Source organism: Cryptomeria japonica, chromosome 10 (genome assembly GCF_030272615.1).
Source record: "Cryptomeria japonica chromosome 10, Sugi_1.0, whole genome shotgun sequence".
NCBI classification, from domain to species: domain Eukaryota; kingdom Viridiplantae; phylum Streptophyta; class Pinopsida; order Cupressales; family Cupressaceae; genus Cryptomeria; species Cryptomeria japonica.
This window is the reverse complement of record NC_081414.1, coordinates 118,086,403-118,230,581: the sequence shown is the minus strand read 5'-3', so window position 1 is coordinate 118,230,581 and position 144,179 is coordinate 118,086,403. Positions and strand designations below refer to the sequence as shown.

Genomic DNA, 144,179 nt, shown 5'->3' with positions numbered 1-144,179 from the left:
CCCTAGGGGAATGGTCAAGCAGAAGCATCCAACAAAACAATACTGAAAATCCTCAAGAAAACAGTAAATGATGCAGGCAAAGATTGGCATATACAACTCAATCTAGTACTTTGGGCATACAGAACTAGCATCCGTACACCTACAGGGGCCACACCTTTCTCATTGGTCTATGGATCCAAAGCTATTTTACCGCTGGAGGTAGAAATTCCGTCTCTCAGAGTCTCTCTAAAAGGCTTAATTCCAGACGAAGAGTATCGAGTCAACTGACTGCAAGAACTGGAACTATTAGATGAAAGACGTCAGATGCTTACACTCATCTCAAAGCATATCAACAACGCATGTGTAGAAGCTACAATCACAAGGTCATCCCTCGCAACTTCAAAATTGGTGACCTAGTTCTCAAAGAAAATCCACGAAATTAGCAAGATCAAGAAAAGAAAGGGAAATTTGAACCTAACTGGTTGGGTCCCTATGTCATCATATTAGTCTATGCATTAGGTGCTTATCAGCTTACAACTTTAGAAGGAGATGTGCTCGAAGAACTAACTAACAACATTCATCTAAAGAAATACTACACTTGAGTAGTCTAATGCAAGAAAAAAATCAAAATAAAAAAAATCGAAAAATCAAGTAAAAGCAAATAAAAAGGTACAATAAAAGCAACTGGTGAAAACCTAGTAACAGGCGCCATTGTGAGAGAACAACTCCTTTATCTATATCCACATCCTTATCTCCGCAGTACAACACCATCGGCCATCGCCCGACACTTAGCAAATATCCATTCAGGACATACTTAGCGTAGTCACTATCCTAATTTATCCATATATCCTTTTACCACATCTCACCATGGCTTGGTAATCACTATACATGTCCACATCAAGAGGTACACTCAGCTAGGGGCAATAAATTGTCAAAAATTGCAACACATTCAAGACATCAAGACTATTTGCAAAACTCAGAAACACCACATCCAGCAACCAAAAACTTACTCCATCGCAGAGCAAAACATTGGATTGCTAAAACAAGAATCACAAAAACACTACGATGGATGATTTTCTGAAGTACTAAATGTTGCATTATTGCATAAAGTCTTGACTGTTTTTGCATTTGAACCTTTTAAATTATTAGATTCTCTGCATTTTCTCAACAAATGCTTCAAAGCTAGAGATCATGGGAAAACTCCAATATTTTCTTAGTCTTATGTCTGAGAGGCGATCACTTGTATTGTGTAAATACTTGTCTTGAGACGTGATACAATGAATAACACTGAAGACGTGATTCCACTTTACGCATACAAATGGTTTAATCTTGTCTGCTTATACGCAATCTGCACTCTGGTCGTCCTGGTTCAATTATACCTTGACGCTTGTGCTATCTTGCAAAATCAAACATCATGTAAATTTTTCTCAGGTCATTATGGTTCAATTATACCATTATGCTTGTATAAATTTTCAACATATCCCAAACAAATCAATGCTCAATGATGATACCTATATCGAAAGCAAATAACATATGGTTATACCGGGATGACAAATGCAGAATGAGGATGCTCCAAAAACAAATAGTTGCATATCATTTTACAAATAGTTGCATATCATTTTAATCTTTCATTTAGTTGCACCTCATTATCATTATCATACATCTCATTTTCAAGATACATCTCACAGCATATCAAATCATACATCTCATTTTCAAAATACATCTCACAGCATATCAAATCATACATCTCATTTTCAAAATACATCTCACAGCATATCAAATCATACATCATACATTTACATTATGCATCATATCATCTATCTAAGCATAGCATCATCATTAAGAAAAGAAAGAACATATAGAACATGCATCCATAACACATCATGTGATCAAAGAAAATGGTGTCATCTATATATATATATATATATATATATATATAAATGATCAAAATGTACAAATATCTATCATGTTTGTTCCCCGTACAACAAAACAATGATCCAAAATATAATAGAGACATCATCTCTCAAGTATGACTATCTCCTGAGGGGGATGGTCTCGTCGCTGATGTCCCAGCTCCTGGATCTCCAGGAGGATCCTGTCTCGAGGGCCCCGTCATGCCTCTGCTCTCTAACTGTGACCTGGTCTCTCAAGATCGACTCAATCTCGCCTGCATGAAGCTCTGCACTCTGCGCTCCTTGGGCACTGCATCCTCAAAATGGCATCGATAGTACTCCGCCTCCCTCACTCTCAAGGACAACTCTCTCATGATGTCCCTCATCGGACCACTATTGCCGCTCTCTGCATACTCCCTGCCAGCTCCTTCGCTCGATTGCACCGCTCTATCTCTGTATCACGCTCTAGGGTCAGTTGGGTAATCTGGCGCTGCTGCATCAATAGCTGTGTCTGCAGTTGTTGTACTGTCAACTACAGAGTCCTAATTTGGGCATCCTCCACATGCGTCAGGATCCTGACCCGTAGGGGCACCTATGAAGGGGTACCTCCTATCCCTCTGCCTGTCCTCGGTGCTGGTGGAGGTAACTCATCAGTCCTCCTCCTTTGCATTGGTCGTCTCCACTCATCGATCCCTCCCACTGCTTCTATCACCTCTCCCACTCTCCCCTCCTCCCCTGCTCCGATCGCCAACCCTCCTCTCCCTCTATCCATCACAACTCGTCAAACTGCTCTCTCCACCCGCCCCCCATCTCTACCTTTGTCTCCTCTCCTCCCTCGATATCCTCTCCCCCATCGTCCTCCTCCACCTCCATCATCTCCATCATCACCCTCTCCCCCTACCTCATCCTCGTCATCATCAAAGACAGGCAGCATCTCCTCAGGACGAGCTGCAAACAAACCAGCAAACTCATGTGTCATCCCTGCATCTAGTATCTCAGGAGCATAGTCCCATATCTGACCCGCAAAGATGGAGAAATCCTCTACAACCGCTCCACTATCAATAATAGGGCCCCAATCCGATATATCCTGTCTCCGGTGCGCATACAAATAGGTCCCCTGTGGTATCCCCTGCTGTCTACCATAATGTCGCAAAACCCTGCCAACTTGGAATCTCTCAATCACAAAGGGCATCGGCCCTATCAAAATCTGACTTATGAAAATATAAGGCATCTCTAGCCCATCCTCGACCCAGACCTCGCAATCTATATACGGTCGCCAGACGACCATATCGATATCATCCAGCACCCTCCTCCAGTGCTCAAGTTTGCCCAGCTTACGCTGGACAACTAGCCCCCTGTAACCATATGCATATGCCTGCTCAGCAGGCCTATCTCTATCCACCAATGGCCTCACTACTGGAATGTGCTCCCAGCACCATACCTGTAAGAGTGTCATGCCAACTGACAAACTCCTGTAACCCAGATACACAACCTCATGTAAATCCCTGTATAAATGAGCTAACATGGTCGATCCCCACGCAAACCTACGACCCTGTGTCACCATCTCCTCAAGCACCAATCCACAACCCACAGAAAATTCCTTCAACCTACGGTTGGGACAAAGGAATCCACCTATGAAACCTGCTAGTACGAACGGAAGAGGCACATAGTCCAGATCCAAGAACTCCTGCCAAGGGATCTCATACCCACACACTGTCTCATCATGAAATATGCGCCGCAGTGCCTCAGTCCCACCCTCCTCGGTCTACTCATACGACAATAATGCACCTGTTATGGGAATCTGCAATATCTTGTAACAGTCCTCTGGAGTAACCGTCATCTCACCAGTAGCAAAGTGAAAGGTGTTCGTATCACTATGCCATCTCTCGGCGAGCGCTGTAAGTAAACCCCGGTTCATAGTGAACTGAGACATATCCAATAAAGATGACAAGCCACATCTCTCAATGACATTTAGCTCAACCTGTGTCAACCGTGGTATCAATGCCCATGGTCTGGGGAACTGCTCGTGCGACTGAACCACTCCCAATCACTCCTATCAAAAAGCAAAACAAGTCCAATATCGGTTTCAACATCAAAACAAAGATATCAAAGTCAAAATCACATCAAAACCTTGAAACATTTTGCAAATCTAATCAAGTTCCACATCATATCATTCCATATCAACTTGTAACACAACTCAAGTTTTCAAAAACCATATCAAAACTTGTAAAACAACTCAAGTCTCCACATCACATAAACTTGTAAAACAATTCAAGTTTCCCACCCATATCAGCTTGTAAAACAACTCAAGTTTCCAACCCATATCAACTTGTAACACAACTCAAGTTCCATGTTCATATCAGCTTGTAACACAAATCAGGCTCCACACATATTTAACTTGAAACAGTGCAACTCAAATCATGGTTCAATAAAAAACACATTAATATCTACATCAATAACTTGAACAATCGCAAATTAAACCAAGTTATATCAATACTCATATTGGACAAATTATCAAAAACACGACAACAGACACAACAAATGACAAAAATCCACCTCCCCGCGCAAAACTAACCTTATCCTATGTAATTTTCTACATTAAAAAATCACCAAATCTTGCAAAACCCAATCCATGCGCTAATTAAATTTGGTTATGCGCTAGACTAACTCTACGCACTACCCTGTTTTCTCCACGCACTATCTTATCTACCCTATGCGCTAGACTAACTCTACGCACTACCCTTTTTTCTCCATGTGCCAACCAATTTACCCTAAGCGCTAAACCCGACCCATGCACTAATCTATCTCATACTAGCGCTACCTATTTAACCCTATGCGCTAGGTCTAACCTACGCGCTACATTCCCCTACCCATGTGACCTCCTGTGGACCCTATGCGCTAGGTTTACCCGATGCGCTACCCTTTTAACCCGAAGCGCTACCCTATGTCCATCATGCGCTAACCTAAGGCCATGCGCTAACCTAAAAATTTCATGCGTTACCCTAAATATTTTCGGACGCTACCCTAAATTGCAACCTTATGCACTACCGAATTTTTCGTATGCGCTAACCTAAGACTCCTATGCGGTAAAATGTAAAAACCACATTTCAAAAATTAAAAAACTGACAAAAAATGATCAAATTAAAAATCAAAAAGGGGTCAAAAGGGTTGACTTACCAGTGGTCCATATGCGGCAGGCCTCCGATACCTCTGAACGCGCTCAAATCGATGCGTATAATAGGGAATAGGCATTTTGTCTTCTCTCCAAAAGTCTCTTTCTCCAAAGTCAACAAGCACAAATGAGACAAAACAATGAACTTTTTCCCTTTTATAGGGTAAAATGAAATTAGGGTTAGGAAAATGAGCATGTAATTTGCTTGCGGAATCCCTCATACCCTCGCACGCATCAATTATCGGGAGATAAATCAATTTAAACATTTCACCTAGCCAAAATTTTGCACCGCAAACGCAATTATCAAATCAAATCAAATTTTCCAAAATTTTGATTCATCTCCCGAGGGGGCATTATCACCATCGTTTATCAAATTTGGGGCATCACACATCAAATCTGAGGCACGACATGAAAATCCATAAAAACGACATTGATCATAAAATTGCAATGACACATCATTTTCTTTGAAATAACATGTGCACACACGTCACTTCAAAGAGGGGCAAAAGGTAGACGTATAAAAATGACCATATTCCTAAATGAATATTTTATGTTCATTTCTCTATTTAATTAAATCCATTTTAATTAAATTACCCGTATTCCTCTATTTAATTAAGTAAATTACTCAATTAAATTCACTATACCTCTTTTACCATTTAATAGAATAAATTCATTTTATTCAATTAAAACCCCTATCCGCTTTTTAATTAAATTCAAATTTAATTAAAATGGTTATCCTAAATTAAATAAAACTAATTTATTTAATTGCAACCAAATTGAATTAAATTCAATTAAAACCCATTATCCCTTCATCCACTTGCATCCTAAACCCTCTTCCTAATTTCTTCTAGAATCCATCTAATCCTAATTAATTAACCCAAACCCATCCATTATCCCTTTTCCCTAAATTTGAGGAGGTCACTTCTCAAATTTGGAGTAAAGTCTTCTAAAGGCATTAAAGTCTTTATCCATTCAACAAGCTAACTTGTTGAATACCCCCAAATTTGGAAGGACTCTTACAAATTTGTCCCCAAAGTCTTCATAACCATTAATGGTTAACTCAACCCTTTAGCATGGTTAATGAATTTTCATAAACTCAACCTCCATGTAACCCAAGGGTCTCATCAAACATTTATTGCTTTGACCATAGTTATCCTTAATCCTTTGCACAAGAATTTATCCTTTGGATAAAAGCTTTATCCAATGGGTAATCTTAAGTTAACCTTAACCCTTAACCCCTAGGGTAACCATGAGGTCTTCTCAAGCATTTAATGCTTCTTACATCTTCTCTCAACCAACCTTATGTTGACAATTATCACCATTTCATTGGTGCCAATTGTAAACATGAATTGACAACTTTCAAACTTAGCCCTTGATTAACTCTTTCAATCCTGACCATCCATTGCCCTATTTTTGCTATAAATAGAGCTCTCATTCCTCCATTTTGATCATCCAAGTCTTTAGCATCACACTTATACTGAAATCCATTCAAGCTTTCATATATCATTTATGCTTATCATTTAGGCTCTCTTTTAATTAGGAATTAATCTAAATATGCAAATTTAGAGTATGTTCCTTATCATTTAGCTTAATCATAGACTAATATAGCATGCTAGGATAGTCTTGTTTGCTAATCTTGTCATCTTATAACTATTTTATTGCATTTATAGGATCATGCATAGCTTAGGATGCATTTCATCTTAAAATCAACAAAAGCATCCCTCGTTATTGCATTTGTCATCCCTAAACCATTTTTCTCAGTGATCTGAGAGCAAAAACATTGGTTTGAGGGACCTTGTGAGATAGAGAACCATGGAACCAACCTTGGAAATTGAGCCATACTTCATGACTCCATAGCTTGCACCAAGAAGTCCTGTGGGTGTGTGAGCAAGGCTCCCTAGAGCTCCGTTTTTCATATTTTGAGTTCTATCGACCCGCTTTTCCCGCATACAGGTTCAATGTATCCTTCGATCTGGAAACGTTTTAACCTGCCTTGGAACTTGCATACATTTCTCGAAACTTGTGCTAGGGTATTGCGGTTCGATCTGAGTTGTAGATCTTCCTACCAATTTTCCTTTGCCATAGATTTTTTAACAAACTTCATTCACGACATACCAATCATTTAATCATAGCCAGCTCATCAGCTTCCTTTATTAAATAATGCTTGTATTCATTAAATGCATTCTATTATTACTCAGTTGCAACTTGGTAAATACTAAACTTCACTCGGTAGACATTCTGCCTTTATTAACTGATAGTGATAACCTTAGGGTTTACCGACTAGGTTCCTTAGGGTTTACCGACTAGGTTCTTTGCTTGGTAACATAGTATAGTATTATCCTTATAATCAATAACATATGTAGGATATCAAAACAATCTAAACATCATGATCTCATCATTGTCTAACTCGGTAATAGTTGCCCATTTAATAACATATTCCTCCCCTTATTCATCATATTCTTTTTGTGTCTTTTACCGACATCTTTATACTCATCAAATCATACTTCTCAAGATATGACAACATCATACTGAATTAGAAAATCAATTTCTTAACATCAATGACAAAATAATAATATTAAGACAGTAAAACATCTTTGAACAGTTTTATCCATAATCATCAACAACCTTCTCAATATCCTTATTGAAATGCCAACAATCTCTCCTTGTCTATTATAATGCCAAATGCCAACAATCTCCCCCTTTAGCATTGATGGCAAAACCAATTGATTTGACCTAATTGATTCGGATTGCTATGAGATTCTGAAATGCTGAAATGCTCTCCCCCTGTCATCAGAATTCTCCCCCATACATTAGTCTTCTCCTCTTCTTCAGTCTTCTCCTCCTTTGACAACAATGCCAAAAAGTAAAGAACTAAAACATAATTTCTTCTTGTATGAAGTGATTTCCTGCTGTTGTGTGTCAATTTAGTCTCGGTCAGAGCATTTATGACTTCAATTCTTGTTCCCTATATTATTTCCTGCACACCTTTAGAAAACATCCTAAAGTGTGTAAATCAGCATCAACTCCTAAAAGATATTCTGTAGAGTCATCGAATTGATGCTTTCATCGAACTCGGTCAGTGAGTAGAAGATAGGGGTAGGACCCCTAACTTAGGGGTAGGACCCCTAACTTACTTCTGAGATACTCAAAAGTGTCCCTTGGCAGTGGCTTGGTGAAGATATCTCCTATTTGTTCCTTTGTGCCAACATACTCCAACACCACTTTCTTTTCTTGAGCTTCTTCTCTAAGATAATGATATTTGATAGAGATGTGCTTTGTCTTAGAGTGCATAACAAGATTTTTTGAAATGTTAATGGCACTAGTATTGTCATAGAATATAGTTAATGGCTCAGTAACTTTCTCATTTATACCTTCCAACAGTTGTTTGATCCATGCTATTTTGGTACAATTCAATGCTGCAACAACATATTCAGCTTCTGTTGTTGACTGTGAAACACATCCTTGTTTCTTGCTAAGCCAACTCACTAGTCTTTCTCCTAAAAAGAAAGCTCCCCCACTTGTGCTTTTCTTGTCATCAATGTTGTCTGCCCAATCAACATCAGCATAAACTTTTAAATCAAAGTCATTTCTTTTCTGATATACCAAGCCATAATCCTCGGTGCCTTTCAAGTATCTGAAAAATTCTCTTGATTGTTGTCATGTGTGTTTCCTTAGGATCTACAGAGAATCTTGCAACTATACCTACTGCATGTGCTATGTCTGGCCTGTTGTGAACAACATATTGCAACTTTCCAATCATGGATCGGTAAAGTGTCTCATCAATAGATGCAAATTCATCATTCTTTGATAGTTTACAATTAGTAGTCATAGGAGTACTTACTGGTTTTGAATCCTCCATTCCACATTTCTTCAAGATTTCCTTTATGTACTTGGATTGAGAAATGAAAATCTCATCTTTCAATTGCAGTATCTGTAAACCTATAAAATACTTTATCTCACTGAATAGTGACATCTCAAATTCTTTGCTCGTTTCATTTCCAAAGTTCTTGCATAGAGAGTCATTCCCACAAAAGATAATATCATCAACAAATATGGTTGAGATCAATATTCCATTTTCATCATTCTTCATGTAAATATTGTTGTTTTCACTTGTTCTTATAAAACCAATCTTGATTAAATAAGAGTGCAATCATTCATACCATGCTCTAGGTGCTTGTTTCAGACCATATAAAGCTTTGTTCAATTTACATACCTGATCTTTATTATTGTCTTCAGCAAATCCTTCAGGTTGTTCAATAAAAACTTCTTCTTCTAATATACCATTCAGAAATGCAGATTTGACATCTATTTGATATACCTTGAAATTCTTGTAAGCAACATATGCCAACAATGTTCTTACTCCTTCAAGTCTTGCCACAGCTGCAAAAGTCTCACCATAATCAATTCCTTCTTTTTGACCATAACCTTTGCAAACTAGTCTTGCTTTGTTTCGAAAGACCTCACCTTTTTCATTCAGCTTGTTTCTGAAAATCCACTTTGTACCAATTACATTTTTGTCCTTCGGTCTTGGGACCAGTGTCCATGTGTCATTCTTCTTGATTTGATCAATCTCTTCTGTCATAGCATTTATCCAATCTTCACTGTTAAATGCCTCTTTCACTATTCTTGGTTCAAATTCAGATATCAGACATGTGTTATGTCTCAGTTTGTTCCTTGTCATCATTAGATCATCCTTATCTCCTATAATCTGATTTGGTGCATGATGTCTTCTGACATATTTGGCTAATACAGGCTCGGTGGGCTCTGTATGATCTTCTTCATCACTCAGTAATTGGATATTTTCTTCATTTCCTTCTGCAGTTTTCTCGGTAGGACTTATCAGTTGAACATAGACAAATTCATCATAATCTTCTGGTTCTTTAGAATCATTTCTTTCTGCAAATTCATCAATTTTCACATTTGCACTTTCTACTATTTTGTTAGATGATTTTATTAGACATTTAAATGCTTTACTTCTAGAAGAATAACCAAGAAATGTTCCTTCTTCACTTTTCTGATCAAACTTGCCATTTCTATCATCCTTGTGTACATAGCATCTACTTCCAAAGATTTTAAAATAACTCACATTAGGTTTCTTGTCATACCAGATTTCATATGGTGTCTTCAAAGTACCTTTCTTCAGTTGTACTCGATTCAGTGTGTAAACTGTTGTGCGTATTGCTTCTCTCCAAAATGTTTGTGGTACTTTCTTTTCAATCATCAGGGTTCTGGCACAATCCACAATAGATCTGTTTCTTCTCTCAGCAATTCCATTTTGTTGTGGAGTTCTCGGTGCAGAGACTTGTCTTTTAGTACCATGATCATTGCAGAATAAGTTGAACTCATCAAATGTGAACTCTCCTCCTCTATCTGATCTAAGACATTTCATTTGTCTTCCTGTTTCATTTTCAACTCTTGCCTTGTACCATTTAAACATTTGAAAAGCTTCTGATTTTTCTTTTAAAAATATTACTGACATCATCCTTGAGTAATCATCCACAAATAATATGAAATATTTATCACCATAATAACTTTGAACTTTCATAGGACCACAAAGATCAATGTGCACAAGATCTAAAATTCCCTTAGAAGTGTAAGATTTACTTGTAAAGCTTGATCTTGTCATTTTACCCATTTGGCATCCTCGACACATAGCATTCTCAGGTTTTTCAAGACTCTGTAGACCTCTTACTCGGTGCTTCTTGTTTATTTTGATCAGATTATCAAAATTTACATGACAAAACCTTTTATGCCATAACCAGGTATCATCTATCTTTGCATACAGACATTTATTCCGAGTTGAGTCAAGGTGAAATGTGTTACCTTTTGTTTGTGTCCCGGTAGCAGCTAACTTTCCATGCTTGTCATGAACTTTGACAATTCCTTTCTGAAATTCTATTCGGTATCCTGTATTGTTTAGTTGTGCTACACTCAACAAATTGTATTTCAAACCTTCAACCCAATAAACATCATTGCATCTTGCATTGTCAAGAAGTGTTATGGATCCTTTACCTTTTACTGGACATGGTGCATCATTACCAAATCTTACATAGCCTCCATCATAGTCTTCTAACATAACAAACTTGTGTTTATCACCTGTCATGTGATGTGAGCATCCACTATCTATGATCCAAGAATCATTAGTATTTATGTGAGATATTAGGGCTTTTTCTTCATACCTTTCTTCATCTGATCCATCTTTGATAGTCACATAAACTACTTCCTCTGTATCAGTTTCATCTGATTTATCATCATTGGATTCCTCATCAGCTATTAAGCATGACTTTCTATCTCTTCTTCTGAAGTCTCGGTGTCCTCTGTAATGATTATCTTTCTGTCTATCATCTCGGTAATCTCTCTTTTTAGTAGAATCTTTGTCAGGACAGTTAGAAGCCATATGTCCTATCTTATCACAATTGAAACATTTCAAAGGTAGTTTTCCTTTATACTTACCTTTGCCTCTCAATAACCTTATGGCTAAAAGTGCTTCAAACTCTTCTTGCTTTCTGATTTCCTCATACAGTTTGTGTACTTCCTCCATGTTCTTGCGAAATCTTTCACTTGCTCCACTGTGATCCCCTTTAGTGTACTTACTCATTCTATCATTGTAATCATCAGTTTCACCAATATGAAAAGAACTAAATGTAGATTCAACTTTATTTACCGATGACCCATTGTTATCAAAGTTACTTAACTCAAATGCATGTAGCTTACCAATAGTAGCATCTAAAGAAACTAGCATATTGGGTACAGACCTCAATTCATTGATTGCAGAGACTCGGATTGTATAAGCTGGTAGAACGGTTCTTAACAACTTACTTGTTATATCCTTTTCTTCAATAGTTCCACCTGCTCCTTTGATTTGATTGACAATCTCCTTTAGTCGTGTACTGTACTGGGTTATGTTCTCACCTTCATTCATCCTCATAGATTCAAGTTGTCCTCTTAGACTATCCACTTTTGCTCTTTGAACATGTTCATCTCCACCATACACAGATACGAGCTTATCCCACATTGCCTTTGCATCATTGTAGCCTTCTAGATCATTAAACTCTGAATCGGTCAATGCAGATGTTATTTCAATCATTGCTTGAATATGTTCTTGCTTTGCCTTTATCTCTTCCATTGTCAATGGATAGGTGCTCGGTGTGATGAAATCATTCTCTAGATAATATACAACATATTCTCCAACTCCTGATAGGTGCAGCTTCATCCTTTTCTGCCATGTAGAGAAACTTGACTTGTTCAGCTTCGGTGCATCCCTCTTATACATCTTTGGATCTTTTCCTCAAGTACCTTTAAACTTTTTCTCCCAGAGTCCAAAGCTCTGATACCAATTGATAGTTCTGATACTTAAAGATAAGTACAGATTCCAAGCTAATAAGATGAGAGGGGGGGGTGAATCATACAAACTTAATCTTCTTTAAAAACATCAGATTCAACCTCGGTAACATATACTTCAGTAATATAACCAAAACTGCTAAACATGTAAACTCAAAAGCATATAAACATCATAACAATCATAACACCAGATTTAACGTGGAAACCCAAATAGGGAAAAACCACTGTAGGATTTCAGACCCACTAAGAAATATACTCTTCTAGAGTATGCTCGGTTAAAAGCAAATCCTATTAAATATTACAAACACATTGCTAGATGTGACCCGGTTAAGGGATTTCCCTCAGATCTGTTAGGATCTTCACCTTGTTAGAAGTGACCTTGTTAAAGGATTTCAAACACTCAATTAGAATGTCACCTTGCCAGAGGATTTTACAAATAAAACTGTTAAGTCCACTCGGTTAAGAGATTTTTTGTCACTTCACAAAATAACAGTAATAAAAATCTATTTGCAACTTCACATCTAAAATGCTAAAGCAGATTCTTATTTGCTCAATACAATATAGACATAGAACTAATCTTGTCCATCTACTAGGCTCTATACTCTGTTATTCAAAATAGATCTTCAAGCTTTTGTGCTTAGTAATCACTATGTAGCATCCCTATGCATACACTTGCCCGCATACATTGTTTATCAACAGTTCCTTATTTATAAACAATTCGCCAACCGCTTAATCTCCTTGATCACATTTCCCATGATCAATCATAGCCATCAGATCTTCAAACTTTGACCAGGTTCAATGTATCCTTCGGTCTGAAAATGTTTTACCCCGCCTTGGAACTTGCATACATTTCTTGGAACTTGTGTTAGGGTATTGCGGTTCAATTTGAGCTGTAGATCTTCCTGCCGTTTTTCCTTTGCCATAGATTCTTTAACAAACTTCATTCACAACATATCAATCATTTAATCATAGTCAGCTCATCAGCTTCCTTCATTAAATAATGCTTTTATTCATTCAATGCATTCTGTTATTACTCGATTGCAACTCGGTAAATACTAAACTTCACTCGGTAGACATTTTGCCTTCATTAACCGATAGCGATAACCTTAGGGTTTACCGACCGACTAGGTTCTTTGCTCGGTAACATAGTATAGTATTATCCTTATAATCAATAACATGTGTAGGATATCAAAACAATCTAAACATCATGATCTCATCATTGTCTAACTCGGTAATAGTTGCCCATTGAATAACTTATTCCTCCCCTTATTCATCATATTCTTTATGTGTCTTTTACTGACATCTTTATACTCATCAAATCATACTTCTTAAGATATGACAACATCATACTGAATTAGAAAATCAATTTCTTGACATCAATGACAAAATAATAATATTAAGACAGTAAAACATCCTTGTTCAGTTTTATCCATAATCATCAACAACCTTCTCAATATCCTTATTGAAATGCCAACAATCTCTCCTTGTCTGTTATAATGCCAAATGCCAACAATATTAAGTGAACAAATAGTTTAAAAACTAGGAAGATCTAAGCATCTAAACACAAGAAAATGACTTGAAGTCCTATTTATAGTTTAAGCCTAAATTTAGAGAGTTATCTTCTAGCCAAGGAGACATTAGACAAGAAAGAAATTTCATAAATCACATGTGGGGAGAATGGGGAATTTAAGTAAAAATAAAGCTCTTTAATCCTGGGGGATAAGACAAATAGAGAATACAAGGCATGCATACAGAAAAAAAGAAAAGAAAAGAACTCTTAGAGTTGTGAGATCTACACAACTAGTCTAAGGAACTTGAAAGAGGCATAAAAAAAGTTTCTTAGAGTATTGAAGGGATTGGCATAGCAAGAAGGAGGAGGTGAGCAAGCCCAGGGCTCTACTAGTCATCTCTTGCATCCATGAGTGTGATCCAACTCTTTCTTGTCTTAGACTCACCTATGTTCATGCAAATCAAAATTCATATTTTGAACTTATTGCAACATGCATGCCATATAAATGAATATATACAATCATGTATTCTAGTGTATATATTGTATTGGAAAAATAAAAAAAATTATTCAATCTATAAAGTAGGAATTGAAAAATTAGATTTGTAGGTATATAAGCAAAAATTCCTGTTCATAATGTTGACTAATGTTTCTTAAATGCCAATTGGGTTGGTAATGATTTTTAAATAATTCCATACCTTTAACATATCCTATTGGTGTGTTCATTTTTTAGTTTAATTTATTTCTTAGCAACATTATTATATAGTAAATTCAATCGTTACAAAATAATCATCCAACAAATCATTCTGATGTTTTTTTTATATGATTGAAAACATATAATAGGTCACCCTTACATGTTATTTTTTTTAATATTGTTGTTATTCCAAGGATTGAAAGCATCCATGGGTTGAGAAAGTGAAAATCAATTTTCATTAATTCTTGAGTTGTAGGAATCCCTATCAAAAGTAGGACCATTATGTTATTCATAATATATGCCTTCCATGCTTAGAGGTACTTATATTTTGTTGTTAGAATATTGGCCTAGGAAATTCTCTAGCTTAGGGCTCACATGATCTATGAATTTTTTTATTGCATGTCATATTGTGTAGCTCCTAGTCTTGAAAATCTTCCATCCATCATGTTTGATGATTACAGGTGTGTTGCTTGTAGTTCACATAGCTTCAAATCATTTCAATCTACTATAGTAGAAGATTAACCAAAGATAAAGAAATATGTTGGAAATACTAGCTTCATATTATTTTATTTTATTTTATATATGATAATTGGAAACATGAGAGTAGATAGGTGCTAGATATATGGAGACTAGAGAATAGTAGATAAATTAGCCTAAACATATGTGGGGTATAGTATGTCATATAAATACTTTAGCCAAATCTTAACCATATGTGTTTGATTGGATTATTGTATTCTCTACCATATCATGTTGTTATATGGACATATCCATTTAGTTATATTTTCATGTATCAGTGTTAGCATATGTGTGTCTCGTGTCTAGGACACATGTTGTGCACATGATTGAATTACTTTGTGCTCTTCAATTTCAAATGGTTATATTTTGCTTGTGAAGGCTCAATATTCTCCGATAAGGAGAAGACCAATGAAGCATTAAAAAGCTTTTCTATTGGGTAAAAAAACACTTCTATAGTGCTCTCTCTCCATCTCTACTACAACTTAGATTGTACACTTCATTCCTTCCTATATTTTAGGATTTTAGAATTATATTCTTTAGATTAAAATGTAATTGACTATTTTGCAATGTAATATATGTTGTAAATTTACTTATAATTAATGATAATGCACATAATGTGTTTTACGCCTTCCATGGTAAATGCAATTTTTAATTGTAAATTTCTTATTGATATTTTGTTATTAAGAACCACTTATTTCATTTTTCAGTTAAGATGTGTAATCTATTAATGAAATTCAAGGAATTTTTCTATCCCACTTAATATTTTATTGTATTTATTAATTTATTATATAAAGTAGGTCCTTACACACAAATTGACTCATAATGGCTAAGCAAAGGGAGTTGATGAGAGCCTGATTTTAAATTTAAATTGGAAAGATCTAGGCACATTTCTACACCAATGGATTTGACCTAGAATTAAAAAATAATAAATTAAGAACAAAAAAGTTAGTCCCTACAAAATTTTAATGGAATTATAGATAACCAAGTCAAATTGGACCCAAATGAGGGGGAAAAGCATAGGGCATATAATTTTCACAATTACATTTGCCTATCAAAATTACTTGCATATGAACTCCTATTAAGATGCATGTGAAAGTGACTCGTGAATGGGTTGTGTCGGGTGAATCCAAGTAGTGATAATCAGACAATGGAAGGGTGGTCTAAACTAGACGAGGGGTGGATAAAAATAAACTTTGATGGAGCTTTGCGGGGCAATCTGAGGTCGTCAGGAATTGGGTTTGTAGCTCAGGATTGGTTGGGGAATATTTTGGCATTTGGTGCAAAACGTATTGCTAACGAGACAAATAATATAGCAAATTGAATGACAACATATATGGCAATTCAATTTGCAAAGTTCCTGGGCTTCTCCAAAATACATGTTGAAGGCGACTCTTTGATTATTGTTAATGTGATTATTGTAGGGGCATTTCAAGCATGACATTTGAGCAAGATAGTCTCGGCAATTAGGGATGAGCATCAACAATACAATGCTTCTAGGTGGGTCATGTTTGGAGGTCAGCAAATGACGTGGCTGACACTGTGTTGAAATGGGCAATGGGGTTTACTGAAGTTGGTGATTACCTTTTGAATATTTTCGTATAGTAGTTCTCGAGGATTTTTGAGTTGGCACTCGCTTTCATAATGAAAATACTAATGAAGCGATAAGGGAGTTATTGTGTGATGAGAAAACACATGTGTGAGGGATAATAAATTGGCGGTTGTTGGGTATTATATCATTGTTTATTCTCATTTTACGTGGTAACAATCTGAGGTGGTAGGCGGGTATGGAGGCAAATTTCCCTCTGTACACTGACAGACCACATGCTTCTTTTTTTGGTCTCATTACATCGTTGAGATTGAAGAGGCTATTCAAGGTGAAGGATGATGAATTCATCCATATCATGGAATCGTTGTTTGGTGAGGTCTTCCTGGATGCAAGACATAGATACTGTTTGAACATGGATGTGGTGACTATGGTCATGGCATGGGGGCTTGAATTAGGTGACTCCACAAAGAATGTTGCATGGGTAGTGCGAACAATTCTAGACGATGAATGGTTAGTGGGGTTGAACTCGATTTTGGAATGGGTCATTCCAGGAGCAGGGTTTGATGTGAGTGAGTGTTTTTGAGACCAAAGGTTGGCAGACCTCCATGAACTTATTCCTTTTATGCGATGGCCGACCAAGTTTAAATAGAGATGACCGACGGGCGGAGGTGGTGATTGTGTGGGACTCTTTGAAAATCCTTTTGCGATAGAGAATGGTTGTGGGTGGAGTGGTGGTTCTGGTGGTAAATGTGGGTGATGGGAATGTGAATGGAAGATGGGATCGACATCGTAGAAAGCGTGCTCGGGGCCAATAATCGTATGCTCCTTGGAGGGTGGTTGTTGTTGGCTCTCTTTCTCGGTTCCCTGTGAATGAAAAATTGGTGCTTTGTTGTTTTTTGTATAATTTTTGATAAATAGTTTCCATGGGGTCATGAATGGCATTTCAATGTATATTGGAAGGGGTTTCTTTTTGTATTCTCTGGTAATATTGCAATTGGTAGGGTCTGTAAATCATTTTTGATGTCTAGGGTTAATAGTATTTTCAATGGTGTCCCATTGTCAGAGTGTCTGTACTGTTGTATATGGTGTTTGTGGGTGGATGTCCCAATTTTGGTTTGTAATTCGGAGGTCGTAGGTGATATGGTAGATAATGGTACTGCATTCTACCATGTCTGGAAGTGGGCTCTAGGTTATTTTTGGCAGAAATGGTGGTTAGGGTTATTTTTTATAGTTTGGTCTCTATTATTTTCTCTCTTACAAAGCTCGATATGGTACTCAGCTTTTTAATACTTTACCGATAAAAAAAAAAGAAAAGATGCATGTGAAAGTAAATCAATAAATCAACATGAAAACAAGTATTTAGACACTCATACAAAGGATACAATTAAGGATATCAATTCAATGTATTTTCCTTACAATGAGTACTCCATCTTGAAATGTAGATTTTTTTTTTTAACGACTAATACATGTCAAGTATTTAAGATAGGCAATAACTATAGGAGCTAAGATTGCGCTTTAATACTGTGTAGAAGTTGATGATCAACCATAGGAGCAAAGAATCATCTGCAAGCAAAATACCTATCACATAAAAGAGATAAAGCAAAGATTGTGTGCTCTATAACAACTAGATAATTATCTATTATTACACAAAAGAATTAAATATTCAATATTGAAGGTACAGTGTTGGAGGTACAATTACAATGAATGAATGCCTTTCTTTATAGAAAGCAAGAGATTCTCTAATCCTAAAATTAGAAGAACTAAATCAAAGCAAGGTAGGAGCTAAATTAAGCTCAAATACAAGCTATTAAAGCTAACTAGAAGTGCCTCTAAGTGAACTAAAAAAGCATTAACACCTAGATAAAATAAAACACCTAAGTTTAACTTAAGTGAAAAAGCAATTAAAGGACATAATTAAAAAATATTAAATTATTATCCTAAAATTACTCCAACACTAACTAAAGTTATTTAGAATTTTGATGATTAACTTGAGTAAAACTAAATTGGATAAGGGATTTCATGTAAAGTTAAAATATGATTCTTGTTCGAGTAGAAGAAACAATACAATTCAATCTAGAATGGAAAGAAACATAAGCACTGCCTAGCTATACTCATCATTTGATCCTTACTTAGATTTTATTATCATGTAAGATGTTATCATCAAGGTGATCCACAATATTCCCCCAATGAGAGGTAGAAGCCATATTATATAAGAAACATGTAAGCATAAAAAATATAAGATATCATATCGATAAGAGTTAATAAAGTGTAATGTTGATCATAATGTGTAAGCATAATCATAAACTTGTGTATACATAAGACCATAAGATTAATTTTATAAAACACACATGAATGTGTAATCATCACAAGATAAGAAATGTAAGCATACAACCAAGCATTAAAATCATGAGATGCATATATCTATAAGAAAGTGAATCATATCAAAGTCAATCAAGACAAGTAATACATGGGAGATGGAGCAATCTGAGGAAACACAAAATGGAAGAAACATGTAATAATATATGAGACATGACAAAAATGAAATAAGAATAAAAGAGACGTGAGAATAACATACTCATAATAATCATATTATAACAAGGAGGCATTGAGTAAAAGGAGAGATGGGGTAAATGAATAAGTAACTAAGAAGGATCACTTAATCAAAAGGTTAAATAAGGAACACAAAGCAAGAAAACTATGTTTTTGGTCAATATAAGGAGACTAATTGTGAATTACTTTATGTTTTGCATCAGTCAAACCATAGGAAATAATAGAAAATAAATACATACTTGATGTGAAAAATAAGTAAAACTGAACCACACAACACATGATCAAAGTCACTTTTGTCAACCTGCACCACTTAAAGTCACTTTTGTCAACTTGCACCACTAAAAGAGTGTTTGTGATGCAAGTTAGAATCCAAACAACTAAAACCTACAAAATAATTTATATCTACAAAGGCGACATGAATTTCAAATGACACAAAAAATAAAGAACTCACACATACCAAGTTATTACCACACACATTGATGTGACAAGAACAACAAAAAAAATACAATAGAAGAACTCTTTTTTTCATACTTAAGACAACACACGCATATACAGGTGTGATTTTACTGATACACACATACATCATCATGACAAAAACTTCATACATTAATTATAATAACACAACTTAATTTAACATGATCACACTTGAGATAAAATAAGCTAAACAAGGAAAAGATAATTTATTCCTACGATAGGTGATCAAAATGTCTATATGCACCTCCTTATTGTTTGCTCTCTGCTTTAACGCCAACTTGACTCCCTCTGTTTCTAGACGATGCTAAAGAGAATTTGATCAATTTGTCTTAACAAAACTAGGTCAAACGACCCTCAAGTCTTCTTTAGTGTTCCTTGTGTTTGTTGTTCTTTCAAGTCCAAGTCATTTTACCAAACCAAGTGGTTCTCTTCCCATTCGATCCTCCTCTCAATTGGGCATCTATTTCCTCTTTGCATTGTTTGACTTGACAAACGTCCAACTCGTCCAATCCCTCATGAACCCTATCTTCCTGCACAAACTTTGTCTTCCCTTCTTCTCAAATTGATCATGCCTTCCAATCATCCCACACTGTTCTAATAACTGCCCCAAAAACTGATTCCAAACCAAATTTTGCCTAAATAAAATTGAAATAACAAAACAAGAAAATTAGAATCAATTCGATGCTCCTGCATTAGGCTTCCATGGAGATGAAATAAATCATGTGATCCTGCACACGAGGTATCATGAATGTAATAACACAATAAATTTTAGTCAAGAGAGTCTCTCTCTTTGACCCCTTAGGTATGCATAAGTGATTACCTTCATGCCACATGGAATTAATCTAGGATCCTCGATTTCTATTGAGAGGACTACTGCAAACTTCATATGCCTCTTTGAAATTAAAAGCATCCACAAGTAGAGTCGTCAAGCACTCAAATCCAACACCAATAGCCTAAATGCCATGAAATAACAAACTTCTCTGACTCAATGCAACTGCAACAATACTTGATAGCCTAATCAAACAATTCATAAATTTTTTCATGCTTGCAATAGAAAAATTATATCTGATAGCAATCTGAGTGATATCTCTATAATATCTACACATTTTCTATTCTCCTACAACACAAGCATTAAGACTCACATTTATCAACTCTTTCTTGGGGAATTCTTCAACCTCTAACACTTGAATTTTAACTCCTTTAGTTGCTTCAAACTCTTCAATTGTTACATTATTTGTCCCACTTCCTATCAGTACAAGGCACTCTTCCTCAACGACTACAAATTGAAGTAACAAATCATATTTTGCATTTTCCTTTATTGTCTCAACACTCTATCCATGAAGACTACGACCAATCTTTAATGTTGACTCAACATGTCCTTCTTGATTTTTTGTTGTAATTTGTTTATCCTCTTCTCCTATTGGTTGTCTAACATGTAAATCAACAGATTCACATCCTTGCAACATTTATAAAAATGAAAAAAAACATCTCTATGGTTGTTGTTGCAACTTCTTCTTTCTCCCTACCATCTGCAAACCCTTTCCCACTTACTAACATCACCTTACTATTGCTACTATGGTTGTCCTCTTTTGGCTCTTGTAAAGGCAACCAAGTATGTTTGGTTCCATCTTTCTCAAAAGTATAAGTATTATGTATAACATCATGTGCGACATGTCAAACTACCAAGGTCTACCGAGCAACATGTGACACACATCCATGAGCATGATATCACACACAACACTATCCTTATAGCTTCCTATTGAAATTCAACAAAAGATTGTTCACCTACCAATAACAAATGCCCTTTTTGTAACCAAGAAACTTTGTAAGGTGTATAATTTTTAATTCTTTTAAGACCTAATGTATGTGAGAGTTGAGAAATACAACACCATGGGAGCCCAAATGATCTCTGCAAGTTGAATAACCTGTTACAGGGAGAAGCAAGGAAGCAAATAACAGATAAAAAAAATACACATAAAATATGCTCAAAAAGATGAGAGCTCAATATTCACAAAAATGTGTAATGTGATAATCCTTACAATACAATGAAAAGAACTCAATCTTTAATAGGTCAAGAAAACCCTAAAAAGGAAAACCTAGGTTTGCATAATAATTAATAAAAGAATTAATTATTATGCACCTAAAGTTAGCTTAAGTGTAAAAGAGATAAAGGGAACTTAAATAATTAAAAAAATATTGTTTAATTAATCAAGTAAATACCCGAATACTCTAACAATGTATCCACCATTTCAACAAGCCCTAGATTCTTAGTACTACCATTGTTAATAATCAATTTGCAACACTTACCTTTAGCCTTGCATTTTATCCTGAATAATGCTCTTACTTTTACTAGTTCTAGACTTTCCTTTGGTGGCTTCAACAACACTCTTTTGAGCAACAAATACTCTCTCATCTTAGGCTTTTCTGTATGATGAGGAGGTGATCTCACACTTTCTTTATTTGCTTGCGCAATATGATTGCCTCTTTTAGGTCTAGTACATCGTTCCTGTAGAAACACAAGACACTCCCAACTTTTATGACCAACATACTAGATTCATTTAAAAGAAACCTCTTCCTTTTCCATGATAACCACCTCTTCTGAATGATCTACCTCCTCTATTTCAATAGCCTCCTCTTTGTTGATTGGTTGGTCCAATAGAGCTACTGGTCCCCTCATCTTGATGTTATTGTTCTATATTAGCAAATTGTCATCTTCCTTTGTAGCCTCTTCCTCTACCTTTTTCTTGTCATCTTTGCTTTCTCATAAGCTTCTCTTTTTCCCTAACGAAAAATTGAGAGGCTTCTTCAAGTGATCTAGGAGACACTAAAATCAATTCATCTTGCAAATTGTATTTTAAAGCATTAAGGTATCTTACTACCTTTTCCATATCTTCTTCACTATGACTTGAATGAATCACCAAATTGTAGAATTCCTCTATGTATTCTTTCATTGGCATATCCTTTTGCTTAAGATTTTTCAATCTTTTAAACAAAATAGTTTGATAATCTACTAGAAGAAACTCACCCTTTAATTTGGCAACCATTCTATCCCAAGAAGTTTTTTTCTCCTTATTCTTCTTTTGTCTTTCAAACCGAACATAATCTCTCCACATAGCAGCATGGCCTTTCAACTGTGTACAAGAAAACTTTAATCTTCTTTTTTTGCAACACCTTCATACTCAAAATATTTGTCAAGATCATTGATTCAATCAGTGAGTGCCTCTCCATTGAGGCTTTCAAAATAGGTGGGAACCTCTATCCTCGGCTTGGCTCCAAAATCCATGACTACCTTTATTAATCTCTTCAACTCCTTTCATTTTTTCTAAAGCATTATCAACCTCTTGAGGCTCCTCTTCTTCCTCAATTTCACTAACATCATTAACAACTACTCCTCTCCCTTATTCTTTCTCCATAGCATCTAATCTTTCCATAATGTTCTACAACATCTCAAGTAGCCCTTCATTATGGCCTCTTCAACTACCCCCTCTCGCACCTCCTCTATGCATTCTCCTTGGTGGCATTTTAACCAATCCCACATATTTTTCAGTATTTTATAGCTCTAATACCAAACTGATGCAACTTGGAATCCAAATAACCAAAACATTGTAAAACTATTTTTGTCTACAAAGGTGACAAGAATTTTGAATGAGACAAAAAACAAATTGCTTGCACTTAGTAATTTATTACCACACACATTGATGCGACACGATCAATGAAAACTAAAACAAAATAATTCTCTTTTTTTAGACTCAGACAACACACACATATACAAATATGATTTTTATGCTACACACATATATCGTTGTGACAAAAACTTCATACATTAATTAGAATAACATGACTTAATTTCTTGTGATCACACCTAAGGTAAAATCTACTAAATAGGAAAACATTTATTCATACGATAGGTGACCAAAATGTCTACATGCCTCCTTGTTGTTTTCTCTTTGCTTTCACTCCAACTTGACTCCCTCTATTTCCACATGATGTCAAAGAGTGGTCAAAGATAATATGAACAATCTATCCTACAAAAAACCAAGTCAAGCGACCCTCGAGTCTTCTTCAACATTCCTTGTGTTTTATGTTCTTTCTTCCAGTTCATTCTTCCAAACTAAGTGACTCTCTTCCCATTTGATCCTCCTCTCAGTTTGGCAATTATTTCCTCTTTGTGTTGTCTAACTTGATAGACCTCCAACGCTTCCAACCCCTCATGAACTCCATCTCTTTTTCTTCTCAAATCATTCTTGCCTTCACTAATCATCCCACACTGTTCCAATAATTGCCCCCAAAACTAATTCGAGATCAAATTTTCTCTAAATAAAATGAAATTGAATTAGCAAAACAAGAAATAAGAACTAGTTTGATGCTACAACATCATCTTGCATCATCCACATTTTAATTGAGAACGTGAAACTAAGATATATAGATTATTATAAAGATATATTGGTATAGCAATAAGGATAATATGATCACATCTCAATCAACAATGTGTGAAGAAGCTTCCTCTAATTTACCCCCTTTCAAGTTAGGAATGGTTATCTCATCAACATGTCATAAGAAACTCTCATCATTGTGTAATGTAGAACTCTTAATAAATATGCTTAAAAGAGGCAAATTATTTTTATTTTTATTTTTATTGGTTATTCATGTTTTCTTTGAAAGATGGCTCCATATGAAGACTTTCTTTATTCTTTTGATTCTTAAATTGGAAACTATATAATAAAAGGACCCTTTCAAGATGTATCAACCTTTGATTTATCAATCACGACTTCTTTTTTATTTTCTTGTGTGACACATGAGTGGTGAGTTGCTCATATTAGTCTCTTGAAGTCATATAGATTTCCAATCCATTCTGCATAAAATGTATATGTTGAAAAAATAGAGGTTCCTTTGGTATTGTATTTTCATTAAGTGCTTAGAGATAGGGTGTATAAGAGAATTACGACTTCATCAGTGTAGGCTTATTTGGTCTTAAGATACATTTATCCTCTTCTTTATTTTCATGCCACTATTTTTCCTCATAGTACTTATCTAAATCTGCAGCGTCGTAACTCATGTTTGTACCCCTATGTTAACATCTACTATCCTCATCTCCTATTTAGGTCAGTTTTGTGCCCAATCTCTAGTTTTGATGTCATGTACACCCACTAACTAATTTATTGGAGGGGTGTCCTTCTCCATGGGGCTTAATGATGGTCCCTAATTGAGAAGGACCAGGGCGTGGGTGCCTTGGTCCTAGGACCAGAGCACCCTCGCCCTAGTCCCTCTTAGTTGAGCCCTATTTTGAAATGGGGCAAGAGGATCGTTGGAGGTTGGCCTAATTGGTAAATGACCTAGATACCCAGGAATATAAAGACATTTGATCAACCTAATTTCATCCTTCCATTCTATCAACAAGTAATCAAGTATCCTTGCATTCGTGAAGCATTCATCATCAAGCATTTTCAAAGATCTTCAAGGTTGCACATTCTTCATTCAACAATTGTGGAGAAAAATTACATCATTTATATGAAAGCATGTGTGTGTGATTAGGGTTTTGTCATATTCATACTATTTCATACAACATATATGATTACATTCAAGAAGCAAAGCATCATTATTAATAATTGCAGATCTGAGGTACATCTTCCTAGCATTTATTTTAGTATTTGCATTATTTCATTCAAGGTTAATTCCTAGACCGAGGTTTGACTTAGGCAATCCCCTATTCCCAACCATTTTACCTTCTATACCATGTGTAGAAATAGTTACAGAGTTGTAACTTTCAAGATCGACATAATTCACAAAGACAAATAGATTCCCCTTTGGACAGTGAAAAGTGTGGAGGACCAAAGCAATCGACATTCTGGTCTTGACAATTCAGGTCAACCTTTTGGGAACAGGTCCGAACATTCACATATTGCTTAGATCCGGGTTCGTGGTTTTGTTTGACGACTACAACTCACTGTTTATGCATAATCTCTTCAATATCAACACATTTACCCTAATTTCAACATTTTCACAATCTAACTTAGAAAGAGGGTATTCTATTCCAACCAGTGAATCGAATCAAAATTCTTAGCCCTATGTTTATTGTATTGAGGCTAGATCTATTGGATTCACCCCTCTTTAATGTAATTGGTCCCTAAGCAAAATTGATTGTTTTACTACATCATTGGGTGAAACCCTAATTTTCACCACATTATATTTTAGTTAAGTCGACATCTTACACCCTTACTTCTGATTTATGTTTTGAAATCTAATTGTATATATGCATTTAAAAAATTCAAATTTTTATTTACAAGTTTAATTTCCAATTGAATTTCATAAATTTAGAGGTTAAAATCACATAAACACTAATTTATAATTCTAAAATTGAACTTGTGGGTTCTCTAATTTGGATTATTTATTTCAGATATGATTTGTGAACACTTTTTATTTTTAATTTTGCATTCATAGATCTTATTTTAATCAAATTACATAAATTTAGAGGTTCAATTCACAAAAACCCAAATTTATTTTGGTTAATTTGATTTGTGGGTTGCACAAATTTTCAAATTTATTTTCAGATCCAATCTTAAACATTCATAATGGCAATTAATAGATTTGATTTATTTGATAGATCACATGATTACATTTCTTTTTACTTATATTTATCATAATCATGTGTTAAATAATGGTTTCTTTCACTTCACATTGCTTCTTTTCATTTATTACACTTTGACATATTGCATCTTTAGAATTTCCAAGTTGCTTCATATTAATCAATTAAATCTCAAAGCTTTTATCCATAGTGCATGTTGGTTTATGGTGATTTTTTTAGGAAAATTCATTACATATGTAGATCCTAATCCTAGAGATGTTAATTGAAAACCTCATACCTATACCTCTCCTAGGGTATCTAATGTGAATGAAGAAACAATTGATAATCCTATCAATGATCTCTCTAATGGAGAGTAAGCATTTAAGAGAAACATGGCCCCATATTCTTCTTATACACATACCCTAGCCCAAGAGGGGCAAGATCAAAATATTGGTGTTTCAATCTCTCTAGATCCCCCTTATTCTCCTAGATCCTATCTTAATCATCAAAACAGTTGTAGAGAAGATGATGGTATGTGTTTCATTCATTATCTATCTCCCTACATAACATTAAGCAAAGATGAGGCCTTTGATGATAAGGATCTTCCTTCCCAACCTTTCAAAGAGGACATGCATGATGATAGACAAGAAAATCCCCCTACACAAAATAATTCTTCTTCATCTACTTTTCCCTTTGCTCCTTCTAGATACACTTACACTACAAACTTAGAATAAATTTATTATAATATTCCTCATCCTTCTCAGTTAAGAAATTCTTTTAGGATTGGCTATAACATTATATCAAAACAAGGTTTTAGAGGACAAGGACTTGGAAATTTTGAACAAGTAATTAGAGTCCCTATAAACCCTCCTACATAAACTAGTATCGAAGGGCTAGGAAATTATCATGATTCACCTATGGATGATCTCCTTAGAATTCAAAAAATTAAGGATTATATTGCAAGACATGAGAATTATTTACCATTTAAGGGTGCTTCTTCCTTGAACACTTCTTTTTGTTAATATCATCAAACTCATGACCATCATGCTAATGATTGTCCAAATTTTCAAAAAAGTATGCAAGAACTAGTTGATAATGGCATATTCAAAATCATAGATGACAATCCATCTTCTTCTAACAACCCTTGTTCTACATTTCAAGCGACAAGACCTAATCCTATCGATGACCAAGAGAAATAGGCTACTAGGATCTTTTGGAGATTTAAGTATGATAATAATGATGTTTTTCCTTTCATAGGATTTACTAATATGCATAAGGAAGGTAATGAACATTTTCTTTTTCATCGTTGTTGCTCTCCTTCTCTTGGAAATTTTAAAGCATTTAAAACATTTGTTCAAGACCAATATGATAGGATTCACATAGTTCTTACAACTGATATTGCACTCTTTCTTGGTGAAGAGGTAGTGCCTTAGCACTCCATTCACCCTTCATGTTGCTCCTCACCCCATGGCATTAGTATTTAACTTCATTGGGAGCTCTTTATCAAAAGAGGTGGTTCTTTTTCAATTACAAACATCTTGGGGCAGCAACATAATTCATTTGTGTCCTTATGCTCGAGGGACAACAATCTTATCCTATTTATTCTCTCTTTCTATAATTTCACTATTCCCTTCAAGGGTTGCATTTTTCATACTTTAATGTCCTTTCTTGCATGTCCATGGGGGAGTAGGTGATCTTTTATCTAAATCTTTCTCTCTCTTCTTATCTTTGAAGATTACCTCTTCTTTAGAGTTATATTTTTTTATATATTTATGTCTTTTCTTGCATTGAATATCCCTTCATGTGAACCGAGCGAAAAAAAAAAATCCCTTCATGTGAGTATATTGTGTATTTTCTTATGTCCAATCTCTCCTTGGAGGTTATGTAATTCTTCTCATTGTCCCAACACTTGGGGGGCATTGATATCTCTCCTATCCTTTCTAAGGATCTACTTTTATTTTGTTGAGTGGTGTTTTCTTATGATTTGATGTCATTCCTTGTGTGAAGTTGTTGTTTGCTAAAGGATTCTCTCTTATGCAAGAGGTATGTTTCCTTGAATCCAACCTCTTTTTACTTGGAAATATATATCTATTATAAACATACCCCTCACATTGGGTCAAAAGTGTGTCATACTTCATAAAGAATCCCTTTCACCTAGCAATAGGAGGAAGGTAGGCATTTATGTTCTCATTCCCTTCTTTTGGTAGAAGATGCTATGTTTATTAAAATACTCCTCTTGGAGGTAGATGTTTTTTCAAAAAATATTTCTCCTCCAGGGATTCCCTTTATACTTGCTACAAGATATCTTTTTTTCAACTATCTTATCCTTGCTTACAAGAGTATTCCCTCTTTAGCTTGGATTTATGAACATTGTTGCCTAAAGGATATCTCCTTGGTGTTAAAGGTGGGTATCCTTGTTTCTAGCTTCCTTAAGACATCAACATAGGACTATTTTGACATCTTATGGGGGGCGGACATATTGACCTCTTTGTACTATATTGTACTATATTTTTGCAATGTCTTAAACAGGGTGTTCATTCTCGAAACCAAAGAAAACAAACTCTTACATAAGATGTTTCATGCCCGAAACTAGACACAACATTTATATATGTATTAAATGGGGTGCACATTCTTGAAACCAAAGCAAACAAACTCTTACACAAGATGTCCTTGAAACCAAGCATATATTTGTCTTACATGAGGTTACACATTCTCAAAACCAGAGCAAACAAACTCTTATATGAGATGTTCCTGATACCAAACACGTTTGCATTTTTATTTCATGTCTTACATCAATTATTCCATGATCAAAACTATAAAAAATAAACTCTTATATGGGATGCTTAACACTTGAAACTAGACATCACTTGCACACACGCATGAGGGTGAGTGGAACTAGCAAAATATAGTTAGACTATTCCTACTCTCCTCTCCAACATGGATCACCTAGAAAAACACATCTAGAAGGTGTGTCCATGTATTCATTCTTCTTCTCATGGATTACCTAGAAAAACACATCTAGAGTGTGTATCCATGCTTTCTCTCTTTCTTCTCGTGAGCTCATAGATTTGCTATTTCTAGTTCATGGTTGATGTGTGCTCTTGCTCTTTCATGTGATCACTAGTGTTCTTGAGATGTAATTTTCAAGAATGATGTTAGTGGTTGAGACATTTTGATATCAAGGTCTCTTTGGCTAGTTGACTTGAGGTCTTGTTTTGGTTTTTATCTTTTGTGTTGTGTGTCTTTTTCCTATTTGTCTTTGTTTGTCTTTTTTATTTTTTATTTTTTTTGTTTTTGTTGTCTTGTTTTGTGTGCCCTTGCATGCATTTGAGTGAGTTAAAATCCTAAGATTTGGGGCTTGGTTCCTCAAAATTAGTGATGTCTTATACTCCTTGTGATTATGCTCCTAATTTCTCCTTTCTCTCATCTCTTTCATCTAATTTACCATGAGTATTTGCATAGGCTCATACTCTAGTTAAAGTGGGGGCTAAATGTAGCATCGTAAATTGTCACCGGGCCAATTTACACCTCATGTTTGTGCCCCTACTTTAACGTCTCATATCCTCATGTCCTATTTAGGTCCGTTTTGTGCCCAATCTTTAGTTTGAATGCCACGTACACCCACTAATTGATTTCCTATAGCGGTTTCCTTCTCCATGGGGATTAATGGTTGTCCCTAACTAAGAAGGACCAGGGAGCCCACGCTCCGGTCCTAGGATCAAAGCACCCTCACCCTGGTTCCTCTTAGATGAGCCCTATTTTGAAATGGGGCAATGGCCTTATCTCTCTTGTGGGAATTCAACTTTGTGGCTCTGCATGACCGTTGGAGGTCAACATAATCAATAAACAACATAGACACCCATATATAAAGACATTTGAACAACCTAATTTCATCCATCCATCCTATCAACAAGTAATTAAGTATCGTTGCATTTGTGAAGCGTTCATCATCAAGCATTTTCAGAGATCTTAAAGGCCACATGTTCTTTATTAAACCATTGTGGAACAAAATCACATCATTCATGTGCAAACACGTGTGTGTGATTAGGGTTTTTTCATTTTCATACCATTTCATACAACATATGTGATCACATTCAAGAAGCAAAGCATCATTGTCAACAATTGCAAATTTGAGGTATATCTTTCTAGCATTTATTTCAATATTCACATTATTTAGTTCAAGGTTAATTCCTAAATCAGTGTTTGACTTAGGAAAATCCCTATTCGCAACCATTTTCCCTTTTCTATTGTGTGTAGGAATAGGTACAAAGATGTAAATTTTAGGATCGACATAATTCATAGAGATGAATAGGTTCTCCTTTGGATGGTGGAAAGTGCGAAGGACCAAAGCAACCAATACTCTGGTCTCGACAATTCGGGTCAACTTTTTGGGAATAGGTCCGAACATTCACATATTGCTCAGATTTAGGTTCGTGGTTTTGTTTGACGGCTGTAGCTCACTGTTTATACATAATCTTTTCAATATTAACACATTTACCCTAATTCCAATATTTTTCACAATTCAACTTAAAAAGAGGGTATTTTATTCCAATCAGTGAATCTAACTAGAAATCTCAGTCCTATCTTTATTGGATTGAGACTAGATCTATTGGATTCACCCCTATTTAATGTAATTGGTCCCTAAGCAAAATTGGTGATTTTACTACATCATTGGGTGAAACCCCAATTCTCACCACATTACAAAATCACATGTATATTCTTTCATATACTAGCTCCTTACACGTTTCAATAAAAGCATTCATATTAAATTGACTCGATTCACATAAAGGTTGATATGGATCTCTATCAATTTTAATTACTTTATCCTCGAGAGAATATTTCATATACGAGGTAGCATAGAAGTACTACTTTCCATTAGTTTAAAAGTCAAGACCTCCCAAGTGAAATAAGTAATATATTTGATGTAAAAATAATATGATATAATGTGGAAATCTCCTTACGACTTGTTTATAATGTTAAAAAAATACAAGCCAACTTATTACTAAGTGATTAGTCATCTTCAAACAAACTCTTAAATGTGTATAAATACTCCAATGGAGATGATATTTATACAAGAATTCTTAAATGCTTTTGTTAAACTAATTAGAAAGATTAATAATAATATCATGATATGAATAATTGCATATCAATTTTTTCATGTACAATAAGATATAATATTTATTATGAGGTATCTCCTTGTCATAAAATGGAATCATTGATGTAGCATGAGAAGAATAAATATCTCTACCATGATCCACAACCATGAAATAATCAAAGCATGAAAATGAATGAGAAATTAAATGATTATCCACTATAAAATATCTATCCATTTGGTTATGCGTTATATCACCATGCATATACTCGTGTACCTAGTGAGATTCTATATTGTTAAATTGACCATGTGATTAAAAAGGATTTTTATTGAAATTTATAAATTTTGATAGGATCCACAAAAGGATAACCCCATCATTAATACTTTTGATATGAATCAAGTTATTATCAATCAAATCATTCACTTTATTTTTCTATGTCACACATGTAATATTTCCCGCATTTGTATAATGTTACTTTCATTTTGATTTGATATCGATATTGTATATGGTATTATTGGATTGTGCGTATGATTATTCTTTTGTATTGGGATCCATGTGGTGCATCTTGATTATAATTATATTCTTTTGATCATGTGGTTATTATTGTTGATGATTATAGATGGTTATATATGGGTTCAACAATGGTTATACTTATGATGTTTATGATGAGATGATTGTGTGATTACATATTGATTATGCTTGTGGTGTTGTGTTTATATGATGATACATTGATTATTTTTATGGTGATTTGATGATGTATTATGTATTGTCCATGTTATTATGTTGACCTTGATTGGGGAATATTTATATATGTGCTTTAGCTATGATGAACATGCACAAGTACCTGTAATGTTTGTTAAGTGATGGAAGTATCGAGTATTGACTCCACCTATTTACATTGAGTCTTTTATCTGCATTTTTCTCTCCAAAAACCCCACTACATTGTGAATTTGAATTGCTTGTTGGGAGAGATTGAGTTAGAATTTTTTTTGTGGCTAGAATCTCATGGGATTATCTTGGGAAGACTGTTTTGTTGTCCAAAGGAATCGATCAACCATTGTGTGTGTGAAATTTTATTCAAGTTTTGAGTTTTGCTCAAGTTGAAGTAGGAATATATTGATTTCTCCTTATTTTCTCATTCTTTTTGTTGCAAATTAGTTTATTTTTATTAGAATTATGTATAAAACAATTCCTTAGTTTGAACCAAGTCATTTATGAATCAACAACTTTGTTTAATTTTTTTAAATGTGCCTAGGTAATGTTATGCTGCCAAAATTATGATTGACTACATGAATTGTGATTTTGATCATGTAAATGTGATGTTGGGCACATTAGATTCAACATGGTATTTTTACAATAATAATTTTTGCACTTTGAATATTGAATTTTTTTGAAGTTCCTTTCATGGTGGAAAGCAATGGACGTGGTTATTTGGCATTTTTGTGAATTGAGGCAGAAGAGGAATTAGGTGATTTTGAGATGATTTTATGATGCGTAATAATGAATATTATGTATGGAATTTTGTTTGTTGGTCAAATTGGATCTATTCTTTCGTGGAAATGGCCAATTGGACAATATGTGAATAATGATATTTTGAAATGTTGTATTTGTTCCTCGTTTGTTAATAATGGGATGAGCCTGGGGTTAGGTCCTAGAGTGGGTCTAGAGAGTGGCTCCCAACGCGTACCTAGTCTATAAGTGGCACATTGGAAATCATGTAAGGGAGTCTTTTAAACAAGTGATAACTTATTTAAAACTTGGGGTAAAACACTAATAAGATGATTGGTTCCTCAAGTATGCCTTGAATGCTAGTATGAGACCAAGGATGTCTTGGGAAGGCATGCCCACACATGGAGTGTTTGGACTTTTTCGAAGAGACATAGTTGGTTGTATAGCACTAGGAATTGCATGATTGTCTATCTCATCCATATGAGATAATGCTCAATGTTGTGTAGTGTGTCCTCTTGAACACACACGATGAAACTCCATGTACTTAATGCTTTAGCATCTAATTACTTGTGTAGAATTGAGTAGACACCCGATATGGCTTATGGATATTGTGCTTTTTTCATGGATGTTGTATTTATGATCATTTTTTATGTGTCTACATTGTCCACGGTGTATGTGTAAGGTCATCTATCCCCTTACATATTCTTGTTTGATTGTTTGGTCCATATGACATCTCCACGAGCATGATTGGGTGGACCTATGGGTTCCGTGTGGTCGGGTGACATTTCAAACCACCATTGGGGACCAAAGGACTTGGATCGAGATTGACGTGAAGAGTTCTTATATCATCTTCATCACTTGTACATTCTTATTCTTTCATTTCCTTCAAAGATGTAAACACTTGTATATTGAAATGAGCATTGTAATATGGATCATTTTCATCTTGAACACTCTATACAGAGATTGATGTAATTGAAATATATTGAAATGGAATAGAGTAGCATTGATGTGTGTCCAATTTGGTATCGAACACAATCTATGGTATTGTATCTTTATCATTTCATGATGTACCTTGGTAATGTTCATATGAACACTTCAATTGGTGCTTAAAATGAACATAGATGTGTCATGTGGTTTATTGCAAATATGATTGAATTTGAGTGAATCAAGGTAATATTTGATTCTATTAGAGTAAATTCAAGTTTGTTTCGACCAATCTGGAAAGCTTTGTAAAGTGTCCCAGTGTGGTATTTGTTGGAAGTTGTTGTCAACGATAATTATGTATTTTGATTTATGTCAACCCCCAGCTTGTGTGTTGATTTGTTGACTAAGTGTTGTGAAGGATATTGGAGATTGTTATGGTCTTGTCCATTTATGTCAACCCTTTGTTGATGAAAGTATATGTTATTGATGTGTTGTGTTGTGTCTATTTTATTGATGGAAGTATATGTTGCTAATGTGTTGTGATGTGTCTATTGGATATTGTTGCAGTTAATGTAGAGTACAATTGGTTAATGACTAAAGATGTTCTTTGTTGTGGATATCCACCTTCTTGATGTTGACATCTATACAGGTAGTATCTTGTGATGATATCATATTAAGATGAGGATTAAAAGAATTGAGTTGAGGATTAGAAGTATAAAGATGAAGATTAGAAGCATGATGATAAAGTGATGATTTTTGGATGGTCTTGAGCATAATACAAGTTGTTTCAGTATCTCCTTTGTTGATCCCGAGTGAAAAAATGTTTTTAGAAGGTGTTCTAGTCTCTAGAAGTTGATGAAAAGTGAAAGTTGCATAAAATTGTGTTGGATACAATCTAGAAGAGTGCTCTACATTCCTTCATATTTGCAAATGTGGTTTTGTGGTTTATGATATAATGTCTACGCTATGTGGATGTTGCACTCTTATCTTTTTAGGTCCTTGGTGTTGTAGCTAATGTTTCTAGTTATGATAGTATGCTGGTAGTTTTTAACGACTGGTTAGAACTAGTCTGGAGAATGATTTGAATTGCTTCACATTTATGTTTCTATTGTTGCATCTTGGAGGACATGTTCATAGTGCTTATGTAGGGTCTTATTTTAGATTTTTTGTGATGGAGTATTCTGGAAGTGTCTGTTATTGTCTTATCTCATGACCATGTAATCTGACATTCCAATAACAAAGAATTTTGTATATGCCTAGTTTTTTTTGCTTGTTTTAACTTAACCATGTGGAAGAAGCGTCTGGGGATTTTTTTGAGGGTTCATGGTACACCTCTATGTGGTCCACATTATGTTGGATGATATATTTGATGTTGCAAAATTTGTCTAATGTTGGTTTTCAGGGCAATTTGCAGTTATCTAGCCAACATGCCTTTTTCTCTTGATTGTGATGTATCTTTGGGGGTATCTGCAAACATTAGAGTTTGTGTTGAGTTGTGTTTGGGTCGTACTATGTCATTTAGGGATCTACATTGAGTTAATTCATTTGGAGGAAGTGTTTTTGGGCCAACTGGTTATGTGCTACATATTCACCTACATATTACCTTGTTGTTGACCTTGGAGGATGTGTGGTAGCTAGTGTGATGTTTGGGAATGCATTTGATGTGTGATAAGATGTTTTAGGTCCTTTCTATCTTTTGGATATGACTTATTTCACTGCAAACATGTTTTGTGGTTGACCTAGTGGGATCACTCCTTGTCTCATATTTTGGCTGACCCAGTTGAGATTTTGAGATGATGTGGATGGTATATATAGAAGATCCAATTATTTGCAACATGTGTGGATTAGTGTGGAATGTAGAAGATGCTAATGTAAAGTAGTAGGTGTGTGTGGTGAAAGTATTAGGGCTAATTGCCTAATGGATTTTTGAGAGAGTGAGTCAAGAGTAGATACATTCAAGGGAGCTTATTGGATGCAAAGATGCTAAAGGCTTGTTCATTGTAACTAATTTTTAATGTATCTTGCTTGGAAATAGTGTGTCTCCTTAGAAAACCCTTTGAATCTTGTCCCGAGGTAGTGAACCTTAGCCTGCAAGTCTTTTGGGAGCATTGAGCTTCCTTGGGCAGTGAGCCCTAAAACAAATTGTAATATTGCTCATATAGTGTGAGATAACTCTCATCGTGATTTTTCCCTTCTTGAGTTTTTTTACATAAATTTGGTGTTCTCCTATGCATGTTTGTTCATTTTCTATCTCTCATTTCTACTAATCAAATTAATATTTAAAGTTGAATTTGAATTATGCTATAAAGTGTTAAGATTTGTTCAAAGACTAATTTAGCCCCCCTCTCAGTCTTAGGGTGTGTTCAACAATTGGTATCAAATCCAAGTTCATCTAAATTAAGCTTAACAACTTGAGAATAGTTTGGGAAGGCACAATATAGATCTTACAAGCTTCCCAAGTTTGATTGTTCAAACTACACTTTTTGGAAAATCAGAATGGAAGCACATATAACCTCTTTGAGATTTGTAGCATGGAATTATGTCAAAGATGGTTATACTTTCCTCCCTAGTCCTCCAATAGATGCAATTGATATCAAAATGTATGAGAACAATGTAAAAGTAAGGAATGCAATCTTGAATGAAATAGCTAATTCAAAACTAGTGAACGTGGTACACTACTACATTGCTAGCATCTATGAAGGTGATGATAAAGTAAGACAGATCAAGATGCAAAACATCAAGTGCAAATTTTAGAATTTAAGGTTGTCAAAATATGAAGAAATTGTTGGTTATATGTTATGGGTAAAAAGAAGTGGTAAATGCAATAAGAGGCATTGGTGGCAAGATATTTTTTTCTTCTTGTTCGTAATCATCATCTTGATTTTAGAATATTTTCTTTATTTTTAGCATCACAGTAATAATCTTATATGTATTTGTAGTTTCTTCATTCTTAAGTGGTGTTCTTCATGTTCATCTTTAATTTCTTATTCTTTTTATGGTATTGTTTTGAACGATTCTTCGTCCTTTGTGTGCCCTATCTTTTAAAGGGAAGTTTTTCCCATGAGGTTTTATCCTTTACAATACTTATGAGAGATTTTTTTCATCTGTACATGGTTACATCATCAATCCTAGTTGTTGGTGTGTATGTTGAATATTGGCCTCCATTTATTTTAGGAAGCATGTCATTGATTGGAAGCAACCCATCATCATTCCAATTAGTGGAGAACTTGTTTCTCCTTGTAAGGAACCTTCATGTGAGCGATTATATTTGTGTTTATGCATTATTGAGTTAGTTTTAGAGTGGATTGGAGGTGTTTGTTACCCTTATCCTACTCCTCATTCTAGAAATCAATGGTTGAGTCATCTAGTTAAGGGTGTGTTAGTTCCTGATCATTCCACCATCCATGTAGGTTTTGTAGTGTTTATTTGTGTTTGGAACAGTGTCTTGGCAGATGAATATGAATCCCTCATCCCTCCATTATGTTCTTTACAAGAGATAAAATAATTGTGGGTGAACACTCAGTCATCATTTTGCCCTTTTATAGGTTCATCATGGCATATTTATCCCAAAACTGCTAAGTATTTTACTAGTACTACCTTGCTTGTAGACATGGTGAGGTCATTCACATTGTCAGTGTTCTTATGCAATTATGTTTCATATAAAACTTATTTGTTCTTTATTTTGTAGCGTGACATTGTGTTGTAGTGTAGTCGATTGTACACCTCTACAATTTCACACTAACTTTGAACCCACTTTGATGGTTATGCTTGCTTCATGTCTGATTGTGGTCAATTTTGGGACCATTTATGAAATCTAAATGCAATTCCATGCTCAAAAGCCTTTTTATAGTCTAGAATGTTGGGACTAGGGTGCCTACCACCTCTGTACTCCTAGACCAGGATGCCTCGCAGTCCTATCCAAGCATTTTGGCCCCAAATTTGAAATTATATGATTGACTTTGCAAGTAGCAATAATTTTCTCCCCTGTGTTGCCCTTAATTGAAAATTAAACCCCAAAAGGTATGAGTTGCATATAAATACAAATCCCTCTCTCCTTTAGACATCTATGTTCTATTTATCAACATTAAACATTCTAATCAAGCATTCAATCTAGTATCTTCAAGGTAATCGAGCAAAATTTTGTAATCAAAGATTCTAGCATGTTCAAGTTGAACAATCATGATCAATTTTTATATGTTTATCCATGATGAAGGAATAAATTAACATCAAACAAGCAATATCAAGATTTGTGTAAGATTTCAAGACATGGGTTTTAAATAAAAGGTATCATTTATCATTTCAAGAATTTCAATTAAGGTTTACAACCTCTACCCTACCAACGGTAGGTTCTCTTTCCATCAAAGATTGTTGTAGTGGAGGTGGAAACACCAACACAAGGTTTGACTTAGGTAGGCCATTATACAATACAATATTTTCCCTCTTTTCATGTGTGTAAGTGTAGATCCAAGCACACATAAGGCTAAAAGAAGATGGTGCAGATTAAGACAGATGGTCCCATATTTTAAATAGGAAAAAACTACTAGACTAAATTGAACTACTCCAATGTCTAATACTTTTCATTTGATTTTTTGGGAGACAAATCTATAGAACCTTTTGATCGAGAATCTAGAACCTTCTATCGACGAAGACACACTTTATGAGTTTCATAAACCATTATTTTGAATTTGAGATTCCTACGAGAAGAAGTTATAGACACATGGCTCCTTGTGATTTAATTAGTAAAGGTGTTGACCTTGAGTTGCTTGATAACTTATTCCCATAAAGAAGCTTAGGAGAGCTATCTTTCCTCAATCCAACACACATCTTGCCTAACATATGTAAAAAATATTCCCCCCATGCTTATCATAATTAGGTTGACCCTTAAATACAAGTATCTAATAAATAATTGATAAGGTTTGATAAGGAATTGGAAGGCCTTCAATAATTTTTTAGTAGAGAACACTTCACTGAAGATGAAATCCCCTTGATAAAAAATCTAAGGAGTATGATAGAAGGTGATTTGCATGGTGTAGATGTTTTACGTATGATAGCTCACATAGTGGATAAAAACACTATGAATGTAGGTAGTTGCACATAATTTTTTGGATATACCACTCCTTAAAACCAAGTCGAGATACCAATGCCTATGCCTACAAGAATACCCAATATTCTTACAAATACACCCTCTATAATGTCTATGGTTACACTTGTCATCCATGTTAGTAATGGGACTAATCCTATCAGTCAATATACTTATGTTCCATCTTCAACCAATATTCCATTTGTTTCTCAAAACATCCATCAACCATCTCCTCCATCCACTTACTATAATGTTCCACATACCTATCATAATATCCTTTTGAATCCTCCATCACCATCCAAATTTTCACAAGCCAATTTACCTACCTATGTAGGTGTCATCTTTATAACAATAGTTGGCCAACCTAACCCAATCCCAATCCACTCTCTCATTATATTGCACAAGTAGCCCACTTTCCATTGCCATCTTTAAGAATCTCATCCTAAAACACATTAAGATACCTTGTTTTGAGAAATACAATGGAAAAGGTGATCCTAATACTCACATGTCAACATTTATTGCTTTATGTAGTGATTTTTTCTTTAAACAAGCTATTAGAAAAACTTTTCTTTGGATCCTTGAAAGAAATTTCTTGGAATAGTTTTTCTCTTTGCCTAATAATTCAATTGTTAATTTTCAACAATTTTGAGTAAATTTTCAAGCACATTTTCAAATTAATATCGTGTCACAAGTTGCGTTAACTAATTTGGTTCATTGCAAACAAGGTGTTAAAGAGAAAACTTGATTGATTTCATTGGTAGATATCAACCTTTGTATTCCAAAATTCCTTATACTCTTTATGATGATATACAAACAATTTTCATTAGTAATTTACAACCACATATTAGAGATAAGATTTTGTTTATGAAATACTCATCTTTCACACACTTGTGCACAACACTTCATGAATATTAACTCTAAGCTAGTTAAAATGAAGGTTCTTCATCTATGATTCTAGTTGATAAGTTCAAAGAGGCTCATCAAACGTACCAAGGCTTTATGAAATAAAACAAAAACTTCATTAAGATAAACACCCATTCTTCCTTGAAATTCAATTTACAACTTCATACCTTCTATTGCAACACACTTTTCTTCTAAACAAAATAATTGCAATTTCACATTGCTTTTCAAGTCCTTACCTACTAGTATGATTCAATTGTTAAATAATTTTTTTATTAAGCTTCCCCCATCCATCGCATAGATATCTTAAAGCCTTTGCCTCCTTCATTTAACTCAAAGGCCTTTTGTTAATATAACCATACATCTAGACATAGTACAAAGAGATGTATGCACCTTAAAAATGAAATTCAAGACCTCATTGACTCTAATATAATTGTGGTTGATGGTATGAATGATAAAAAGAATAAATCCATAGCACCACCTAATCAAAACTTGCAAATATTTACCAATCCTTTGCCTTCCCATTCTATAAATGTTAGTGAGCCTAATATTGGTAGTTGAGTAGCCCTTGATAACCAATCCAACAAAACTAATAATTTTGTTAATGTGACAGAATTAGAGAATTCTAAGCCTAAATGTGAACTTGATATCACTTTTACCTCAAGTGATATCCTAAAGAATGCACTTGATGTACCACTATATATTACTGCTAAAAAATGATGACAAACCCACACGTGGGGTGCTTATTGATAGGGAGATTCTCACAAAAAGAGTTATACCTTGCTCAATAGGTAGGTAAAAGATGTTTTAGTGGGCTTCCATCACCCTAACCTTGGCCATTAACAAGTTACACAATTCAACTCCTTTGGAGTTCTCCCTATCAATTTGTTTTCCACAGTTGCTTCCAAGCATGGCTGGGATTCACTAGAGTAAATCCAACCATTATATTATCCAAACCTCCAACACACACTTGCAGGGGTCTCAGGGGGTGTATAGTAAGTGTTTCAACTCCATTCAAGTGGTTCTTCAATTGGTTTCTCTCCATTTTCCCATCGCTTCCTCTTCTTCCCATTTTTTAGGCCTAGTAGCCTTAAAGCCCCTATTAGCTCTACCTTATCAATTTTCGTGCACTTACTCAAAAAACCTCCAAATGAATCCCCAAAATATTTGGTGATCTGAGTACCCTTTTGGACAAAATTTTGGATTTAGTAGGGTAGGTTGTCTGGTCTATCCATACCGGTACAGATCCCAAAATTGGTACTTTTGAGGGTTTTAGAGTTTACAGTCTTCTCCAATAGAGTTAGTTGGTTTCTACACCCTATCAAACCTCAATATCTTCACTATGACTCTGCTATGCATCATCCTTCCATGAAAAACACTTGGAACATTCACATTTGTTCATCCCTGCAAGTAAAGACAAAATTGACAGTCATATTCCTAGTCGGGCTATGGCAGAGCTCTCCTAGGATATGATAGAAAATGGCTTCCAAACAACCTCCATGACATTCCAAAGAATATATACACTATACAAGGGTTCCATGACTTGAATCCAAGGGTCCATTGAACAAACACAATGGGATATCAAGTTGGAACCATGTCTGGGGTATTAAACCCTTGCTTAGATCGAGAGCAGTGCAGTAAAAGACAAATTATAAACACACACCAAACTTGCACTAAGAAAAGATACAAACACTTCCCGAGAAACAAAATATCATCCATTAAACTACCATGAAGGAACAGTAACAAGATCAATCCATTTGGTATGGAGTGCTGCTACCAAAAATGACAAAATATAAGGCAAAAAACTGGAAATTATCTTCAAAATTTTATTCAAACACTTTCCTGGATCTTCTAACCCATGTAAAATCATTGAAAAATCATTTTATATGCCTCCTTGGTCATAACCAACTCCTCGTCAGTTTCCTAACCACCGATTTGCTCAATTTTTCAAAGTTGCTCAAAAAGTTGCAAAAAGTTGTCGAGCAACAATGACAACTTTTGCTCCATTTTGCATTTTTGCAACTTAGGCATTTTTATTCATTATAAACCTCCTAGAATGGATCCCTAACATCAAACAAACATGACCAAATTCCTAATAAGGCCTTACAATGATTTTTACCCTATTTTGCAAAATAATGCCATTTTAGGCTTACAAGGGCACATTGGCCAAAACTGAGAAAACAAACAAACCTTGATGACAAATACACTTCAAATAACTCTAAACCACACTTGTGGACCTAACCACAATCCATTATTCATTCATTGATCCCAAAAATGACCAATCACTCCAAAATTTGGAAATGCATCAACAAAACTAGTTAAAAACTAGGTGCTCCTGCACCATACTCCCCCAGTGAGAAAGAAGTCAAGTGACTCCTTTAGGAAACAAAGAGAGGGGAATTCCAAGCTTAGGAAAGTTTTCTTCAGGTACCCAAGTGGCTTCAAAATCTGGAAGATGTTGCCATTGACCAAATGTTCTATATAGGCGGTGTGCCTAGTCTTCTTGAGAATCCTTCTGTCCAACACCTTCTTGGCTTGAAATTTGGGTGCTAGTGGTAAAGGAAAGTCTGAAAGTGATTGAGAGATCCTGAGACTCTACTGCATTCCTCTAGAAGTGTGCCTTTATACTACACCAAGTCTGCAACATTAAAAATAGGAGATAAAGCCATGTCTTCGGGTAGATCAAGTTTGTAGGCATTTTGCCCATACTTAGCCAAGACCTTACAGGGTCCAATCCTCCTCATCTAAAGTTTTCTAGGGACACCTTTATGAAGCCTTTATTTGTTCAAATGAACCATGACTAAGTCACCAACAACAAATTGAACATCCCTTCTCTTTTCATCTACTTTATATTTGATCCTTTGAGAGGTGTCTAGTAAGGCTTTCCTAACCTACTCATGAATCTCTTGCATGGACTGAGCCATGTCGATAGCATGTCCACTCTTATGTTCCATATTCCCAATATCTCTAAGCTCCAACACACCTCTGGGATGAAGGCCATAAACTACCTCAAAAGGACTCTTATCGGTTGATCTATTCGCACTGTCATTGTAGGCAAATTCAGCTTGATGGATGATTTGATCCCAAGCTTCTCTATACTCCTTAGTCAAACACCTAAGAAGGTTCCCAAGTGTTCTATTCACCACCTCTGTTTGTTCATCCGTTTGGGAATGGTAGGCTAAGTTGAAAGATAAGTTAGTGCCCAATCTCTGCCACAAAGTCTTCCAAAAATGACCAATGAATTTGACATCTCTATCTGATACTATACTGAGAGGTAAGCCATGAATCCTAATGAATTCCTTGAAAAACAAGTGAGCAATATGACTAGCATCATTAGTCACCTTACATGGAATAAAATGGGCCATTTTGCTAAATCTATGTACCACAACATAGATGCTATCAACTCCTGATTTGGTCTTGGGCAAACCAACAACAAAATCCATACTTACACACTCCCATGGCGGGTTTGGGATAGGTAAAGGATGATAGAGTTCGACATTAGAAGAAGTACCTTTGGCTCATTGATAGACCACACATTGCTCCACATATTTTCTGATATCCCTTTGCATCCTTGGCCAATAGTGGAATCTTTGGACAAGTTCCAAAGTCTTGTTCAACCCAAAATGTCCACTTAAACAACCATTGTGCTTCTCTTGCATCAAATTTTCTCTCATGGACCCTCTAGGTACACAAAGTTGTTCTCCTTTAAACAAAAGACCATATTGTAAGGTAAAATTTGCATATTCACCATGAAAATGATTTCGAAACTCTTGACAAACCTTGTAGATGGCAGCAAAGTCTTCATCATCTTGGTATAACCCCTTGAAACTATCCACTCCAATGCTCTTGAGCTGCACTTCTTGAACTGTTAGCAACCTTCCACTTAATGCATCAACACCTTTATTGCATTGACCTTTCTTATGTTTAATGGTGAAAGTATAGGACTGCAAATACTCTACCCATTTGATATGCCTATGATTCAACTTTTCTTTCGAGTTGAGAAAACTCAGAGCTTGGTTATCAATATAAACCACAAATTCTTTAGGTAGCAAATAATGCCTCAATTTCCTAAGTGATTGAACAAGTGTATATAACTCCAAATCGTAGGAAGAATACCTTTTATTGGCATCATTGAGCTTTTCACTGAAAAATGCAACTGATCTATTGTCTTGACTTAGAATTGCTCCAACTATTATGTTGCTTGCATCACGTTCTATGGTGAAGAGCTTGTCAAAGCTTGGAAGAACTATTACCGGTTGAGTAGCCACCTTTGTCTTTAAGAGATCAAATCCTATTTGTGCTTCTTTTGTCCATTGAAACTTAGTCATCACACCTCCATTGATTGTGTCAAGCATAGGTGTACATATCTCATTGAACCCTCTGATGAACTTCCTATAAAATTGTGCCAAGCCATGAAAACTCCTTACTTCACTTGCTGTCTTAGGTGTAGGCCAACTGATTATGGCTTCCACCTTGGAGGTATCCATCTTCAAATCACCACTTGATATTACAAACCCAAGATATACCAACTCTTGTTTCATGAACTCACATTTCTCCAAATTGATAATTAGTTGCTCATCACATAATTTATTCAATACAATCTCTAAACCTCGCATTTTTCATGAACTCGCATTTTTCTTCATTCTAAACCTCCTAGGATGGATCCCTAACATCAAACAAACATGACCAAATTCCTAATAAGGCCTTACAATGATTTTTACCCTATTTTGCAAAATAATGCCATTTTAGGCTTAAAAGTGCACATTGGCCAACACTAAGAAAACAAACAAACCTTGATGACAAATACACTTCAAATAACTCTAAACCACACTTGTGGACCTAACCACAATCCATTATTCATTCATTTATCCCAAACATGATCAATCACTCCAAATTTTGGAAATGCACCAACAAAACTAGTTAAAAACTAGGTGCTCCTGCACCACTTATTGATCCAATATGTATTGTAAATGTGGCTACACAAGAATCTATTTACACATTTGGATAATATCCAGACACTTTGTACAATAAATTTAAAGTCTTGAATAAGGTGCACAATGGTTTCACTTGTCCCATCGTTGGTTTCATCATTATTCCCATTGAAGTTGGATCTAAATGCTTGGGTGTTTCTTTTACCATTATCCCTATGCAAGACCAATTTCGTGTGAATTTGGGTCATCCTTGGAGCACATCAATGATAGTAGTCCCTTCCATAGTCCATAAGTGTTTGAAGTTCCCATTTGAAGAACAAGTCAAAGCCATAAATCATAGTGATTTTTTACCTTTGTCTAATCGTGAAAACTTCATCCTTTATTACTTGTGGCCTCGACAAAATCAATCAACCTAACCTCATGAAGATGTCTTATTCCTATCCTACCCAAATTTTAAATCCACAAGGATATCTAAGTTATCTATCAATAATCCTCAAGGACTCGCTTTGACTCCTACCCCACATAAAGCGAGTGAAGCACATCGTGGACTGAGAATCCTCTCTACTCCTAAATTTCCTAGTATGTATATTGCATTTCCACCTCCACCATCCTATAAAGAACAAAGAGGAAAACACACAACGCCATCTATAACTCCCCCTATTTCTCAAAATTTGGAGGTTCAATATGTTCCTAGAGAAAAGGAATCAATGTTGAGTGATACACAACCTCCTAGAAAATCTTCAAATTGTAATTGATGAAATCGTAGTGTAAGAGAATACCAATGAAGACATCATGGTAGGGCTTGTGAACTTACTACAAGAAGTGGGTCTTCCCCTAAGCAATATAATGTTGATTTGGTCATGCCTTCTCAACCTTTCTTACCATCACCTGCTTATAGAGATGAACCTTACCTCACCCAATGTTGTTGAAAGTTGAAGTCAATTACAAAGGATTCTCCTCCTCATATCAAATCACCACCCCTCATTATTTGAGCTAACTCTGTAGTTTTGGATGCTTCAACTCTTCCATGACATCTACTAACACCACACTTGAATTCTATTTGTATTCACCATCTTTTCAAACTCTTAATAGCAAATTTCAATCCTAAGAAATAATCCTTTGTTTTGATACCACTTTTGATGTAGTTCAACAATCAAGGGCCCAACATATGGTGGTTGATTTTGGTCGCTTATAGAACCTATATATATATATATATATATATATATGTATGTATGTATACATGTATGTGTATACATACATACATACATATATATATATATATATATATATATACATATATATACATATATATATATGTGTATATATGTATATATATGTATATATATGTATACATGTATATACATGTATGTATATATGTATGTATACATGTATACATGTATACATGTATACATGTATACATACATATATACATACATGTATATACATGTATACATATACATATACATATACATATACATATATACATATACATATACATATATACATACACACACACACACACACACACACACACACACACACACACACACACACACACACACACACACACACACACACACACACACATATATGTGTGTGTATGTTATGTAGAAGACAATTGAGAATTTATTCAAAACTAGGAAATATTTATTAGAAGATATCACTATTACATGATCATATGACTTAGGCAAACATCAACAAACTATCACCAAACTAAACATAAGAAACAACTTTCTCATGTTAATATTGACTCTCTTTAGACATATATCTACAACGACCAAGGAAATACAAAAATAAAATGTTTCTAACTAGAACCACCACTCCTATCACTCAGCACATAAAATCTTAAAAGTTTGTACTTGATTCCAATTTGATTTTCCTCTTGTGTTCTCTAGCAGACTTAATCATGATATTTTTCTAGAGAAGCCAATTCTTGAAATAGCGGTCGGTTGTACCATCCTACACTAGCCACCTATATCAATGAAGGGAAAATGCTAACAAATCAATTTTTTGCAAAAGCCAAACTTAGAGCCTCCTAAAAATAGATAAGTTTTGCTAGAAAACAAATGACTACTGCTCCACTACTACAATCACAAGCAATAAAAAATAGAATTGCCCCTTGCATCATAAAGCTTAGGTAGTGGTTGGGTGTGCAACAAAATAAGGATGATCTTGATTTGCTTTTGAATGTTACCAAAAAGGAAAGAAAAAGAAAAGCTTAAGAGAGTGCACACATGCTTTCTTCACCCTATACTTTTCACACAAATAGCCTGTTAACCTCAATTCAACTATTTCTTGTATTATGATAAATGAATATATAGTATAAAAACTTCTATATGAGTGTACAATGCAACTTACTAACTTAAAAGAATGTTTTTGAAACAACCATAAAAAGATCAAAACCATTTGATGATCAAAATAATTTAATGGTAAACATCAACATGCAAATGGTTTAAAAATTATATAAATTCTTATTATTTTACTGGACAAGTATTGTTGCAATAGGAAAGAGCAAGAGTTTTCAATGAGTTATGTGTCCATCTTGTCTACAATTATTCAATTTCTTTTGTCTTATAAGAGATAGTAACATATCTAAATATTTTAGAAGGTGCAATAAATGGAAATTTTTTCTACCTTACATGATTGCTCAACATCCCATCTATTACACTAATGCTATATCAATGAAACAAACATTATTATTAGGGTTGAAATCTTAGGACACAAATATATTACAAAGATTTGAACTTTATTAACAACAAAAGCAATGGAAAAATACTTTGATTTTATTAGTCTTTGCAAGAAAATAGAATTTTATAAAAAATAGATAGAAGACCTAAATTTCATTCAATATAGTCCGCCATAATACTATTTTTGAGAATACAAATATCAAAAGACATTGTCAACTCTTTAGAGAAAAAAAAATAGAATTGTGTGATTGGCTTATTGACTTTAATTCTATATTATGTCTATTGTTACTAGTTCTTTTAATTTTAGAGGGCAAATATCTCACTTAACAATTGGTATTGGGAGTTCAATTCAAGGTGCATAAATATCTACCTCTTTTAGATTTAGGATCTTGTTGATTTTGACTCAAAAGTGTACATTTATAATTACTTTTCTTGAACTTGATAATTCATTGGTAATTGAGATCTACACAAATATACAGAAATAAAGACGCACAAACAATTACCTCTAATAAACTTAAAACCAATAATTGCCTTTTTTTAAATATATACAAATAAAAATAATTACCTCATTTAAACTTAATAAACTGCTAATAACAAATGAAATAAAATGAAATATTTTAATGATGTCCACAAGACTAAATGGTATATAGGACCAAAGATAGCATCCTTAATTTAACTTCAAATTCTTTTCGATGTTGGATCTCCTACTATTAATTTTGACTAGGAGGCTGGCAATTTGGTTAATTTCGTCTTCCTCAAATAACGGGTGCATGTTTTCGACCTTCAATCCATTTTTGTATTGATTGTGAATATCCTCATAAGCTGTGCATTCCATGATGAAGTGTCATTTTGTTTCCACTGTGTCCTTATTATAGAATATGCAAGCTCTTTCTTCCCATGTTTCCTTAGATATCTTCCACCTATTGGTCGCAATCCTAAGGTGATGTGATCCAGTTCTCAACTGTGCAACTAGCATCTTCACTTTCCCTTTAATAGCCCATAAATATGTTTTTTCACCATGGTCCTTTGCTAAGCTAAACTTTTTGATGTAGTAAGCTTTTTTCTACCCCATTTGTTTTGTCCACATGACATTTAAATTTTTTTCAATAACATAACTTTTTATTTCACCATTGGTGCTAGGACACTCATGCAAATTGATGTCCCACTTGTTCATCCAATTGTTGTTTTGCTTCATCCAAGTTTTCTTCCTCTCATCTAGTGTCTCTTCCACAACCATTTTAGGCCAACGATGTTTATCCATGTTATCAACCTTCTTAAAATAACATATCAATTGGATTAATGTTGATGCTTCCAATGGAAAAGTACCCACTTCAGTTAGCAAAATTTCATATGGAATTGTGGTTTTAACTTTGAAATTGCTTGTTATTAGATGTTTCTGGATCATTTCTAATTGTTTCCAATTGCAATTTGACATGCTGCTACCCCACACTTCACACCCATAAAGGACAATCGATGTGACCAAAAAACCAAAAAGGGTTTTCCTAGTTTTCCAATCCCAAAGTTCCGCTTTTTTGCACCTATTTTGAAGTAAGCATGAGGCTTTCCAACCTCCCTATATCCTTTTTGTTCTACAAGTCTCCCAACCGAGCTTATAGTGAAAGTCAATCCCGAGATATTTGTATTCTTTCACTATTTTCAATAGAATGCCTTCAAAAAGAAAGGTGATTTGCTTATCTTTTCTTTATAATGAGAAAATCATGATTTTGGTCTCAGTGATGTTCACTTGCATCCCAACCTCTAGACAAAAGTCTTCTAAGGCTTTGAGATGTTTCCTTAACCCATGAGCTGATTTTAAAATTAGGATAAGATCATCAACATATAAAAGTAGTTTCACCACATAACCAGCTAACCAAACACCATCTCCCTCTGCCTTGCTTAACCATGCTTCTAACTTATCAATATATAGACCAAAGTGTGGGAGATAGAGGGCACCTTGCTTAATTGCAATATCACTACCAAAACATTCTGACATAACTTCACTTGTTCTGATTGTAGCTCTAACCCTCTCATACAGTCTATGTACAATAGCTCTATACACAGCAGGGATGCCTAGCTCTTCCATTATGTGTCATAGCTTGTCGTTAAGAACCATGTCAAAAGCCTTCTTAAAGTCCACAAAACAACAATAGGCTTCCTCACCTTGAGTAAATTCCAATTTTTTTCAATCAAGTGTTTAAAAGTGATGCAGTGATCAATGGTAGAGTGTTTTGACCTAAAGCCTGCCTATCCTTTTGCCCTTTTACCCTCCTTTTTTGCCCAACTACTAATCCTTCATTCTACCATGCTCCCAAAGAGCTTCCCATAGAGAGGATTGATGATAATCGTGCGATAGTTAGATGGGTTATTGATATCTCCATTTTTAAAGAGAGGGATGACCACTCTAGTTGTCCACTCCATCGGAAATCCTTTCTAATTGATGTTATTGAAAATTCTCTTTATGTGAGGGGCAAGAGTCTCAATCCCCCATTAAAAAAATTCAACTTGTAATCCATCTATGTCTTGTGCTTTACCACTTGCTAAATTCTTTCTTCCTTGTTTAATATCATCCATTGCGAAGAGTTCCATTGATGTGTTAACAACAAGTGGGTAATCCTTCTCGTGAATCCACTCATAAAGAAGCCTAGCATAATCTAACCATTGGGCATCCGTAATACTATTTTCAATCTTCTTTTTATTTTGCTGGAGTTCCTTCCAAAAACCTTTAGGATTATGCTTTCCAAGAGAGATTAATTCATTCCCTCTTTTAATTACATTTTTTTTTTTTTTTTATTGCACCAAATTTTCATATTGTTTCTCGTATTCTTTGTCTATTCCTCTTTCTTTTAGTGATCTCTTGGCTGCCTTACATGCTTTGTCATACCATGGGTTTGCTTTAAAAGTGTTTGCAACCCCCAAGTTGGGGTGAGATCTTTTGCATGCCCTCAAAGCCCTGTGAATGATTGGAATCAGTAAACTGCTATGACTGTGGACACCTATCTTACTGGTTGCATTATCCTCTCTGTTATTTTTTGGAGCATGAAAGTGTCGTTTGAGTTTAGCACTAAAGATTTCTTTATTCTCTTGATTTATGAGGATTTTGCCCTTGGGAAGAATTTTCTTTTGCATGTGATGAACTTGCCCATTGCGTTGACTACTTGGAGAAATGCCTAACTTAACAAGAAGAGGTGAGTGATCTGATTTCATTTCCGTTGGGCATTCCCCAATATCAAACTCAAACAATCTAGAAATAAAATTATGCGATCAAATCACGTAGTCCACCACACTTTGACCATTATAAGTATTGCATGTGATGCCTCCCAACCTTGGCCAATCTCTCATGCCATTGCAAATGATCATGCCAAACAAACTACAAAGACCAAATAATTCTACCCCGAATTGCGTCACATTGCCATTACTATCTTGAGAAGTTCTTTCCTAGTATTGTCCACCACCTTCCTCCAACCATAAAAGATTGTTTTCCCCTCTTTCTTCATTGCTCATTTGAAGGGACTGGTTATTAGCTGTCCTTGCATTAAAGTCACCCATTAGCACTATGTCTCCAAGTGTGCTAAAAACAAGATATCTTTTTTTAGTGAGGCATAAGCTTCTTCATTGTCTAAATTTCTCTTCTTATAAAACTTTGAATTTTTTGGAGCAAAGTAACAAGCGACCAACTTGAAAATTACCCTTCTCTGTTATTTGCACCATATGTATTGTTTATTAGTGTCTTCTTTTTCAACTTTTACAATTCCCTCCCATTTCTCATCTATTAGCACTGCAACTCCCCCATGACTCCAAATTGAAACTTTCTTAAATCCTTTGAAATCTGAAACTTTACAACCATCAAGTTTATGTGTTTTTGTAAGAATGATAATATCTTTTCCTTTTGTTATGGCCCCAATCCAGATCCTCTCCTCCAAGAATATCCTCTACAATTCCAACAAAAATAAAAAATTATATTAATAAAAAGAAAAAAATAAAATAGAGTGCCTCAAGAAAATAAAGATTTAGAATACAAATAATTGAATACACAAATAATTATTAATGAAGGATATCCATCAGAATCGCCGACGAACCCCTTTTTCAGTATAGCGCTCAGCGGTTCCTGGTGAACTCATACTGTGGCCTATATAATGCCAACGAGCGTCGTACACGAGACTCTTGGAAATTAATTTTTAAAGATTTTGCGGTAAACAGTTGAGAATTCGGAGCCAAACAGTTTAGAGTTCGGAATTCACTACTTAACTCTGAAGCATATAGAGAGCTCGTAAAATCAGTAAGTCACAGCAGTGACCTGCGAAGGGGAGGGAAAAGGAAAAACATTGAAGGTTATGTGATATGGCAGTTGCACGGACTGGTGTATACGTCGACGACTATCTCGATTGTAGGAGGAGTACACAAATCCAATTTTAATAGGATTTGCATAGTGGTCTGAATTTTTCCTCCTTTGTCTTTTTTATAATTAAAAAACTGAATCTAATTGTATTTATTGAATGAAGATGTGAGCACTCTGCCGGCAGAAATACAGAGGCTTCTGTCAACAATGAGGGAGCTGGACGACCGATCGAACAGTAATAAAATTAAACAAGATATTCTTTCAAATGATTATGTTATGAACATAGCATTTTCTTTTAATTTAAATGTGTATATGTTAGTTTTTAGAGAGGATTCTGTGGGTACATGCTATTAAAAACCTCGTGTGTTGTGTATTCAGTGATGCTGAATCAGACTAGAGAGCAGATAAGGCAATGTTTAAGTTTGCCTTCTCAGAGCTCGAATAAAGCCTCGCCTGAGCAGGAGGAAACAATTGAGAAGCTGAGGAAAGATATTGAGGGCAATCAGGAGAATATACTCAACCTCTCTACAGAAAAGGTATTGCTTGCTAAGCAAGCACAAGATCTGGTAGGATTTCTTCAATCTACTGCCATATTTCTAAAAGTTTTTTATTTTATTTTACTTTTCAATATTGAGTGATTTTTTTGGATTTTTAAATTATGTCAAAGTTTGGGTTTTTTCCATTTCTGTCAGTTGATCACACCACCCCCTTATTTTATGCAAGAATGCACTTTCTTGGCTGTCTAGGTAATTTAGGTTTACAAGTAAAAAGACTAGTGTACAAGAATACACTTTTTAGGTTGTCTCAGGGATTTAGGTTTACAGTTAAATGACTAGTGACCGGTGTTGAATTTCCCTCAGGAAATAGCCTGTTAATGATGTTTTAGTGTTATCACAACCTTATTTTTTGGGCTAGTTAAAAATTAGATCTTCCTATTATAGCTATTATTGGGAAAGGATGTAATATACCAATACAAAATGTTATGGCTGGGTTAGAGAGACGTTATGGAAATCTAGTAAAGTTAAATGAAAGAAAATGCCCTGCCAAAAACCCTTGTTTGGCTTTTTGTTGTGGATTTACAGTTTAGGTAAAATGGTTGGTAAAATGCTTCACGAAATATCCCTGTTTGCTTTTCAGTGTTTGGTGTGTGTGCATTACTAGTTCACCCTTGTGTACTCAAATGAAGACATGCGAACTAGATTGCTGTGAAAACTTAAAAAATTTGATGTCCATTTATAAGGGAAAATATACTCCCTACATAAATTATCTAGGCTAATTAAATAAATAAAGCAATAAGTAAATAATCAACCTAGATAAATGCACTAAGACCGGAAAATGAAAAATGCTGAATTAATTGAATTTAAATGCAGTTCTTAGTTGGATTCTGGAGATGGGAAAGTGATGATGAAGAGGCCAAGAATTGATTTGCAAGGCGCTGGAATTTTAGGACTTGATAAAATGACACATCAGAATTACAAACTGACTCTGATCTGGTTTGGTTCAGATCTGTTTCTGCGGAAGTGAAGTGACACATGGAGCTGAACCTGTACATGAAGAAGTAGACTGGAAAAAGTCTGACTGTTAGAATTTTCTTGCCTCGATCTTTTGATGTCTTAATTTGAGTAAGGCTGATGATGTTTACAAACACCTTTGAGGAATCCAGTGAATTGTGAGAGGGGCATGTTCATTTCAGTCAGTCTCCTAGGATGACAGATTCAACGGTTTTGGAACAAGGATCAAGGATAACAAGTAAGCATGCAATGGACATAGGATGATATTGGATGATGTATGTTGATGTAATGCTTTTATATTGCTGCTATAATGCTTTCATGAATGCTCTATGATAAATGCTCTTCCATGATTGCAAAGTGTGCTAGGTTGGCTCAAAATGACTAGTAAAAAGGTCGGCGAGGTGTAAATTTGAATTTTGAATTTTAAAAGTTCAAGTATTAGATCTGCAACTGTAGAAAAGACTTGGGTCAATTGTGTACCCATAGATATGAACCAGGCTAGTAAATGAGGTATCTAGGGATTGGGATCAATCTTTGAGGATGAGTGATGATGGGATTTGAATATGGTGATTTTATGAGCTGAATTGACACAAGAATATGATACCTGTAGACTTGTTATTATATAAAGGTCACTTTAATCAAAGTGGGCCCAAAACATAAGGGAAAAGAGCATGGGTATGCAATTTTGATCATTACACCATTGCATCAAGATTCACCCAAGACTTGCATCCAACCTCCTCCAAGTGGCCTGTTTATTCTGATATGGTATGAACACAAGCTATCTGTTTCTTTTTTCCACATATTTTATTTTAGAAGGTTTAAAAGGAAGCCGGTATAGAAAAATTTGCTTCAAGTGGGTTAGGATGTTTTTGTTTCTCAATGGCAAATGTTACCACTGGGTGGACCTCCTTATATGTCTAACCTCAATAGCTTTTGTGTAGCACCCATGTCAGATTGATTTAATTAGTTGAGGGGGGTTGTGTGGTTTTGTTGTGACGTATTCACACATCGCCCCATTGCAAATGGGGACCCCCACTTTTTGCTTTCTGGGGTTAGCCCTTTTGGTTTTGTTGTTAGTCGTTTTAGTGTCTTAGCCTTTGCATTGAAGGGATTGAGTCAGGGGGATCTCCTCAAGAGGTCAGGTCAATTGAGTGATTAGGGGTTATTTAGATCATTCCTAGGGTGTTTTTTTGTGTACTATCTGGTTGCACTTCAAGTTGCTAAATAAAACCTTGGCTGAATGCATAATGTCCTCCTAGGTCCCATCCCTTACATCAAGGATAGAGTGAATTCGCCTTAAGGAGTTTGGAATGTCATCCTGATCCTCAAATGTCTTGAAATTTGGTTGTCTGGAATGTCATCCTGATCCTGAAATTTGACTAAGTCTGGAAAATTGAAGAATCCTCCAAAAACTAGATTTTGCATTATAACTCCTGGAGGTCCGAAACCACTCTCAAACATCCTGACAATATATATGGAATATAACTTAAAGTATATGAATCCTAACGGAGAGACTAACATTTCAAATTTCGCTCCTGACCCTTCCAAAGGGTCCAGAGCGAATTTCCTTATATCTCCCTTCTTGGTCCTAATTTGCCTCATAAACCTTATCCCTATGGCGTGGTTGAGAGAGTATTGATGTGTGAAACAAAGTGAAGTGATGAAAAGTGAAGAATTTGAGCATAATTGCAAATTTCGCTCCTGACCCTTCCAAAGGGTCCAGAGCGAAATCCTCCAAATGACTTATTTCTTCACTAGGGACATTAGATGGTGGACATACATGGCAAGGAAGGGATTGAAAAAGGACAAGTCTAAAGCAAGCTAAGTGAAAAAGGATGAGAATTGAGCCTAAAACATCAATTTCGCTCCTGACCCTTCCAAAGGGTCTAGAGCGAAAATTTTCTAAGCTCCTGACCCTTCCAAAGGGTCCAGAGCGAAATCCTTAGGAAGACTCTCAATTTCACCTAGTGCACTAAATGAACCTTGTTTTGATAGCAATTTGGCTTGATGGTGATGGGAGGAGGTGTAGTAAGCTAGATTCAAGACAAAGAAAGGATGAATAGATGAAGAAAGTGGGCCTAGGAAGAATTTCGCTCCTGACCCTTCCAAAGGGTCCAGAGCGAATTCTCCTAAAAACACTATTTTCCTCCTTGTTCAAACCAAGATCTTTGTTCCTAGGACATAGTTGAGGGTAGATTGATGTGTGCTTGCCTTGTGAAGTGAATTGAAATGAGGGAAATGATGAATTTGAGGCTAAATGACAAAATTCGTTCCTGACCCTTCCAAAGGGTCCAGAGTGAATTTTCCTAAGACCCTCCTTTTTGCTTCAAATATGAGCTAATTTCATGCCTTAGAACCTCAACTAGGACGTTATCATGCCTTGGAGACAATTGAAGTAAAGAAAAATGATGAAAGGTTGAATGCAAATGCAAATTTAGCTTATGACCCTTCCAAAGGGTCCAGAATGAAATTTCCTAAAACCTCTATTTTGCTCCTTGTTGAAATCAAGGTCTTGGTTCTTAAGGCATGGCTGGGAAAGGATTGATGTATTCTTGCCTCGAGAAGAGATTTGAGGCAAAGAGATGATGAAATTTGAGCTAAAATACAAATTTCACTCCTGACCCTTCCAAAGGGTCCAAAGCGAAATTCCTAGGAGGTCTAATGTTTTGCCTAGGTCCTTGAGCAAAACCTATCTCTAAGCAATTTTGAAGGCAAATAACTTGATCTTGATAAGGAAAGGGCGAGAGATGAAGTTCTATGAGGGAAGATTGAGTAAAATGTAAATTTTGCTCCTGACCCTTCCAAAGGGTCCAAAGCGAAATTTTCTTGAGGCCTGTACCTTGCCCAAGGTCCAAAGTGAGGTCCTTCTTTTAGGCCATTTTGAGGGTCAAATATGTGATGTCTTCATGAGAGAGGGATCGAAAGGTGAAAATCAATGCAAATTGAAGTGAAAAGAAGGAAGAATTCAACCTAAAGGAAGGAATTCGCTCCTGACCCTTCCAGAGGGTCCTGAGCGAATTTCATTATAGGGCCTGTCCCTGGAGAGGGTCCTGAGTGAATTTCATTATAGGGCCTGTCCTTGGAGAGGATCCTGAGCGAAATTGATCTTAATGCCTTCTTGTTGATGATTTAAGATGGGAAATATCATGTTAGAATAAATATATCATGTATTCTTAATCATCTTTTGTTTGTTTTGCAGGTCAATCAAATCAAGTTGGAAGAAGATTAGGCTAGGACAGCGGCGACCTTTTCTAGTTCCATCATTCATCAAGGACACTTAAACCGCATAAAAGAAGACTCAAAGTGCTAAGGACTTCAAGTGTTCAAGGAGTTGCAAGCAATGGAGCTGACTATCCTCAAAGACCTCATTCTACCACATGGAGAAATCACAGGATATCAGAAGAAAGATCTTATAAATACTTCAAAGCAGTATGAGCTACCAGAGAAGAAGGAAAGACTTGATAAAGAAGAAGGATTCATCAAGCACAAGGGAGTCAAGGAAAGGTACACCATTCATCAAGTATACCAAAGACGAAGGAGGATCGACCAAGGTCATCATAGAGCAAGTGCCAAACAAGGTGGCATCCCAGTCACTGTTCCTCCAATCAGAAGGCTCCACCTCAGCATGTCCAGATTCAATGTACGTGACTCACCAGTGATGGCACAAACCTTCGAGGCACCTACCCCTGAATTCTATTGGTCCACACTCATGAAATGTAATTTTCTCATTGGCTAAAGGAGTTTTTTGTAACAAACCCTAATTAGGGTTTTCTATCTTGTAATCCTAGCCATTGATTGTAAATCAATTAGAGCCATTGAATTGTAAAGAGCTCTCTATATAAAGCTCTAGCTCTTCATTTGTAAAGGTTAATAGTTGGTTCATAGAGGTTAGAATAGCTAATGATTAATAGCAAATAGAATAGCAATTAGAGTAGATTAGGAGAAGGCAAGAAATTGTTGCCTAAATTGTAAATGTCTGGCTCTTCATTTGTAAAGGTTAATAGTTAGTTCATAGAGGTTAGAATAGCTAATGATTAATAGCAAATAGAATAGCAATTAGAGTAGATTAGGAGGAGAAGGCAAGAAATTGTTGCCTAAATTGTAAATGAACTCCATTTTCATTGAAGTTAAGGTGAAACGTGTTCTTTCTTGCAATATGCATGGTTTCTTGTTGAATCTTAAATTTTAGATGGTAGATAATTAGATTGAATGGAGAAAAATTGTTGAATGCACTCGCGTGGAATCCGCCTAGTCCAAACCACTAGCCTCTTACTGATTATAAGGGCGCCTTGCGTGGTCAACTAGCATCGAATGAGCTTAATCTTGAGTCGTTATGTGTCTATCGTTCATGCATTAACTTGAATGATGATCAGTGTTTGACAGTGATGATTTGAACATCTTCATAACTACCCTAGAAGATCGCACTGAGCTGGTGTCAAATTGTTCAGTTTGATGGTAAGACCTAACCTAGTAGGCTTCCACCTAGTCGTTCATCCATCTTCTCGCATTCTAGGTCTTAGAGTAGACTTTTTGAGCCCTGTATCTTTTGATATTTCTTTATCTTCTAGCCAGTAGATAGGACTTGAGTTCCAACAAATCATACGCACAGGCATTCAGATGTAAGTCCCCTTGTAAATCCAGCATAATCACATCAGACCAAATTGAGCTTATCCACACGTAGAGACCCTACATATAAGAACCTTGGAGTCTTCTCGAATGATCCTTAGGCGAAATCTTCAGCATTTGAGGAAACTTTGTTCAAAAGAGGATAAGATACCTTGGTATTTTATTCTGTGTTCGCATGTGCATAAAAAACACATCAACAGGTTCCTTGTTGAGATTGGTGTTGTTTCATAATGTCCACTAGTGGGGATCACAAAGCTGTTGTTTACCTCACCTAAAGGTAATGGAAATACAAGGTAGCGGTGCAGTTGCATGAAATATTGCAGCTTTGTGAGAATAAACACACCTCCAAAGTGGATCAAGTCAAAATAGACTACACTTAGATCCGAGATGTATGAAGAGGAAGTTTGTGGCTGCTGTGTGCTGTTGTCATGCTCCCGCCCTGACAATAAATGCTCACATCCTAACAAAAGAAAATTGTCTTTTTAAAGACTTCACAATTTTCTGAATTCTTAAATCGAACTTAGACAACAGCAAAAGAGGAATGTAAATAAGTAAAAGGATGCAACACTTTTCTCTTGATTGGTTAGTTAGAACCTTGAACAATTCATTAAACTAGCGGTTCTCCCAAAGACTCATGTTAAGTAGAACAAGGCAGTGATTTACAAAGTTAAAAGCAACGGTTAGATTACAAGGAGACGCCACTCTTGGGAGGGACACAGCAATGAAGAGACATGATCTTCCAAGGCTGGTTGAGAAGTATATAATGCAGATCGATACCCCAAGGAGAGACACAAGAAGCATCGATCAAGGAATCAGATCTGAGTTTCAAACATTCAGGCCATACAGCCAATAAAGTATAAATAGAAGTGATTTGGTATGAGTTGTAGTATATTATGCATTGATTATTAAATGGATATCTTTTAACATTAATCCTAATAAGAATTAATATAGCATTATATTCTCTTAAATGTATAAATCATAGATATTGTTTTTTTTTTGATTGGTAAATCATAGATATTGTTTTTAATAGGATTGATACTTAGAATTATATTCCTTAAAATGAATAGATCATTTATGCCATAATCAACCAGATGTAAAGTTGGAGAAATAAGCGAGGGAGATGTGGTTTACCAGCTCCCCTGAACTAAGTAGACCTCCTCAAGGGTTGGAACTGGTCATAGTTGGAGATTCATGCCGCTTGTGGGCTGAGGGGTGAGTTATCATAGTTGGATGCTATGCGCTCTTGGGTATAGTTGGGCTGAGCAGTTTATTGGCACCCTTTCGAGATTTCTTACCAGACTAAACTATGATTGACTATGGGGTAATTAGATAGTTGTAATGTTTAACATTCCATATAATATACTTGTTCGCTAATCTGTGTATTTGTTTATTATTTCTTAGGTTATTAATGATTAAATAAATTTACTTTAATTTGTTATTATTAAGAAAAAATTATATTGTTGGAATTGTTAATTTTGGGCACAAACAGGTTAATCCCAATTTGGGGACATTACAGCTGTGGCGTAGCCTTTTATGGGACTTTTAAAAAGAAATTGATTGACATGAAATAAGAAAATTGTGATAGAAAAAAGAATATATATCTGCATAAAAAATCACATTACCAAAGGTAATAATAGTTGCCCATGATAACTCGACCTGAGATATGAGATGAGAAAAAGACAATTAAAAGTTTCTTTTTCCATAGAAAGAAAAAGCTACAGTTGGCAGTTTGGCATTATCCATATCTTCAACATGGATTTGAATAACGCACATTGTACATGTAGGCGATGTCCATTTTAGCATTAGTATCGAAAGCAGCCCCTTATGTCATATATTTCCTGTCACAACCCAATGTCAAATGTTTTTTAAAACATATACATTTGGCCTAAAGTATGGAACAACTCCTCTAGCACTTTTTGTACCCCATTTACAAGAGATAGACCTGTAGTAGCTTGGTTTTAGTTTTGATATAACATGATGATTCTCAACACTACCACAGATGACTTGCAACACTTATGAGCTTGAAACCTTACTGAAGAATTCCCAATCAAGCAGGTTGCCATGAACCACAAAAATGACAAACACACAACAAAATTTGGAAAACTAAAACATAAACCATAAATGTATTTGGTTACACACGATTGCCCGTGAACACCAAATGCTCTTGCATTAGACATGTTGGGCAGGTGAAACATTCCATGAGTTGACGCTCATGAACATTTTAAGAAACTTGGGACTAAGATCCCATTCTTGTCTGTAATCCAAGTTATTTCTCCAACTTCCCGATTTCTCCTCTTCATGTGATAATCATTGTCTTCTTCCTCTCTTCCATTCTTATTTTGCTGCACCCAACTTTTCATTTGTAAATCATTTTCTACCTTTACTTCTGCACTTGTTTGCTCCTCATAATAAAGATGCAAATCTGCTACATTGAAAATTGGTGAGATATTTATTCCTTTCAAGAGCTCTACCTCATAGACACCTGTTGTAAATTTCCTTTAAGACCCTACATGGTCCTATCACTTTGCATTTCAATTTATCATGCGTTTCTTCTAGGTACTTCTACTTCTATTATTCAAAAAATGAGCAAAAACCAATTCTACAATTTGAAATTCCAATCTTTCCTCTTAGATTCAGTATGTTGCTTATGTCTGCTGGTGGTTTCTTCAATTCTTCATTCACTTTTTTGGGCAACTGTTGTATATACCCAACACTACTTCTAGCTGTACTTCTCAGTTCACTCACTCCTTTTGGTTTGTACCCATTTGACTACTCCTTGAATGGAATTTCAGCATGCTTTTCTCATGAACTCCTCACTTTTCATGGAATTTCATCCACTCTACTTGCTGTCCCAACCTCCTTTGCTACGTTTAAAATTGTTTTTCTGTGGTCATACACATTGCAGAACACAATGTAGAACTGCTGTCTACTTTTCTCTTTTCTTTTAATGGTCTTAGGGTGAGCTCCCTTCCATCATTCACAATAGTTTTAAATGTTCTTACTTCCATTTTGCATAGCTTCTCTATGAAACTGCCAAGGCCTTCTTAACAAGGCATGTCAAATATCCATAGGATTAACATCACATAAAACCTCATCTTTATAGGAACCAATCTGCAAACTCACCAGAAACTCTCTTTTACTATGATTTGATGGCCTAACCATGAAACTTTATACAGGCTTGGATGCTATTCTTCTTCAAACCTAGCTTCTGTACCTTTCATTAGAGACTAAATTATCTGTGCTACCACTTCAACAATAACCTTGCAACACTTATGTCCTCTTTTTATAAGTTCTGTTATTTTCTGATTTTTTTAGAACACACACCACTGAAATAGCAACTAAAATCTTGTAATACAAGTACTGATTGCAGCTACCAAGTTGGAAACTTCACAAAAAACCTTATAACTTTAGATTTGATTATAAATCAGTATGATAGCAGTAAGAACATTGACCTTATTTAATTGCAAGATGGGAAAAATGATGACAACAGGATATGCATGCAAGCCGGAAAATGAATTTATAGAGTTACTACTTTCCCAAATCAACTCACAAATGAACAATGACAGATGTGCAATATTACTACTGATAAGGCACTCAAAATGATTTACAAATGCTCTGAAAGCCAGGTGCAACACTATTAATGTCTGATATAACTTCTATTAACTGGGACAGCACCTTATATGACTGATGTAACCTGCCAGAATGTTGGAACAACACCTTTTATGACTGGTAGAACACCTTATATGAGATATAAACCTGGTATAACCTTCTGATGACTGGTACAACACCTTATATGACTGATGTAACCTTTCAGAATATTGGAACAACACTTTCTATGATTGATATAACCTTCTGATGATTGGAATGGAGCCTTGTATGATTGATGTAATAGAGGATGATTCTTGGTGGTTGGGAGTGTTGTAAACCAGCAATTGTATCACTGATCTCATGGCTGAGATTTATTGATTTTACTCCTCCGAAGGTAGTGCTCAGCTGGGATTATGTAGAAATGTCATAAACAATTCAGATCCAGTACTTTTTGATGCACAATAACTCCCCAAAATCCTGAAAACCAATGTAAAAACCCTCAAATATGATGGACAACATTGAAGTGATACTATAGCAGCAACATATAACCCTCCAAAGGATGAAATCTTCAACAAATTACTGTTGTGACACTGTAGCAGCAGCGAGCAAATTTAAAAAATATCTTCAAATCCTTAATGAATCAGCACATTTGTGACCGTTGGATGGAGTCACCCAATATGGGAAACAAGGGTTTTTGCCCTTGATCTCAAATGTGGAATCTAAGAGGGTTTTCTTCCTCTCAAACCCCTAACAAACCAAGGGTTTTTGCCCTTTGATGCCAAACTTCAAATGCCAAAGGTCTCAATGAAAAATGCCAAAATGAAATTAAGATACTAAATGAGGTTGGGCACCCTCTTTTTATACTTTTTCAATTTGGGCCCTCAAAATTTCCTTCCAATTATTATTTGGAAATACTTGTTATTTTATTTTATTTTCAGTGTTTAAAAATATTTTTTATCTTAATGTTGTTAGAAATACTTTTATTTTATTTTATTATTATTATTTTTTTTTTTTAAGTTGCTTCAAAAATAAAAGTGTAACATCCCTTAAATATCTTAATGGCTAACCTTCATTTTTATTTCTGAATTTTGAATTTTCAAATGAAAATGGAATGTGCCAACCACTATTTAAATTTGAAAATGTAAAAATCTGGTTTGTGAAATAAATCCTAATTGCAGGTGAAAAATCAGAACAAACCCTAGGGCAGAGAATACCTTGAAGCTCTCCAAAAATAATATATTTTTATTGCCGAAATGTTGATCGAATTTTACAACCTCAAAAATAATAATTAGTTTAACCTTTTGCACTGAAAAGCTGCTGCATGGCCTGGTACGAATTTTACAACCTCAAAAATAATAATTAGTTGAACCTTTTGCACTGACAAGCTGCTGCATGGCCTGGTACAGTTGTAAGACACACTACATTAGAAGTCTGAAAAGTTGTACAATTGTTGTTAGAAAGGTACAATGTGACTAGAATTGATATGCATACCCTTCTTGATGTTGATTCCTCTCACAAGTGAATGCATAATTATTACTTTATGCCCTGGAATGGAACGACTGGCTAGAGGCCTCAATAAAAATGCTAATAAAATTTATCCGTGTCTTGGAAACATGTGCAATATGTCATAAATCAGGAATTTTCTCCTTGCAAGGTTGGCGCTTCATTTTAAATTGCTAATCGCTGATAAAAAATGACTGAAATAGCACAAACAGCGGCTAATATGATTGTTTTAAACTTTTAATGCTCAAAATGTTTGATTTTCTTAATTCAATGGTAGCACTCAGCTAGGGTTGACTGGAAATGTCATAGACAATTTAGATCTAGCACTTTTGATGCACAATAACTCTCCAAAATCTTGTAAACCAATGTAGAAAGTGGAAACCCTGTTCTATGATAAGACGACAAAATAATGAGTTTTTGCTTGCAAGAACACTGTAGCATCACTCTAGCAACCAAAAATATCTTCAAATCCTCCACAAATCAGCACAATCGTTATTCTCAATTGCAATCACCCAAGATTGGAAACAAGGGTTTTTGTCCTTGATTCTTAGATGCGGAATTCAAGAGGGTTTTCATCTTGTCATAAATGTGGTGGCTACATGCAAAGAGGTGTATTTGGCATGCATTGACCCGACTACCACTTGGCGAGAAACCCTTGGAGAGAGAACTTTATCTAGGAAGAATTTTCCTGAGATTTTGCATTTTCCTTGCCTTGGAGAAGTTTTTTCATCAATTCTGCACATTTCCTATTTTTTAGGAAAATTTTCAAATTAGGGTTTCAAGGTCTACGAGAGAGAAAATTCTCTCACGAATCCAAATCTATCATCATTTTGAAATTTGGATGATTTTTGATGCTCGAAAATGGATTTTTCAAAATTTTTCTTGGTGGGAAATTTCTTGTTGAGTTCATCCTTGATTACTTCCTTGCCTTAGAAATTTTATCTTCAATTCATCCTTGGGTGTGATTCTTCCTTGCTTGGAATTCTGTCTTGAAGGAAGGAATTTCCAACACTTGCCAAATTTTCATCTTTCCTGGAATTTTGTCCTGAAGGAAGGAATTTCCAACACTTGGTCAATTTTAACCTTTCCTATTTTTTAGGAATTTTTCCATTTTAGCTTCGGTATTCAGGTTAGAGAAAACTTCTTTCACTTGGCCAGTTTTTCTTCTCGTCTTGAAATTTCTTTATTCTTTTGCAAATTTCCATGCCTTGGACGGGAATTTTGAATTCTTCCCTGAGGGGATATTCCTTCTCTCAATTTCTTCCTTGACCCCTGAATTTCCATGCCTTAGAAATTTTTGCCATTTTTAACTTGGGCGTGGAACATTCACTTTGATGGAGGAATTTTCATTTTTCCTTGACAACTTCATTTTAGCATATATCACTGTCCTTGGGTGCTAAATCACCCTGAGGGAGGAATTTTCAATTTCCTCATCTTTCCTTGGCTTTGAGGTTTTAGCACCCTCCTCTCAAACTGGGCGCTGCTTTCACTTGAGGAAGGAATTTGTTCCTTTTCAACTTTTCCTTGCCTTCATTTGGCGCCCTATCCTTGAATTGGGCGCCAAATTACCTAGGTGGAGGAATTTGCAACTTTCTGACTTGTCCAAGGCAAATTGATTTTGGCGCCCTCCAATATACTTGGGCGCTAATCATGTTAAGTGAAGTAAATTTGGAATTTTTTACTTTTCCATGGCCAACTGACTTTGGCGCTTTTCTCTTGACTAGGGCGTTGAAAACACTTTGTCAAGGAATTTGCAATTTTGAACATTTTCCTTGCCTTCTCCATTTTAGCATTGTCTTCTTGACCTGGGTGCCATTCCACTACAGTCAAGGAATTTGTCATTTTTCAATCTTTCCATGCCTTGATCACTTTGCCGCTCTGTCCAAGACTTGGGCATTGAATTCACCTAAGCAAGGAAATTTGACATGCTTGAATTTTCCATGATAATGACATTTTAGCGCCTTCCCTCTAGTAGGGGTGCTATTTTTACCTCCTGATGGAATTTTGTGTTTTCTGGGTTTTCCATGGGCACCTTTGTTTTAGCGCCCTTGCCCAAACTTGGGCGCTCTTTCCATGATGAGAAATTTTGACATTTTTTGACTTTCCATGAAGACCTTGATTTGGCGCCTTACTTGGGATATGGGCACCAAAATCACTTGAGAAAGGATTTTGCACTTTTGCTAGATTTCCATGACATATCCATTTTGGTGTCACCATTTGACCTTGGGCACCCTTTTCACTTCAAGAAGGAATTCTCAAATTTCTCTCTTCAGACTTAGCCAATTTCAAACTTCTTCCATAATAAGGATGCCATTTTGGGGAATCGAAGTGAATTTTGCCAGACTTAGAAGATTTTCCATGTTTTCTACTTCTGGAATGGATGCCCGCACTTAGCCATTTTTGATCAACTTTGCCTGCTCTTGACTTTCCAGATTTAGATGAATCTTCAGGAATGTTTAGTCTTCAATGCCTATCTGCGAGAAATCTGCCACAAATAGACTTTCCAAAAATAGAAAGTGCTTCAAAATGTTAGGATCAGAGCAAAACAGGACGCATAGACACTTACTAAAAATAGAAACTTACTAAAAATAGTAAGTTTGATTTTCGGTGAAATGAAGACAATCCAAGAGGCAGTGAAATCCCTAAAAAATAAGGACTTTCTAAAAATAGATAGTTGCTCAAAATTTGCTCAAATTTCACTGGGAGGTTCCTCAAAGGGTCCCGATTTCAATGGGATGTTCAGTTTTTCAAAAAACCTAAAATCTAGGTTTGAAGGACAAAACCCTAAAACAGCCAAAACAAGCTCCAGACTTAGCCAAATTTGCTCAAATGAGCTGCAAACTTGATCAAACTGACCCCTAAACACTTGCAAATTGAGAGGATTGATGAGACTTGTTGTGAAAAGACCCAACAAACAAAAGCCAAAAGACCAAGAGGGCCTAAAAAGTAGGGGTCCCCATTTGCAATGGGGTGATGTGTGAAACCGTCACAACATCTAGCCCCCACCCGAATAAATGTTTCTGAACATTTCAAAGATAAAAATACCCAATTGGGGGAAGTGTTGAGAAACACTTTAGGGCTAGAACCCAGATCAAAGCACATTCATCTGAGATTGCTAAAGTGTTTGCATATGCATTAATTCCATCTCACAAGACCATCTAGACTCCTAGAATCAGTCATGGCAAGCTAAAGGTATCTATGATTGTATACTTCAAAAGCATCTTAGACATTGCCTCGCTGCTAGTCAAGCGTCCATAGCTCTGACGAGGTTGTCTCTGAAATCCCTCGAATATTGCTCCACTACCAGCCGGGCATCCATAGCGCCGGTGGAGTTATCCGCATATTCCCAAAGCCAATAATTTGATATTTCTTTTCATTTTATCATCTTTTCTTTCTTTTGATATTGCATTTTGTTTCCGTCAATTCCTTTGGCTCGTAAGCAGGGAAGCCTACTATGGGTTTGGAAATTTCAGTGGCGCAGAAGCAAGATGTAAGGTTTTCACCGACCATGACTTCTCCCAAGAATTCTAAATGACTCAGAGCAATTGATTAGGCATGTAAAGTATGACAATCTCAAGATTCTTGTGTCAAGACATAGCATAAGTGGAATATAACTAGGCTTGCACAAGGGAAAACATCATCACCCGACTTGCAAACAGGGACTCCAAACATTTAGGCCACTCAAAACCCTAAATCTCAAACTCAAGCAAAGCTTCAGGAAAGATTAGCAATTGTGGCAACTCATCAGGACCATGATTAATCCATAAACAAGTTCTTCCTAAATTTCCGTAATCAAATTCATAACTTTCAAACTTAGGAGCAAAGAAAGAGAACCTGGTGGTCTTCATCCGTGGGTGGGAATTCTTGTGTGTCATCCACTGCTTCATCAGGAGGTCGAAGCTAGTGATGTATCGCCCCACTTGCATTTGAAATATGCAGATTGGGATCATACTCAATGGCGAGCAAACTGTGGTGTGAGTTGGATTTGAATTGGGACTTGGAAATATAGGACATTTCTCTAGCTAACTCCTTTTTAATATTTGATAACGAGTTGAGCCCCAACCCGAATTGCTCTTCATTCTTTACTTCTATCACGACTACTTGTTCGTCAATCGACATCTTATGTATCTCAATTTCTTTTAATAGTTCTTCTTGGATTTTGAGTAGGGGATCAAGTGCCGACCTGAATTGCATTTCATACTCTACTTCCATCTCGGTGGCCCATTGACTATCACATATTCCTTCTTGCCTTGAGTTGCTTATCATTTCTTCCATCTTGAGCATGCACGAAAGGACTTCTTCATCGGGGAGCATCTCTTCTTGCTTGATTGTGGAATCATTGCCTGCATTTGTTTGAACATCTTCCATCGCTTTCTCATCCTCCACTTCAGCGGGTGTTTCTTTCCTCGGCATAGGGTATGCAAATTTTCTCTTGACCGAATTGTGTTGATTGTCCCGCTCAATGCTTTCTTCACTACAAGATGTTGCAGTAATACCTTCCTCTTTTGATGCTAAGTCAATTGACTGAAGGTGAGCATTCCGCAACTTTTCTATAGTGTACACCTTTGACGATTCTTCCAACCCCGCCTACACCTTAGCTTGACGAATAGCTTCCCTACATGATGGACATGTGACTTCGGAATGGGTGGTATTATGGATCCTACACCAACATGGGAGCAAGATACCCTCTACGCACAAGTCTTTCTCAATACCTAATCCTTTCTTAACAACCTCCTTGAACTTCATGAAAAATTCACCTTCACCAAATGAAGCTTTGGGTTCCATTTTTACCGGTACAACGAGCTCATGTACTTTTGAAAAGGAAACTTTCCCTTGCAAGGCTAATTTCATCCTTGACAAAAATATTAAGCAATGCATCTCATTGTGTTCGCCAGTGTTATGAATTCTACAACTATTCCTTGATGCGAATTCAGACAAACTCCGTGGATGTAATTGCGCATTCAATCTCCACCAAAGTTGAAGAATATCAATTTCCTGCTCATTTTGGTGAAACTACTCCATTGAGAAATCCTTTTTTTCTTTTTTTTTTTTTTAATTTTCAATTTTCTGATTTTTTTTTTAATTTTTCACTTTTTTGGGATTTTCTGACATATAAGAGATCTAACATATCTTTGATTTAGCACTTGAAAGATCATACTAGTTCCAACCAACTTGAATTTCTTCACTTGTGAAAATGAACGTTCTGATGTCTGACCCTCCTAGCGCCAATTCTATTGACGTGTTTTTTATGACAGCATCTAACACGAAGTTACCTAACGGTCACTTCACTCTCTCTTGATCAAAGTACGATTGTTTGCTAAGATTGCAGTGAGTTCAGACAACCGATTCCAAGGTTTCTATATGCAACAGACGTGACTCAGTTGGCGATGTGATTGCTGGTAATCCTAGGGGAATTACGTTTGAATTGTTCTTTCACTTCTTTGTTGTGGTTGGAACTTCATCATCGGATATAGCAATTTTGCGATGCTTTTGCTTTGGACAAACTAAACTGGAATTAACTGAAATTAAAGGAGAAAGGGCTAGAAGGATCTAAATCTACTCCTAAGGGCAGTGATATCAATAGATAGTGCTTTGGTGGACAAATTCCAAATAAACCAAGCTATGCTTCGTCAAGGTTAACTACAACTCCGCAAGAACCAGTGCAATCTTCTGAGGATGTTGAAGGATTTTCACATTGAGAAAGTGCATTTGAGTACCCAACACACTGCGTAATCCAAATGACTATTCACAATCAAATTTAGCATAAATTTGGGGGTTCATGCTAACTTTACACTGCATCTTATAATCAACAAGATGCAAAAAGTATGAACCATGGAAAATCATCAAACACCATTACATTCTTCATTGAAATCAAAGCACTTTATCTAACATCTGAGAAAATAAAATTCTACTTTAAGTGAGGAAGGTGAAACCATTCAAGTTTTGAAAAAATAACTTAAGTGGACACATTAGAGAACAATGTTTCACTGTTAATATCTCAAAAACTTATCGTAACATTTTCATACAAATCACCTTGCTTTACAAATGAGGGGTCACCCCTTTATATAGGCTTCAAGCCTTGGCTACATGCAAAACCCTAAAAGATTCCCCACATGATGCAACAAGGTGGGAATCAGCAATAAATGCCCATTATGCCCATATACAATTAATTCCAACCCAGTACAATTGGTATCGAAAATGCATTAAATGCACCATTCTTTACTAAATTTGATCAACATGCACTGAATATTCCTCCATGCACAAATCACCCCATCATGCCATAAATGCGACGGGTGCATGCAAAAGGAATCTGCCATAATGTCATAAATGTGGCGGCTACATGCAAAGAGGTGTTCCATCAATTCGGCATGCGTTGACTTGACTGCCATTTGGCAAGAAACCCTTGGAGAGAGAAAATCCTTGAAGAGAAAAATTTATCTGGGAAGAATTTTCATGAGATTTTTTAATTTTCGTTGCCTCGGAGAAGATTTTTCACCAATTCTGCATATTTCCTATTTTTTACGAAAATTTTCAAATTAGGGTTCTAGGGTCTAGGAGAGAGAAAATTCTATCACGAATCCTAATTTATCATCATTTTGAAATTCGGATGATTTTTGATGCTCGAAAATGGATTTTTCAAAGAGGGAAATTTCTTGCTCAGTTCATCCTTGATTCCTTCCTTGCCTTAAATTTTTTATCTTCAATTCATCCTTGGGTGTGATTTCTTCCTTGCTTGGAATTTCATCTTGAAGGAAGGAATTTCCAACACAACCAAATTTTCACCTTTCCTGGAATTTTGTCTTGAAGGAAGGAATTTCCAACACTTAGTCAATTTTTTACGTTTCCTATTTTTTAGAAATTTTTCCATTTTTAGCTCTGGGATTCAGGTTAGAGAAAACTTCTTTCACTTGCCCAATATTCCTTCTCGACTTGAAATTTCGTTATTCTTTTGCGAATTTCCATGCCTGGGAGGGGAATTTTGAATTCTTCCCTGAGGGGATTTTCCTTCTCTCAATTTCTTCATTGACCCCTGAATTTCCATGCCTTAGAAATTTTTGCCATTGTTGACTTGGGTGTGGAAAATTCACTTTGATGGAGGAATTTTCAATTTTCCTCAACAACTTCATTTTAGCATCCATCACTCTCCTTGGGTGCTAAATCATCCTGAGGGAGGAATTTTCAATTTCCTCATCTTTCCTTGACTTTGAGGTTTTAGCGCCCTCCTCTCAAATTGGGCGCGGTTTTCACTTGAGGGAGGAATTTGTTCCTTTTCAACTTTTCCTTGCCTTCCTTCATTCAGCGCCCTCTCCTTGACTTGGGCGCCAAATTACCTAGGTGGAGGAATTCACAACTTTCTGACTTGTCCAAGGCAAATTGATTTTGGCACCCTCCAATGCACCTGGGTGCTAATCATGTTAAGTGAAGGAAATTTGGAATTTTTTACTTTTCCATGGCCAACTGACTTTGGCGCTTTTCTCCTGAATAGGGCACTGAAAACACTTTGTCAAGGAATTTGCAATTTTGAACATTGTCCCTGCCTTCTCCATTTTAGTACTTTCTTCTTGACTTGGGCGCCATTCCACTATAGTCAAGAAATTTGTCTTTTTTCAATTTTTCTATGCCTTGATCACTTTGGCGCCCTGTTGAAGACTTGGGTGCTGAATTCACCTGGGCAAGGAAATTTGACATCCTTGAATTTTCCATGACAATGACATTTTAGTGCCTTCCCTCTAGCATGGGCGTTGTTTTTACCTCTTGGTGGAATTTTGTGTTTTCCGGGTTTTCCATGGGCACTTTGTTTTATTGCCCTTGCCCAAACTTGGGTGCTCTTTCCATGATGAGAAGGAGAAATTTTGACATTTTTTGACTTTCCATGAAGACCTTGATTTGGCACCCTACTTGGGATATGGGCGCCAAAATCACTTGAGAAAGGATTTTGCACTTTTGCTAGATTTCCATGACATATCCATTTTTGGCGCCACCATCTGACCTTGGGCACCATTTTCACTCCAGGAAGGAATTCTCACATTTCTCTCTTCAGACTTAGCCAATTTCAAACTTTTCCATAATCAGGATGCCATTTTGGGGAATCGAAGTGAATTTTGCCATACTTAGAAGATTTTCCATGTTTTCTACTTCTGGAATGGATGCCCACACTTTGCCATTTTTATCAACTTTGCCTGCTTTTGACTTTCCGGATTGAGACGAATCTTCAGGAATCTTCAGTTTTCAATGCTTATCTGCGAGGAACCTGCCACAAATAGACTTTCCAAAAATAGAAAGTGCTTCAAAATGTTAGGATTAGGGCAAAACAAGATGCAAAGACACTAAACATAGAAACTTACTAAAAATAGTAAGTTTGATTTTCAATGAAATGAAGACAATCCGGGAGGTAGTGAAATCCCTAAAAAATAGGAACTTTCTAAAAATAGATAGTTGCTCAGAATTCGCTCAAATTTCATTGGGAGTTTCCTCAAAGGGTCTCGATTTCAAGGCGATGTTCAGTTCTTCAGAAACCCTAAAATCTAGGTTTAAAGGACAAAACCCTAAAACAACCAAAACAAGCTCTAGACTTAGCCAAATTTGCTCAAACGAGCTGCAGACTTGTTGATGTGTCTTTTATACACGATCAAACACAAAATAAAATACCTTAAGGTACGTTATCCTCTCTTGAACAAAGCTTCCCCGAATGCTGAAGATTTCGCCTAAGGATCAATCGAGGCAACTCCAAGGTTCTGGTATGTAGGTTCTCTACGTGTGGATAAGCACCAGTGTTCGTTGTGTTTGCTGTTTCATCAAGGGGCCTTATGTACTTTCTATGAAAGCTAGTTCTTGCAACTACTTAACCAATGAGGAACTGGATTTTCCTAATACTAACCAATGTTTCAAAAAAGACAAAAGATAAGGGATTAGAGAGGGCTATGCTAAACTAAGCCTATGAATGACTAAATGGAGGGCAATCTTAATGAAACTCTACCAATCTCAGTATTGCCATAGAACAACAACTCTACTAGAATCGGTGCGATCTTCTAAGGGAATTCAAAGATTTTCGAATCATTAATGAATTAGATACTATCAATAAGACACATATCATTATTCAAGTAATGATTGAACCCTAAACAATTTCAATATCTCCAGTTGACCACACAGGGCACACTTACAATCAGTAAGAGGCTAGTGGTTTGGACTATGAGCTTCACTAAAAGATCAGGCACAACATTTATCACTCAATCTAACTCTAACATCTAAATGCTATCTTCAATAAGAGTGATTCAAGAAGATAAACAACCATGTAAGAAGCCACAAAGGTTGCAATAAAACACCATAACTTCAATATTTCATTGATCTCATAGCAAAATATAACAACAATTGTTCAACTTTCTCTCTTCACCAAATTTGTATTATCTATGAATAACTACTCTTCTTCTCTGCTGCTAATAAACTTATTCTTCTTCTTCCTCTTACAAATGAATTGAGTGAGAGCATATATAGCATTCTCAAATACAATGAATGGCCCAAATTTAAAGAAGATAAAAAAAATAGCTTAGCAATCAACTTAATGAATAAGAAACCTGTATTTATAACACCTATAACAAAGCCACTTGGAAACATCCATAGGAAATGGACACCATGGTAGTTGGATAATGAATGCAACAACTGTTTGATCTTGTAATCCATTGCCACGACTAATCCAGCTTAGAAATTGGAGGGCTTAGATTGTGCATGGACACTTTGGTAGATGAAGCTCATCCATTGCATTTATGGCATCAAGAGGGTGGGTGAGGCATATTGAAAGCTGTTGGCGTGTAAAACATTTTGATATTACTTTTCTTTTCCTCCATTGCAATATAAAATTCATTATATTTTCCCTTTCTTGTTTTGTTTTAGCTTTTACTTTTTGCAACCCAAGTCACACTTTCAACGAGTTTGCAAACTTTTAGAACTTGCAAACCTTTTGAACTTCCCCCTTTCCTTTTGCCACACTATCGGTAGGTTTAGGAACTTGTGAACATATTGGCATTCCAAAAATTGTTGATATTCACCAAGTTTGCAAACTCTTGAACTTGGCAACCTTGACTTGTTCCATTGTCGAGGTTTCGAGAAGTTTGTGAACTCATGAATATCTTGACTTTTGCAACTTGAATACATAGGGAGAACTTAGACAAATTTTGGAATTTTGACAATCTAGGCCAATAACAAGTGTAAGGGGGAAACAAATACAAGACAAAAAGACAATTTTGAACATCAAGGCGCATTGAAATTTAGGGCAAGCCCAACAAAAGGAATGTGACTTAAGGAAGATTTGACACTGCGATTGTGTCTTAATGGTGCATAACCAACCAAGACTATCCATTTGGCCATGAAGAATGCAAACGGCCAAGAAGAGTGCAAAGGTTGCCATGTAACCAATAGTGAAAAATAGAAACGTTTTGACAACATTAACAGATTAAGTAGAGGTAGAAGTAAATGGCATGAACCCTAGGAAAATGAAAAGTCATGACTAGGAAGAAATAAGGGTTGCCAAACATGGAATTAAAATTGATTACCACAAAACTTAAAAAAAATTGTGATTGAAAAAAGAATAAAAATTTGCATGAAAAACCATAGTGCCAAAAGTAATAACAATTGTTAGTGACAACTTGACTTGAGGTAAGAGTTAGTAAAAGACAACTAAAAGTTATCCTTTTGGTAGAAAGAAAAAGCTATAGCTAGTAGTTTGAGCATTCAACATATTTTCAACGTGGGTTTGGATAGGCAAAAATGATAACACACTGTACACCTAGGCAAGTTCCATTTTAGCATCAATACCAAAAGCAACCCCTTATGTCATAAAGTTCTATCATAGCTCAATATTGAATATGTAGTTTGAAACATAGCATTCAGCCTAGAGTATGGAACAACTTTTGTAACACATTCTACAACACCTCCATTTACAAGAGATAGACTTGCAGCAACTTGGTTTTTGGTTTGAAATAGCATGAAGATGATTCTCAACACTATCACAAATGACTTGCAACAAACCTTCTTGTAGAATTCCTAATCATGTAGGTTTACATGAATCACATAAATGAAAGATACACAACAAAATTTGGAATTGACCAAAACGTAAATCACAAATGTTTTAGTTGACAAAAGATTGCTTGTGAACCCAAATGCTCCTGCATCATTACTATAACTATCCATTGTATGTTATCAACTATAACTATAACCCATATGGGATATTTGTGATAAAAAAGTGGTGAATATAGTGGGGTACTAATTATTTTAAGTGATTTTTTTTTATAATAGTTGTCTAGTTTAGAAACCTTGTGTGAGGGGCTTTAAAATATTGTAGATAATTGTTTTTAGCTATAAGCTAGATGCCCAATAAAGGTCTAGTGAAGTGTTTTGTTTTGAATCCAATATCCAAGCCTTAGACAACATCTCCAAATGGACTCGAGCTTCTACCTATCTTTCAGTAAATCAAAAAACCTTCTAGGGTTAAGAGAAGCCTCGCTTTATGAAGCCATTGGTTGTTTGCAATTTGTAATCCATTAGTTAGTAATTAGCACCAGGAAGTTATTCTCTTGTGCGGTGTAGCAACAATAATGTGGAATCCTTTGTAATTAGAGCTTTGAAATATTGGGCTAGTTAACTATTTATGAATGAGACTAATATAGTAGAGAGTATAGACCAAATACACCTGTTGTGACATTTTCACACGTCGCCCCATTGCAAATGGGGACCCTCACTTTTTTGCTTTTAGGGTAGGTGTTTCGCTTAGGATGTCTTAGTTTAGCAGTAGTTTCCTAGTTCTAGCCTTTGCTTATGAGAGGATGTCGGTCAAAATGTTGGAAGGATGTTAAAATTGTTAAAATGGTCCTAAGTGTCAGGTTGCCTAAGGGTTTTGATTTATTCTTGCTAAGTGTTGAGTTTCAATTTTGCCTTGAAATTTGAACGTAAATATGCCTAAGTGAGTCTAAGTCGGAGATATTTTTGTGCCCAAGTGTTAAGAGGTCCTTTAGGGGTTATTTTCTTGCTCCTAGAAGGTAATTCAAGTCAAATTTGCACTTTATCCCAATGAAATCTCTATTTTCTCGCTCAAATTTTGATAAATTTGGCTAAGTCTTGATGCGTTATAATGAAATTTGAAGTATCGAGATGTTTTTGAGTGGAGAAATCATTGAATTCCCGATGAGAATCTATGTTTTAGTGGTCTAAAGGTCAAAAATCCTGATGGGAGGTGCTTTTCCCTCCACATTTCCGATGACCCATGGTTTTCCCCCACTCAAAATCTTGACGAGAGATGAATTTCCCCCAAATTCCGATGGACCATGTTTTTCCCCCATTCAAGTTCCCGATGGAAGGCGATTTTCCACTAGGAGGCCCACATTTTTCCCCTGAAATGTAGATGACTTTGATCCGGATGAAATTTCCTCTCCTGGTGAATATCAATTTTCCTCAGGACAGTTTATAATCAAGTTTGATGGATTTTTATGCAAATGATTGTCCTGATGAGTGGCGAATTTCTCCAAGTATGTGTTGTGATGATTTTTGATTTGGATAATCATCCAGATGGGGATCAATTTTCCCCAAAAGGCAATTGTGATGACTTTTGATGATTTTTTAATGTGGATTTTTTATCCAGACATGGGGCGATTTTCCACTAGGCTGTTTAAAGGCAAAGTTTTATCCCACTTTGCTTGTGTGGTGAAGTGTTGAGGCAAAAACAAGTTTAAAAAGGGCTTGCCTAGCATTAAAATAGTATTATAAGTGCTGACTGTGGCAGTTAAGTGGTTGATTGAAGGCAAGTTAGTGGTTTCCCAGCTAGGCGATTTTGACTAAGTGTCCATTGGACACCATTCTTGAGCTGGAGTTGCAAATTGGAGGATGATTTCACCTAGGCGCTGCCATTGGAGGAGGCTACAACAAGCTTTTGTTGCTGATTAAGCCATATTTGTCAATTTTGAGAAGTGGCCTCACCATTGGAGAGACCGCAATTTTGATAGATGGTGCAAATTTCAGACTTTGGGGTGATTTTAGATGATATTGCTGAACACCATTTTATTCAGATCAGAGCTGGGTGCCATTGCTGGAAGTTACTTTGACCTCATGGTTGGCTAGAAACTCCATTTTCAACTTACCAACCATTCCACACTTAGGCAATTTGATTGAAGGGTCATTTTGGAGCATTTTCTGAGGTTCACCATTGCTGCTATAAGTCTGAAACTCCATTCTTGGAGGCTGTCTTCAGACTAACTTGCATTTCCAGCTCCTCCACACTAGGGTGATTTCACTTGTGCACTCATTTTGGCGAGTTTGGAGACATTTGCTAAAACTTTCATTGTTAACATAAGTCTGAAACTCCATTTTCAGACTTGTCTTAAGACTTAAATTTTTATTACCAGCCCTCTACTTGCGCCAAGATTTGGCCATTTTGACCTTGGAGAGGTAAAGTACATCAAAAGCAAACATTTCATATGGCTACAACTACTTCAAAATGCTGATTCATGTTAGTTGCTGATTGTCTTCAGACTTTTGGGCAACCATTGTTGATTTGGAAGGTGTATTCAGACTTTGAAATTTGAAAATCAAACTTATCTATACTTCTTTCCAAGTAATTCCAGGCTTGTGGTTTACCGGACCCCATTCTTGACATTTTATTGAGTATACCAGGTTGTCTTCAGACTGAAACTTCATTTCCAGCCACATAGTTGTGCCCAGATGTGACCATTTCTGAGTTTTGAGGGGCAAAATAATTCAAATGCAAGCATGTGACATGGCTGTGACCACTTCCAGCCACTGGTTTCCATCATTTTCAGACTTTCAGAGGGTGTATTCAGACTTAAGAATCAGAAAATCAAACTTCAATACACCATTTTCTGAGTATTTTCAGACATTGGAGGGCATATTCAAACTTAGTCCTCAGAAAATCAGACTTTCATTACAACTTTGATATAAAAAATCAGTTACTTTCTGAGTGTTTTCAGACCTCCAAGTGATATTTCCATACCTGGGTATACAATTTTGGACTCCAAGAACTTGATTTTTTGAGTTTACAGGGGTGTCTTCAGACTTATTTATTGCAATCAGACCTAGGATTGCAATCAGACTTATCCTAAGTCTGAAAATCAGGTTTTCTTTAGGAGAATTTTCCAGATTTCAATCTAGACCTTCACATTTTCCAGAATTGGTGTTACAATTTTCTAATTGGAACCTAAGTTAAATTGATCGGATTACCTATCACAAGTTGGGACATATGTTGGGGAACAAAGTCCCTATGAGGTTTGTATTTCCACTCCATCAAATAGTGATCAAGTCAAACAAAATTTCAAGGACAATGAGTCTGGATAAGGGTCGGATTTCCACTTGAGGGAAGAATTACAAAGGAAGGGACAAATCAATTCAAATGAAGATCAATAACAAAGTTGTCTAGATAGGCATCAAATTTCCACCAAGTGAAAGAGTGGACAAGGATAATGTGGACGTTTTGAGGACTGATCTATTCATATGCGGATAGATTTCCCACCAAGGTTGAAATCAAGTTTATCCCATAGGTGTTTGATTCGATACTTGTTTATTTTGCAGGACTGTTATGAGGAAGGGATGCATGATGATCAAGGCTTGAAGAGGATGCATATTGCAAGGACAACATCACAAATGTGGATGAAAAAGAGCAACACTTCAAAGATTGGAAGAAGATTTCAGGACAAGGATTTCCAAAGGAAGAGATGTGGTCTAGATCAAACACGAAGAGGACTTCACCTTGATGGCGAACGAATGAAGGAAGGCGAATCCAAGACATGAGCACAAGGGATTTCACATCATGAAATCCGGAACTACATCAAGGAATCTCAAAGTCAAAGAATATTAAGGAGGAATCAGTTCAAGGAATTCCATATCATGAGGATGAAATGCAAAGTATCACAAGGAATTCCAAGCATCATGAGGAATGTTCAAGGATAAGTTAATCAAATCTACAAGCCAAATTGAGGTGACTTCCCAGACACCATTCGTTCAATCAAAGGGTACCAAGTCAACGTTCATTCAAGGAGGGAATAGGTGACACATGGGACTACATCAAATATTATTTATCTTACTTAACCCTCATCTCTCATTGGCCAATGTAATGGTGGTTGTAACAAACCTCTCATTTGTAAGGGAGAGATTTTTGAGAATTGTCAATTCTATGCTACAGATTTGAATACAAGTCATTGTTCCATTGATGGTGATTTTGTTTAAGTGTTGCATGCATTTGTTGTTCTCATTGTGTCCAAGTTAGATTAGAATTCGCTTTCAAGTATTTTAGATTGAATGAAGAAATTTGTTGAATGCATTTGTGTGGAATCCATCTAATCCATACCACTAGCCTCTTGCTGATTGTAAGTGTGCCTTGTGTGATCAACTTGAATTTTATGCGGACTTCAATTTTTATACGACCATTGTTATGCATTGCCTTGAATGGTATCAATGTTTGATGGTAATGATTTTAACATCTTTGAAATATACCTTAGATGATTGCACTAAGCTTTTGTCAACTGCTCGATTTGATGGTGAGACCTTGCCTAGTAGGATTCCATTGAATCATTCACCCTTTTCTTGCATTCTAGGCTTTAGAATAGAATTCCTAAACCTTTTCCCTTTTGTCCTTTTTTTTCAAATTCAAGTTAGTGTAGGAGAGCATGACAAGATTGCAATATCAGATGATCAAGTTCCAGCATTGTTCAAACGCCCAAGTATTCAAGCATTCATGTCCAATGTAAGTCCCCTTGTGATTCCAGCAATATCACATCAACCATTGAGCTTATCCACGAGTCAAGACTTGACATTTCGTAACCTTGGAGTTGTCTCATTTGATCGCAAAGCATAGCATTTGAGAGACTTTGTTCAAGAGAGGATAAGATACCTTGGTATTTTATTGTGTGTTCATATGTGCATAAAACACACATCAACAACACCCAAGCCTAGTAGTTTTCCCTTTTAAATCCTAGCTGTGAACAAATCTGGACATATTGGGCAAAGATTGGTAGATCTGAGTAGTGCTACACTAATCTGCTTAGTTCTGATTGGTTTGACTCACTTTGGGCTAATTAACTATGAAAGAGACTAATATAGCAGAGCGCGTAGACCAAATACATCCAAGCCTAGTAATTTCCCTTTTAAACCCTAGCTGTGAACAAATGTGGACATATTGGGCAAAGATTGGGAGATCCAAGTAGTCCTGCACTAATCTGCTTGTTTTTTATTCAATTGACCAAGGTTGAATAGATTTGCTTAGGATTGCAGTGGGTTCTTCCATTCAGAATATAGAACTGGTTTGGCTTTATGTTGAACTGGTTTGGCTTTATGTTAGGGTTTGATTCCTATATAGCTCAACAATTAGAAAGTTTTGGTGCCAATTTATCTCAAATTGAAAGGAATTTATTATTTAACAAATTATATTTGGAAATTTTACCCACAAGGTATTATTTATAATTTTTTCCCTTGTTTGGGCAAGTGTCTTGTTCTGATTGTCTCATTGAGTTGATCATTTTAATAAATTTCTCCAATACATCATTTGATATCCTCAGGCAATTGGTTTCCATTCGACAATTGTCTGATTGTGTTCCTCTCATCAAGCCGAGACTGTTTTGACATATAACTCTGATGCACCTTCCAATAATCCAAGCTGTCCAATTTGGTTGGTGACTGCAGATGATTCAGCATAGGACCAACCAAAGCGTTTGTAAACATTGGCAGATGCAATCAAATACTTGCAGTCTACTATATAGGAGTGCTTATCCAAGATAAAAGTGTCAAATGAACTTGAATTTAAGGTGGACAACCTTAGTGTCAAATATGATACCATTGATGCACATATCTTAACAAAATATGCATTCAAATATAGGACAACACCCAACAATGAAAACAGTGGTTTTTCCAACCTGCAAAATCTAGGCAGGTCTCAACACACACCTAAACTGGACTTCCCAAAATTTTATGGTGATGACCTTGCGAATTGGTTATATAGAGTCGTATTTTATAGTCTATTAAATTCCCACTATTTAAAAACTCTCTTCCACATCATTTCACCTAGAACATGTTTCTATTTAATGGTAATAATGGCTAGAAAATTACATCCTTTTCTCACCCAGGAAAAATTCTGTAAGGAGGTCCTTAGCTGATATGGTCCAAGCGTGTACCAATACTTCATGAGGGTCTTAATTAGACTACACCAAACACATTCAGTCTGTAACTAGCAAATGTGGTTCGAAAAATTACACAATGAGAAAAGCCAGCTTGATGAATGTTTTTTCAAAAGTTTTATCAGTGGTCTAAAAGACTAAGTTGCCAGTTCGGGTTCGGGCACCGGTTCGGGTTCAAGAACCCAGTTCGCCGGTATGACAAAATTTTGAAAAGGAGTTTGGGTTCATTTTGGGTTCGTTAGTACAAAAACAATATATATATATTCTATTATATTATATAATATTAATTATTATATATTATAAGACTACTTGCATTTGACCGAAAATGACTGCATACAAAACATTTATAATATTTGAAGCCTGCAAGTATGAATAGGCTTCCGGCAACAATGAATAGAGGCTGTGGCCAAGGAAAATGCCTTCCGCTGCTGCAAATGAAATAATATAGGTCACTAATGAATTCGGGTATCATCGCAGTCAAGCAGAGTGGAACGATACAAGAGTTGCAGAGCTCTTGGAAACCCCAATGCAACAGAAGCAGATGGAGGAACCCTGAGCGAACTCACAATCGAACCGAATCCAAACCACGTACCCGAACCGTATAGCCGAACCCGGTAACTTAGCTAAAAGATGGTATTTGTACTGAAGTCCAAGAGTTTAAGATTGCCACATTTAGGGAAGCTCTCAGCTTAATGAGATTAGCTGAGGACAAATTTGCAGCACATTGGCCTCTATGTAAAGCCTCACAAGCTAACATTTCGTTGACAATTCAGTTGCTTCTTCAACAAATAACAAATGATTCCACAACTATAGCCTACATATTCTTGGGATGGTAGCTACTTGCATTACAAAGGGCAAATTGATCTTTCTACAAATATTGCTCTTTAGGTCCTATTGTTACAGCCACAAACCGCTGCATGACACCTTAAGAAGATGACATGAAGGAAAATGTTTAACAAATCCACACATAAGCTAGGATATGGTGCAAAGATGGAAAATAGTCATAGATGACATTGTAAATCAGTTACATGACCATATCTTACACATCCATCAATAGATCCATACACTCCTTGTATTACTTTGAAAAGATAGCTTAATAAAATTGTTTACAAGGAATTTAGTGACCTCTAAAAAGGCAAACCAATTAAAAAGCAACACTTAAATTAGTAAATGTGATTAAGATAGTTTGTTAGGCTATTAAAAGCATACAAAATATTCATGGCTATGTTCAAACATTGAAAGATTGCGCTTTATCCTCTGGATAGTCATAGAGCTGTATTACAATGAAATAATGAAGACCAGAATTGTACATTCACTATGTTCTCTCTCTCAAATTTCAATATAGATAGCTTAGTGTTGACGTGTATTTTGTACACAATCATACACAGAATAAAATACCCAAAGGCATCTTATACTCTCTTGAATAAAGTCGCTAACTGCTGAAGATTTCGCAAGAAGGATCAGTTAGGATGACTCCAATGTTCTTGTAAGTAGGGTCTCTACGTGTGGATAAGCACCAGTGGTCGTTGTGATTTGCTGTGTCCTCAAGGGGCCTTACGTTGCCGAAGATTTTGCTAAACTAAACAAGCTTTTCAAAAATAACAAAAGGGATAGGGTTTGCAAGAGGTCTAATCTAATCTAACCCTAAGAATGACTTCATGTGGACAAGACTTGGCAAGATTCTACCAATTTCAATTTTGCCATAAATTAACAACTCAATTGAAATTGATGCGATCTTCTAAGCTAACAAATGATTTTCAACACATCAAAGATCAAAGACACTACCATGAAGGTACATATCCAAGATACAACAATGATTGAAGGTTTGAGTGATTCCAATATCTCCAGTCGACCACGCAAGATGTTCCTACAATCAGCAAGAAGCTAGTGGTTTGGAAAGCGAATCCTACCAAAGATCAAGTCCAACACTTTGTCCTTTGTCTTAACACACTACTTTGATTGAGAATGTTTCAAGAAAAATGAACAACCATGAAGATAACCAAGAGAATTGCAACAAAACACCATAACTTCAATATTTCATTGATTCCAAAGTCATCATGTACAACAATTGTTTGAATTCCTTCCTCAAAACTCAATCTTGCTACAAAAGTAAATTGCTTCTAAACTCTAATCTCTCTAATACATCAATAATCTAATCTTCTTCTCACATCTAATTATGAAAATGAAATGAAATGAGGGTATAAATAGCATCCTCAATTACAATGAATGGTCCAGATCAAAAGCAGATCAACGGTCAAGATCATGACACCTAAACCCTAATTAGGGTTTTATTACAAAAGTTCCCCTTTTATTGCACAACATTAAATGCATAGCCAATTATTAAATTTGGCACGAAAATCTAGGAGACATAGACCAATGACAATTAAGGTGCCATGTCATCTATAACAACCTCTCATCTAGAATCTTATTCCCTTTCCAATGCTCCTTTTTAGCATATGCAATGAATCTTGATACGATTCCTTCAATCTCAGCAATTGGAATCTCGGGAAGATTCTTCATTCTTTCTTCCAAGTGGATGACCTGATCAAATGCATCTAGAAGAGCTGCGTCCCATGTAAGCTCAAGTTCTTTAGTCTTTTCAATCAGGAGCATGGTAGCAAACATCTGGTCCTGTTGCTCATCTGTGATATTGGCGTCCTTGCAAAAGATGACCTTGATCCTATCCTCCAATTCCTGCAAATCCACATCTGTCTCAACTTCGATCCTCCTGCCAAGAATGGTACGTAGTACCTCAAATACTCTGTCCTGGATCGGGTTGATCACCTCCTCAACATGACTGCATCTAGTACTGATGTCCTCGAAGAGAACTTCCTTCATCTGGAGTAAGGTTGACCACTGAAGTAAACTGTGAGGTCCTCCATCCATAATCTTTTCCTGCGCTAAGACCTTCCTCGATGTTTGTCTAATTACTTTCAAGACAGGAATGATAACATCCTTGGTATGAGCAAAAGCGGCCACTGTTATCATCAAGTTATGGATGATCTCAAGAACCTGAATAGCTCTATGAATAGTCTTCATCATCCTTGTTGTAAATTCTACGGCAACTGTGTGAGATTTGTCCATCCAAGTACTTATACGCTGGACCATACTCCTGAATCTCTCTGCCTCACCAATTGATTGAAGGGGAAGTGCCTGTATGGGTGATCTTGCTGGATCCTGACGTCCTAAAGGCTGATTGAGATGGCTGAAATATGTTCTCCATGCACCGACCTCTCTCTCAAGCTTCCTATTCTTCTCCATTTCTTCTCTAAGCTTGTCCTTCAATGCCTCAAAGGAATTTGTGGCATCATCTAGTGTCTGCTCGGCTGTGGATGGACCTAGCTCAAATGTCTCTATATCATATTCCTCTGCTAGGATCTCACCTTCGTACTTGTCCACGGACGGTGTAGCTATCTGTAATTTTCTGGATCCAGTCTCATCTCTAATCATCTTGGACATCTTGGTAGCCTTTCTCTTCTCTGTCACTTCTTGGGAATGTCCAACAAGGCTCTCTAAATCAATCACATTGTCTTCGTCCTCGATCACAATCACCTTCGTTAATCTTTCCTTCAACCAATCTGGGATGGCTGATCTTGTCTCTTTGACCTGTATTTCCTTATGCAATATTTCTTCTTCTCTGTGAGGAGATGTTACTTCGTCATTATTCTTGTCTTCATGTAACTCATAATCTTGGAGAGATCCACTTGGTGACCCTTGAGGTACCTGTCCTTCTTTATCATTCTGAACCATCGACTCCATAGACTCTTCCACTTCAAGTGTCCTTTTCTCTTGTCGAGAAGATGTACCGGATGAACGATCTCGGCTGGCCTCTTGTTTCTTCTTGGAAGATTCTCTCTTTCCTGGTCTCTCTTTCCTCTTCGAGCCTCTTGGATGGAGATCGCCTTCACTTGCACTTCGAAGGTTGCCTTCATTTGCATTTCTGGGATTAGGATTACCTTCGCTTACACTAGCTCCACCTTCGGCTGGTTTCTCTTCCAAAGTGAAAGTCATAGCTATGCCTTGCTCTCTCAAATTCTGATGCTGCACATCAACCCATCTGCGAGTACAAGACAAGACTGGAGCCATCAAAGTATCTAGATCCACAACCTCGGGCTCATTCCAATCTAACCTTACTGATTTGCTTTCTCGATCATAGGATGACTGGAGATGTCTGCCACTGTCCTGTGCTTGGTCGGCCACTCTGTAAATCTTGCATTTCCTGATGAAATCCGAAGGCAACCTAGAATGCATCTTTCTTTTCACTTCAAGATCATCCAAGAGATTCATCATAAAATCTTCTATCTGAAACTCATGCTTAAACTTCCTACCGACTGTCTCCTCTATATATCCATGTGGATCAAATCTTTCCCTCAAAGCAAAGAATGAAAAAGAATACAAAGCTAACTCCTTCTCTGCGTCATCCATGGCTAAAGCATTAGGACATACCTCAACCGAATTGCCCAATATGATAGGTATCGGAACTCCATTTCCATGTCTGTGTCTGAATGCCTTCGCATAAGCTGCCAACTGTCTTGTTACCTCAAGTAACACTATTCTGTCTGTCGGATATCTCGGCAACATGTATGGAGGTGAAGGACATCCATGAACTCTGATATAAGTAAACTTCGGAAATTGGATAAACCAAGCACCGTACCTCTTTACTAGTTCCTGCGCATCCTGAGATAATCTATTGTGAATCCCGCCTTGCAACGTCCTTGTGATGTTCATAGTGAAGGTATCATTAACTAACTTGTAGTTGCTTCCTGGCGGATGATGCAAGTGAACATAGGAATCACAAACCCTGACCTCGCCGGGTCCTCTTCCAATCACTCCTCTGTGAGGTAGTCCTGCGTACTCGAAGCTCCTGATCAAGGCATAGATGACGTATGAACTCATGTGGAAGGACTTGGTAGCCTTGAGTCTCCTCAACTGTACGTCCAAGCAATGGCTAATCATTCTAGCCCAATGAATTGTTCCTTTTCCCTGAACTATCACCTGGATGAAGTAGAACATCCATTTTTCAAAATAAAAAGCTTGAGGTGCACCTGTGACTCGGTTGAGCATTGTAATCAAATCTCTGTACTCCTCCTGGAAATCAATCCTATCTGGTGTGTTCGGTACCTTGCTCAGGCGAGGACGACTCTTGAGTAACCAGTTCTTGTTGATGATGCTTAGGCAAGCATCTGGATCATCTTCGTACATGGACCTGGCTCCTTCTATGCTCTTGTAAATCATATCTCTGTGCTCTGGAAGATGGAAAGCCTCACTTATAGCTTCCTCTGAAAGATACGCCAAAGTGTTTCCTTCCTTGGACACGATCGTTCTGGACTGGGGATCATAATGACGAGCACACTCGATCATCAACTCATGGCACTGTACTGCTGGAGGGAAGCCGGCCGCCTTAATGATGCCACTTTCAATTATCCTCCGGGCGACAGGTGATGGCTTGCCAATGTAAGGGACCTCTCGAAACTTCTTTGTGCTGAAGTTGCCCAAGTTGGTATCTCCAATGTTGCTCCATTTAGACACGATCTTGGTCTCCACCTCTTCGGTCTTTTGATCTTCCTTCATGAGAGCTGGACGACTGGTGGATGCTCCCGCCTTCGGGGTCGCCATACCTACACAACATTTCATAATAAGTAACTAGATATTGCAATGCATAACATAGATTAGATTAATTTTAGGAAACTTCATGATAAGTCCTTGAGTTATCATTTCCTAAAAATGATTGAGCTACTGGAATTCAAAATTTTCAAAATTCAAAATTTGAAGCTATGACGATCAAAATTCAAAATTTAAAACAAGGGATCACATCGCCATACCTCACTTGAGAGCTTAACTCTAAAATGCAAAACAAGAAAATTCGCCTAGGCAACAATCGAAATTTGGTGACTTCAACGTGATCTCTCTCAAGCTATCAACTTCGCCACCCTTGGGATGCCTTTGACGTGATCTTTAATATCTTTGGCAAGTTCGCCTCACTTGAAACTTCAAGTTCGCACTCCCTTGATGATGTTTGCGCCTTCCTTGGAATGGAAATTCGCTCCACTTAAATACCAATCGCACTTCTCCAAAATCGCATATGGAAGATGATAAAATGATAATGTGAAAATGAAAATTTTCACCCTCCTTTTATAAGCGCTCACCTCTCATTTACCTCTAGGCCGACTTTGCCAAAATAAAGAAATTTAAAATGATTTTTTAAATAAATTTAAAGGCCGACTTTTGTAAAATAAACAAATAAACACCAAGCGCCCCATTTTATTATTTAAAATAATAATTAATTAATTAAATGCCATCGTTCTTTAATTAATTTGATTTTTAAATAGGCAAAAATTAATTAATTAATGCTTATGCGCAATTTTTAAATGCTATCAATTGATTTATCGATTTTTTCTAGCATTTAATAAAATTTAAAAAATTGTTTTAGCGCCAAAAATTGGAGGAGGGAAAGATACAAACCCCATCGCTCTGGTCCCTGGGAGAGGGACAGGAGCGAATTATCCTTTTGACCTTGATTCTTGTGCTTTTGACGTTCAAAACCATCATCTTCACGTTGAAACTGGCATATTTGCAAGGAATTTCGAACTTGATTCACTTGGTTTCGTAAATGAATGCCTCTTGTGGCCATCATCGCCTTGGTCCCTTGGTGAGGGACAGGAGCGATCTTGGTGTTTTCTCCTTGATCTTAGCTTCTATGATCACCAAATTTCATCATGAGGAAGAAACAACGTTATCCTTTCGTTCCATGCTTGTTCTACTTGTCGTTAACAAGGCACTTTGATGCTTGGAGGATTATCGCCCTGGTCCCTGATTGAGGGACAGGAGCGATGTTGTCTCCTTGGCCCAATTGATCTCCTTTCGACGTTCAATTTCTTTGCATATCATCTTCTTAAGACACCTTGGCCCCTGTGTAACCTTGTACGTCCTTGAATTGGCGTGTTTTTTGAAGGATTTGGCCAATATGGTAAATATCGCCCTGGTCCCTGACTGAGGGACAGGAGCGAATTTGAGCATCCTGGGCTCAACCTTGTTTGTATCAACTTGCAATCACTTTCACCATGTAGAATGAGGTCCTTTGATCCCTCCTGGACACTTAAAACTTGATAAACCCTCAAAACCTAGGCCCTCATAGAAATTTCGCTCTGGTCCCTGACTGAGGGACAGGAGCGAATTTGGGCATTTGGTGCAATTCTTTCAATTTTAGCGGTCCTTGTAACTTTGTCCTTCGTCGAGACGCTTCAAAACGTCCTTGCCTCCATGCATCCTGACTTGGAGTGGTTTGAACTTGAGTGGAAGGCAAGATAATCATCATTTCGCCCTGGTCCCTGGCTGAGGGACAGGAGCGAATTTTCGTGTGCAAGCTCAATTACACTTTGCCAACCCCAAAATTTATCTTCAACGATCTTGTTGTGCATCCCTTCATTCGTCCATGGCTTGGAGTTCATTCAAACTTGGCGAGAAATTGACCTAAGGCAAAATCGCTCTGGTCCCTTGGTGAGGGACAGGAGCGCCTAGGCCAATTTGAGTCTCCTATTGATGTCTTGTAATCTTCAATTTGTATTCAACGGGTTCATTTCACCCTCCTTTCTTGCCTTCAAACTCAAAACTTGCTTGCTTTTGCCTGAATTTTGCCCTATGAAGAATTTCGCTCTGGTCCCTAGGAGAGGCACGGGAGCTACACTGAATTTCGCCCTGGTCCTTGACTGAGGGACAGGAGCGAACTTTGCATTTTTGGTCCGTTTTCCTTCACGAAGGCACTTCAAGTTATATTCAATTGATAAAACATATCTTCTTTGATCTTTTCAAATCGTCAAGTTGCTTAAATCCTGCAAGGACAAGGCAATGTTTGATTTTAAGCTCCGGTCCTCCACTGAGGGACAGGAGCGATTTTCACCCCTGTGGCATTTCCGTGCTCATGAAATTCTTCAAATTATATTCAACGGAAAGATCATGCCTCCCTTTACCACTTCCACTCGAAACATCATCTTGATCCTGCAGGGACAGTAAGATTTTTGAAAACGAGCTCCGGTCCTTCACTGAGGGACAGGAGCGATTTTGCTCCTACAGGCCAAAATATCATGATTTCGGGATTACAATCACTTCACAAGGCAAAAACAAGACCTTTCCAATGCCCGGGATCAAATATCAAAATTTTCAAAATTTGGTCAAAATCACTCAATTGGACAAAATTCGCAATTTCATCATTCACACTTAGACAAATTTAGACTCTTCATTCAAAATTCCAATTGAAAATAGACCAACTCACTTAGCCACTGGCGAATTCACTTTATTCAAAATTGCACCCTACGAAAGGAAGCTCGAAAAACTCTCAAGATTGACTGGACTCTGGCCCCAAAACGCAGTAACAGAAACCCTAAGGCTTGGCCCTAAATCCAGACAACTGACAAACTAAACCAAAACCCTAAAAAGCAAAGCGAAAGGCGAGCAAAAACGAGCAAAAAGAGGGGGGTCCCCATTTAAATGGGGCGATGTGTGAAATGGTCACAACACTTAGGCAGGCTATACACTTCCTCTTCTCTGTTATTTTTTGCAATCATGTCAACCAACCAACCATTTTTCTAGTGCTAAATTGTGCATTTAAAGAACTTGGGTTCACACATTGAAGGGAAATTTTTTACATTTCAATCATCTCATTATTGCCAATGAGATTTAGACAAATTCCATCATGAATGTGGATCACTAGAACACCCCAGGGCAAAAGAGAAACTAGGAAACCACACAGGAAACCACTTTTGGCTCATCCGCCACTTAACCAGCATTAAACTTGCCGCCACATGGGGCTCAAGATGAACAGCCAATCCATACCTTGCAGCATGTCAAGTCCCGAGGAAGATTAGGTACATACCATCAAATGGTGAAGATATAGCCAACTGCCAACTAGGTAGGCTGTAGGAGCTAAAATATTTGAAATAACCTGTGAACTTGAAGCACAAGCCATGGTAGGTAAGGATGAATAATGGATGGTAAGGTAGGTAAACATTTTGAACATGGTTTGAATACTAGGCATCCAAGTGGCAGCAAAGGGCATTGAATGGTAGATGGGTGTGAAAAACATATCAAACACCGCAAGAAGATGAGCAGAGGGAATTATTAACTACTATCCACATCAGCACACAAAACCTCATTATTATTACATTATTCAAAAGGAAATCAACTACCACCTTGGAAGTCACATTCCTTGTGGCATCACTTCTACTCCTTTGGTGATAGTTGGTCGTTTCAAGTATCCATCTGTAGACATTAGTTGACCTCTTCACTATTTCCATTATGAAATCTGTGCCTCATTGCAAGAAAGGAGCTTCAATTGAATGGATGTAAGAAAAAGTGCGCTTGAATTATTTTTATTTTCCCTACAAATCTTTGGTAGGTGTTACGCCTCCTCACTCTAAGTGCCACATATTTGAATAATGTTGGCCACCAATAACTTGTTCTTAAAATATTGTGTGGTGGTCTTGGCCATGAAATGCCCACCGCAAATATCTTGGTGGCATTCATTTATTTCTCGGAGGGATTGCTTTTGATCCAAACACTTGAGAAGTAGCCCATCTCGATTTCTCTATATATTCAGCTAGAATCAACACATACACTTGTGATTGCAATTTAAGTGTTCTATACTGATTTCGAGTCATTTTGGAAGGGCAGTTCATGTTTTAATAAATAAACTACCACCTCCGTATACCATGGGTTGTCTTTTAAATTACAAGGGAAAACATCAAGGTCAACATTAACTTCATATACCCCCATTGCATTTAGGTTTGCTTATGTGATAAGCTTCACTAGGCCTTCTCCTTGAACTAGCTTCATTGTCTACACTTCCAAATTGTACTCCCGAATTTTGTTGATCCACTTGCATCTTTTTCCTGAATCCATGAGATATGATCTGGCAACAATTTCTGAATCCATGAGATATGATCTGAAGTTCTTGACTGCCTTGACAAGTGTGTATACATGTTTTTCATAGCTGAGTACTTTACTTTTGCACCTTGTAAGGTCTTGTTAAAGAAGGCAATGGGCTGTTATTGACCATCCTTGTTCTTTTGAAGCAACACACCAACAATGGTGTAAATTGAAACAAAGGAGAAAAGCTGGGAAGGTCTGAAGTAATCTAGACTTGCCAAGACCAGTGCTTGCTCTAGTGCTTCCTTAATTTCACGAATGCATCAGCTAGTTCCTTGCTCCACATGATTCACTGTTTCTTCTTTAGCATTTTGGAAATGCTCTGGTTTTCTTTGTAAAGTTGGGGATAAACCTTCTCACAAAGTTTATCTGTCCAAAGAAGGATTGTGCACCCTTGATAGTTTTGGCTTGAGGAATAAGGTCAATAGCTTTCACTCTATTAGGATCTATGTAAAATCTGATGCAATGTGCCCCAACAATTTACCCTCCTCAACACCAAATACATTCTTCTTACGATTTAGTGAAATACAATATTAAAGGCACCTTTTGAATATTTATCTAGATGTTTGCAATGGTCAGACCTATTTTTAAAGTATGCAGGGCTGCCATCCTAGTAAACTACCAAGATTTCATCAATAAGTACCGCAAAATCTACATCCATTCTTCAATCCAAATGGCATTGTTTCATAGACATAGGCACCTCAATGAGTTGTAAAGGTTGTCTTATGCTCCTTTGATTACTTGACTACCACTTGATTATAATCGGAGAATCCATAATCATAGACATCAGTTTGGAATTGGCAACCTTTGCAACAAATGATCCATGCTTGGCAAATGATAATGCTACTAATTATCCTTAAGAGACATGATATTCAAGTTTCTGAAATCTACACATAATATGATGTCTCCATTCTTTTTTCTCACTGACACTAAACTAGACACCCATGAGGAATGCCTAATTGACCTAATGATACCACTAACTTCATCAATTCCTTATGTATTTGAAGGACTAATGTGGGATTAATAGGTCTTAGCTTCTGCCAGAAAGGTTTTGTATCAGGTTGCAGGGGTATAATGTGTTGGAACAAGTCCCCTTTATATGCTTTGAGCTCATCGTATGACCAAGCAAAGCATCCCTTAATTTTTTTCAGCAAGCAACTGCTTTTCTATGGGCTTTAATTTCTTTCCAATGTAGTACATTTTGCGCATAGCATCAGTTCCCAAGCCAGCCTCTTCTACATTAAAGGCAATGTGGAGAAGGCAACTGCACATTAAATTTGAATGTTGCAACTGCCAAAAAATTAATGTGATGGCATTTTCTAATTTGTCAATTCAGTCAATTCCAACTGCTACAAAAACTCCAGGGTGTCCCAAATTGCATAGTGGCACAGTTTTACTTGAGGGAAAAGTTGAAAACCAACTTTGAATCATCTAGGATCATCAGACATATTACCCCATACTTGTGTGCAATATTCAAACCCAACATGAGAGCTTTATATTTTTCAATGTTATTAGTACAATGGAAACATAGTTTGAAAGAGAACTTAAGATTTTCATTGCTATGCTAGACTAGAACAACATCTGCACCTAATCCATCTCTTGAGTACATACCATTAAATAACATAGTCCATAATTTGTTTCCATTACTAATGGGATTAGGGCAGTTAGCAAGGCTACATGTGTAGTGCCTTGGATCATCTCAATATTTAATGAATTTATCAGGGCCAGCCTCTAAATATAATGCCTCATTTGTAGCCCTGTTAGGATCTTCAGTAGTTTGCAACTTTGCATCATCCTCTTCTCCTGATGTAACTTGTTTTTTTCGTCACATAGAGGGATGGTGACATAGGATAGATACATTTGAATACTGTTACCGATGAATACCACCCATTTTCTAGACAATATACCCCAACTAGCAGGGCAATCAACAATAATTATAACCATCAAGAAAGATTTTATTGGGCATGTAGCAAGCCAGACCTCTCCATCTTAAATAATACCTATAACATTTACCTGTTGAGGATCTATGTCAAAGTATTTACTATAACATTTTGAAATGTGTAAACCCAACTTATTCATAACTTCAAGAGACATCACAATACTAGAGGCTTTGAAATCCAACATCCAATTGAGGACTTACATATGCAAGTAGGGATAAATTTAATATTTGGTTGCAAGTATAAATATCCTTACCTTTAGCTACATGCTTATCCTTTTTGGCTCCATCTTGCTCTTTATGTAGTAGTACTTGAGATTGTCTTGGTCTAGTACTTGGGTCATTAGATTGAGTGGATTTATCCCACATTGATTGTACCTTGTATGCCATTCTTTGTAAGGGCTTTATATCGAGGTTGTAGTAAAGCAAATATTATCCTGGAATCATATTTTGTAAAGAGATTTCCTCTCAAGGAGGTTGCTACCTCAAAGAAACCTGTGATTCTTGTTATCAATATAAATATAATTGTACCTATTTCTGAACATAGTGAAGTTTTTGCATGCTATCGTTTTGTTAATATTTTGTAGGTAAAAGGATCCTGACACTTAACAGGTTATAGGATTTTTTTGGAGGTTTCAATGGAATTCAGAAGTGTTAAAGTTAAGACAGGTTATTTTAATTAATTCCAGATGAGCTTTCAAATAAAGGAATAATTGTCAGCACTTCATTTTTACACCTTTTGTGTGTATCCCTCTCTTTGATTGCTAAAATATATTTATGGACAAGTTAACCGCTGGCACTCAATTTTGGTAATTTTTAAACAAGACATATGTTGTTTTACTCTCTATAGCTTAGCCTGCAGAACAGGAGAAAAAAGGACTTGTGTAAATTTTCTTCTCATGAAAAAAATAAAACTTTACAGTTTATGTGCATGTTTATATTTGTCAATTATGGCTAGCTTATAATGGTTTATTGGGCTTACGTAATCATAAATATACTTCATTGGATAATAGTTAATGAACATGAGTCAAATTAAAAGCTTGTAAGCAATTTCTGAGAAATTAAATTTGAGGTTTGTTTTGGAATCCAGACTCCAAATAAATTTTTAAACAACCATTAGGGAGTGATTAAGCAATGTTATCTGTCCATGCATCTTCTTAGGATAATCTAGTTTTGGATTGATTTTTTTTTTGATAGGTGTGCTTGTTTCTAAAAAGCTTACCTATTGGTTATTGGTCAACATTTTATGTGGAATAATTGGTCACTTCTTGCAGTTAGAAAACCATATGAAAAGACTTGATGAGGACTTGCTTCAGTTTGCAGAGGACCTAAAGCAAGGTAATATGAGTAGACTGTGAACTATGCACGCTGTTTTAAATTTGTACATGAAGAAAAATATGGATAATTTCTTCAGTGATGAGTAAAGGAGTGAGATTTCATGAGGCATTAATAGATGTATACATAATTGAATTTTTATGTGTGATAGCATTATATTTTTAGATTAGGAGTTTTACTGCTCAAATGTTAAATGCTTATTATATGGTTGTAATCGTTCGACCTGAATACGAACAGAAGGGAAAATAGGCCCTGATGAGCCTGCAATTCTTCCACTAATTAGCTCAAGGGAAGAAAGAAAGAAAAGTTATTTCTTTACAACGCAAACTAGGAAGCTTGAACTAAAAGCTGAAAGAGACTGGGAAAAGGACCGAGATAGGGATTTCGAGCTCATGCCTCCTCCAGGTAGTCACAGGAGGACCATTCCTGCTCCTGTTGATGTAGATCAGCCCAATGATCCCAATGAACCTACATATTGTGTCTGTCATGAGGCATGTTTTGCATCCAACTTAGTTTGTATCTGAAAATAGTACTTTTTTACATCATAATTTGAATATTTTTATTTATTTATTTACTTTGTAATTTCATTTGTTTTTCTGCATCTCGAAACTTCTTATCATTTTCTTTCCAAAAGTAAATGCTGACTAGTTCACATTGTAGTAAATTTCATTCCAGGTTTCTTTTGGAGATATGATTGCCTGTGATAATGAGAACGTGAGTAGCTATCATAAATTTAATTTAATTTTCTTTAATGGTTTGATTTAACTTTTGCACTAGGATGCTCATTTACTGAAATGTGGTTCTATAAAGTGTGAAGGTGGAGAATGGTTTCATTATGCATGTGTTGGTTTAACCTCAGAGACACGCTTTAAGGGGAAGTGGTATTGTCCAACGTGCAAAATGCTGCCACGGAAGGGTGTTTCAGACCCTTCTATATGATAGAAATGGATATAATTTACATTAAAACTACAGATGATTTTAGAACCTCAAATGGCAGTGAAGTTATGTACATAATATATCCTTGTTTTAAGTAATGCAAGAGTCAAATTATTCTACCTGTCTCTGGATTTAAGGAAAGTATCCTTTTTCAAAGCTGCTGCAGGTTGAAATCTCAACGTTTTTGCTGACATTTTGAGTCTTTCAAAATGGTGAGACCATAGATGTTATATAAAAAGCTTTTCGAAACAACTGTGTTAGTTTTGGTAAAAGAACTGCAGAAAAATACCCCAATAAGTAGTGTTTCTTTAACAAATACAAAAAATAATTATGGGAAATTCCTGATCTAATAAAAATCAGATATATTTTGATCGGCAAAGAACCTTGTATCTGGCATTTGGCTGCCGCAATCTATTAAATATTTATCCAATACTCTTTTATAGAACATAATTTTATATGCTGGACTGCACATTGCTGGGTTACTTTTTATGGAATAATTGGGGAATTATTACTTTTGATTTACATCTTTATTGAATATTATCAGAATGTTTAATGATTCACTTAGGCCTTGCTTACAAAGTCACAAATTTATGCTGAACGTTTTTACTTAATGGGCCTATTTGCTAGGCACTTTTTGACATTCTCTAAATGCTTTTAGACCATTTTGGATAATCAGAGCATAATGTATTAATTAGACATATTGGATCTGAAAACTAATTCAGGGCAGTTATATAACAATCCAGTGTATTATTTTTTTATGCATTGGATCACTTATAACGATTGCCAATCACCATTAAATGGCAATAAAGGGTTATAATAGAAAACATCTCAACATGCAACAAATTGCACACATATATATGCATGAACAACGTTGTACTTTGCAGAAACCCTTGAATAGGTAGAAAACTTCAGTGAGAACGAACTATGTTTTCCATGCCATAAATCCACAATTATACATGTTTTACAATGTCTCAACAAGTCTTACAATACATCTGTAGACTGTTCTAAAGACGAACGTTACTGTAACTGTACTCATTATTCTATAGAATAAAAGATTGAAACTTTTGTAATGAGAGAAAATGGATTTCAACATTTGTATGCACATATACTACGAACTCCTTGAAATGGATCTACTGTTCACACTTGTAGTAGTCTAGAGACTCGTTGCATTAACTCTCAATATACAATCTTTGCTGAATGTGAGTTACTTATATAACATTGTTGGCCACGAAGTTGCAAGCTTCCCACTTCTAGATACACAATTAATCCCCAAGGCCAGAAAAAGTTGTCATCAAGAGGATAGGGCAGAAACTCATCAATAGAGTATGGAGAACTTTTGTGGAGGTGTTATTTTATTACTCCAAATAAAATAGAACCCTTGCCACTTGTCTACAGCTAGATTCACAACTTTTTGCATGCAGGACTTTAATGGATTTGTATTCTTGGTGTTTAGTATTTTACAGATGATTCTCTTCTATTGGAAGATATCTCTCGGTATATTTTACATATATATTTTTAATATAAGTATACTAGTAACAAGACAATTAAAGATAAACCTAAGTTGCTGAACTGGGTATGAGAATTTGGGGGTTGGGTACGTTTTTGGTATGTTTATTCTATGTATGATATATATGTAGCTAAAAAATAGAATTAAGTTTAGAATGCCATATACCAATACATATGCTAAACAAAACCATTACAAATTTCATATTTTGAAACATAACATATTAATTTAAATTTAGTTTTCAATATCAAAATGATCAAACTCGAATCTCATGATAGATAAGTTTTGAGTTCACTAATCAGCACTATATGTCTTAAGAATATTGAAATAATCAAACTAGAATCACTAAACATTTCAGCATCTAAAAACACGAACCCTGGATGTACCCACAAGAGATTCATTTCAGAATCTGATTTTGGAACATTTCGTACCCAGAATCACCCAGGAAACCCCACGATTCGGCAACTTAGAGATAAATGAATTAAGGTTTTTAGTGTACCCCTAGTCCTATGAATCACAAAGATTATCACTAAATTGACATCAGCATTGGTTGTAATTTTGTGAATAGACCTATAAAACCTCTAATAAGTAGATATACACACCCTTGCACAGGTAACATAAGATAACATTAGTTTTGTTTCCCTACAAATGAGTTCTAACATTAGTTTTGCTTCCCTATAAATGAGTTCTCTTGAGTTGTACATGCACACGAGCAAGGTGGAAAGGGACCAACATGATCCTCTGATAGTGAGATACAAATATGGAATAACTTACTAACTACTACAATTGCTTGAGAGAGATTATCTTCTACTGATCTGTTTAGTCTTTCACCTTCTAGTCTAGTGCCTACTTCAATGGACAACAGAGTCGGGGTTTGCAAGGAGAATGAGAACATACATATAAATCTGCATTCGAACTAGAGCTGCAAATGCATACAAACTTAGAGATTAAAGACAAACTAGAGGTAAGCATATTTCAAACAACCATTGCAAGTCAATGATATCCCATATGTAACAAGAAAAGAAAATTACAAACTATTTTCACAACCCGCCATGGAGAATTCCACCAACAGACAACTTATTGCATTATCCATTCTTCCTTGTATTTACAATGCATGTTCTCACACTTATCAAGACTTGACTTGCATCACTAGATGTTTTCAAATAAATCAAGACAAACACAAGTAGAAAACCGTTCAAGGACTGCCCCTACATACAACTTCGATTCATATTTATATATAGAGCTCACAGTTAGCCGCAAGAGTGCAAATACACACGTGGCAACACAATTACATTGCTCAAGCCTTATCACAGTTAATATAAAGCTACATGTACAAATATTGTACATGCACCAACACAAGATTAGTTGCAGAGTATAAGAATGCATGTGGGAGAAGTCTCTCCTTACGTGTAAATTATCTCAGTTAAGATGTAGACTTGTAATAGCATGCTCATGCTTCTTTGTATTTATTTCAGACCTTGTACATCTTCTGTTATACGGGACCATCCTCTCCCATAACGCTAAAGATCATATTTGTTCAGATTCAAGGGTTTACAATAGCATGGAACCCATATGGTATCGTGCAAACTTGACCACAATCCATGTTTTGCTCATACATGTGCATAAATACAACTTCATTATGAAAGAGGTCGATATTCTATATAAAATCCCTTGTTCTGTTACATCATACGACTTCTAAAGTATTAATAATATCTACACGACCCCTCAAGTCACCAATACGTTCAACCATATTGCCAGAGGCAAGGAAAGTACATGTGCCCATTTGTAGCAAAAAACAACCTAAAAGTCTACTTTGACTTGCTCCCACAAGACCATAGCACTATCATCTAGGAAGAAGAAGAAATTATTTTTACGTCCACGAGGCTAAATATAGCCTATGGGACAAACCCCTTCAGAAATCAACTTTTGCATTACAACTCTTTTCTTGTGCAACGTGATGATGAGAGCTCCTAGCTTCTCCACAAACCCCTCACTGAATAAATTATCCCAAGAGATGACCGCAAGAGTGTTTTCATAACTATCCCTGCTGGCCTCGAAAGTGTCACATTCTAGAATGACACGTTTTTCTTTTTCAACCTTACCCAAAGTGCAAAACATGCACACTCTTCCTCCCAAGTTTCTTTAGGTCTTTTCCAACGTCTAGTTTCACACCGGAGCTGATGAGAGTTAGTTCTTAATTGAGCAATGAGGATTTTGGCTTTCCACGATAAATTGGCCCCTATGTACGCTTTTTGTTGATGGTTACAAGAGGGGTTGAACTCTTCAATATAACCTCCCCAGCTCCTTATCCCAAGTGCGCTCGTGGAACTTATCTATAACATGCACCTTTATCTCCTTACTATTTGTGGGGCACATGTTCAAGTAAATATCCCATTTTCTAAACCTTTTGCTATTTTGTCGCATCCAAGTCTTCTTTCTTTTGTATACTGTGTCATTGAAGATGATCTTAGACCATTGACCCTCTTCCATTTGCTCAATTCTTTTCAAATAACAAATGAGTCTCGTTAAAGCGATTGCCTCCATAGGCACAACTCCCACTTCACTCAACATGATATCATAGGGGACTGAGCTTTTGAGTTTGAACTTGTTTGTAATCAAATGTTTTTGGATCTGCTCAATTTGTTTCCATTGTAAATCAGAGGTGTTGTTGGCCCATACTTCGCAACCATAAAGTACAACCAGAAGCACTAAAAGCTCAACGAGAGTTTGGGTAGTTTTCCAATCCCATAACTCTGCCTCTTTGCACCGATTTTGAAAAGCATAGAATGCTTTCCAACCTCCCAACATTCTCTTCTTTCTGCACCCTTCCCAACTTAGATTTTTGTTGAAGTCAATTCCAAGGTACTTGTAGTTTGCCACTTCTCCAAGAACACTGCCTTCAAACTACAAGTTATGCTGGTTATACTTTCTTTTGTTGGAGAAAACCATCACTTTCATCTTGCTAATGTTGACTTGCATACCAATTGTTCTACAAAATTGCTCAAGAGAGTGTAAGTGCTCTTGTAAGCCAAGAGAAGATCTAGCAATCAAAATAATGTCATCCGCATACAAAAGGAGCCTTATCGAAAACTCACCCAACTGAACACCATCCCCATCTTGAAGGTTTAACCATTCTTCAAATTTGTCAATGTATACACCAAAGAGTGTAGGGGACAAAGGGCACCCTTGCTTGACCCCTATATCACTCCTAAAACTTTCGGAGATGGAAGTTGAAGTTCGGATTTTGACTTTAACCTCCTCATACAACCTATGAACAACAACCTTAAGATGAATAGGAACCCCTATTTCCTCCATTCTTTGCCAAAGCTTATCTCTAGGGACCGTGTCAAAAGCTTTTTTGAAATCCACAAAGCAACAAAAGTCTTCCTCTTTTTGCTCCCAAACTTTTTCAATGATGTGCCTTAGAGTAATACCATGATTGACCGCAAAATGCTTAGGTCTGAAACTTGCTTGCCCTTTAGCATGTTTATCACTTTCTTCCGCCCACTTGCTAATTCTATTTTCTATTATACTGCCAAATAACTTCGCAAACAAAAGAATTATCATAATGGTTCTATAATTGGAGGGATTATTGACATCACCACTTTTGAAAAGAGGTATTGCTAAGCTAGTTGTCCACTCATAAGGGAACCCTTGTTGAATGATGCCATTGGAAATTTTTGTGATGTGAGGCGCAAGAATATCCGTACCCCACTTTAGATATTCCACTTGAAGTTCAACTAAGTCTTTTGCTTTACCTGCGCCCAACTTCTTGATACCCATTTTGATCTCTTGAACAGTGAAAAGCTTAATGGTGGTGTTGACCAATGGGGGGAGACAACCTGCGAATCCTGCTCATAAAGCTGCTTTGCATAATCAAACCATTGAGATGATGTAATAGTGTTTTCAGTTTGCCTTTTTCTCAATTGAGGTTCCTTCCAAAAAAGCTTGGGGTTCTTTTTTCCAAGGAAGATTAACTCTTCACTCCTTAAGACCACGAAATCGGCTTTTTTCTTTCTTAAAATCTACTTATAAACTTTGAGATTAATTTGTTTATTATTTGTCTCTTTCAAAGTTCTCCTTGCCTTTTTGCATTCTTCATCAAACTAAGCATTGACCGGAAAGCAATTTGTTTCCGCCTTTCTATTCTTAGCTCTTTTACATTCCGCAAGCGCTCTTTGAATTATATTTATAAGCTTAGGACTATGAAGCCCATGAAAACCAATCACTATGGTATCTTGGCACTTTGAATTATATAGGCGTGGATAGGTAGGTTAACACATTTGCATTTGAGTTGAGATCCATGACCCGAGAAAAAGTTGGGGATTGGCATAGCAAATCGATAGTGTAAAATGCCACATGGGCCCAAGGAGCACAACATGAATTGTGGAGAAAGAGTGCAATCGATGAAAGGTTATCATGTGGGAATAGGGCCCCACTAGGGATGGCACATAACACCAAGTTACTAGCCTATGCAAAGAATAAGGGTCACCAAATTGCCCCATAGGAAGACAAACCAATGAGATGTTGTTGATGAGACCAAATCAATCTTAATTGCTTCCTCTCTCGATGTTATCAACTTATCTTTGTGATATGGTCCCTCAATGTTACGTCAATCCATGGACAAAAGACTTATGATGGTGGGGAAGCAAAATGTATGCAAATATCTGTATACAATTTAAAGTATTTTAATATGAATGCAATTCTAAAGATAGAACGGCAAGGATCTTCAATGATAAAATGTAAATGAAACTTTTAACTCAAAAACGACAATCAACACTTACAGTCTAATTCTATTTTAACCAGATTTGAGCCATAAACTAATCCAAAAATCTTTAATTACTTTTTAAATTAAATACACTTCGGCTGCAAGTGACTAAAACATTTGAACTTTGTTATTGCTAGTAGTGACATTCTCATAGATTGTCTACTATACAGATTTAGATAGTAACATCAATTAAATCAATTATTGTATCAAAATTAAGAAACTTTCAACATAATCATATACTTGCAATAAAACCTAACTTACAATATAGCTCAAGAATAGAATAGAATATTACTATTGTGAATTGAGCAATCTTTTTCTTACCCTCCTTGTGGTAATGTAAAATTAAGGCTTTTTCCTATCACATAGAAAGTCTCTCTATTGATAATGTAATTCTCAAAAGCACACATATATCCTCTTATTTATCTAACCTATTTTCATGAAGTTTGCAAATCAAAATAAAGTATGCCAATTCACAAAATCTAGCACTTTGTATGTCAAGCCTTTTATAGGTAACAACTATACTAACTTATCAACCAAGTATCATATAGAGGTGTCTTTCTTTTAAACAAGAAACAACAAAATATAAGACAAAAATTAACTTGTAAATGATTATAACAAATACGATAGCTATTCTTATTCATTGATTAATCATAACCAATATAGTGTTGTTGCAAGTAGACTTGTAGCAACTATTGGTTAATTAAAAAATGATGTACTAGTCTTTGTTTTCATCATGGCTCATTGCTCTTCTTAGCTTGATTGCACCTAAAAGACAATATTGCTGCAAATCCAGATCAACATATTGTTAGAGTAATTTTGAAGTACATGCCTTCACTACCATTTATCTTTTATTTCAAAATCAAACATTTATATCATTAAAGGGTTCTCAACCATCATAACTCGAGTAAAAAGAGGGAAAATGAGGAAGAAGATACACGAATTAAATGCTATATTAATGGCTTATGAGTTGTAAGATGGAATATATGCTACTATGACTAAGGTTGGGCCTACAATCTCCAAAGACACCATGGGTGGACAATAACTAGCCATTGAATTCACACAAGTATTTGTTGAACAACCATGCATTTGTAGACAAGAGACTAGCGTTAAGAGTGACCAAACTCAATCCGATGGAATCTATCAAATTGGCCAATATTAAAGCACATGGGATAAATGCATACATATAATTCGTGTAGGCTATGCCAAGTGCATTTTGAGATAAACAACATAACCAATGCTTAGAACTGAAACCTTAACCATGGAGATCAACAATTAACAACTATATTGAGAATTGAAGCATACACATGTACACTAGGGTTGATACAAGTCATAAGGGTATATATGCATATTTGAATGGTCAATGGAAAATAGTAAATATAGTCTCTAGTTGGGGATGATGAGGAAGATGGGACATTGAAAGACAAAATAAACCTACCACACACACATATGTACATGGATATATACAAGGCGTAAAGGCAACGATACCTAACCATTGAAACAAAAAATAGACAATTTTTTTTGTAACCATTAGACATATAAGCACAAGAGAAGACTACTCTAGTATGACACACAAGTCTCTTATAGAGAATGTTGCAGTTCAAATCCTACAACAGAAAGATATGACATACAACCATATGCAAACTGAAGATGTCTTCTTGCCCCTTCAAAGACCAACTTGAGAAATGGACTTCCTTTTCCTAGCCCGAGGATGTATTTCACTCATAGTTACAATATGAAGTGTTTGTCTTACATATTTAGACTCTATCACCAATACCTAGAAGATAAGGAAAATAACCATTAGAATCATTAACACAATCTAACCATATATAGATGATAAGGGCATGATACATGTCATCCATGTCACCAAGAACATTCTCAAAATCCATATGATCATAATATAAATCTTGATAATAGGGGTTAATCATTAGTCTAAATGCTTAGGAGAACAGAAACACCCATGCCCCAATGCCTACTTGACATCATCTTAACTGTCAACTACCCTAAGTGGGTCAAGATTGAGATAAAGAGGCTCAATTTGACAAGACTTAAAAATAACCCCTAATCATAGTTGATTTGCACACAAACTAAAATTTGTATGTACCTCAAACTAGAAGTTTAATATTTAGACATACATTTAACTAAATTGCATTTTGTTGGTCTTCAAGTTGACTCAAACTTGCAAAGCATCTATTCTTTTGTTTTCACCAATGTTCAACGTAGAGGACCCCTAGGTAGATGTAAAATCATCCTCTTTAATTGAATTTATATTTTCAACAAGCAAGAGGATGCGATATTTACTTGTATAAACAATTTCTTAATTATTAGGTGGTCAACATGCAACATTGTTTGATATGCTAATGTAGTCTTCTATAGCTGATTCATAAGCACTTCTCAAATAATTATTTAAACCACCATCACAAGAGCCATCATGAAGCACCTCATGTAAGAGAGTACTCCCTGCAAATTGCTTCTTTGCTTCATGCTCTTTACTCCAACTTACTACACAATAACTATTGTTGCAAAGAAATTCATTGACAATGTTATCCTCTTTTTCTTGTAGAAAATATTTGATTCCCACCTACAATTGACAGGCTCAACATCAACACTTTCAAGCAATGAATTTGAAAAATGAGCCCTTAATGTGATCCTCATTTGCAAAAGTTAATGCCTCCAAACCAAACTCCAAACAATTGTTAAGCCAGAGAAACCTCAGGTCATTGGCATTCAAACAAGACTCATTCAAACTAGCAAATTGATACACAACAACAATTGGATAATTATAAAAGAAAGGAAAGATATGAAGCACATCATCTATAAGATCTTGCTCATTGATGCATTATAAGCATGTGTCTATATCAACATTTATGTTTGTAGAAACATCTTTTAAATTAAAATTTTCCACTTCATTTTCATGAGAGTAAATGCCTACAACTTAGCTAATAGTACCGACATCCTCAAAATAAATGAATCCTATAATTTCATCAAATAGGGATCCATGCTCATCATATTTATTATTAGTCTACACACCCTCAACATTGTCATTTTCAAGATCTAATCTATATAATTGGAAGTATATGGACAACCATCTTCATCATCCATACAACTATCATATGATCTATAGTCACATATTTCAACCACCTTACAACATATATCTTCAATCTAGTCTTCATAAGTATCCTTCATACAAGATATACCCGCCAAGATCATTTAAGGCTGCTAACTTGTCCTTACCAATTTTGAGGGTTTTATACTTACACATATGATTCTTGACAATAGTTTTCCATCTCAAAGTTTGATCTAAGCTTGTAGGTTTAAAATTGTTGGCAACAAGTTTCCACCATGGTGAAATGCCTAAAAAATATGTCAATATATACCTTTCCTCAAGTCCATATTCTCTTGGGATGTCATAAAGAGCAACAACAAACATAATTTTAAATTCTAAAATCGATTCTCCTCAAGTCTTTTATGTTTGTAAGATTTTTGACAAGAGAGACAATGTCCATGAAATATATATATATATTGTTCACTAAAAGCAACAAGAAGGATTTTCCAAGAAGTGATGATTAGGAAAACCACCAAACCACTTCCTTGCATCCCTAAACAAGGACATGAAATAAAAACCTCATTCATTGGTTCTAATCTTAAAACTAAATATCTTTCATGAGATTAAAAACAATCATTGATGTGTTCTTCTCCCCATGAATCATCATGCCCATTAAACTACGACATTTGATTCTAGACTTCATTCTTAATGGTTTTTATATTATGGATTACCCAAGATAGGTTTAGTTGTTTGTAAAATTATCAAGGGGATAAGGGAAGATTTGGCCTTATAATTACTTGTGCTAGTAATTTAAGATTTATATTATAGACTAGCCTCAATTATTTTTTATTTAGTCTTAAAGTTGGCTAGTTCTTGCATGGGTGTTTGAAGACCTTGGGGTGAACTTAGGGAAGACACACAATTGTGTTCACAACAAGATGGGCATCACTATAACCTTCTTGATCATACTCATCATATAAAATAGGTTTGAAAGCATGATATGTTGCACACAGACTAAATCTAGAGTAATTGCCAATCTAAGGATCCGTTTGTGTACAAATTCATAATATGTAGTGTTGCAACCTAATCTTAGATAAACACATTTTTTTCATATGAAAGAATCTTTGTCTCTTCAATAAAGGAGAGAACTTGTATATCTTGTAACCTCTAGTTGTATTGGCTTAAAATGTAGCATTAAGTTACATTACTTGACCTAATTGCAATGGAAAAAACCTTGATCTTGAACAACAACTCCTCACCACCTCATTAAAAGAACATTTTGATTTACATGGGATCATGATTCTTTCATAAGTATATTTCTCAATAACTTGTTGTCCATAGAAATATTGAATTGAACTCTTTCCAAATAACAACACCATTTTTAGGCTCACAAAGTTGCAAGCTCCATGCTATGAGAGACAAGACCAATCCACAAGGTTTGGGGAACTCGTCATCAAGAGGATATGGAAAGACATAATAATAAAAATATAGACAACTAAGTGTTAGTTCATGAGAGAGGATAAAATTCAATGGTGGTGTTCCTTGAGGCCTTCATAATAGGAAAATTAAAGAGAAACACAAAAGTAGACTTAAGGCCTTAACAACTATACTAATATTGCTATGAACCCTTAATATTATATCTAAGATTCATGTCAAAATTGGTCACACAATATATATAAAACCCCCAATAAGTAGATGTACACACCATTTCACATGTAGCATAATGTACCATTATTTTTGTATCCCAAAAAATAAGTTAGCTTGAGTTGTACACACACATGAACAAGATAAAACACATTGACACGATCCTCTAATTTTTTTTTTTTTTAGTACTACATAAGATATGATATGGGCTTTATTATTATATTATACAAGCATGGAAGAACTTACTAACTACTACAAGTACTTGAGAGGTATGATTTTCTTGAGATATGATTGATATTTTTCTTTCTAGACTAATGCTTATTCCAATGGACAACAAAGTTAGGGCTTCAAGGGAAGATGAGAAATAAATAAACCAATAGTGGCATTAGAGTTGGAGTTGTATACAAACTCATACTAAAGAAAATTTATAAGTAAGCACACTTTACACATTCATCACAAATCAATGATACCCCACATGTAACAAGAAAAGATCATTAAAAGTCCATTTACAATACATTAGAATGTTGTCACCCATTCATCTAATGCCTAAATTAAATTAGTCCAATAAATGTGGCTAGAGGGAGATAATAGCTAGGCTAAAAGGTTCCACTAAAGTGTCACAACTTTCTTGGAGACATCCACCTACAAACATCTCCTTGTATGATTCAATCTTCCTCTAATTTATATCAATATTCTCATACATATTAAGATTTGACTTGCATCACTTGATGCCCTAAAGTAAAATAAGACACAAATAGAAAATTGGTTCAAGGACCAACCTTATATATCTCGGACTCGTGCTTATATAGCATATTATCACACAAACAACCACAAGGGAACATGCACACATGCAACAACATGATTACATCATTGTTCAAGCATCATCATAATTAGCATGAAACTACATATATATGAAATTGCACATGTATTTAAGCATAGTATTAGCTAAAAATTAAAAGAATGCATGCAACAAAAGTCTCTCCTTAAATGTAAATCATCTTAGTCAAGATGTTTGCTTATAGCAACATGGACATTCTTCTTTGTATTTAATTTAGGTCTTGTGCAACTTTTGTAGTAGGGGAACACCCTCTAAGGCACATTGGAAATATTAGTTCAATTCATATTGAGGGATTGTAGCAGCATGGAACCTATATGCTATCATGCAAACCTAACTACAATCCACACTTTTTGCATACTACAACTTCAAGAGGGAAGAAGTTGTCATGCTGCTACAATCCCTATATGCTGCATAAAATCCCTATATTTAATTGTAGCATAACTTTTATAGTGATACCAATATCATATGTGGCCCCACATATCAACCATAAGTTTAATCATTTAGCCATAGACAGTAGGAAATAAAATGTAGCCAATAGTAACAATATATAGGCTCTAGGAGCTGACATGGAGCAACGTCCACAAGTCCATAGCCCTAACATCTAGGATAAAAAATAATCACTACGATATTTTAGCACTTTAAATCAGATAGGCATGGTTAGGTAGCTTAACACGTTTACATTTGAGGTTCTTAGATCCATAGTTCAAGATAATTTGGAGGTTTACATAGTAGACTAGTAATGTTCAAAATGCCATGTTATCCCAAGGAGCACAACATGATCCACCAATAAAGACCACAATTGATAAGAAGTTGTCATGTTTGAAGGACATGACCCTACCAAATAATATATAACACCAAGCTGCTAGCTAATGCAATGCAATGGGAATCCACATACCAATAAGATTTTTCCACCACAAAATGTAGACCATTATGATTAAAGATTGGGCCCACTAGTACTAGAAGCTATATGTGGTGGGTGATTGTTAAGATTAAGGTGCCATCTACCTTGTAAACCCTATGACATATTTCCAACATCTTTGGAAAGTGTCTCAAGGAACTTAGGTATATTGGGAATTAATATTTGTAATATTTATTCCCACAATTGTTTGTAATATACTCACAAGGGGTAATGGGTTCCACTAGCAATGATAAAGGTTGGTTGTTAACACAATTATTTAATATTGTTTTCACCATATGTGGATGCCTAGAATGAGATAATAAATGTCTTAGAAAGAGGAAAAATGAGTGACCTTTGGGTTACTTCAAGTGTGTGCTTAGAAGAGGCAATATGTGTATCTTGGTATTTCATCCATATATTGCATTCAATGTAATGCTTATTTTGTAAGATTGGGGCCCAATTTTGGAGGAAAAGTATTGGAGCCAAAAATGGTATCCTTCAACTTCTATAGATTAATCCAATGGTCATGGTCATTAGGAATGCATACTCTTCTTTATACCCCTTTATTTGTGGTTTTGGAGCTCTTGCCATTCTATAATTACAACTATTTGGATGCAGAAAGCAATGAGGAAAATTTGAATGGAGGGTTACTCTACAAGAACAAGGACAAGTGAGAGGCGCAAAGGTCCCATGGTCTAGTGGTTAGGACATTGGACTCTGAATCCAACCGATAAAAAAAAGGACAATTGAGGGGCATAAGGAGGCTATTCATAGGTACACAAGTGCTTCCATGTTGGAGGCAATGAGGAGAATGAAAGTGAATATATTTTAATCACATTTATTGTTGATAATGCATACTTGACCTCTCTTCTAGGTGGAGTTTTTTCTGGCAAGGTCTTCTCCACGTAAATTCTATGTTATTTGGTGCTTTTATGTTGATTTATGCCTCATTTTTTCTATCTTATGGTGATATAATTATTTGCCTATTGCTGTTATAATATCACATAAGATAAGAATATTAAGCATGATATAACGAATGATTTTTTGACATCCTTAAGAAGAAAGATCTAAGCATGGTTTTCCACATTAAGAGAAATTATTATTTTTTTAATTACATATGAGTTTTATATTTCCATGTTGTAGTTGTCCAAGCCTTGTATCTCATCCTTTTATTGGTTTATTGGATAAATGTTTATCTTCACAATCTTTGGTATTGAACTTGTTTATTTCCCAACATTTGGTATCAGAGCTAAAGGTCTCATTGGTTTGGGTAATCCTCCATTTTTGATATTTTAGCTTACAAAGCTTGTGGGAATTAGAAGGAATTAAAGATTGTTGAAATTTCTATGAGTTAACTTTGTTTTGCAGATTTGTGAGATTGGAAGCCATGGATATTATAAATGTGATCTATGTTGGGCACTGGAAGCTCATGATTGTGGATCTTCATGGTGTTAGTTATGATTTGGTAACTTGGAGCTCTTGTTTGATAATATGTTTTCAATGAGAAAATATTCAAGTTGGATGGGTATTAACATCCCAGCTACATAGAGAAACACCAACTATTTGGACTACAAACTAGAGTGCTTATGTTGGGTTCATGGTTTTAGCCCAAGGTTATATTAAAGCACTGGAAGATAAGACATTGAGATCTTTATGAGTTGTGGAGCTATTATGTTTTCATATGTTTTAAGCTTCTAGACAACTTTCTTTTCATGTTGGGTTGTAGTTTCTCTTGTTTTTAGTTGTTGAGTTTGTAGATATGTGATAATTCCATTATTTAGATGATATGTTTAATGTGAATGTTTGGATGTTTACGTAGATTTTAGATTTATGGACATGGTTTTGAAGGTTTTACACGTTAACTAAAATATGGGTTAAGAATGTGTTCAAGATGTTCTTGATGAAGACACTTACAGGTTTGCATGATCGCTTGGAGGTTTCATTTTTATCTATAGTTACTCCTATGTGGGTTTGTTTGGCAAAATAGATCTAGCGTTGATTTTGATGTTTGAGTTTTGGAAATCCACATGCTATGCTAGATTATCTTTGTTATGCATGATACTAATGCGGGGTTTGAATATTTTAGTTATTTGATATTAGGTCATTGTCTATGTATTTATTCTTTGATATGTTGCATATGTGCTAATCTTGTAAATTTTCTAATGAGGATTTGAGTTGGTAGGCCTTGTTCTTGGTCACCATTATTACATTGGTATGTTGATTGCAAGAGAAAAGGATTTTTTCAAGTGCCTAATATGGTTGTCCATTTGAATCTTAGCAATAGATTATGGTGCATGAGAAGCTTTGTTCACTTTTAGTGGAGTTTTGGCAAGGATATTCTTGATCACGCCACATATAACTTAGTATCACTTTAAGTGGGAGGTTTATGTAGTTACATAATGTGTTCTATCTTCTTTGTTTCAAGAATTTGGTTTTAATATGTTATTGTTGCAATATGGAGTGAGCCATAGATAATATTTGATTAGAAGATGGATTGTCTTTTGCAATGGGTGTTGGTGTCATGTGGAGCTCTTGGATTTTGCCTTTAGATTTCAATGAGAGTTTGACATCTTTGGTTCTATTGACAAAGGATGTGCAGTCGTATCTCCTTAGTTTGAAGATCGTACTCTTCCCTTTAAGAGCTCTTGGTACCGAGTTCTTTGATTGTGTTAAGACTACAAAGGATCTTCATTTAGGAGATTTGTTATCATGATGCCTGGAGAGCTTGGTTACAAGGTTGAGTGAGAGATTTGGTAGTGATGTGGATTCATCATTTGATGATTGGAGGATCCATATTTCTTTTCCTTATTTTTCATTCCTTCATTACATGCCCATATTTACCATAATTCAAACATTCTACACTACTCTTCCTTGGGGTTTTGGAATGGTCTTGAGATTCATATATCTTTATAGACTTCTTCTTTTCCTCATTTAGCCCACCTTTTTCCTAAGTCCTTCCCCAAACTTGTAAAACATCCTTTGATCTCTTTTCCATGCATTTCTTCATTTTTCCTCTAAAAGAAAAGTAGCAACCAAGGCATCCAATTTTGGATCTTTCATTTGACCACTTCAAGGAAGGATTAGATTTTCCCAAGATTTTGGTAAAGAGAAAAGTAATAAAATATACTTATCATCCTCTATTTTAACATCAATAGATTCTAAAAATCTTAAAATATTATTTTCTAAATTCAAATGCTCTAGTATGGATCCCCCCTCCTTCTCTAAAGTATACAATTTTTTTTGTTTTGAAACTACTAACAATACTTTTAGATTGACATATCTCACCAAACCTATTCGAAAATTTGTGTTGTGGATTTTACAAAGATATTTAATACCACAAAATCTATAAGACACAATTGAATGGTGAACCATGCCTTTTTATGTAGCTTCTACTAGCCTTATAAAACATAAATTTTCTAATTTTCTTTTCACTAATTACAACCAACCATTGATATATCTCTTTAAGGAGATCCTCTCATTTTAATTTTCATATCTCATAGTTGGTTCCATTAAATGTCTCAACATTTTTTTCTAAAAGAGCCATTAATGAATTTTGATGCACCCAAAAATCTATAAACACACAAGGTGAAATTGCATTTTTTCTTTATTTCAACTAATCTTGTTTCTAATGAATCATGGTTCATTGAATCAAGTTGTTCATACCACATGACTCCTCATAAACAATGGTATTCTTCCAACCATGCATATTGTTAGTAAAATGGTGTCTCAACCTTGCAATAACAATGAAAATTGTATTGGTGCATTTAGAGTGTTGAATATTGTACTGGTGCATTTAGATGACTAAAAAATGTGTTTAAGTGTGTTTAGAGTGTTGGATAAGGAATGCTCAATTTTTCCTACTAGTGCATCATGTGTGTTGTGGAAGTGCTTCTAGAATGTTTTATAGTTGATAAAGCCACATTTTATGTATAACTTATCATTGTAAATCCTAACCATTTATCATTAGGTCATAGATCTAATGGTGGATAACTTGTGTGCTTTGTTTGCCCTAGAAGGATACCGTATATTAAAAGAGCATTGTAATATGGCTATGTAGAGTGATGTATTATCAGAGTCTAATAGCTATTGACTTACCTCTAGATCTTCATTGGTGATACTCCTGCAAGAAGCTTGCTCTGTAAGTATATTGTAATATGTTAATTTCTGAATAATATATTAGGTGGCTTTTGGAGTGTGGGTTTTTTTAAAAATCTCAAAACGGTTTTCCCCATGTAAATCATTGTGTTGTGGTATGCATGCTATTTATGTTTATTTCTATTAAGTTTTTGTAACTATTGTAAAGATCTATAGAAGTTTTTGCGTTACCCTCCTTTCAAGGTTAGTGTATGAAGTTGCTCAACTACTTAACTTCCTTGCAAGTGGTATTAGAGACCGATCACCTTTAGTTTTAGTTGTGGGTTGCTGGGTATTTTTAACTAATCCAGATTCAAGTGGGAGCTTATGTATAAGACACTTTTTAATCTTATTGAAAGAATTTTCAAATGGCAAGTTTGTCAGGGAGAATATAGGTGGAGATATTTTTTGAAAGAATTTTGAGATGTGGAAGTTGAAGATGGGGGTTCTGCTAATAGATCAAGAACTATGGGATACTATTGATGCAAATGTCTCTAGACCTTCAAATCCTACTACGGCTATTTGATATGAGGTTATGGATCCTAAATCAAAGGGTCTAATCAGACTATGCTTGGCAAATTGTTATAATCAATTTCCATGAATAGACATCTACAAAGAAGTTATGAAATAAGCGTGGTGAGATGTATCAAGACAAATCTTTATTAAATTAGATTTTCTTGAGGAAGAAATTGTATTCCTTGAGAATGAAAGTGGGTAGATGGATTACAAACCACATGGAAGCATTCAATATGTTGGTGGCTCAATTGGAATTTGTTGGTGTCAATATGGATGAGGAAGAGAAATGTTAGATCTGTCTTTGTTATTTGCCTGATTCGTGAGATTCTATTGTTATGACTATTGGTAGTACTTTTGTTACTTTTAAATGTGGATATATGGTGGGTGCCTTTCTTGGTGAAGAGATACGAAGGAAGGCATCCATCAATTTGAAGGAATTCCTAACTATTCATGGAAGACCTAAGGAAAAAGGCAAGAAGAATGAGAACCATGTTAAATCCAAGACTAGAGGGAGATCCAAATCTCTTGGAAAGTCCAAAGTCATTTTTTGGAATTGCGGTAAACCAAGAAAATTTTGCAATGATTACAAATAAGAAAATAAGAAGAAAAATAATGAGTTTGATTATGTTTTTGAGCCTAAGAAGGAAGATGGTGATGCCTTCATTCTAGCTTTGGCCACTCATATAGGTAACGATGCATGGTTAATTGACTTAGGTGCATTTTTTCATATAACTTCCAATAGAGATTGGTTTCTTGAATATGAAGAATTTAATGGAGATAAGGTGTACTTGCACAATGATTCTCATTTGGACATTGTTGGTTGTGGTAAAGTTAGAATTACATTTCCTAATGGTAGAGTAAAGAGGATTAGTGGTGCTTTGCATATCCTTGGACTAAAATAAAATTTGTTATCTATCAACAAACTTAAAAATGCGAGTGTGCAGGTAATATTTTTTGATGTAGGATGCAAAATGGTTACAAATGCTATAATGATTTTTAGAGGTGTCAGATTTGAAAGAGGTGCTATGGTAATAGAAATTCTATGAAAAGAAAATTTGTGGATACTACATTGAAAGATATGAGGGTTTCACCTTCAGTAGATGGACATGAATTTTGGGTACCTACGAGTGTTCTTTCTTTTGAAGCAAAGTTACTTGCAAAGAAGGATATGTTATGGCACCAAATACTTGGCCACATTGGAGAAAAGGGTCTAAGGACCTTGAAAAACAAAAACCTTATTGAAGGTTTGAATGATTGTAATATTGATTTTGATTTACGGAAAATAAAACCGCATTTAATTTAACTCGAGTTCTCATAAATCTTATTGTTTGTTGGATCTTATCCATTCTGATGTATTCGGTCTTATAGATATTCCTTCCATTGGAATATGCACATATTATATATTATTTAATATGATTTTAGTATAAGGTCATGGGCATATTTTTTAAAGAGTAAATATGAAGTTTTTAGTAAATTTAAAGAATTTAAAGTAATGGTTGAGTTAAAAAATAGAAAGAAAATAAAATATTTGAGGACTAATAATGGCAGTAAATTTTTCTCTAATTATTTTGATAGATTTTGTAAAGAGTGTGACATTAATAGACAAAAGACGACTTTGTATTCTTCACAACAAAATGGAGTTGCACAAAGAATGAACATGACATTGATGGAGAAGGCTAGGAGTATGCTAAGTGGTCATAGACTAGAGCAAAAAATTTGGGTTGAAGTTGTTGCCATTGCTTGCTACCTAATTAATAGGCCTCCTCCCATGGAGGCATGGTCGTCTCATAAGCCTTCATTGAGACATCTTAGAGTTTTGGGTTACGAGGCACATGCACATGTGCCAGAGGAGAAGCATACAAATTTGGAGAACAAGGCTATGAAATGTATCTTCATCAACTACAATTATGGTGTTAAAGGATACAAGCTTTTAGAACCTAATGCACAAAAGGTAATACATAGTAGAAGTGTTATTTTTAGAGAAATCAAGCCTCCTTCTAATACATTGTATCTTTGAATAGACTAAATAAGAAGATGTGATTATATTTCCTTCTACACCTAAAAGAGTTGAATCGGGACCCTTGGATAGGCAAGACGTTGAGGAGAGAACATCGAGCTCTAAATCTTTAGAAGAGGAGGAATAACCTCCAACTCAGCTTGTTCGGAGCTCTACAAGACATAGACAACCACCCAAAAGGTATTCATTTGATGATTGGAGATGCATTTTTTATTTGAATACTAATGTGGATGAAACTATATTTGTAGAAGAGGCATTAGGTATGACTAATGTAGAATCTTGGAATATTGTTATGGTGAATAATTGACAACTTTGAAAAAGAATGATACTCTTAGGTATTGACAAGTATAAAGCGAGGTTGGTTGTGAAAGGCTACTCTTAGGTTGAGGGTGTTGATTATGGTGAGATATTTTCTCTAGTTGCAACAACGACATTCATTAGGTTTTACTTTCTATTGTTGATTCTTATGATTTAGAGGTTGAATAAATGAATGTGAAAATAAATTTCCTTCATGGTGATTTGATGGAGGATATTTATTTGACGCAACCAGAGAACTATGTGCTAAAAGGTAGAAGTAATTTGGTTTGTTAATTAAAAAAAATCTTTGTATGCCCTCAAATAGAGTCCTAGGATGTGGTACTACATGTTTTAAGCTTTGGATTTGAGCATTTTAAATTTGATCATTATGTTTATTATAAATCTAATGGTGATCATTTCCTATATATTGCATTATATGTTGACGATATGTTATTCATTGGTAAAGGGAAATGTATGATTTCAAAACTATAGTCTCAACTTGCTACTATGTTTGAGATTAAAGATCTTGGTGTAGTAAAACCCATGTTTGGGAATTAAATTAGAAGAGATAGAGAGAATAGAAGGATTTGGCTAAGCTAGAGTAAGTATATGAATTCACTTTTATAGAGGTTTAACATGTAGGATTGTGAACCATTATGTGCTCCCTTTATAGTTGGAGTAAAGTTATATATTTTGGATTTTCCTACATCCCCATCATTAATTGTAAACATGAGTAGGGTGTCTTACTAGAGTGCAGTTGGAAGTTTGATGTATGCTATGGTCTGCACTAGGCTAGACATTTCCCAAGTAGTGAGAGTTATTTCCAAATATATGTCTAATCTCGGTAGAGTTTATTGGGATGTAGTTAAAAGAGTCTTCAAACATTTGAAGGGTACTTTATAGAGTATTCTTTGAGTTATCATGGTAATTTGATAGGAGATGAAATTTACCTTGATATTCATGGTTATGTGGATTCAAACTGAGCAGGTGATGTTGATAGTAGAAGATCTATTAGTGCTTATGTATTTACTTTATTTCGTGGTGCAATTAGTTGGATGAGTAAGCGACATGTTGTGGTTTCTTTATCCACTACTGAAAAAGAGTATATGGTAGCTAATCATACTTGTAAAGAAGCCATTTGGCTTAATAGAATGTGTTAAGATTTTGGAATAAAATAAGGTGTGATGATAGTTTATTGTGATAGTCAGAGTGTGATCTGCCTAGCTAAGAACTTATCTTTCCATGCTAGGACCAAGCACATTGATGTTTAGTATCATTTTATTAGAGATATTGTTGAGGATGACAGTGTGAAGTTGGATAAGGCAGTAACTTTGATGAATGTTGTAGATTCTTTAACTAAGCTTGTGAGCATAAAGAAGTTTAGATGGTGTTTAGAGTCTATGGGCCTCTTGGCCCCTAGTGATTAAACAATGATGTTGGAACCCCTTTTGTCGCTCTTGCAAGGTGTTCGACAAGTGGGAGATTTTTTAGGAAAATGGTGTTTCAACCTTAGAAAGAACAATGAAAATTGTACTGGTGCATTTAGAGTGCTCAATATTTTACTAATGCATTTATATGGCTGAAAAAATAAGTGTTTAAGTGTGTTTAGAGTGTTGGATAAGGAATGCTCAATTTTTCCTACTAGTGCATTATGTGTGCTACATACTTGATTATAGAATGCTCAATATTTGATAGAACCATATTTTATGTATAACTTGTCATTGTAAATCCTAACCATTTATCATTAGGTCATATATTTAATGGTGGATATTTTGTGTGCTTTGTTTTCCCTAGAAGGTAACCCTATATTATTAGGACACTGCATTACAATATGAAATGTGATGTATTATCAAAGTCTAATAGCTATTGAGTTACCCCTGGATCTTTGTTGGTGATACTCTTATGAGAATATTTTTCTACAAGTATATTATAATCTATTGTTGATTTCTAAATAATATATTAGGTGACTTTTAGAAATTAGGGTTCTTCTCCCAAAAGGGTTTTCACCATGTAAATTATTGTGTTGTGGTATGCATGCTATTTATATTTATTTATGTTAAGTTTCTATAATTGTTGTAAAGACTTGTAAATTTTTTTGCATTACCCTCCTCTCAAAGTTAGCTGAGGAAGTTGCTCTACTACTTGACCTCCTTGCAAGTGGTATCAGAGCCTGATCACATTTAAAAATCAATTATAGGTTGTTAGGTTTTTTTAATTAATCTAGATTTGAGTGGAACTTATGCATAAGACACTTTTTTTATCTTGTTGTAGGAAGTTTTAAATGACAAGTTCGTCAAGGAGAATAGAGGTGGATAAATTTTCTGGAAGTAATTTTGAGATGTGGAAGCTAAAGATGGAGGATTTGTTAATAGATCAAATATCTATGGGATGTTGTTGATGTGAATGTCTCAACTTTCAATCCTATTGCCATTGATCAATATGATGTTATGGTTTATAAAGATAAGGGTCTAATCAACTTTTTCTTGGAAGATTGTTCTAATCAATGTCCATGAAGAGACCTCTGCAAAGAAGCTATGGAATAAGCTTGCTAAGATGTATCATGCCAAATCTTTATTAAATTAGACTTTCTTGAGGAATAAATTGCATTCCTTGAGAATGAAAGAGGGTGGATGGATTATGGACCACCTGGAAGCATCTAATATGTTGGTGGCTCAGTTGGCATCCATTGGTGTCAAAATGGATGAGGAGGAGAAATTCCAAATCTTTCTTTGTTCTTTACCTGATTTGTGGGATTCTCTTGTTATGGATATGGGCAATACTTCTGTTATTTTGAAATCTAAAGATGTGTTGGGTGTCTTGCTTGGGGAAAAGATGTGAAGAAAGGTATTCATTAGTTTGAAGGAAGCACTAACTATTTGTAGAACATCTAAGGAAAAAGAAAAGAATAATGAGAATCGTGATAAATCTAAGTCTAGAGGGAGATCCAAATCTCTTGGAAAGTCCAAAGTCATTTGTTGGAATTGTGGTAAATTAGGAGACTTCCATAAGGATTGTAAAGGAAAAAAGTTAAATTTTGATTTTGAGACTAAGAAGGGAGATGATGATGCATTCATTGAAGCTTTATTCACTCATGCAGGTGATGGTGCATGGTTAATTGACTCAGGTGCATCTTTTTCATACGATTTCCATTAGAGATTGGTTTTTTGAATATGAATAATTTAATAGAGGTAAGGTGTACTTGGTTGATGATTCTCATTTATATATTGTTGGTCGTGGTAAAGTTAGAATTAGGTTTCTTGATGGTAGAGTAAGAAATCCTAGTGGTGTGTTGCATATCCCTAGACTAAAAAAAATATTGTTTTTTGTCAACAAACTTATAGATGAGGGAGTGTAGGTAGTCTTTTCTAATGCAGGATGTAAAATGATTAGATGTGCTATGGTAATTTCTAGAGGTGTTAGATTTGGCACATTGTATAAGCTAGAAGCATACACTATTGAGTGTAATAGAACTTATGTGAAAAGAAAATCTATGGGTACTTCGTTGAAAGATACAAGGGTTTAACCTTCATTAGATGGACATGGATTTTGGATACCTAAGGGCGCTCTTTCTTTTGAAGCAAATTTACCTACAGAGAAGACTATGTTATGGCATCAGAGGCTTGGCCACATTGGAGAAAAAGGTCTAAGGACCTTGAAAAACAAAAAACTTGTTGAAGGTTTGAATGATTGTAATCTCGATTTTGAATTCAGTGAGCATTGCATTTATGGAAAACAAAATTGTGTTCAATTTTACTTGAGTTCTCATGAATCTAGTGGTGTGTTGGAACTTATCCATTCTAATGTATTTGATCATGTAGATGTTCCTTCCATTAAAAAATCCACATATTATGTTTCATTTATTGATGATTTTAGTAGAAGGACATGAGTATATTTTTTGAAGATTAAATATGCAGTTTTCAGTTGATTTAAAGAATTTAAAGCAATGGTTGAGTTCAAGTCTAGAAAGAAAATGAAATATTTGAGGATTGATAATGGCAGTGAATTTTTCAGTAATGATTTTGATAGATTTTGTAAAGACTGGGGCATTAATAGACAAAAGAAAACTTTGTATTCTCCACAACAAAGTAGAATTGTAGATAGAATGAATAAGACATTGATGGAGAAGGCTAAAATTATGTTGAGTGGTGCTCATCTAGAACAATTTTTTTGGGTTGAAGTCATTTCCACTACTTGCTACTTGATTAACAGGTCTCCGACATCATCTCTTATTGATAAAATGCCTATGGAGGCATGGTCGGGTCATAATCCTTCATCGACACATGTTAGATTTTTTGTTTGCAAGGAAAATGCACATGTGTCAAAGGAGAAGCCAACAACGTTGGAGAACAAGACTATGAAATATATCTTCATTGAATACAGTTATGGTGTGAAAGGATAAAAGCTTTGAGACCCTATTGCAGAAAAGGTAATACATAGTAGAAATGTTATTTTTTAGAGAAATTAAGCCTCTTTCTATTACATCGCAGTAAAGATAGACTAAATAGAAAGATGTGATTTAATTTCCTTCAATGCCTAAAAGAGTTGAATTAAGATCCCTAGATAGGCAAGAAGTTGAGGAGAGCACACCTATCTTTAAATCTTTAGAAGAGAGGGAGGAACCTTCAACTCAACTTGTTTAGAGGTCTACAAGACATAGACAACCACCAAAAAGGTATTCGCTAATGATTGAATATGTATTTTTTCCTTAAATACTAATGTGGATGAACCTAAATATATAGAAGAGGCATTAGGTATGAATGATGTAGAATCTTGGAAGATTTCTATAGATGAAGAAATGATAGCTTTAAAAAAGAATGATACATGGGATCTTGTACCATTTACTAAAGGATGAAAACCTATTGGTTGCAAATGGATGTTTAACAAAAAGTTTGGTTTAGATGAACTTATTGAGAAGTATAAAACAAGGTTGGTTGTGAAAGGCTACTCTCAGGTTGAGGCTATTGATTACGTTGATATATTTTCTCTTGTTGCAAAAATGACATCTATTAAATTTTTTATTTTTACTTTTGTTGCTTATGATTTAGAGGTTGAGCTAATGAATGTGAAAACAAATTTTATTCATAGTGATTTGGAGGAGAATATTTATATGACACAACTAGAGCACTATGTGCTAAAAGCTAGAAGTAATTTGGTTTGTCAATTGAAGAAATCTTTGTATGTCCTCAAAAAGAGTCCTATGATGTTGTACCATAAATTTGATACATATGTATTAAGCTTGGGATTTGAGTGTTCTAAATTAGATCAATGTGTTTATTATAAATCTAATGGTGATCACTTCCTATAGATTTCATTATATGTTGATGATATGTTCTTCATCGGTAAAGGGAAATGCATGATTTCATAACTAAAGTCTCAACTTGCTACTAAGTTTGAGATGAAAGATATTAGTGCAATGAAACCCATTCTTGGGATGGAAATTAGAAGAGATAGAGTGAACAAAAGGCTTTGGATAGGCCAAAATAAGTATGTGAATTCAATTTTATAGAGGTTTCACATGTACTTTTGTAAACCATTATGTGCTCCCTTTATAGATGGAACAAAGTTATCTATTTCAAATTATTCTATATCCCCATCATAGATGGAAGAAATGAACAAGGTGCTTTACTAGAGTGTAGTTAGAAGTTTGATGTATGTTATGGTTTACACTAGACCATACATTGCCTAATTAGTGAGAGTTCTTTCCAAATATATGTGTAATCTTGGTAGAGTTCATTGGGATGCAATTAAAAGAGTCTTCGGATATTTGAAGGGTACCTCAGAGTATCATTTGTGTTATTATGGTAACTAGATAGGTTTAAAGTGGTATTTTTAAGTAGTATGAATATAATGAGAAACTTGGGTATGTAAAAGAATAGGGAGAGCCCCTAACTCCTACCTTGAGAAGATCTGTGAGACATCACACAATAGATAGGTTTAACTCACTATATTTCAATTATGTATATTCTTTATTATGAACCTAGATATTTGAAGGAGATATTTTTTGAAGGATGATGAGTCTTAGATGTAGGCCATGAAAAAGGATATGATGTCCTTAGATATATGTAACGCCTAAAATATTATTAGTTTTCTTGAGGGTAGGAAACCCTTTAGTTGTAAGTGGGTCTATAAGAAGTGTAGACGTATAAAAATGACTATATTCCTAAATGAATATTTTATGTTCATTTCTCTATTTAATTAAATCTAATTTAATTAAATTATCCACATTCCTCTATTTAATTAAGTAAATTACTCAATTTATTTACTTAAAATCAATTAACCCCTTTTAGGTCATTTAATTGAATAAATCAGTTTATTTAATTAAATCTATTCTTCTAAACCTTTTAATTAAATTTACATTTAATTAAATAGGGAATCCCAATTAAATAAATCTAATTTATTTAAAAACCTCCACTTGCAACCAAATTGAATTAAATTAGCTTTATTTCAATTAAATCTTATTATCTCTCCATCCACTTGCATTTTCCTACATCTCCCACTTGCCTCCTAAACCCTATTCCTAACCCTATTCTAGATTCTTCTAATCACTTCTAAATTAGCCTAACCCATCTCCTAAATATTGTCACATCCCTAAGCAAGAGGAAGTCACTTCTCAAATCCTCAAAGTCTTTGATAACCATTAAAGGCTTCAAGTCTCCAACAACTTTCTCTTCCAAACCATTAATGGTTAACTCAACCCTCCAGCATGATTAGAGACTTTTTCTAAACTCAACCTCCATGTAACCCAAGGGTCTCATCAAGCATTTATTGCTTTGACCATGGTTAGTCCTTAATCCTTTGCACAAGAGTTTATCCTTTGGGTAAAACCTTTATCCATTGGATAACCCTAACCTAACCTTAACCTAACCTTAACCCTTACCTCTTAAGGTAACCATGAGGTCTTCTCAAGCATTTAATGCTTCCTACCTCTCTTCTCAACCCAACCTTAAGTTGACAATTGTCACCATTTCATTTGTGCAAATTGTAAACATGGATTCCCAACTTTCAAACTCAACCATTGATTAAATCTTTCAATCCTGACCATCCATTGCCCTATTTTTGCTATAAATAGAGCTCTCATTCTCCATTTTGATAGATCCAAGTCTTTAGCATCATACTTATACTCAAATCCATCCAAGCTTTAATATCTCATTTATGCTCATCATTTTAGCCTCTTTTTTAAATAGGAATTAATCTAAATATGCATGTTTAGAGTATTTTTCTTATCATTTAGCTTAATCATAGACTAGCATATCATGCTAAGATAGTCTTGCTACTAATCTTGTCATCTTATAATCTAGTTTATTGCATTCGTAAGATCATGCATAGCTTAGGATGCATTTCATAATAAAATCAACCAAAGCATCCCTCATTCTTACATTTGTCATCCCTAGACCACTTTGCTTAGTGATATGAGAGAAAAGACATTGGTTTGAGAGACCTTGTGAGATAGAGAACCATGGAACCAACCTTGGGAAGCTGAGTCATCCTTCGTGACTCCATAGTTTGCACCAAGAAATCTTGTGGGTGTGTGGACAAGGCTCCTTATGCTTCATTTTTCACATTTTAAGTTCTATTGACCCGCTTTTCTCGCATACATTTCTGGCGCCCACTGTGGGGCTCGACCCCATATATCAAATTGGTTTTTGAATTTAACCACCTTTGCAGGTCCACGGGAAACAAGAATCAGTGTGTGAGAAACATTCCCTGACACATCTGGTTAACAGTCTAGCACATCCAGCTTACTGTTTGGCGCGTTGGATCTATTTAATAGCGCGTGTAGTCTTTACTATAGCACATTATCCCACTAACATTTTCCTGTAGGTCTCGGCGGGGGAGAAAAACAAAGCAGCGCATCCGGAAACCATCTTAGTGCATCCTAAAAACATCCTAGTGCATCGCTATCATCTTGTAGTGCATCACTGTTATATTGTAGCACACACAGTTTGTTCTGTAGCACATCACGAACAGAGGCAAAAACTAAAATCTGTAACCGAGGGTAAAATTAAACTTGTTGAAGTCCATGAGTTATCTAACCTTTTTGCTTGTTATTTCGCAGGGTTCTAATGATTTTATTGCAGATAGGAGCTCAGTTTTAGGACCATTAAGATAGTTAGAGTTTTTACTAACTTAGTTAAGTTAGTTTAAAATTTGAACTTCTTTTAATTTTCTTAAAATTGAACTCATATTTCATTTGGGTACCTAAAAAGAACCACAAATCAAACATCTTTCTTGCTTTCATAGGAGAAAAACTTTCCTTTTTGGGCTCTAAAAAGAACAAAACAACCTTTCTTTTTTGTAAAAAATAGCTTTAAAAAGAACCTCACCATCCTTTGGTGCATAAAAGGGTCCATTTTAAATTTTTGCAAGGAAAAAGAACCACACTTAAAAAAGGTTTGTTTACAATCAAAGAGGGAAGTTCTTCCCCTTTTTCCGATTTTCTTTTGTTGACCCAATCAAAGTTTTGCTTTGTTGACCATGTTCTTTTCAAGATTAGATAATCACTACTTTGAAGAAATAAAAAGAACACTATGTTTTGTGGAGCAACATCTCCATATAGATTTTAGAAAATCACTAAATTGAAAGGATAAAAAGAACAACTTGATTGCCTTGTCTCGAAAGTAGAAGGTATATTCTCTCCCCTTAACTGGGTGATCAAAAAGTCGGACTACTCTTACGCTTTCAGTCATTTAAAACATTTACATCCTTTAGCAGGCCTACCTTCCCGAGGGGTTGAAAAACTCTTAAAGCCATTCGTGGCCGGTGTGAAGGGAATGACCTAAGTGGGAAACAACTTTGACGTCAAGTGTTCCAACCCACTATAATCAAAAGTGGAATGTGACAAAAATCCTTTTCAAGGGTTGCGCGCAGCGATTAGCCTTCCCCCAGTATCCTTGAGATATGTAAAGCCTTTGTTCTAAAGGTTGGGAAGCCTTCTGAGGGAGTTTATCACTGACGGCCGAACATGAAGCCTGATTACGAACCTTAGCATAGAAAATTTGAGCCGAGTCAGTAACCAGACATTTGTAATATCATAGTGCAAGGGTGGGGAAGAATCTGCCCCCAAAATTACTCACCAGATATCTCCCAAGTTAACTACTCAAGTGTGAAGCAATTTACTTTGAGTTAATTTCTGGCAAAAGGCAAAAAAACGGGTGCCCTCTATGGGGTGACACGACTGTTTGAGCCGACGGAGTATCGAGACTAGTGGGTTATGATATTACTTATGACCTTTGAATAAAGAGTCTTCTTGAAGTGTATTATTTGTATCCAAACATGTTAAAACATTGGGGATTTGAACACATCCTCACAGAACGTACACTTATTGTTAGATTAAGCAAAATGGTTGTCTCTTTGGTGTCGTGCTTTCATTTGTTACTTCAGAAAATCATCTATCAACACTGAAAAATTCAAAACAAAGATCCAAAAACCACAAAAAAAACTAAATCAATACATCAGGGCAGACTAGCGCGTAAGAACTATTGGCATTTCAGTAGAAAGAAAGGTTGTTGATATTCAATAAGGATATTGAGAAGGTTGTTGAAGATTATTGATATAACTGAAGAAGGATGATAACTATCTTTATAACATTATTTTGTCATTGATGTCAAGAGATTGATTATCTGATTCAGTATGATGTTGCCATATCTTGAGAAGATTGATTTGAAGAGAATTAAGATGTCGGTAAAAGACACAGAAAGAATGTGATGAATAAGAGGAGAAATAAGTTATTCAATGGGCAACTATTACCGAGTTAGACAATGATGAGATCATGATGTTTAGATTGTTTTGATATCCTACAAATGTTGTTGATTGTAAGGTTAATACTATACTATGTCACCGAGTAAAGAACCTAGTCGGTAAACCCTAAGGAACCTAGTCGGTAAACCCTAAGGTTAACGATATCGGTTAATGAAGGCAAAATGTCTATTGAGTAAAGTTTTGTATTTACTGAGTTACAACCGAGTTATGATAGTGCACATTGGATGAATACAAACATCATTTAATGAAGGACAATGATTAGCTGGAGATGTATAAATGATTGGTATGCCGTGCATGAAGTTTGTTAAGGATCTATGACAAAGGAAAATCGACAAGAAGATCTACAACGCAGATTGAACTGCAATAACCTTGTGCAAGTTCCAAGAAGGGAATGCAAGTCCCGAGGCAAGGTAAAATGTTTTCAGATCGGAAGGATACATTGAACCTGGTCAAGTTTGAAGATCTGATGGCTAAGATTGATCATGGGAAATGTGATCAAGGAGATTTAGCGGTTAGCAATTGTTTATAAATAAGGAATTGTTAATAAACAATGTATGCGGGCAAGTCTAAGCACATGGATGCTACATAGTGATTACTGAGCACAAAAGCTTGAAGACCTGTTTGAATAACAGAGTAGAGAGCCCAACAGAGGGACAAGATAAGTCCTATGACTAGATTGTTTTGAGCAAATAAGAATCTACTTTAGCATTTTAGATGTGAAGTTGCAGATAAATTTTTATTACTGTTATTTTGTAAGTGACAGAAAATCTCTTAACCGAGTGGACTTAATAGTCTTATTTGTAAACCCTTTAGCAAGGTAACATTCTAAATGAGTGTTTGAAATCCTTTGACAAGGTCACTTCTAACAAAGTGAAGATCCTAACAGATCTGAGGGAAATCCCTTAACCGGGTCACATCTAGCAATGTGTTTGTAATCTTTAACAAGATTTTCTTTTAACCGAGCATACTCTAGAAGAGTATATTTCTTAGTGGGTCTGAAATCCCACAGTGGTTTTTCCCTATTTAGGTTTCCACGTTAAATCTAGTGTTATGAGTGTTATGATGATTATGTGTTTACGAGTTAACATGTTTAACAGTTTTTGGTTATGTTGCTGAAGTATAAATTACCGAGGTTGAATCTGTTGATTTTATGGAAGTTTAAGTTTGTATGATTCACCCCCCCCTCTCATCTTGTTAGCTATTGACATCTGTACTTTACATTAAGTATCGGAACTATCAAGAACAACCTCTTAGCGCATGTGAACTATCTTTTAGCGCATTGAAACTGAACGTTAGCGCGTCAAGTCTTAACAGTAACGCTTTACCAAGAATCCAAAACCCACAGTCGTAACTTAGCACATTTTAAGAACAGTCTAGCACGTGGAAGCATTAGCTTAGCGTGTGGAAGCCAAACTTTAGCACGTAGGGTTTATCAGTTAGCACTTAGTAGGCCCATACTAGCGCATGATCTTTTGAGCAAAATAGAAAACAAAAATTAAAATAGTCTTTACCAGTTAGCGTGTAGCTGAGGGCATCCTAGCGCGTGTGGTCTCTTCCTTAGCGCATTGAAAACTTTCTGTAGCGCATCCCGTCTCTGCTTTAGCGCGTGATCAAAACCAGAAAAACAAGGGTAGAACAGTGATAAATTTGAAAAATTTTGAAAACATTTTTGAAAACCTCCTTTCATCAACTTCATTTTCATCAAAACAAAATATCAAAAACAGAACATTGAAAACTATTTCTAAAAACAAATTTCTAGTCAAACAAAAGTTGTCCGAAATCTAAAACTGGTTGCACGATAAACATATCTATCCTATCAAAATCAGGAAACATCATCACAAGTGACGAATAGGTCCTTTATCATCTCACGGATTTTATCCCAAACACACTTATTCAAAGCCTCAAGTTGTCAAATCAAGTTTCCGTATCGGGAAACTTTATCCATATCATTTGGCACACTTTGTCGTGAGGGGGCATCTAAACCTGTAAGGAAGTTAAGTAGCAGAAACAACTTCCTACACTAACCTTGAGAGGAGGGTAATGCAAAACTTTTTCAGATCATTACAATAGTTACAGAAAATAGAAATAGATATAATAGCATTCATACCACAACACAATGATTTACGTGGGGAAAACCCTTTCGGGAGAAAAACCCCACCCTCCAAAAGCAGCTCAATATTTTATTTAGCAATCAAAAACAGATTACAACGTACTTGCAGAGCAAGCTCTTCACAGGAGTACCACTAATCAGAGATTCAGAGGCAACTCAATAGCCATGAGACTCTTACACACAACCTCTATCTCACACACCTCATAAATAGGAGATACAATACAAGAAACCGTCAAACGGTATTACAAAACCATGGGCTAAAACCACCCAATAAGGTGTAGCCGACCTTATCTCCCTTCTAGATGCCCTATGACATGTTAAAGCACACATCAACACGTGTTGCTCCTTTTTACAGCTCATTTATGTATCCGATACAAATTATTTTTCCTATTTCAGGAGTACAAACTTCCGGAGGCCATAACTTGAGAACCGGGTGTCCGATTGACGAACCGTTTGAAGCGTCGGAAAGCTCGCGAAGTGCTTTATCACCTCGTAACCGCTTCGCCGGTTACAGCCACTTTTTAGGGCATTTTGGAGCCTCTAAAGTCCCCAAAATTAAGTTTAAACATTTTATTGCACCCCTCCAAGACGAAAACTTTAATATCTTCAAAACTAGTTGTGACCTTGCGACGAAACTTTACCGGAATGCTTATCTAGCCAACCAAAAGCTTCAGGGAGAGTTTCGCACCATTTCGTGCTCAAATAAAAACTTACTATAAATAGTAACCTCACATAAATGCAAGGTTGAGACACCATTTTTCCCAACAAATCTCCCACTTGTCGAACACCTTGCAAGAGCGGAAGGGAATGTCAACACAATGAATCAATTGCTAGGGACCATAAGGCCCATAGAATCTGAACACCATCTGAACTTCTCTGTGCTCACAGCCTTAGTTAAAGCATCTGCAACATTCATCAAAGTTTCCACCTTAACCAGCTTCACCCTACCATCTTCAACCATATCTCTAACAAAATGATACTGAACATCAATATGTTTGGTCCGGGCATGAAATGTCGGGTTCTTAGCTAGGCTAATTGCACTCTGACTGTCACAGTAAATTGTCACTGAACCTTGTTTTATTCCAATATTCGAACACAGTCTCTTAAGCCAAATGGCCTCTTTACAAGCATGAGTAGCTGCCATATACTCTGCTTCAGTAGTGGATAAAGCAACCACAGCCTGTCGCTTACTCATCCAACTAATTGCACCACCAAACAAAGTAAACACATAAGCACTGGTGGATCTTCTGCTATCAATATCACCTGCCCAATCTGAATCCACATAACCATGGATATCAAGGGAAGTCATGTCTCCAACTGAATTACCATGATAACACAAAGAATACTCTGAAGTACCCTTCAAATATCTGAAGACTCTTTTGACTGCATCCCAATGAACTCTACCTGGATTAGACATATATCTAGAAAGTACTCCCACTACTTGGGCAATGTCTGGTCTAGTACAGACCATAGCATACATCAAGCTTCCAACCGCACTCTGGTAAGGCACTCTGCTCATGTCTTCCATCTCCAATGGGGATGTAGGACAATCTGAAATAGATAGTTTCATTCCAACTGTAAAAGGAACACTCAATGGTCTACAATTCTGCATGTTGAACCTCTGTAACACTGAATTCACATACTTACTCTGGCCTAGCCATAGCTTTCTGTTTACCCTATCTCTTCTAATTTCCATCCCAAGAATGTGCTTTGCTGCACCAAGATCTTTCATTTCAAATTTAGCAGCGAGCTGAGACTTCAGTTCTGAAATCATACCTTTCCCTTTACCAATGAATAACATATCATCAACATACAATGCAATGAATAAGAAATGATCACCATAAGATTTATAATAAACATAGTGATCTGATTTAGAACGTTCAAATCCCAAACTCAACACATATGTATCAAATTTCTGGTACCACATCCTAGGACTTTGTTTGAGGCCATACAAAGATTTCTTCAATTTACAGACCAAATTTCTTTTGCCTTTCACCACATAGTGCTCTGGTTGTGTCATATAAATATCTTCCTCCAAATCACCATGAAGGAAAGCAGTTTTCACATCCATTTGCTCAACCTCTAAATCATAAGCAGTAGCAATAGAAAGCAAAAATCTAATGGACGTCATTTTTGCAACAGGAGAAAATATCTCACCGTAATCAACACCCTCAACCTGAGAGTAGCCTTTTGCAACCAACCTTGCTTTATACTTCTCAATGCTTCCATCTGAACCAATCTTTTTCTTGAACACCCATTTACAACCAACAGGTTTTTGTCCTTCAGGCAATGGTACAAGATCCCATGTATCATTCTTTTTCAAAGTTGCCATTTCTTCCTCCATAGCAATCTTCCAGGATTCTGCATCATTCATACCTAATGCCTCTTCTACAGATTTTGGTTCATCCACACTTGTATTCAGAGCAAAAATACATCTCCAATCATCAGGTGAATACCTTTCAGGTGGTTGTCTATGTCTTGTAGACCTTTGAACAAGCTGAGTTGGAGGTTCTTCCTCCTCTTCTGAAGTTTCAGAGCTAGACGAGCTCTCCTCAAATTCTTGCCTATCTAGGGGTCTCGATTCAACTCTTTCAGGTGTAGAAGGAAGTTGAATCACATCTTCTTTTTTAGTCTGTTCTGGCTGCAATGTAATAGAAGGAGACTTAATTTCTCTAAAAATAACACTTCTACTGTGAATTACCTTTTGTGCAACAGGGTCCCAAAGCTTGTATCCTTTCACACCATAACTATACCCGATGAAGATACATTTCACAGCCTTGTTCTCCAACTTTGTTCGCTTCTCCTTTGGCACATGTGCATATGCCTCGCAACCAAAAACTCTAAGATGTCTCAATGAAGGCTTGTGACCTGACCATGCTTCCATAGGCATTTTATCAACAAGAGCTGATGTAGGAGACCTGTTAATCAGGTAGCAAGCAGTGGCAACAGCTTCAGCCCAAAACTTTTGTTCGAGACCAGCACCACTCAACATACTCCTAGCCTTCTCCATCAGTGTCCTGTTCATTCTTTCTGCAACTCCATTCTGCTGTGGAGAATACGGAGTTGTCTTCTGCCTGTTAATTCCACAGTCTTTACAGAATCTATCAAAATCATTAGAGCAAAACTCACCGCCATTATTAGTTCTCAAACATTTTATTTTCTCTCCAGTCTGCAACTCAACCATTGCTTTAAATTCTTTAAAACGACTAAAAACTTCAGATTTACTCTTTAGAAAATATACCCATGTCCTTCTACTAAAATCATCAATAAATGAAACATAATATGTGGATTTTCCAATCGAAGAGACATCTACTGGACCAAACACATCAGAATGGATAAGGTCCAAAACACCACAAGTTTTATGAGAACTCGAGTAAAACTGAACGCGGTTTTGTTTTCCATAAATGCAATGCTCACAGAAATCAAAGTCAAGGTTACAGTCATTCAAACCTTCAACAAGGTTTTTATTTTTCAAGGTCCTTAGACCCTTTTCTCCAATGTGGCCAAGTCTCTGGTGCCATAACATAGTCTTCTCTGCAGGTAACTTTGCTTCAGATGAAAGAGCACCCTTAGGTACCCAAAAACCATTTCCATCTGCTGAAGGTGAAACCTTCAAATCTTCCAGTGAAGTATCCACAGATTTAATTTTTACAGAAGTGCTATTACACTCAACAGTGTATGCTTCAAGCTTATACAAAGTGCCAAACCTGACACCTCTAGCAACTACCATAGCACCCTTAATCATCTTACATCCTGCTTCAGAAAAGACTACCTGCACACCCGCATCTATCAGTTTGCTCACAGATAACAAGTTTCGTTTTAATCCAGGGATATGCAACACACCATTAATCCTTTTTATTCTACCATCAGAAAACCTGATTCTAACTTTACCTTGACCAACAATGTCTAGATGTGAATCATCACCCAAGTACACCTTACCTCCATTAAATCCTTCATATTCAGAAAACCAATCTCTATTGGAAGTCATATGAAAAGATGCACCTGAGTCAATTAGCCAGGCATCATTACCTGCATGAGTCGCCAAAGCCGCAATAAAGGCATCACCATCTTCCTTGTCGGACTCAGAATCAGAATCGAACTTTTTCTTTTTCTTCTTCTTTTCTTCTTTGCAGTCCTTACGGATGTGACCCGGTTTACCGCAATTCCAGCAAATGACTTTGGACTTTCCAGGAGATTTCGATCTCCCTTTGGATTTGGACTTGCCACGCTTCTCATTCTTCTTGCCTTTCTCCTTAGGTCTTCCACGAACAGTTAGGGCTTCCTTTGAACTGATGGATACCTTCCTTCACATCTCTTCACCGAGTAGGACACCCACCACATCTTCAGATTTCAAAACAACAGAAGTACTACCGATAGCCATAACAAGAGAATCCCACGAATCAGGCAAAGAGCAAAGCAAGATCTGACATTTTTCCTCCTCGTCCATCTTAACACCGACGGATACTAATTGAGCCACAATCATATTGAATGCTTCTAGGTGGTCTGCAATTCGTCCACCCTCTTCCATCTTCAAGGAATACAATTTCTTTCTTAAGAAAATTTGATTTAATAAAGATTTCACTTGATACATCTCACCAAGCTTAGTCCATAGCTTCTTTGCAGAATTTTCTTCATGGACATTGATTAGAATAGAGTCTGCCAGGCACAGTCTGATTAGACCCTTGGCTTTTCTGTCCATAACATCATACTGAGCTACCGCAGTAGGATCTGAGGGCCTTTGGACATTCGCATCAATAGCATCCCAAAGATCTCGATCTATTAGCAGATCTTCCATCTTCAGCTTCCACATCTCAAAATTACTTCCATTAAATTTCTCCACCTCTATTCTCCCTGACGAACTCGCCATCTGAATATTCCTGCAACAAGATCACAAAGTGTCTTCTGCACAAGTTCCCACTCAAATCTGGATTAGTTCAAAAAACCCAACTGCCCACAATTGAAACCAAAGGTGATCAGGCTCTGATACCACTTGTAAGGAAGTTAAGTAGCAGAAACAACTTCCTACACTAACCTTGAGAGGAGGGTAATGCAAAACTTTTTCAGATCATTACAATAGTTACAGAAAATAGAAATAGATATAATAGCATTCATACCACAACACAATGATTTACGTGGGGAAAACCCTTTCGGGAGAAAAACCCCACCCTCCAAAAGCAGCTCAATATTTTATTCAGCAATCAAAAACAGATTACAACATACTTGCAGAGCAAGCTCTTCACAGGAGTACCACTAATCAGAGATTCAGAGGCAACTCAATAGCCATGAGACTCTTACACACAACCTCTATCTCACACACCTCATAAATAGGAGATACAATACAAGAAACCGTCAAACGGTATTACAAAACCATGGGCTAAAACCACCCAATAAGGTGTAGCCGACCTTATCTCCCTTCTAGATGCCCTATGACATGTTAAAGCACACATCAACACGTGTTGCTCCCTTTTACAGCTCATTTATGTATCCGATACAAATTATTTTTCCTATTTCAGGAGTACAAACTTCCGGAGGCCATAACTTGAGAACCGGGTGTCCGATTGACGAACCGTTTGAAGCGCCGGAAAGCTCGTGAAGTGCTCTATCACCTCATAACCGCTTCGCCGGTTACAGCCACTTTTTAGGGCGTTTAGGAGCCTCTAAAGTCCCCAAAATTAAGTTTAAACATTTTATTGCACCCCTCCAAGACGAAAACTTTAATATCTTCAAAACTAGTTGTGACCTTGCGACGAAACTTTACCGGAATGCTTATCTAGCCAACCAGAAGCTTCAGGGAGAGTTTCGCACCATTTCGTGCTCAAATAAAAACTTACTATAAATAGTAACCTCACATAAATGCAAGGTTGAGACACCATTTTTCCCAACAAAACCTTCACTTTGATAAAGTAAAACTTGAGTCTTCAAAACAAGATAAACTGAATCCAAAACAATTCAAAAGGAAACCATTAATCACTTATGCATGATTAATCCTCATATTCTAAGAAGAAAGAATATTTATCATAACGCCACATTGAAGAAACAACAACCAAGTTTTTCCAAATTTGTCAAAAGAAATAAATTTTTATACATCAATCGTCAGCTCTTCAAATCTCATCAAACATTTCTTCATCACGTCAAACTTTATAGCCAGAACAAATCTAATGAATTTGACAAAGAACCTTTAAAGACTAGAGCATATTGTCAAAAATCCGCATTCAGTCAAATCATAAACCATGGAGGAAAGATCAATCCTGCATTCTTTCCTGATGAGTGCATCACTTACAACATACCCCAATTTGAACCGCCAACCCTTGAGCAACACATCAAAGAGGATTTTATCCCCTCTATCACAGAAAGCTTCTACTAAATGCCCGTTGTTGCTCTCAACAAAACAAACAAAGCGAAATGCAATCAGAATCCAACATGAATCAAAGATTATCAAATCCTTTCGAGCATCCAAGTCTAGAGGACGCCAAAATTTCTGAAGAACTTCTTCAGGAATGCCAAGAGAGTGCTTCATTTCAAAAACTTATAGAAAGACTCATGGAAAATGACAAGGAAAAATGCCTACTCATGCTTACAAGAAAAGAGGTTAAATTTCTTGAAGACTTTGACACAGACATGTTTAGAACAAGATCTCAACATTGCGACTATCAAGAACGACAACGAGAAGGGGAAGCACGCGACCCTGAGCAAGAAATTCCTAAACAAAACATACCAGAACAACATACACTAGGGAAAAACATACCTGAGCAACGCATCCCCGAGAAAAATATACTGTTCCATACACCATTTCAACCCAGGATTAATGCAAGGGAAGAAGTCTTCCCTCGAAAAAACAATGCGCCTTTGGTTGCCCTTACTCAACAAATGCAAATGTTACAAAGACAAATGCAAGACATGCAACAAGGGACAAGAGTACAGTATTCACTAAAGGAAGTTTGTCCTTATCCTTTTGACAGAAGATTACACATGGTCCCTTTTCCTCCAAACTTAGACGTCCCAAAATTTGACAAATACGATGGGAAAAGTGATCCTTGTGATCACGTTCGAGAATTATGCACCATGAGTCTTGAATTTTCTCATGATGACACCTATCTGATGAGGTTATTCCCACAAAGTTTGGGAGGACAAACAATGGAATGGTTATCCAAAATCACACCTCTTGTTAGATCATTTGATGAACTAGTCAACAAATTCATAACCCAATATAACATTCAACATGCTATTACCATGCAAGACGTTTGTAACACCAAACGGAAAAACAATGAAACATTCATGGTATTCCTTCAATGTTGGTGACGTATGGTTTCATGATATCCCCGAGATATTCCTGAAAAGGAGAAAATGGAAATTTTCATTGACAACTTGAATGGAGATGAGTTACAGGCTCAAACTCCAATGCATACCATCTTTCGCTAAATTGATTGAAAACAAAATTCAAGTAGAAGAAGCATGTGTCAAGAAAGGAATGCTCAAATTCTTCAAAGAAGGAACAGGTTCATCAAACTACAATAACCAAAATAACAACAACTTAGACAAATCTAGATTCTGGATCAGAAATAAGAACAATGGAAACGAAGGAGGCAATGAACCACATGATCCAAAATCTAAACAACCCGTGCTTGCCTTATCAGGAAATCCTCAAGCTACAAAGAACCCCAAAGGTGCTAACCCTAACACTAACACATACACATCGAATACCAATCAAGGTATACCCAACACAAACAACACCAACAATGCTCAAAATAATCACGCAAATTGAGGACCTAATAACAATTCACGAGGTAGCACCAACAATTTCCAAAAATGTGTCTACACACATCTAGGACAATCATTGGAGTCAGCATTCAGAGAACTCCTGGCAAACAAAATTATCTCTTTACCAGCAATCAGCAACTATGAACCACAAATCAAACCACCTTGGTGGAATTTCTCACACTTTTGTGATTTTCATCGAAGCAAAGGTCATCAAACAAATGATTGCATGAGACTGAAAAACATTGTTCAGGACATGATTGATAGAGGTAATTTAACGGTATATTGTCTCAAGACAAATGGTGACCATGGAGCCTTTAAGAATCATCTTCCAAACTACAACAAGGATGGAGCTTCCACCTCGAATGATACCCGTGGAGCTTGTATCAATCACATCTACAATAACACTATCAATCATATATCAACTGAAAACAATCAAGTCAATGCCATCACAATCCGAGATCAACGTGATCATGAATCTGTCAATGTAACAACAAGAGCTCAAAAATATGTCTTGAAAGGACATACGTCAACAACAAACGCTATACCCAAAATTCAATATGATCTAGTCAGCCAACTGTGCAAAACTCCTGCTCAATATCTATACTGGAATTGTTAAAACTTTCACCAAAACACAAAGACATATTGGAGCAAGCCTTATTAGAAACAAATGTACCTCAAGATCTGGATGCTGACAAATTCCAAGCCATGGTCGCTCATATGACAGGGCCTCATAATCTCAATTTTTCGGAGCATGAGAATATCTCACTAAGTCATCCACATAACACTCCTCTCCATATTGAAGTCATCGTCTATAAACACTGAGTGAAATGGGTACTGATAGATGGAGGAGCTGGGCTTAATATATGTACCTTAAAACTTATCCATGCATTAGGCTTCTCAGAGGAGTCTATTGATCCACGCAAAAAGATTACTATAAAGGCATATGATGATGAAGAAAGATCCTCTAAAGGAACAGTGGTGTTGCTGATTCAAGTCAGAACAATACAAAGAGATACTATGTGCCAGGTCTTAGACATAGACCTCACCTACAATATCTTATTAGGTCGACCTTGGATACATGAAATGCAAGCAGTGCCTTCTACATATCACCAGTGTGTCAAATTCCCCTACAATGGGCAGGAGGTTTCTATATCTGCTGATCACAATCCATTTCAACATTGTAATGCAATGGGGGTAGCCTAGGACAGTTTGGTTCCGCATAATAGAGAGAAACAGAATCCCTCAACATTGGATCTTCAACAAGAGAAGTCTAAATCACTACTTGGAGATTTCAAGCAAAAACTAAAAATCAAAGAACAAGGCACGGGGGAATACTCTTTGGAACCCATGTGTTTGACTAGCTTATCCACATCACCTAGATCTCATGGATTACCTACAACATCAACACATCAAGAAACTCATCCCATCACCGAGTTTGATGGCACATTCATCCAACTTGGCACTCTAGCACATGAATCAGAGGAAAAGGACATCCTTAGCTGGTTATAAAAAGATGAAGAAGAAGAAGACAGAGCAGCTACTGTGGAAATAGCTATACCCACACACCTATATGGAAAAGGTTACTTATTCATGCAACAAATGGGATACAATGGCAAAGGACCTATTGGTAAGCATCAGGAAGGTGTCACAGAACCATTGGATCCTCCTTCACAATTTAGTAAAGACAAAAAAGGATTGGGATTTAAATTCACTCTACTACCAAAGAAAATACCACCCAAATATCAAAAACCTCAGTGGAAAACAAAGAAGAAGTACAAAAAAGAATCCTGGCAAGAAGCACTATTTGAGTCAGCAGAGACAATCCGTAAGGAATGTGAACATCAAGAAAAGAAGAAACATCAGGAGAAGCCCATCATTCACAAGAAGGAAACATCTACAACAGTAGCTCATATTCATGAACAAATATCCAACAAAGCAAAATCACCTCAAGGCAACATCATTCCTCCCCGGGAAGAAACAGTCTATGAACAAATGCAAAGAATAGAAGCGGGATCTGACGCAGAATCAGAAAAAGCTAGCAGAATAGTATCAATTATCAAAGATCTATTTTCGCCATTCAACATACCTGTTTACAACACTGAAAAGATCTGGGATGATAACTCTGAGACTGATTCCAATGAATATGAAAGAGGTAGCTACTCAAATGCTACTGAAAATACCGCTGAAAATACTAGTTCTATATCCCTTTCTCAAGAAGAACATAGCATAGAAATTAGACTACTTGAATTTGGACCACCGAATATCTATGACGCAAAGGAAAGCGAGTAGAAACATTATGAACAAGTCTATACAGAGGATGATACCATCGAAGACCTCGACGGAATCCTAAACTTCTTTAACACCCAAACCAATCATAATGAAACCTCTATCCTAACACTTACCACAACAGAACTTGATCCACCAAATGATTCCTTACCACTTATCTTTCCTAACCTCATTGACTGGAACGAACCCGAAATACATGATATACCAATTTTCCCAAACGATGAATCTATTATTCACTGCCTATGTACTGTTAACTCGGAAACAAGCTCTACTAGTAAACAAAGTAATGATGTCTGCAACCAAGGGAGTGCCAAGTCTCTCAGTCGCAAAAATAAACCAAATAAAGGATCTGATGTTGAAAACCAGTCAATGACTGCTCTAGATCACAAAAAAGTAAAAATAAAGGGTGCATCTGAGGGTGAAAACCTTTTTAAGGCACCTAAAGATGGGAGACTTGCCACTCTTCCTGAACATTTTCATGAGAGATTACCCATATTGATTGAGCCCACTCAATCAATCAACATTTGTACTATAGAAGCATCTAAAAATATACACCTTGCAAAATCTCTGACAGAAGCAGAAAGATCAGAATTCACCAAATTTTTTAAAGAAAAGCAAATCAACTTTGCTTGGGCATACACATATATGCTCGGGATTGATCCATAATTAATCATGCATCACTTGTCTATGGGTCTAGGAGCTAAACCGGTTAAGCAAAAAGTGCGAAAGATGAATCCACATGTGGCACTCATGGTCAAGGCTGAACTAAAGAAACTATTAAATGTCGGATTCATCCGACCCATCGACTATGCAGAATGGATTTCCAACATTGTACTAGTTTCAAAACTAGATGGTAGTATCAGAATATGCATAGATTTTAGAGATGTCAACAATGCCTGTCCAAAGGATGAGTTTCCTTTTCCCAGTATTGACATAATTGTAGACCTCACAGCAGGCCATGCAATGCTATCACTAATGGATGGTTTTTCAAGATATAACCAAATCAAGATTGCTATAGAGGATCAAGATAGAACATCGTTTACCTATCTGTGGGGAACAACTATTGGAATGTCATGCCTTTTGGCTTAAAATATGCAGGAGCAACTTATCAATGAGCAATGACAACAATCTTTCATGATATGATGCATACCTTCATGGAAGACTATGTGGATGATTTACTAGCTAAATCCTTCACCAGAGCGGAACATCTAAGCATCTTAGAAAAGATTTTTGAACGATTAGAGAAATTACAAGTTAGGCTCAACCCTAAGAAGTGTGTCTTCGGGGTTACATCAGGCAAATTACTAGGCTACATAGTCTCAGCTAAGGGTATTGAAGTAGATCCAACAAAGGTACAAGCCATTATGGAGATTCCCCCACCAAAGAACATCAGCCAGCTCCGGTCGCTACAAGGACAACTCCAATCAATCAGGTGATTCATCTCTCAATTAGCAGATAAAAGCCTACCATTCAATCATTTGTTACATAAAAATGTACCATTCAGATGGGAAGCCAAATGTGCAGAATCTTTCTATCAAATCAAACAGTATCTGATGAACCCACCAATTCTAGTACCACCGATAGCAGGGAAGCCACTCATTCTCTACATTTCCACAACAGATATATCACTAGGGGCACTGTTAGCACAAGAAGATCAACAAGGCAAGGAACGAGCAATATACTACATCAGCAGGACATTGAATGGTTATGAGCTAAATTACACCTTTATTGAGAAAGCCTGTTTAGCTGTGGTCTTCGCCTCTCAAAAATTCCGCCACTACATGCTAGCTCACACAATTAAGCTAGTTGCAAAAATTGATCCTCTCAAATATTTACTCAGCAAGGCAACTCTTACAGGTTGATTGGCTAAATGGGTCATGATTCTCAGTGAATTTGATATCCACTATACGGAGCGAAGAGCTATCAAGGGACAAGTAATAGTAGATCAACTAGCAGAAGCACCACTGCCAGGAAAATAAACCATGGAGATTGAATTTCTAGATAGGGATGTTTTTGCTATCTCTACCAAACAATGGACCCTATACTTTGACAGATCCTACACACAACATGGTTCAGGTGCTGACATTCTATTCATCACTCCCAAAGGACACACTATACCAAGATCATATAGGCTTATGTTCCCATGCACAAATAATGTGGCTGAATATGAGGCATTGGTTATAGGCATCAAAATGGCCATAGAATGGAAAATCATAGAAATAAAGGTCTATGGAGACTCACAATTAGTCGTCAATCAAATCAACAACGACTATCAGACAAAGGATGACATGCTACCCTATAAGCGAATGGTGGATGACTTCAAGCAATATTTTTCACACATCACCTTCGAGCAAATACCAAGATTGAACAACAAAGCAACTGATGCAATGGCTACTATCGCTTCATTACTACAAATTCCAGAATAACAGAGTCGTTACGAATTTCTGGTAGAGCAACTGTTCTCCCCAGCCTATGACCACTCAGAATCCCATGTTATCTATGCCTTAACTGGTTCAAACTCCCCCTTGTATGGACCGATAAATGAGTATCTTAAAAACAATATCCTACCCATTGACTTGTCCTGAAACCAAAAACGTAACTTTATCCGACAAGCTGCCCGCTATACCCTTACTGCCGATACTTTGCACCGTCGAGGTCTAGATGGTACTCTTTTTCATTGCCTTGATCGTAATGAATCTGACTCCGCTTTACACAAAATTCATGAAGGTATCTATGGCACACATTCCAGTGGTACTACTCTTGCTAAAAAGCTTCTAAGGATGGGGTACTACTGGCCTACAATGGAAAAGGATTCTTATCACTTTGCAAAAAAATGTCCTAAATGCCAGATCCATGGCAATCTGATACATGCACCAACACAGGAACTGTAGCCATTCACAACATCCTGGCCCTTTTGTCAGTGGGGACTAGACTTGGTCGGCAAAATTCATCCTTCCTCATCAAATGGACACAAGTTCATTATAACTGCAACATAATACTTTACCAAATGGATTGAAGTAGTCTCCATGACCACAGTGACTAGGAAACAAATTGCCTCTTTTATCCTTAATTATCTAATCTGCAGATATGGCATCCCGAGTTCCATCATCACTGATAATGGATGACCTTTCAAAAACCAAGATGTCCGAGAACTATGTGAAAAATTCAAAATCCAACATCGTTTCTCTACACCATACTACCCACAGGGGAATGGTCAGGCAGAAGCATCCAACAAGACAATATTGAAAATCTTGAAGAAAACAGTGAATGATGCAGGCAAAGATTGGCATGTGCAACTCAATACAACACTTTGGGCATACAGAACTAGCATTCGCACACCTACAGGAGCTACACCATACTCATTGGTATATGGATCAAAAGCTATTTTACCCCTGGAGGTAGAAATTCCATCTCTTAGAGTCTCTCTAAAAGGCTTAATCCCAGATGAAGAGTATCGAGTTAACCGACTGCAAGAGATCGATCTTCTAGATGAAAGATGCCAGGGTGCTTATACTCGTCTCAAAGCATATCAGAAATGCATGTGCAAAAACTACAACCACAAAGTCATTCCCCGGATTTTTAAAGTTGGTGACCTAGTACTCAAGGAAAATCCTAGAAATCAGCAAGATCAAGAAAAGAAAGGGAAATTTGAACCTAACTGGTTAGGTCCCTATGCCATCATATCAGTCTATGGATCAGGTGCTTATTAGCTAACAAATTCAGAAGGAGATGTGCTCGACGAACCAACTAACAACATCCATCTGAAGAAATACTACACTTGAGTAGTCTAATACACGAAAAAAGTAAAAAAAAATCAAAAAATCAAGAAAAAGCAAATAAAAAGGTACAATAAAAGCAACTGGTGAAAACCTGGTAACAGGTGCTATTTTGAAAGAATAGCTCCTTGATCTATATCCATATCCTTATCTCCGTAGTAAAGCACTATTGGCCATCGCCCAACATTTTATCACAATATCCATTCAGGACATACTTAGCGTAGTCACTATCCTGATTTATCCATCTAGCATTTCACCGCATCTCACCATGGCTTGGTAATCACTGTACATACCCGCATCAAGAGGTACACTTAGCTAGGGGCAATAACCGTCTAAAACTTGCAGCTTGTTCAAACTGTCAAAACTATTTGGAAAACTCAGAACATCATATCCAACAACCAAAGGCTCACGCAAATCACAAAGCAAAACATTGATCGATCAAACAAAGAATCACAAAAGAAATACGATGGAAGATTTTCTGAAGTATCACATGTTGCATTTTGCATAAAGTTTTGACTATTCTTGCATTTAAAATTTTTGAATTATTGGATTCTCTATATTTTCTCCATAATGCTTCAAAGCTAGAGAAAAATTGGGAAACTCCAATATCTTTTTAGTCTTCTGTCTGTGAGGCGATCACTTGTACTGTATGAAGACTTGTCTCGAGACGTGATTCAACGAATATCACTGAAGACATGATTCCACTTTGCACATACAAATGGTTTAATCTTGTCTATTTATATGCAATCCACACTCAGGTCATCTTGGTTCAATTATACCTTGACACTTGTGCTACCTTGCAAAATCAAACATCATGTAAATTTTTCTCAGGTCATCATGGTTCAATTATACCATTATGCTTGTATAAATTTCCAACATATCCCAAGATCAATCCAAGCTCAATGATGATATGTATATCGAAAGAAAATAACATGTGGCTATATCGGGATGGTAAATACAGAATGAGGATGCTAAAAAACAATTAGTTGCATATCATTTTACAATTAGTTGCATATCATTTTATAATTAGTTGCATATCATTTACAATTAGTTGCATATCATTTTCCAATTAGTTGCACATCATTTTCATATCATACATCTCATTTTCAAGATACATCTCATAAATCAAACATCATAAATCATGTTCATCACATCTGAATCAATCTATCTAAGCATTACATCATCATCAATAGAAGCATTAGCATCATATAGAAAGCATTATCCATAGCACATCATGTGATCAAAGACAATGGTGTCATATATATATCTCAAAAATGATCAAAATGTACAAAATATGTCATGTCTGTGCCCACCATAACAAAAATGCTAAAAATACAATGGAGACAACATCTCTCAAGAGTGACTATCTCCTGAAGGAGATGGTCTCACCGCAGATGTCCCAGCCCCTGGATCTCCAGGTGGATCCTGTCTATGAGGCCCCGTCACGCCTTTGCTCTCTGACCACGAACTAGTCTCTCGAGATCGACTAGATCTTGACTACGTGAAACTCTGCACTCGACGCTCCCTAGGCATCGCATCCTCATAATGGCATCGATAGTACTCCACCTCCTTGGCTCTCAGAGCCAGCTCTCTCAAGGTGTCTCTCATCAGACGACCTGCTGCCACTCTCTGCAAACTCCCTGCTAGCTCCTTAGCTCGACCTAACCACTCCAAAATAGTATCCCGCTTTGTGGTCAGCTGTGTAATCTAACGTTGTTGCGCTAATAACTATGCCTGCAGCTACTGCACTGTCACCTGTAGGGTCCTAATTTGAGCATCCTCTTGATGCATCAGAACTTGGATCTGAAGGGGTACCTGGGAAGATGCACTCCACGTCCTTCCCCGTATCCTCAGTGCTAGTGGAGGTAGCACATCAGTCCTCCTCCTTTGAGCTAATCGTCTCAACTCATCAGTCCCTCCCACTGCTGCTATCACCTCTCCTACTCTCCCCTCACCCCCTGCTCCAATCGCCAAACCTCCTCTCCCTCTATCCATCACAACTCGTCGAACTGCTCTCTCCACCCACACCCCTCTATCACCACCATCTCTACCTCTGTCTCCTCTCCTCCCCCGATCTCCTCTCCCTTGTCGTCCTCCTCCACCTCCTCCATCATCTCGCTCATCCCCATCTCCACCTCCCTCATCCTCATCATCATCGAAAGAGGGCCGCATCTCTGCTGGATTTGATATCCTCACCACAGCACGAGCTCCGAACAATCGAGCAAAATCATCCGTCATACCAACATCTAGTATCTCAGGGGCGTAGTCCCATATATGGCCCGCTAACTGCACAAACTCCTCCATGGTCGCCGCACTATCAATAGTCAGACCCCAATCCGATATATCTTGCCTTCGGCGTGCATACAAACAGGTCCCTTGTGGTATCCCCTGCTGATGACCATACTGCCGCAAAACTCTAGTAACCAAAAATCTCTCGATCACAAACGGGGTTCGCCCTATCAAAAATCAGGTCATGAAGACATATGGCATCTCCAGCCCATCCTCAGCCCAAACCTCACAACCTGTATACAGCCACCAAATGACCATATCAATTTCATCTAATACCCTCCTCCAATGCTCAAGTTTGCCTAGCCTTCACTGGATAACTAACCCCCTGTATCCATATGCGTATACACACCCAACAAACCTATCTCTATCCACCAGTGGCCTAGTTGCGAGAATGTGCTCCCAACACCATACCTATAGAAGTGTCACGCCAACTGACAAATTGCCATAACCCAGGTATACTACCTCATGAAAGTCCCTGTACAAGTGGGCTAGCATAGCCGATCCCCATGCGAACCTGCGACCCTGTGTCACCATCTCCTCCAGCACCAATCCCCATCCTATAGAGAGTCCCTTCGACCTACGGTCGGGACATAGGAAACCACCTATAAAGCCTGACAATACCGATGGAAGAGGCGCATAGTCCAGATCCAAAAACTCCTGCTAAGGGATCTCATATCCGCAAACTGTGTCATCATGAAATATCTGGTGAAGTGCCTCTGTCCTGCCCTCCTCTGACTGCTCATAAGGTAATAGTGCACCTACTACAGGTATACGCAAGATCCGGTAACAATCCTTTGGGGTCACCCTCATCTCACCTGTGGCAAAGTGGAAGGTATTCGTGTCACTATAGCATCTCTCTGGTAGCGCTGTAAGTAAATCCCGATTCACAATAAACGGAGGCATATCTAGAAGGGAAGACAGGGCACATCTATCAATAATCTCTAGATCAGCTTGTGACAACCGTGGTATCAATGCCTATGGTCTAGGGAACCGCTCACGTGACTGAACCACTCCCAATCGCTCCTGTCGAAAAGCAAAACAAGTCCAATATCAGTTTCCTCATCAAAACATAGATATCAAAATCAAAATCACATCAAAAACTTGAAAACTTTGAAAATCTCAATCAAGTTCTACATCATATCCATCCATATCAACTTGTAACACAACTCAAGTTTTCAAAAATCATATCAAACTTGTAACACAACTCAAGTTTCCACATCACATCAACTTGTAACACAACTCAAGTTTCCAACCCATATCAACTTGTCAAACAAATCAAGTTCCACAATCATATAAGCTTGTAACACAATTCAAGCTCCACATATATCAACTTGAAACAATGCAAATCAAATCAAGTTCATATCAATTCCACATTAATATCTATAAAAAACTTGAAAAATCGCAAATCAAACCAAGTTATATCAACACTCATATTGCACAACCTATCAAAACCATGACAACAGGCAAGAAACTGACCTATCCCAGCAAAACGGACCTTATCCTATAAATTTTCTCATTCACAAATCATCCTATCTCATAAAACCTACCACATGCGCTAACTAAATTCGACTACGCACTGAAATCCTACTCATGCGCTAACCTATTTTCTCCACGCGCTATCCTATCTACCCCATGCGTTAGATTGACTCTATACGCTATTTGTTTCTTCCAATGCGCCATCTAATCTACCCTAAGCGCTACACCTATCCCATGCGCTAACCTAGCCCGTGTCTGCGCTACCCATCTAACCCTATGCGCTAGGTCAGACCTACGCGCTACTTACCCCTACCCATGTGACCCGCTGTGCACCCAATGCGCTAGGTTTACCCGATGTGCTACCCGTTTCACCCTCTGCGCTACCCTATGTCCCTAATACACTAATCTATGGCTATGCGCTAACCTAGCAAATCTATGCGTTGTCCTAAGTTTTAGAACGCTACCCAAAATCTAAAACCTTATGCGCTAAAACGAAAAAACCACATGTGCTAAAATGAAAAAACCACATGCCAAAATTCAAAACGTGACCAAAAACGACAAAATAAAAAATCAAAAAGGGGTCAAAAGGGTTGACTTACCGGTGGTCCATATGCGACAGGCCTCCGATACCTCCGAACGCACTCGAGTCAATGCGTAGAATACAGAATAGGCATTTTGTCTTCTCTCCATAAGTCTCTCTCTCCAAGGTCAACAAGCACAAATGAGACAAAACAATGCACTTTTCCCCTTTTCTAGGGTAAAATAAAATTAGGGTTAGGGGATTGAGCATGTACTTCACTCGTGGTCTTCCTCATACCCTCGCACACATCAATATCGGGAGATGAATCAATTTTAGCATTCCACATAGCCAAAATTTTACAATGCAAACACAATTATCAAATCAAATCAAAT

The 144,179-nt window shown here is 36.2% G+C and overlaps 1 protein-coding gene across 2 annotated transcripts; it reads left to right on the top strand.

The window, feature by feature from the left end:
• Positions 1–51,364: 51,364 nt before the first annotated feature.
• On the top strand, positions 51,365–94,273 carry LOC131072617 (PHD finger protein ING2). 2 transcript variants are annotated; one of them, XM_058008839.2, is made up of 7 exons: positions 51,365–51,681; positions 51,797–51,868; positions 52,012–52,169; positions 93,158–93,221; positions 93,456–93,709; positions 93,894–93,932; positions 94,029–94,273. In XM_058008839.2, the coding sequence occupies exons 1-7, from the start codon at positions 51,636–51,638 to the stop codon at positions 94,155–94,157; spliced, it is 762 nt and encodes a 253-aa protein (XP_057864822.1). In that variant the 5' UTR covers positions 51,365–51,635; the 3' UTR covers positions 94,158–94,273. The 2 variants fall into 2 exon arrangements, with proteins under 2 accessions (XP_057864822.1, XP_057864821.1); XM_058008838.2 differs by having other exon boundaries at positions 51,367–51,681; positions 52,012–52,199.
• Positions 94,274–144,179: the final 49,906 nt, after the last annotated feature.

Coding starts and splice junctions, on each gene's coding strand:
- LOC131072617 (XM_058008838.2), top strand. CDS start 51,636: ATGGCAGTTGCACGGACTGGTGTATACGTCGACGACTATCTCGATT. Junction 51,869..52,011: donor GCTGGACGACCGATCGAACA/GTAATAAAATTA, acceptor TTGTGTATTCAG/TGATGCTGAATCAGACTAGA. Junction 93,933..94,028: donor TTGCCTGTGATAATGAGAAC/GTGAGTAGCTAT, acceptor GGTTCTATAAAG/TGTGAAGGTGGAGAATGGTT.